At 41.9% G+C, this 144,179-nt stretch overlaps 2 long non-coding RNA genes across 3 annotated transcripts; one reads left to right on the top strand and one right to left on the bottom strand.

The window, feature by feature from the left end:
* Positions 1 to 22,714: 22,714 nt before the first annotated feature.
* On the bottom strand, positions 22,715 to 70,235 carry LOC138737610 (uncharacterized). Its single transcript, XR_011341063.1, has 3 exons — positions 70,179 to 70,235; positions 65,705 to 65,782; positions 22,715 to 23,183 (listed from the first exon to the last, which is right to left on the bottom strand). It is a non-coding gene; the product is annotated as an uncharacterized lncRNA (long non-coding RNA).
* Positions 70,236 to 70,321: 86 nt separating this feature from the next.
* Positions 70,322 to 107,617, top strand: LOC138737609 (uncharacterized). Of its 2 annotated transcripts, XR_011341062.1 has the most exons (3): positions 70,322 to 70,507; positions 94,652 to 94,881; positions 107,039 to 107,617. It is a non-coding gene; the product is annotated as an uncharacterized lncRNA (long non-coding RNA). The 2 variants fall into 2 exon arrangements; XR_011341061.1 differs by lacking the exon at positions 107,039 to 107,617 and having other exon boundaries at positions 94,652 to 94,966.
* Positions 107,618 to 144,179: the final 36,562 nt, after the last annotated feature.

Raw genomic sequence — 144,179 nt, 5'->3', positions numbered from 1 at the left:
CCTCACACTTGTCTGCATTAAATTCCATCTTCCATTTTTCATCCCACTTTTCCATCTGGACTCTGCCCCTCTACAAGCTTTGAAAGCCCTTGGATTGATGTCAGAAACCCTGGCAAATTTTGAAAGAGGTGTGGTGGAAATTGTGCTGACCGACTGCATCAAGGTGGCACCAATACCTCTGAATGTAAAGCCCTGCAAAAGGTAGTGGACACAGGCCAGGACATCACAGGCAAAACCCTCCCCACCATCAAGACCATCTACAGGGACTGCTGTCGTCGGAGAGCTGCAGCCATCATCAAGGATCCAGAGCACCCAGCTCACTCACTGCAACCGTCAGGAAAGATGTATAGCTGCCACAAGACTCGCACCACCCGTTTCAGGATCAGCTGCTACCCCTCAATAATAAACTCAATCAGAGTCTTATTTTAGGACTCTTACATTTGCTTTTGATTTCCCCCCTCCATGTTAGTTTGTTTACATTTCTTTATTTGTTTACACATGTACGCTATGCATAGATTTTTTTGCATTATAAATTCTGCCTTACCCGCTGGAAAAAGAATCTCAGGGTTGTATGTGAAGTTATGTATGTACTGTGACAATGAATCGGAGATCTGAATCTGAAGAAAATCCACAATACTGAAGAAATTCAGCAGGTCAAACTTTATATGATAAAGAATATAACCTATATTTTGCGCTTGAGCCTTTCATCAAAGTATGAGCAACATGCAGGCAGGTGCCTCAACAAAGTAGTGGGGGTGGGAGGGGGGGGAAGGAGGAGGAGTCGTTGCAATATCAAGTCTCCAGGGAACATGCTCAAAATTGGGCTCATCCCAATGGCCACCTTTCTGTGCCGGCTGCATCAAGGTGTGCATAAATGTTCATAAGCAACCAGTTCCACCTGTTCCTCATCCATCAGGTAGGAGAAGGACATGATGGATATTATGTGTTCTGGGCAAACTGCAAATGTCTCTTAGCAGAATGTCCCATTACCAAAACTCACCAACAAACATCATGACTTTGCTTGATGGGCCCTTCCCGACGTATCCTTCCTGCATGGTCAGAATCTCACTGCTCTCGCTATGGCTGCTGTGTGGATGTGACAATTGTCCATCTCTCAGTTGACTGTGCTTCTTTCAAGAAGATCCAGAAATGTTGCAGGTGCCTGGGTCCAAGCAACTGCGGAACTGAGAACTCTTGGGTCTCGGGCTATTTCCCAGCATTTGCACTCTGAGTCAAACACTAACAGGCTCCTGGAAGATTATCAATTTGTTGAAAGCTACACTTTAATCTCCTTGAAACCTGCAGGTCTTCCTCTGTAACACAATGTAACCGACATATCTCAGGCGGCAAATCTATGTGCTGAATGGTGAGATTTCATTCCAAAGTCCTGCCACCTCTGAAGACTGAGGGTCTTGGTTCTGCGTAATTCTCAAATGGGTGTATTGTTGAAAGAGGAAACAGGAGGGGCCTTGTGGCTTATGTTGGGTTGATGGCAGACTGAATATATTGATTTGATGACATGATGAATAAAGAATGCTATGTACTAATTGCATTGTATTTCCTGTACATATGTTTATCAAGTAAAATAAAGGTAATCAAGGAATGTCAAATACAAGGATATTCTGCCGACATCTAATCTTTACAAAATGTGTTGGCTGCTAGCATTATTTTCAGAGAATACTTTCCGCCCCCCCCCCCCACCCCCCCCACACCAAGCATTTTCAATAAAATCAGATCCATTAGCTGGATAAATGTGCCATGTGAAGCTTCAGTCATTTAGAAGCATTTGGTTCCTGTTTGTACTTTGCTTTCTTACTTGGAGCAGCAATCAAGCATAATGTATGGCTTGTACCTTAATGTCGATGCTGGTAATCCAGTGATTAATTATCTGCTGTACTGTAATGCTTAAAAAATCTAAACGCATGGTTAAATTAGTTAATCGACAAAGAAATTGCCGGCAATGTGAATACTGTTGCACTAGAACATTGCAGTCACTGCCATAATTGACAACGCAAGTGGGGCAGTGAAGTGACTGACCTCTGCTAATTTATTTTCTCTGACGTGATATTCATATTTATGAGGTCCTACTATTTGTCTGTCACCTGAGATCACCTTGCCTTATATTCACAATGATCGTTGTGAATAAAGTTAAGGCTTTGAGGTCCATCAGCTTCCACTTCCAGTTTAAGTGTACCACTCACCAAATCTGCCTCGCAATTTTAGTTTTTAATAAAAGATAATTTTGCTATTCCTACTTGTAGCTCATTTAATATTGTTCATGAGTCACGTGCATTGACATTCATTTGATTCAGAATAATTTGCTTTTGATTTATGAGCTGCTACCACCTGAAACTGACAACTTAATTCTTATTAAGAACGATATTTCACGTACGTAAATTAAACAATGTTTAGCACGTGGTATGAAAGAAAATACAACAATTAAAAATGTATTTCAAAGCAAGTGCAAAAAAAGAAGCAAGTCCTAATCTTTTCATCACAGGCAAGCAATGTTAATATTTGAGGTGTTGTGCTTGATTTTCTCGATGTACATCGGCAGAATAATAATTACACAAAATTAATTGATTCTGTAATTGAAAGATGAGCAAATAATATGAAAGTAATAATAAAACAGCTATTTGTTGTCATCCAGCTATCACTTCCAACCTTATTTCGTTCATAAATCAACCAACAAGATTAACAGCTTAAAAAAAGCTTCTTCAATAATGTTGATGCACCAAGTTGAAAATTCACTCTGTACTTTAGAAACATAGATCAGGTATTTAAATCATGCATTGAAATGATGAGGCAAATGTTTGGCATGTGTTTGTATTTGATTTTTTTGTGCATGTACCTTCTGCTAGGACATTGAAGCTGTTAAGTGTGACTGTTTTCCATGCTCGCATGCATGAGTGTAATTTCACGAGTCCTGCATGCCCTGCAAAAGAGCTGTTGCCTTTTCTGCACAAAAAAAGGGATGGCCACAAAATCCAATGACTACTGAGACCGTTATTGGCTTAGAGGAGCTTTGGCAGTTCAGGTGTGGGGAATCCCATCTCACTGATGTAGAGCTGGGCAATTTGATGGTAAGGCTGGACACTAAAGGAAGTCAGAAGAGCCAGAAATCCTCAAAGACAGAAACAAATGAATAAGAAAGCACGTAAACTAAGAGTTCAGAGGAGAAAATCATACCCTGAGAACTTGGTTCCAGTATAGCAAGAGGATTAGTGACCTTACACATCTGGTCAAGGTCAGTGAAAATGACGAAAATTCACTCTGACCAAGACCTGCTGTGTTGCTTGCACTATAATTTATATGTACTCTTATCTCACAGGTTAGACACACTTTGTGCTATTCAACCACAGTTCCATAAGAGTGGCAGAGAGGATCACTGCAGTCTCCCTCCGCCACATCGACATGACTTGAAAAAGGGGATACATCACATATATATATATATATATATATCACAAGTCCATGAAGTTCCTTTCTGTTTTGCTGGAGCCCTTGCATTTTTAAGATAGGCTCAGCTGGTTTCAGGAGACAACACTGGAAGCAATAAGAATATGAGGCCAGGGTCAGCACCAGAACGAATGTTAGAGGGGGACATTAGCAGGTTAGAACAGGGCACATTGCAATGCTCAGAATCTCACTCAGTGAGGTAGGGGCTGCTATTGGATGCTGGGACTTACCTGGCAATGGGGGAGGTGGTGTTCTACCTGGAACCTACCTGCTGATGAAAGTTAACACCATCCGCCCCTCCGACGAAGGAGACGAGGGCGCTGCTTTTATTGCGTCAAGCATCACTAGACGCTAGTGACTGGCTGGGAGCGGGTGGAGAGTCGCCAGTGTGCGTCAAGCTAGATGCTAGTGATGCAGGAGGGGGTGGGGCAGTTCTGACAGCGAGCGACGGCCGCGACTGTATGGGGAGGGCACAGCACCTCGCTTGGGGGGGGGGGCAATATCTGTGACCCTGTATGAGGATTAGGAGCAGGAGTATGTAAATAGTTTCTTATGGGTCAACTAACCAGAGCCAGTGGCCAAAGTGGGTAATAAATTTTCTCAGCTCAAGCATTGGTACTTGCTTTAGTTTGCTAATATTGAATGGTTTGCTGGTGTGTGACACGACTCAACTGGCTGATCCTTATCCTTCCTTATTGTCATGGTTCTGCCGACCACAATGGTGCCATTAGAAAATTTGCAGATATCATTTGAATTGTGCCTACCACACATTATGGCAGTTGAGTGAGTAGTGCAGTGGGTTAAGTGTCCTTGAGGTGTGCCTGAGTTGATTGTTTTTTTATTTAAATTTTAAACATACAATACAGTAACAGGCCATTTCAGCCCATGAGCGTGTGCCACCCAATTACACCCAATTAACCTACAACCCCCTGGTACTTTTCAAAAGGTGGGATGAAAGTGGAGCCCCCAGGGAAATGCCAGGCAGACAAGGGTTGAATGTACCCTTTGAACCCTGGTCCCGATCACTGCTGCTGTAACAGCATTGTGCTAGCCGCTACACTAAGCATGCAGCCCATGGTTAGTGAGGAGAAGATGTTGTAGACAATAGACAATAGACAATAGGAGCTGGAGTAGGCCCTTCAGCCTGTCGAGCCAGCACTGCCATTTTACTGATCATGGCTGATCACTACCATCAGTACCCCTTTCCAGCCTTATCCCCATAACCCTTAACTCCTTTGCCCACTAGAGTCTTATCTAACTCTCTTTTGAACATAATCAGCGAATCTGCCTCTACCATCCTCTGTGGCAGAGCATTCCACAGATTCACACTTCTCTGGGTAAAAAAATGTTTTCTCATCTCCGTCCTAAAGGGCCTACCCTGTATTCTTAAACTATGCCCTCTAGTCCTCGTCTCCCCCATCATTGGGAACAAGTAATCCGACTTCACCCTGTCTATCCCCCTGATAATTTTGTATACCTCAATCATGTCCCCCCTCATCCTTCTAAACTCCATCGGATACAAGTCCAGTTTTTCTAGCCTTTCAGCATATGTCAACCCCGCCATCCCCGGAACTAACCTTGTAAATCTGCGCTGCACACCCTCTATAGCTAGTATGTCCTTCCTCAAAATTGGAGACCAGAACTGGACGCAATACTCCAGGTGGGGTCTCACCAGGGCCCTGTACGACTGCAGAAGGGCGTCTCTGTTCCTATACTCCAATCCCCTCTTTATGAAAGCCAACATGCCATTTGCCTTCTTCACAGCTTTCTGAACCTGCATGCTAGTCTTCAGTGACCAGTGAACAAATACTCCCAGATCCATTTGCTCCTCCCCACTCCCTAGCTTGTCTCCATTTAAATAATACTCAGCTTTCCTATTATTGTTTCCGATTCCTACTGATTATGGTCTTCCAATGAGGAAGTCGCAGAACCAGTTGGGGAGGGAGGTGCAGAGGATCAGGTTCTGGAGCTTGTTGATGAGTATTGAGGGCATGATGGTGTTGAATACTGTGCTGCAGTCGATGAAGAGCAGCCTGATGTATGTTTTGCAGTTGTCCAGGTGATCCAGAGCTGAGAGGAGAGCCAATGAGATTGCATCGGTTCTGGAATGATTGTTGCAGTAGGCAAATTGCAGTGGGTATGAGCTTTACTTGGGTATGATTTAATTCTGACCATGATCAACCTCTCAAAGCATTTCATCATTAGTAGATGTAAATACTGCTGAGTGATTGTCAATGAGGCAGTTCTCTCTGCTCTTCTTGGGTGTCAGTATTTTGTCAGGAATAGGACTTGCATAGAGTTTTCTTTCCTTTTTTCTTACCTGCCAATTGCACCTTGCCCTAAGTTCACAACCTCTTGTATTCGCAATAAAGACACAGAGTGAGATGAATTCATTGGGGCTCTGGTCAAGCAGCACACAATGACTGAGTAGCATAATTTCTTGTTCACATTTATTACTTCCTGTTTTGGAGATTTTGCATTAATGACCATGATGCTCCAGTTCTATCTTTGAATGATCTAGAAGTTCCAAACCCATTTTCTAAAACTACTGGATTTGTGTGTGTGTGTGTGTGTGTGTGTGTGTGTGTGTGTGTGTGTGTGTGTGTGTGTGTGTGTGTGTGTGTGTGTGTGTGTGTGTGTGTGTGTGTGTGTGTGTGTGTGGATGGAGTGGGGGGGGGCATCTGAAAACCAAAATGAATTATTTGTTCTATTAAGCCAGTGTTCCTTTGCGAGTTTCCTTTCAGACAAAGGTATTCTTGCCAGAGGAAGCTTATCTCTGATCTGGCCTTACACCATTCATAGCTCATTTTTAGCAGTAATGCCAACTTTGAAACTTACTGGGGATGTGGTAGGGTTTGGGTTTGGAAGCACGAATGATTAAAAAAAGTCAATATGAAGATTTAAAATACAACCTTGAAGAAAAATTCTTTTTAAACACTTCAAGAATGTCACCAAAGAGGAACAAACCTGTTGCAGGATCTTCCAGTGTCCAACAGACATTTGAAGGAGATTGGGACCAGAAGTCTGCCGGCCAGGAGAAGCTGGGGCTGGTGTTTGATCCACCCCTCACAAGAGTAGCTCATGATTGGAGGTACATCTGACCCGTCTGCTGGGAGACCTAGTGCTTTTGCTAGTACAAGCAGATTCCAAACGCTGCAACAGGACATGGAGGAGGAGGAGGATGAAGTCATAACAGATTCACTAGATGCAGATAACAGTAGAGAGGAAGAACAATAAGCTACACAGAAGAAAATCCTACTGTTTGGTAAAGGTAAACAGCCAAAGGGTTCAGAGAGCATTAAGTGTACCCTGGAAGATGTAATGAGAGAATTGAGAGAACTGAGAATTTCAAATTAAAAAAAAGTTGAACAAATATCTTAAGGTTGTGAACAATATGCAAATTGCCATGGGTGCAAGAGTTAAGATTGTAGAAGATGGAATGGAAGATGTAAAGGAAAGAGTTGATAGAGTATGAAACAGATGCATGGCCCACTGAAAGGAACAAAATGTGGAAAAAATTGGATACACTCGACAATTTTAGTAGAAGGAATAATATCAAGATTGTTGGACTTAAAGGTCCAGAGCCTATTCATTTCTTCAAAGAATGAATACACAGAATGCTGGGAGCAGAAAAGGTTGGACAAAATATTGAAATTGAAATGACACATTGATCTCTTATACCCCAACCAGCACCAGATCACAAACCATGTTCTATATTGATTAAATGCTTAAGGTATCAAGACAGGGAAAATATGCTGCAGCGGTGGAAGGAGCAGTAGAGAGAGGAGGTCCACTGGAATATGAAGGAAGTAGAGTATGCTCTGTCTGGATATAAGTGCAACACTATTGAAGTGAAGATGAGAATTCGATCAAGTTAAAAAATTCCTCTGGCAGAAAGGCTACAAGTTTGTGCTAAGACATCCAGCAACTTTGAAAAACATTCTGCCAGGTGGTTAAGTTTATTTTAACTGTATTCTTTCTTTTCTTTTTCTACTTGGTTTGCTGGAGGATGTGCGACTCACCATGGAAGAAAAAGAATAAGCAACTTTTTGGAGAAGGCACATAGGGAGAGGGGATTGGGGAGTATAAAGAAAGTATAATGAGCTTTTGTAGAGATGAATAACACAGTCAAGTTATAAGTTTAATGTTAATGGGTTGAATGGGACGGTGAAAAGAGAGTGTTAGCACATATTTAAAAAATAGAGTTGATCTAGCATTCCTACAAGCAACTCATTAGTTGAAAGAGAGCATCAAAAACTAAAAAGTGACTGTGTTGGCCAAGTATTTTCCTCATCATTCAATTCAAAAGCAAGAGGAGTGGTGATCTTGATGTGGAAAAATCTTCCAGTTAAAATACAGGACATAGTAATAGATTCATCAAGTAGGTATATAATAGTGCACTGTCAAATGTATTCTGAATCCTGTGATCTTTATGAATCTATATGCGCCAAATGTTGATGATGAGAAATTCATCCACGAAACATTTCTTAATTTGGCAGATGCCTATGAAAATATTTTACTGGGATGAGATTTCAATTTTTGTCTCAACCCAATTCTAGATCAATCAACATGGGCAGTGATAAAGGAAAATAGCCACTCTGTGAATAATGAGAGAGCTGAACTTTGTGGATGGCTGGAGAAGGATTCATCCAAGAGGAAAAGATTAACCTTTTTATTCAAAAATACATGATTCCTATTTTAGGATAGATTTATTTTTGATATCAGCCCAATTACAGGGTAGGATTATGGATTCTAAACATAAACCAAGAATTTTATCAGATCACTCACCTCTTATATTCACTATTATGATGTCAAATAAAGAAAAATTGGTCGATAGATGGCATCTTAATTCATCACTGTTGAGACAATTAGACTTTTGTGATTTTATTAGGAGACAAATTCAGATATTTTGTGAGACGAAGTGCAATTCAAGTACTGATAAATTTATTATAAGGGATGCTCTGAAAGTATATTAAAGAGGACAAATTATAAGCCATACTTCTAAGATCAAGAAGGAATATATAAGAGAGGTGGAGCAACTGGAAAAAGAAATGCTTTATTTGGAAAGGACCTTCAAATGAGGGGTTCTGAAAAGAGGAGTAGACAGTTTATTAAAAAAAACCTTCAGTATAACACATTGCAAACATCTAGAATAGGAAAAGCAATAATAAGAACTAAACAGTATTATGAACTAGGTGAAAGAACCCATAAAGTACTTCCTTGGAAGTTGAAAGCAGAACAGGTCTTGAGAATGATCAATGTGATAAAAACAGATGTGAATATGATCAGTTACAAGCCTCAAGAAATTACTGAGGCTTCTGGGGAATTTTATTCCAAGTTATACCAATCAGAATCTCAATGAGATGTTAATAAGAAAGAAGAGTTTCTCTCACAAATTAGGCTTCCAAGGTGAGACCTTGGAATAAGTCTAATGCCTCCTTTACCCATATAGAGGTGAAGGAGGCACTTGGTTCTTTACAAATCAATAAATCTCTGGGAGAAGATGGTTTCCTCCCTGAATTTTATAAAGTATTTAAAGTTTTGCTGATTCCTCTTTTTATGGTGGTGTTAGATCAGGCATCGGAAACCATACCCTCCCAGAATCATTCTCAATGGTAATAATTACATTAATACCAAAAAAGATAGAGATCCATTAAAACCGTCATCTTATAGACCTATTTCACCTCTATATTCAATTATAATTTAATTGCCAAAGCCTTGGCAAATATATTAGCAAATTGTTTTGCCAAAATTAATTAATATGGACCAAACAGGATTTTTGAAAAAGAGGCAATCTGCTGATAATGTAAATAGATTGTTTTATATAATTACTCTGGCAAAAAAAAAAGAGAGGGGTGATCTCTCTGAGTGTAGTGGTGACCTTGGGTGCAGAAAAAGTGTTTGATAGACTGAAGTGCGACTTACTATTTAAAGTACTGGGAAGATTTGGATTAGGGCAAATTTTAATAAATTGGATTAAGGCGCTGTACAATGATCCTAAACCCAAAGTAGTGACAAATGAACAAGTCTCTGCACCATTCCAGTTGACAAGATCTAGTAGACAAGGATGTCTGCTATCTCCGGCTCTTTTCGGTCTAGCTTTTCAACTGCTTGCAGAAGGATTTTGATGAGATCCAAACATTAAGGGATTCAACATCAACCAGGAGGAATATGAGATAAATTTATTTGCTGACGATGTATTGATATATTTGACAGAGCCAGTAATTTTGTTACAGAGACTGTACACAAAACTGGAAGACTATGGGAAAGTATTGGGTTACAAAATAAGATTAGAGCAAAATTATGCCACTTACAGAAGGGGATTATACTCAGTGCCAAAGAGACACCCAATTTAAGTGGTCGTTAAATGGGATAAAATATTTAGGAATACATACAGATAACAATTTAAACCAATTTATATATATTCAATTACTCAACTTGACTTAAAAGGTTGAAGAAGACTTGAGAGGTGGATAGCTTTACCAATAACATTAGTTGGAAAAGTTAGATATGCCAAAAAGAATATATTTCCAAGAGTTCAGTACTTAGTTTAAACATTTCTGATTTAATTAATAGGTTTTTTTTCAGGAGTTTAATAAATATTTCAGAAAAATCCTCTAGAAGGGTAAGAGGTCTAGAGTCTCCATAGAAAAATTAACATGATTTGGGAGGTTTACAGCTCCCAAATTTTAAGAATTATTACTGAGCGGCCCAGTTGAAATTTCTTAATTTTTTTGAGGAAGGAGACAAACCTGTATGGTTGAAAATAGATCTAGAAAAAGTAGGAGAGAGAATAGCAGAAAATGTTATATATAAAAAAGAAGCAAAATTAACATCAGGTAAGAAAGAAACCACCTTGTTAAAACATATAATTAATATTTTGTATAAAATAAATTATGAGATTGGAACAAAAGGTGGGGGGGAAGGTCTATCTCCTAAAGTACCTTTGGTTCAAAACAGGCTTATCCATTATACAATGGGTAATAACATTTTAGAGACTTTGTCTCGTTAAGTGATCAGATATATTGACGATTGCCATGAGCAGAGGTAACTTCTGCCATTTGAACAATTAAAAAATAGATATGGAATCCTTAACAACATAATCTTCTGCTGCTTTCAATCAAGAGCATACCTAAGGGAAAAATTGGGGCCAATAATATTTTTATCAAAGTGTAATGATGTGAAGACTCTGATTTGAAATGGAAACACAAAGAATTTCACTTCGGCAATGCATTTCTTTCTTCAAACGGAAGCCCCTAAAGAGGGAGTTCATATGTCTAGACAGAGATGGGAATCAGACTTAAATGTAAGTATTGATGAGCAAAACTGGTCTGATTTATGCAAGGACAAAATTTCAAATACAATAAATGTAAGGTATAGATCAGTACAATATAATTTTTTGCATCTATTCTATCTCCCGCCACAGAAATTAAATGTTAAAGTCAGATTTATCAGATAAATGTGTTAGATGTGGCGAGGAGATAAGGAACTTTCTAACACTTGAGTTGGTCATGTTCCAAAGTGAGACCTTTTTGGATGGATTAGGACATTTTTTTAGAACAGATTATTGGGATTCCATTTCCACAAAACCCAGAATTGTCTTTACTGGGAAAAATAATTGGGATAAGACGAAAATGGAAATGATCTAAATATCAAGTTGAATTTGTTAAAATTGCATTGACAGTGGCCAGAAAGTGATTTGCAGTTACTTGGAAGTCTGACTCTCATCTAGGTATAGCAAACTGGAATACAGGAATGCAAAGCTGTGTTCCCCTTGAGAAAATTACTTACAACCTAAGAAATAACTATGACATATTTCTGCAAATATGGAGACCTTATTTACAGATCTCAGGTGTAAATCTTTAGTTGAGTTTCTTTCAGTCTTCGAGTCCATGTTAATCTTCTCCAAAGAAGAAGACAAGTTAAATAATTAATTAAAATCTGTGGAGTGAATGGCGTTTTCCAGCAACCTTTCTTATTTTTCCACTCTTTCTTTCTTTCCTCTTTTTTTCCCCTCTTCTCACACACTTCTTTGGGGTCTTTTGGGTGAGTGGGGGGTTGGACGATTTGGGTCGCAACCATCATGCAGCATAAATTTGTCTACTTATGTATTCACACTTTTTAATTTTGTATTTGACTACATATATGGTCTATACAATTTTAAATAAAATGTATTTAAAAAAATTTTGAAACTTGCTCCAATGTGGTCTTTAGTGCAGCGGAAGGCTGTCTTTGCTCGCCATTTTTCTTCTCTCTCACATCAGATCTAGCTCACAATGAAATTCTAGCAACTGCTTTGCTTCAGTGTCCATTCCCTTTAAATACAGCAGACTTTAACTACAACCATAGCTCTTGTCTTTGGGCTTACTACAGCGAATCAATAGTCGCTTACAATCATACGCATGCACCCAGCAGGAAGATTGGATGCTGTAAAAGCATGACCTATTGTTATTCTGATGTCTGCTACATGAAACCAAATACTGTATCAGAAACCAAGTACATTGTGCAGATGGAGTGAAACAAGGAAGTTTGTAGTAAATGCACAAAGGTGCTCGAGAAACTTAACAGGTTCCACAGAGTCCATAAGAAGCAAAAATGTTCCAGGCCTGAGCACTTTATCATGCAAAAAGTAGGCAGGGAGGAAGGAAGGAAGAAGGCATAGGTGCCGGAGCATAGGTCAACAGAGGCCATGGGTAGATATGGATAGAAGTGCAGAAGAGAAAAGCTGAGAATTGATTGGAGGCTTGGGGGTGGAGGGGGGGGGGGGAGGTGTAGGGTAGGAGACACCAGGATAGGAAGCAAGAGAGACAGAGGGGGAGTGACCTAATGTCTATGTCCAGATGGAATAGAGAATTTGTTACTCCAACAATTTGTGGATGGCCTCAGTGGGGCAGCCACCTGCAAAATGGAGGAACAGAACCTCATATTAGAGGTACAGCACATCATATTGAATTTCACTGATTGATTGTTTTTCACAGGCAAGCATGACCAGGCTCGCTCACTGTCTTGTGCCATGGTGGAAGGATACCGAGGAGTGATTGTCCCTGTACCACAGTGTCAGTCCTCATCCCCACATCAGGATTAGGAAAATGGAAAACCAATGGGAAGGGAATTGTGTACATAATAATTCAGCCATGAGGCTGCACATATGCCTGAGAAGAGCTATTCTCAGTATTCACAGAGACTGTGAACACATGATATCCCCAGAGGCACATACACATACGTGTGCAGTTTAAAAAAAACCATGAGTTGCATTGGTGCTTTGTAAATTGATTGTATTAATGCAATTACACCTTGAATATAATTATAGACACACTGGTTGTGTAGTGTTGCCCGTGTGCAGATCATTTCCACTGTCCGTCTATTTGGGTAATGGCAATTCACCCTTACGGAACTTCAAAATGCATAAAACATATTACACGTATTTTTATCTCAGATGTAAATATTGCAAGCTGCAACAAGTATGACTTTCATTGCATCTGTACTTTGAATTCATGATCCCATAAGCTATCCAGAAAGTCAACTCAAATATGCATACAGCAGTAAAAGTAGAAGAGCAAGAGTACTTTAAAAGTGTAGTGTGACAGGAAAAGGATCAATTTATACAGAGAATGGACAGCTTGAGAACATTAAGATGAAGTTCATTCAGGAGCCTGATGGCTATAGGGAGAGAACCTATTGGTTTATGCTGTTACTCTTTTGATTGTTCTCTCCAATGGGAAGAGGAAGAAGAGAGTGTGTCCAGGTGGGATCAATCTTCACTATGTTGGCTCTCTTTCTGAGAAAGCAGAGCATGATGTTGGAGTTGGTGGAGGGGAGGGGTCGGATTATGTGATGCTCTGTGCTGCAATCACCACCTTCTGCCCATTCTCTCAATCTTAGGTGGAGCAGCTCCCACGCCACACAATTATGTATCCAGCTAGGCCCTTTCAATGGTTCACCTGTAGAAGATGTTAATGGACTGGTCACGTTGAACTTTCTTGCACTTCTAAGGAAGTAGAGGTGTTGGTGCACCCTCTTGACTGTCACATCAACATGTCCACAGGTCAGCTGGCACCAATGGAAAAAGAAGAGGATTTAAGAGTTCTTTCCCCCCAGGTATTAATGTGGTTACTTTTTCTACACTGCGACCTGATCTGCTGCATGTTTGAAGCATTTCTCTTTCTATTCCCTTTCTGCACTTCATTTTCCTTTGTGCTCCTGCCACAGAACACAATCTGGCTCCTTGACATTTTCCCAGTTCAGTCTACTCAGATTTTGCTGCAGGCAGCTTGTGGAGGGCCATCTCTCAGGAGAGTCTGTGGGATTATTCAAGCATACTCGCAGGAGTGGCCCAGTGGCATATATCATTGCAGTGATCCTTGGAACAAGACAGAGAACTTAATAGCAGGTCTCCATGAGGTTAAAAGCATACAAATGAATCAAGACTAATTCCTTAAAGGAATTTGTTATCTGAAGCTCATGATAAAAGTCACTACCATTTCAAAATCAAAAAACAATCTTTTTCAATTGCCTCACACAATCACCTGATCCTTGAAACAGTCAGCTATTACCTAAGTCACTAATAGTTCCATTAGCAGCTGGACCAAACAGGCATTTCCCTCCCTGTCTCACACATACACGCTCGTGTTTTACAAAAATGTTGCTTAATCTTTCACATGCACTATAAATAACACACAGGGATATTTTTGTTCTTGTTTTAAATGCTGGTCCTTATGGACTTTATTATTTTAATAGTGGGTTGGTTAAGGAGTGGCAATCAATTATATTAGATAAGAATTCATGATTAAAAAAATGACCAGTTTCCCATGCAAAATGTAAAACATTTCCTAAATTAGTATCCAAAGAGTTGGTGGCCACCCTTTTGAAATTTTTTTTCTTTTCCCAAGAAACACATGCTTATCAGGCACTCATTGTGATGTTTCTTTTAATGTAATGAAGAAACTTAATTTCTTTTAAAACAACGATAGACTTAAAACCATGTGGAGGTATCCAGCTTGAATCCAACCCAAGGTGCCACATACTGGTCTTTGACTCCCTCTTGTGGACAGGAGGATCACTAGCACTCTCTCATTACATCCCCTTTCCTTGAGGTGTTTAATCTAACAACATTACATACCAATACAGTATTCATTTCAAATTACAGTTCAACACAAATATAAGCACATCAGTAGCACAAACTTTTTAAGTCTGCAATTCTTTTTCTTTTAGCGATTTAGCCTGTCAGGTTCTTTGATAGCATGTGGATCTTCTTAACTCGGGTCCCCTACTGTCGAGCACTGGTGGTGTGTCCTCTGTTGCTGTGCATCTGAATCTTCTGCATTTGTCTGTTCTTGCATTGTCTCTTGCATTTTCAGCAGGCTCTTTTGATTCTTCCTCAGTATTTGACCTTATTCTGTTATGACTGTGTAGGATCTGGATTTACTTCTGCGAGAACAGTAGCATTTTTATCCCAAGTGTTGGAATCTCTGAGTCTCACTGTGTCTTGTTGTGCTAGTGGCCCTAAGCTTCTTGCTGAATTGTCATAGTTTTCTATTTGTCTCCATTGCAGACACTTTGGTTTCCATTTAACATCTTCGACATCTCTGTTCTTGTTTGGGTCTGCAGAGTAGGACAGTGTGGTGAGTAGTCTACATCCCATCAGAAGCTCAGTGGGTGACACACCATGTCCAAATGGTGAAGCTCTGTAACTCAAAAGAGCTAGATGCAGATCTGAGCCACTGTCTAGTGCTTTCTTGAGAACTATTTAACTATGTGAACTCCTTTCTCTGCTTTACCATTTGCCTGTGGAAGCAGAGGACTTGAAGTCACATGTTGAAAACCATGCTCTTCTGCAAGTTCTGGAATTCTCCATGGCTGTAGCATGGTCCATTGTCACTGTGGACAATTTAAAAAATTCCATATCTTGCTAAGATCAATTTCATATATTTGATCACATAAGTAACAGACATGTTAGGAAGTGACACAATCTCCTGATAGTTCGATAGATAATAAATTTCCAGTTCAATTTACAGCATCAGGGACTTTATACTCTCCTTATCTCTGCTGATAACGACTGATGCACACTCAGCACACTCTTGGTGTTTTTTCCACTCATGGTACCATATGATGTTTCTTCTTTTAAAACAACTATATTTTATTACTTAAAGACTCAAGACCCGGTGGAGGCATCCATCTTGAATCCAACCCAAGGTGCCACAAACTAGTCTCCAGCTCCCTCTAGTAGTCAGGAGAATCACTAGTGCACTATCATTACACCCATGAGAAATTGTTTTCTTATCATGAGTGGAAATGACAATATTATTTAGTACTGATATCCATTGTTCAATCTCTCTCCATGTAAGATTCTAAATGTGAACTCTCTTCAATGCAATAAAAACACAGAATGCTGGAGGAACTCATCAGGTCTCGAAGCATCCATGAGAGCTAAAGATATATTACCAATGTTATGGTCTTGAGTCCTTCCCCTTTTCTGTCAGGGACTTAGCCCTGCAAGGTAATTAATATATCTTTACTTACCATGATGCTGCGAGACCTGCTGAGTTCTTCCAGCAATTTTGTGTTTGTACTACAATTGTAGTGTCTGCAGTGGAATACTGATTGGTTTCAACTTTCAAATTTGTGGAGGGATAAGCATTGATAATTGGCTGGCTTGATTTTCATTTTATCATATTTACTGGAACTAATCAAGCTCGTCCAAAGCAAAACAAACTTGAGGAAAAATACCATATTCCTTTGAGATAGCTTAATGGCATGCCAGATGGCATTAACATTCACATCTCCTTTCTCCCTCTCTTCCCTAACCCCTGTCTTCTTTCTCTCAGATCCCTCCTTCATCCCTCTCTATTCACCCAACCATCTCTCCTACCCCTGCTTGCTGCTCTGTCCTTTGGGACCATGCTTCTCCCCTCACAGCTCCCCCCCCTTATTTTTTTGGTTTGGACGCCTGCTGACATTTTCCATATCTTGATGAAGGTTTCAGCCTGAAACGTTGGTTATGTATCTTTGTCTTTGCTATATATCTTTGTTTGTTCAGCTGAGTTTCTCCAGCATTGTGTTTTTACTTCAACCATGATGTCTACAGGCATTCATGTTTTACTTCTGGCATGAACTTTGATGTTTTTATAATTTTATGTAACCCCTACTCCATCTAATTCCATCTGTTCTTTACTCTCTCTCTCTCTCTCTCTCTCTCTCTCTCTCTCTCTCTCTCCTCTTAAGCTTTCTCCATCTACCTGTTTCTTAAACTCCCCCACCCCACAGCTTCTGTCCTGTATTGTATTACATCTGGACACCTCCCCCAGCTTCTTTCCCCTGTATACATGTAATTTCACCAATTTTATCTCAGTATTGACAAAGTGTTCAGACCCAAAATATTGACTGACCATTTCTACTCATGGATGCTCTCTGACCTGCTGATTTTCTCCAGCAATTCTTTGTCTGCTCGAGACCCCAGCATCTGCAGCTTTTGTGTTTCTCTTTTATCCGGTAACATTTGTTGAGTCTGTCTGAAATTTCCATTCCTCTGGATGGAAAACTGCTTTGTAGCTGTCCACCAGCATCAAAATGGTCCAAACAAAAAAAAAGACCACTATTAAACTCTGACCCTTTGACCCTTGCCATTAATTTTCAAATCACCAGGACATTAACAACTGCACATTGAACAATATGGTATGGTGTTAGATTTCTAATATCTAAAAATAAGTTCATGGTGCTGTCTGTATCAATCAAGTTCAGGGTTTGTTTCTGTGGTGATTTTGGATACCATTTTAATTCTTACAATTTCAACTGCTAGATTTTCCATTGTTCCTTTCTGGGTGATACCTCATTTGATGCCAAGATGCCCTCTGATATCCCACTGATACTGATAAAGAACATCTGGAAATGATTGAAAATATATCATAATTAAGCCTAGTTTGGTTATCAACTTCCTCCACCCCTTCACATATATCCACACTTTCAGAGAAGGAATTGGTGACTAGCAAGGTGGATCAAGATTTGAGATGTTGCCAGTCTTTGGTTACTGGTCCATAAGCTAAGCCAAGATCCACAAACTCAACACTGACTACTGAACATTGGGACCTCTCTGGAATATACAGGTTGAACCTCTTGGTAGTATGGCAAATTGAACTTCCAATTATGGATTATTTGTGGAATGTAAATGATAGATTATGAGAAAACAAATGACATGGATTGAGGCCATCTATCTTCTTGCAGCCAAACCAGATGAAAAAGAGTTTGTCACCTTCAAGTACTCATTCTTGGCTCTTCAAATGCATTTCCAAGTATAGTAAAACCCTGGTATCCTGCACTTATGGGGATTGGCAGATGACAGATAAGTGTATTTGCCAGTTGCTTAAGATTAAGTGTTTAGGGGTGTGAGCGCTCCAATGGATGTTGAGGATGGAGCGGAGACAACGCTGGTGGAAGCGTTCTAGGAGCCGTAGGTGGTGCCAGTAGAGGACCCATGATTCGGAGCCGAACAGGAGTGAGGTACTCGAGATGGCAGAGGTCGACAGCATCGAGTCCACGCTGCTGAAGATCCAGCTGCGCTGGATGGGTCACGTCTCCAGAATGGAGGACCATCGCCTTCCCAAGATCGTATTATATGGCGAGCTCTCCACTGGCCACCGTGACAGAGGTGCACCAAAGAAAAGGTACAAGGACTGCCTAAAGAAATCTCTTGGTGCCTGCCACATTGACCACCGCCAGTGGGCTGATAACGCCTCAAACCGTGCATCTTGGCGCCTCACAGTTTGGCGGGCAGCAGCCTCCTTTGAAGAAGACCGCAGAGCCCACCTCACTGACAAAAGGCAAAGGAGGAAAAACCCAACACCCAACCCCAACCAACCAATTTTCCCTTGCAACCGCTGCAATCGTGTCTGCCTGTCCCGCATCGGACTGGTCAGCCACAAACGAGCCTGCAGCTGACGTGGACTTTTTACCCCCTCTATAAATCTTCGTCCGCGAAGCCAAGCCAAAGAAAGAAGATTAAGTGTTTTGTGATTGGCCAACTAATTGCGAGGTACACCAATTTGAAACTTCAGTATTTTTTACCTGTTTAGGCCTCCATTCAGGCCTCATGTGTGACCTAGATCTCGGCCTGCAGCTCATCAAATCTTTCTCCATTGCTACAATTTTCCCATTATTTTTCCCACCAAATAGACAAAACTTTGCCATAAATTGCTGCAGGAGGATTGGTTGATCGAAGTTAATAAAGATAAATGTGATGGGTTGCATTTTATGAAGTGTAGGACCTATACCATGAATGGTAGGGTTTGGGAAGTGCTGTAGGTCAGAGAATCAAGGAGTACAGGTAATTTTTCAACTGATCTATTTCTCTTTCTATCTGCACACAGCCATCTTGGCTAGGTCATTCCTTAAACTGTTGTTAAATGTGGATTGTAGAGAAACACGTGGCCTTCTTGCCTGTCTGGAATATTGTGCATGGCAGGTGGTCAAGTATCCTCCCTGTCTGAAACTTTTTCAAAAGTCACATTACCTGTCAATCAAGGTTGGACTCCAGCCATCCATTAGTGCTCATCTTGCTGTTGGCTTGTTTAAATTACCTAGGGTCATTATTGGCTAGGCTCCCAGATCAGAACCGTGTATAACATCTAAGCATAGCACATTCTTTCTCTTTGCCTCATGATCCAAGCTCCAGATGTCGTTCTATGCCAGGTAGCTATTGTGGAAATCAATGGAAGTGTCATGGGTAAAGTATATACTACATTTAAGCTGAGCTGTAGTAATGCAATAGATCAGTGCTTGCAGAGTGTTGCTCTTCTGTTAGAACAGGGAACTGGGAGTGTGCGCTTAAGTCCCTGTCTTGTTAGAGTGTGCTAGTAACTGTGTAGTACTTAACACTGAGCCGAATCCCAAGATACAAGTATTGAGAGTGTCTTCTGAAGTCGCTGTCTGTGAGTGTGTAGATGATAGGCGGCCACTGTATTGGAGTCTAACCTGAGTCCGATGTGAATAGTAATTAAGCATTCTCCCCTGTTTGTCTCCTTGTGTTCAATAAAGTTACTTGTGATTGCAAGGCTTGTGCACAGACTCGTCTCTCTGTGAACCCATCAAACCTGATGTTCTTCCAAACTCAATACCTATTAAAGTCAATGGTCTCCCAATTTAAGACCTTAACACTAAGACCAACCTTGCCTTTTTCTTCAATGCCAACCTTGAAACTTACTGAACATTGTTTCTAAAGGGTTCCTCCACAGACACTTCCATCACTTGTCCATGTTAATTCCCTGAGCTCAGTTCAAGCACAGCTTTCTCCAGAAGAACTCTCAACATACCACTTTAAAAAAAAACTTTTCCGAGTGTGTTTAATGAATTGCTCTCCATCTGAGCCCCTTGCATGAAGGTGATCCCAGTTAATATTTAGAGTTAAAATTCCCCATGATTAAAACCCTGTTGCTTTTACACCCTACTGTGATTTGCCTGCATACCTATTTTTCTAATTCCCAATTAGTAATGGGAGCCCTCTAGTTTAATCCTGTCAAAATGATTACCTCTTACTTTCTTCTAGTAATTCCAGGATATCCATTCTAAGTTCCACACTGTGTTATACCTGACACTTCCACAGCCCAATGTTTTAGCCTCCACCACCATCTTCGGCAAGCCATATCAGGTACCCACAACTCTCTTTGTAAAAATATTACACCCCTGATGGCTCCCCTAAACATACCTCCCTTAACTTTGTCCATATGTCCTCTGGCACTTGCTTATCCTGCCCTGGGAAACAGGTGCTGGCTGTCCACCTATCTATTCCACTATCTATCTATCAAGTCTCCTCGCAACCTTCTATGCTCCAAAGAGAAAAGTCCCAGCTCTGCTAACCTTGTCTCATAAAGACTTGTTTCCCAATCCAGGCAGCATCCTGGCAAATTTCCTCTGCACCCTCTCTAAGCTTCCACATCCTTCCTATAATGAGGTGGCCAGAATGGAATACAATACTCCAAGTGTAGTCTTAACACAGATTTATTGACCTCTCTACGTCTGAATTCAACCCCCCATTAATGAATCCCAGCATCTTATAGATCTTCTTAACTATCCTCTCAACCTGTGTGGTGACCTGTGTGTGTACTTCCCTCAAGTATGGACCTAGGTCCCTCTGTCATCCACATTCTTAAGTAATTGACCATTCTGGTTAGTCCTTCTAAAATGCATCTGATTGAAATCCATCTGCAACTTTTATGCCCATCTCTACATACTGTCCATATCATCTTGTAACCTCGACATCCCTCAGCTCCATCCAACACTCCTCCAACCTTCATGTCATCCAGAAACTTACTGACCCCTCCTTTCACCTCTTCAACCAGGCCATTTATATAAATCACAGAGCAGGGGTCACAAAACTGATCTCAGTGGCACTCCTCTAGACCTCCAGGCAGAATACTTTCCTTCCACTACTACTCTCCGCTTTCTTCCTACAAGCCACATTTTTAACCGTACAGCCAAGGTTCCACTGATCCCATGCCTCGTGACTTTCTGGATGAGTCTCTCATGGGGGACCGTGTCAAATGCCTTGCTAAACTCCATGTTTCATGAAGGGAAGATCCTGCCTGACCAACCTATTGGAATTTTTGAGGAAATCTCAAATAGGATGGACAAGGGAGGGGCTGTGGATGTTGTGTATTTGAATTTTCAAAAGGCCTTCGATAAGGTGCCGCATAAGAGGTTGCTTAATAAGTGAGAGCCCATGGAATTACAGGAAAGATATTAGATTGGGTGGAGCATTGGCTGATAGACTGAAAGGGTGGGAATAATGGGTCCTGTCCTGGTTGGTTGCAAGTTACTAGTGGTGTCCCGCGGAGGGTTGGAGTTGGGGCCGCTTCTTTTTACAATGTATATTGATTATGTATATTATGGATTAAATGGTTTTGTGGCTAAATTTTCAAAATACACCAAGATGAGTGGAGGAACAGGAAGAGTTGAAGAAACTGAAAGGTTGCAGAGACACTTGGTCAGATGTGTCTTTATTGTCACCATTGCTTTCATTATGAATATGTAATACCTTGAAATGACTCCAAACCCTTTTCCAGAATTTTGTATAAGGCCTTTTGGATTCGTCTGGAAATGCTGATGGGACTTTGATTTCATGTCTCATGTAAAAATCAGCACCGCCAACTTAAGCAGCACTTCCTCAAAACTAATGAATTGCCAATCGAAGTTTATGGGCTCTGGTTTTTAGTGAAGCAGGCACACCTGTGCCTGTCAGAAACTGCCTCTGGTCATCTCTGGTCAATGACACAAGAAACTGCAGATGCTGGAGTCTTGATCAAACAAAAGGATGCCAGAGGGACTCAGACTATCAGGTGTGGAAAGGAATGCATGGTCAACTTTTCGAGTATCAAGAAGGATCCCAACCCCAACCCCACATCCTCCCTTTTCCCTTAAACCTTACTCCCCCCTCCCCACTCACTCTTGCTCAGTCGTCTTCTCCCCATCACCTTACCTCCCTCAGCTTTTGTCCAATAATCAGATGACCTCTTGGCCTTTCCTCTGCCTTCCCCCTCCCTATTTTTTATTTGTTATCTCCCTTTTCTACTTGAGTCTCAAGAAAGGATCCTAACCCGAAATATTTACTTACTGTACCATTAACTCGCAACAGATACTCTCTGACCCGTTGAGTGCCTCCAGCACAGATGGGTGCTTTACAGATAATGTCCATGCTCTGAGCAGAGGGCTAAACCTTTCCAATCGTAACTTTTTATTGTCCATTCAATGGAGCGATGGATTTGGGTCATGCTGAAATCCTAGAAACTGTCCATTGTCCTTGAAGGAGCTGAAGTTCAGACCTAATACCTCAGAATCTAATGAAGTGGTGTCCCGTCATTAGTCCACATTGTTGAGTGTGTGATTATCAGGACTGCCTGTGACTGGTTGTTATATCTGCACACAGCACAAGCCATATTTCATTCTATACTTGAGCAAACCTTATCACCATTTTTGAATGGACAACACGGCAGATAAAATAACCAGCAGAACTGAAATACTCCATATCAGGATGAGGGAACTAACCTTATCTGAATTATCCTGACTCATGGTTCCTGTCATCTGATAAAGAAAGTGACTGTGCAAGGAGTCAAGGTTTCTTGTGTCATTCAGACTGAAGTATGAGCTAAATTAGTTGGAGACATTACAGAAAATAAGGCAATCAGAAGAGGAAATTAATGGTAGAGAAAGTGGGAACACCAGTTGTAGTAAAACAAGATGCATTTTTGTTGTATTTTATTGATGGAACATGGGTTTAAAAAGATTGTGGTGTTGCTGGAGCTGCTGTTATGGCCACACTGCCACTGGGACGGAACCAGGAGAATAGGGAGCGATGACACAGTGCTCCTCCGTGGGGTCCTACTGCCCAGTCCTGATGCTGACGGCTCCAGAGAGATTTTAAATGGCTTGTTAAAAGAGCCGATGGTCTTTTAAAAAAAAATCCTGAAACCTTGAAAGTCTGTGCCCAAGATGACAGCCTTTATTTTGTTTGAGCACCTGCCCAAGTTTTGTTCATACCTTGATGAAGAGCTCAAGCCCAAGATGTTGGTTTGCTACATCTTTGCTATATAAAGGTCACTGTTGGACCTGCTGAGCTTCTTCGGCATTTCGTCGCTTTACTTCAACCACAGTGTCCGCAGACCTGCATGTTTTATTCTCACGAGGGCTGTAGACTCTGTGGAAGCAGCAGACCAGCACAGGGGCACCAGAAACAGGGACACGACCTGGAATCAGAATTTATTGTCATGAACATGTGTCTCGAATTTCATTGCATATTGGTATTTGAGATTCAAGGAAAATCAGAAAGCTTGGACTGAACAAAATGTCTAAAAAATGTCTGGTAGAAAGATTAAATTTGGTTGTTAATTGTTTAAAAGAGGCAAAATTGTCTCGAATACAAAGATCGTTATAACTTTGAATACCTAATCTGTCCGATGTCTGGAGGTCGCTATCTGTTCCATAAATTCGCTTTTCTTTTACAAGGTTACCTTGATTTGGTGGGGGTGGGGGTGGGGGGGTGGGGGTTGTGCTTTAGAATATATTTAGTTTTCAGGTTTTTTTTTGTTTGTTTTCTTTTTTATTTCCTTTTATCAATTTTTTATTTAGATTAACTTGGCAAATATGGGTTTAACGTGGTTATCACAGATTAATTCAATAACTTGTTTCATGTGGATTAAGGAATTATTTAATGTAGTTCCATCTGTTTTTGTGTGTATTTGTATCTATATGTTTTTTTCTTAAAATTTTTGTTTGTAGGTGTATGTTAAACTGAATAAAAATATTTTAAAAAGAATAAATAAATTAGTGCAAAAAGAAAAGAAACAGTGAGGTTGTGTCCATTCAAAAATCTGATGGCACAGGGGATAAAGCTGTTTATGGACCATTGGGTGTTTGTATTCAGACTTGTTTACCTCTTTCTTGATGCTACAGGTACATAATCCTTGCTGTCTATCCCCCGCCCAACCTAGTCGTGCTGCTGTCCTCTCTCTCTCAATGGTGATGATGGCTCTTTGCCTTACAGCAGACAAAAATTAAAGTATATCATGAATAATATATTTTTAATGGATTTACAGTATTCTTTGCTTGGCTTCGCGGACGAAGATTTATGGAGGGGGTAAAAAGTCCACGTCTTACATGGCCATAAAATGAACCTTTGAAGCTTTGAAGATTTGATTTATTCAGGAATTCTATTGAATTTTATTTTTCAACAGTGTGATGAAAAAAATCTAGAGTTAACACTGAAAATCAAGGATTTTAATGTTAATTTTTGCAGTTTGTTGTTCATAATTGATGTGACACATTTTATCCATTGTTTGGGATGGGCAGAGTTGGGGGAGGAGGCGAAGATAGAATAGTTTGTTTCAGGTACATATAGTATTGAGGAAAAAAATATGGCTACCTTCCTCCTTGAGTACTGGACTGTGGCCCTATGCTGATAACTAGCTCCAGAAGAGGCAAGGCAGGTTAGATGGTGCCCATGGAGTTTGAGGGGATCTCGACTCATTGGCTCAAACAGAAGAGATAAGTAGAAGTAATTGAGAAGGAAGAGATACCATCAGAATGGGAGAATATCCATGAGCTGTAATGTAACAACCAAGTCAGAGACTGAGAATTCTGTCCATAATGTCAACTCAGAAGACTTCAGAAATGTCAATAGATTGTATACTGGAACGATGTAAATAAATCTATTAACTTAAGTAACAAAATTCTGAACATTTATTTATTTTGTTGTTGAGGACACAGCATGGCCATCAAGCCAGTGCTGCCAATTATACCCATGTGACCAATTCACCTATAAACCTCATATCACTTGGTGCATTTTCTAAGCATTGTTCTTGTTGAGGAGCCATAAATTTCACCAGAGGTTCATTTGTGAAATCTGTTGGCAAAATGAATGCTACAAAATAATAATACATAAACCCATTGTAATATCTGGGCTAAATCATCAATAGAAGGTAAAACAGACAAACCAGCATAACTTACAGTCTGCTTTTGCCTTTCCTCTATGCCAGTTAATTTTATAAGCCATGAATTTCTAATTATATTTTCTGAAAAACAAAATCTTTTGGATCATTTAGGCAGTCTATGATGTGATCAATGCTTACTGTTGGTAAATGGAAATTAAGTAGAATTTGTCATTTTCTGGAAACATTTAAGATGAAGTTCTTGAAAGATTTGGCAGTGAATACCTGGGAATTTTTAGTATGGATTGCATCATTTCTTTTATACTGTGGGAAATGTGCAAACTTATTCAAAGCAGTTTTGTAAATTTGGTCATATTGTACTGTGTTTATAACTGTCAAATAGGAAATATCTCCTTAGCTAATTAAACAACCACTTAGCTAAGACAAGGAGTGCTCTGTGGGCAACCTAATTGCAATGGGGAAATTCCAAGAAATACAAAGCAAGCCCAGAAGGAAAAAGTATTAAGTTACAGATCCAAATCTGAAAAGCATCGATAAACCCACAAGCCACCTCTGGAGCCAAAAGGCAAGTTCTCAAATCTCTGAAAGTGAAAGAAGAATGAAAAGCCAATTGTGTATTCAAAGGAACTGATGGTAAAAGAAAGATCGAGAGAAGTATTTGCATTTATATACCAGCTTCAAAATGCTTTAGTTCCAATTAATTTCCTCATGATCATCATCTCCCTCAACTGAAGAGTCTATTCTCCTGTATATTAAGCAACACTTCACAGTAGCACTGAGATTTGTAAGGGCATTACTTTTATTGGTGATGCTATCACCAGTGATCAAGCTGGCAGAAACCTGAAGAACACCATTACCAGAATGGCTGCCGCACACTGATAAGCCTGCATATCCTTGTCCTCAGTAATCTACCCATGGCATCTGCATCTGTCTGAAATGGGAACTCTAGTACTAGGCACTGCACTGTCCTTGCAGAGACATAGTTCTGTCTTCTCCCCCAGGGCCACCTCCAATATGTAAGGCGGCACCACCATTGTGCTAAGCGGGATAGGCTCAGAACAGATCCTGAAGCTCACAACTGAACATCCACAAGCAGAAATATGGATCAGCATAGATCTTTCTTTACCATTCCATCAAGGCAGGGGATCAAACTTGTTACTCGAGGAACTTGCTGGGAACAGCACCAGGAATACTGAGATGCCATCCTAGTGTATACAAGAACATAAGAAAATAGGAGCAGGGGTAAATCATCTCACGTCTGACTTGCCATTCATCATGATTGAGACTGCTTTGCTCCATGCTTCAGGCCCTCCTCCATGCCAGTTCCCCATTACCCTCAAATGCCCTGTTTTTTTCCAAAATGTATCTTTTTTCCTCGTTAAATAACCACAATCCTCCAAGGGAGACAATTCCAGATACTTACTGCTCTCTGCAGCACCTCAATGCAAAATGACGACCTCTAATCTTAAGTAAGCAATGAGAAGATGGAGGGATCAACAGGACAGGTAGCATTTGTGAAGTAAAATGTTTTTTTAAAAAAATATTCATTCGTTCAAAAACAAATAATATATGACATATACAGCAATTAAACATGAACATGAACATTTTTTAATATATTTTATATATATATATATATAATATATAATATATAATATAATATATAATATATATAATTTATATATATATATATTTTTTATATATATATATATATATATATATATATTTTAAAAAATATATATATATAAAAATAAAAGAAACCCCCCCTTCAGCCAACTCTCCTAAGGAGAGCCAAAAAAAAGAAAAAAGAAAGAATATTAAAAAATGTTAAATATATATATTAAAATCTAATCAATATAAATTGAAATGTAAATATTCCGAGTATAACAGCCACTTGTTAATAAAAAAATTATAATTATCTTGTGAAAGATACGTAATTTTTTCCATTATTAAACAATATTTCATCTCATTATGCCTTCTATTAATATCAATCATATTTGTATCTTTCCACGTACTAACAATACATTTTTTTTGCTACGGATAAAGCTAAATATACAAAAGCAAGTTGAAACTTATCTAATTCCAAGCCTTTCAGTGGTTGCAAACTACCCAATAAAAATACTGTTGGATCTAAACCTATTTTAATCTTATACAGATATTCTAAAAACGATTGAATTTTCTTCCAAACAGATTGTATATGTATACATGACCAAACAGCATGAAAAAAAGTTCCAACCGTATCACCACATCTAAAACACAAATCTGATTCATTAAAACCATAATTTTTTAGTTTTTCAAGTGTCAAATATAATTGATGTAAAAAATTGTAATTAATCATTGCATAATGTGCATTTATCAAACTAGTTACGATATCATAACAGATATCTAACCAATCATCTTCAGAAAAAATAAAACCAATATCCGCTTCCCATTTAATTTTAGATCTATCCCAATCCTTTTTATCCATACCATCCTTAATATTTGATACGTTAATAAAATATAACCCTTCTCTGGTACCTTCATAAGAAAAGTCTCAAATTTAGTCATTTTAGGTAAAATCATATCTCTACCAAACATACATTTTACCAAAGATCAAATTTGATAATAAAGAAATAAAGAATTCTTATCAATACCAAAATCTTCCCTCATCTGATTAAAAGATAAAAACTTGCCCTGTTTAAAACAATCTCCCAAATTTTTCACACCTTTAAATCTCCAATGCAATAAACTTTGATTACGTATTGAAAAAGAAATAAGTTGATTATTATACAATGGAGTCAAAGCCAATAATTTACCCCTAGAACCTATCATTTTATTTTTCTTTATCCATAACTTCATTAAATGTTTTAGTATAGGCACATTATATTGTTGTAACAAATTCATATTTCACCTAAACAAAAATTGATGTATTTCAAATTCAGAAATACTTTCCATCTCAATTTTAGACCAACTAGGAGGCCGTACAAAATCCATCAATAAGCTAATAAATTTAAGTTGGGCTGCCTCATAATAATTTTGAAAATGTGGTAAACGTAATCCCCCCAAACTCATATTTCCAAGTTAATTTATTCAAAGATACTCTCGAAAATTTACCCCTCTATAAAAACTCCCTAACCATTTAATTTATATCTCGAAAAAAAAATTTATTAAGTAAATACAGAATAGATTGGAACAAATATTGTATACGCAGAAAGATATTCATCTTAATTGTATTTATCCTTCCCATTAAATTAATAGGTAAATCTTTCCATTTGATCAAATCAGTTTTGATTTTTTTTCATTAGCGGAACATAGTTTGATTTATATAAAGATTGATAATTAACATTCAAAATTATACGCAGATATTTAATTCAGTCAATCCACTTCAAATTAATAATATTCTTATAAACTGAATCATCTCCTTCACTTACCGGTAATTTTTCACTTTTTTCTCAGTTAACTTTATAATGCAAAAATGACTGAACTGGATTTTTAAAATACACCAATACATCATCAGCAAATAAATTAATTTTATACTCCTCTTCTAAAACTTTCATACCTTGTATCTGTGTATTTTGTCTTATCAACTGTGCTAAAGGTTCAATCACTAATGCAAACAAAGCTGGTGATAAAGGACAACCTTGACGAGTTGATCAATTTAACTTAAAGGATTCCGAAATCAAACTATTCGTCAATGCTCTTCTTAGGCTTGGCTTTGCGGATGAAGATTCATGGAGGGGTATGTCCACGTCTGCTGCAGGCTCGTTGGTGACTGACAAGTCCGATGTGGGACAGGCAGGCACGGTTGCAGCGGTTGCAAGGGAAAATTGGTTGGTTGGGGTTGGGTGTTGGGTTTTTCTTCCTTTGTCTTTTGTCAGTGAGGTGGGCTCTGCAGGAGGTTGCTACCAGTTTACTATATAGAGCCCTAATCCAACCAATAAAAGAAGGACCAAACTTAAATTTCTCCAAAACTTTAAACAAAAAATTCCATTCAACTCTATCAAATGCTTTTTCTGCATCTAAAGATATCACCATCTGATGATCTAAAGAACGTCAAAATCTATTAATCAAACTAATCACGTACAAAATATTATCTGAAGCATATCCATTCTTTATAAAACCTGTTTGATCAATATGAATCAACTTTGGTAAAAATATAGCCAATCTATTCACTAATATTTTAGCTTTTATTTTATAATCTACATTTAACAGAGAAATTGGTCTATATGAAGATACTTTCAAAGGATCTCTATCTTTTTTTAGGAATTACTAATTAAAGCACTAGAACAAGACTCAAGTAATTTATAACATTCTCCAACTTGACGTAATACATCCCCAAACACTGTAGATAAATTATCATTGAAAATTTTATAAAATTCAACTGAAAATCCATCATCGCCAGGCGATTTACTGTTCGGCATTTCCAACATAGTCATTTTCATTTCCGAATCAGTAAATGGTTCTTCTAACTCCTGTATATCTCCATGCTCTAATATCGGTAAATTCAACTGTGATAAAAATAATCAATCGATCGAGTTTCCTGTTTTCCTTCAGATGTATATAACTTTTTATAAAATGAATAAAATTCATCATTAATCTCACGAGATTTATAAATAATGAGAATTCCGTTTAACAGCATTAATAGTCCTCGATATCTGTTCTTTCTTTAATTGCCACGTCAATATTCTCCTCATAGTCTTATTAATCACACATTTAAATTGATAAGATTGCAAAGTATTATATTTCAATTTCAGCCTAGATCTTTTTTCTGATCTTCTGTAGCATCTTTCTGAAATTCCTTTTCTAACTCATCTATCTGTTTCTCTAATTCAAGACTCTGATTTAATTGATTCTTTTTTTTTATTTTAGAAGTATAACTAATTATTTGTCCTCTCAAATAGGCTTTCATAGCATCCCATAATACAAACTTACTTTGAACAGAATTAGAATATTCTTTAAAAAAAATTAATTTGTTTTTAAAAAAAATCAATAAACACCATATTTTTAACATCATTGTATTAAATCTCCAATGATAAGCTATTTGAATGTTCTCAGAAGTTTCATATGTAAAATATAACAAAGAATGATCTGAAATCACCCTACTTTTATATTCCACTTGTTGTATTTTCCCTTGTAAATGTGCCGATACTAAAAAGAAGTCAATCCTTGAAAATGATTCATGTCTAGATGAATAAAAGGAAAAATCTTTCTCTTTTGGATTAAGACGTCTCCAAATATCTACTAAATTAAGATATTTCATCAATGCTTGAACCTGAATTGCCATCTTGGATTTTTTAACTTTCTTCGGAGATTTTTCTAATAAAGTTTCCAAAACACAATTAAAATCACCACCAACTAAAATATTATCATTAGCCTGACCCAAACATAAAAATGCATCCGAAATAAATACTTCATCATCTTCATTTGGGACATAAATATTAAGTAAAGTCCAAAATTCACTAAAAATCTTACAATTTAATTTAAGAATACATCCTGCCTTTTCCTCTATTGATTGTAATTCAAAAGATAATTTTTTATGTATCAAAATTGCTACACCTTTAGCTCTAGAATTAAATGAAGAAGAATATACATGCCCAACCCAGACCCTTTTTAATTTCACGCTTTCTTTCACATTCAAATGTGTTTCTTGTAAAAAGGCAATATCAATTTTCATTTTCTTAATATATGCCAAGACTCACTACGTTTAATTGTACTATTTAAACATTAAAACATTAAAAGTAGCAAATCTCAACTTTGACATATCTACTATTATTACTAAATACCAATAATATCTTTATATAAAAACTCAAATCAACGTATATAGGCCCTCCAATAAAAAAAACACAAATTCAAAACTAAAAAAAATAAAATAAATAAAAAATAATAAAGCTAAAAAAGGAAACCCCCCCCCCAAAAAAAACTACCAAAATGTAGTAATCCCCTCAACAAAAATTGGGTGTGGGTCACCCACCAGTGGCTGATGACTAGTAAAGAACTTAGTGCAGATCTTCCCCTCCCCAGACAGTCAGTAACATCAAAATATCATAATAACAAAAGAAAAAATAGAATTAAAAAATTCTTCTTTTCATCCAGAAGATTCCAATCTCGAAGATCTCATTTCAGAAGGAGGTAGACTCTTTCCATTCCCTTTTTCACATTTCTGCCATTTCTTCCGCTTCCAGAGCAACCAGATTTTTCTTTAGGAGATAATGGTGGACTACGTTTTTGTCCTCTTATATCTGGCAATGAATCAGCAAAAATCATTGCTTCACAATCAGTTTCAAAAAACCGATATTGATAGTTTCCATAAAACACCTTGAACACAGCAGGGTAACGAAAAGTAGACTTATAACCCTTACGCCACAAAACTTCTTTAACTGGATTGAATCGACGTCGACGTTGAATGACTTCTTGACTCAGATCAGGATAAAAAAAGACTCTGCTATTCTGAATCAATAATGGGGTCTGTTGTTGTCTCGCATTTTGTACTGCAAGTCGAAGTATTGCTTCTCTATCCAAATAACTCAAACATAGAATTATTACCGGTCTCGGTGGTTGACCAGCTGAGGGTGTTCTTCTTAAAGCTCTATGGGCTATTTCCAGTGCCAATACCCCAGAGAAAAATTTGTGCCCTAATATTTGCGGAATCCAGTCTTTAAAAAAATGAAGAGGATCTTGTCCTTCTATACCTTCTGGCAAACCAACAATTTCCACATTATTCCTTCTGCTTTGATTTTCCAAATAATCTATTTTTCTTTCTAGCTCCTTCTCATGTTCTCCTAATTCTATGACTGATTTTTCCACCTTCAATACTTTTTCTGTGTTAGAAGTCACTTGTTGTTTACAGTCCAAAAAAGCAGTCTGAATGTTTAAAAATTCTTCATAAGGCGCACCCACACGTGCCTTAACCATATTTATTTCTGAACTCATACCAGCATTCATTTGAACCATTTCATTCATTTGAGATGTCAACAAATCCATTCCAGGTTTTATAACAGCTTGAACAATTGCATTCAATTGCATACACTGTGATTCAGTAAAGCTCAACTCTTCTCTCTCTGACATAGTGGCAGAACAAGGTAACTGCAGCTCCTGCTGCAACTCAACAGAAGGCATTTTAAAAGTTTTACTGCGGGTCTGGACTCCCAGCGACAGCACCCCGACTTCCTCAGGGGGTCGCCGCTGGTCTCCCCCCGCATCTCGTTGTTTTTTCATCAATTCACGAAGAAAAACTATTTCCTCAGATTGAAATGCTACCTGATGCATTTCCAACAATGGAGTCGTCTTCCTGCGTGCTCCCCCCCATTGAAATCGAAAAGCTTTCCAAATCAGGGTCCACTTCTTGGGAACACGCACCTTCTTCCGGAGAACGGGTAATTCCAGCGCCATCCTTCATTTGGTGAGCAATAGGTTTTGTTTTCAGCCCTCACAGGTGATCTTTGGGGTTTGGACAATGAAGAGATTGAGCCTGGGGCTGTATCAAGTCGTCTAGGCCCCAAATCTTCAGCACTTCGAAAATGTAACTTCTTTTGAACTTGAGGTTTAGTCTTTTTTACCATTAGTGGCCATAATAATTCCTTAATACTTTAAACTAAAATTTAAAAAGTTTAAACTTGAAAACAAAGGGTTAAAAACGGATATTTAAAAGTCTGGCCAGAGAGGTCAAGATTGCATGTCTAGACTCTACGCCATCTTGCTTGTGAAGTAAAATGTATTAACATTTTCGATCAGCAGCCTATTTTGAGACTAGGTCTGAAGGATCCTGACCCAAAACATTGACTATCCATGCCCCTCAACAGATACTATCTGATCTGCTGACTCCCTCCAACTTCTCATCGCTTGCTTAAGGTTCCAGCATCTGCAGTCCTTGTGTTCCAGTAGCTCTCCTGCAAGTTAAAACATCTTGACTTCTATATTGCTTTAAAGATCTTGTGTGTTTTCCATACTTAGAAGAGTACAGATCTAACTTATTAGCCTTTTGTGGGAGGGCAAATCTTTCTTTCCATAAAGTAACCTGGTACAAATGCATACTTTTAAATTATCTTGCTTCTATGGGCTATCTACCAGGATTCAGGTAAATAGCATGTATTTTCAGTGCCCTGCAGCCCCTACCTAATGCAGGCTGTGGTTAAACTGGCTGATGTGCCTCAGTGTTCCACTGGGATACCATTGATTTAAATAGCATCCCTGCACTCACACCTCCCCTTGATCTTCTCAATCAGCCATCCTCACTGGAGGCCCCACAGTCCCTCTTAGGGCCACATCACATTTAAGTAAATGCCCTGTTTTCTTTTCACCTTGCAGAACGTAATTATTTTTAAATATATTTTTTAATGTCGTTGATAAGAAAGGAATACGGAGGAAACCAAAACTTGACTGCTTCGCAGGGAAGGTGGGCAGGGGGGGGGGGCGGGGGGGGGGGGGGGCGGGCATAAACTTTCAGCAGAGTCCTAAGGAGTCTTTAGACAAAAGAAAGTTGGGAATGGCTCCTCTAGATTGCTTTTCCTCATCTGGAACCAGTGAAGGACCAGCACACCAGTGCTAGAAACCAGGCCCAAGCTTTTGCAATTGTATTTAGCCAGAAGTGCTGGAAAGATGATCAATCTCAGGTTCCTCCCTATATCCCCACTATTGCATTGATCGGGTAAACTGTCAGAATCTGCTTCCCAGAATAAAAAAAATTCACATCTTAAAGTTTCTATATTTAAGGTGAGAGGGGGGCAGGCTGGGGGTTGGACATAGAGACATGTGGGGCATGCTTTCTTTTAGAAAAAGAGTGGTAGGGGCCCGGAACAGGCTGTCAGAAGTGGCAGATGCAATAGAAACATATGAGAGGATTCTGAATGGATACATGAAAATGCAGGAGATAGAGGGATAGATGTGTAAGCTGCAGCATTTTAGATTAATTTGAGCATCATGTTCAGCACAGACTTTTGGGCCAAAGGACCTATTCCTGTGCTGTTCTATGTTCCACATTCATAATTTCTGGGTCCAAAAACTGGCAGCAACACCAGAACCAGGAAAGGGGAGAGCAGAGGCACAGTGGTGCTATAAAGGATTGAATCGCTCTACCTAATGCTGTCAGCAGTACAGCAAGGCCAGCACCAAGGAATGAGGGGATTCTGTGGGCATTGCCCCCCAAATGAGGTATTGTGATCCCCCCCTCCACCCACAGGACTATCTCCACGTGATATAAGCAACGTGTTTGTCTGTTACGTTAGAGGGAGGGGGAAGTGTGATGGCGGTGGCGCATGGAGGAGGTTCACCATGGTAGGTAGGTAGGCACCATCACCATTCCCTCTCCCCCCCCCCTCAGTGAGTGAATTTTCAAATACAGATTGTGCACTCCCGCAGTTTCCCTATTTCCCCCCGATTAGACTTGTTTTGACACTGACCCTGCCGTATAGGCTTTAAACAGCCCATTAAAGGAGCTGATGGAGTTTGTAAGCAAGCTCTCTTCCCAAGATGGTGGCACCTGTGCTCGACAGTGGCAGCAAGGGGTTGAAGACTCCAGGGAGCAGTGGACCAGCACAGGACACCAGAAATGGGAATAACACTTCTGCCTATTGAGATGGAGAAGCAGAGGATGCTTCTACGCAGGACAGTGATCACAGCAGTGGATCAGTGATAGGCTCAGCAGCTGAGAGTCCCTCACAGGCTACGGGTGACTGGCATTCGGGGGACTTGCACAGGCTGCAGGCTGCTGGAGACTGGCTCATCGGAACCAAGTGTTGGAGCCAGGATTCAAGAGGGTGCTGAGGGCAAGAAGGGCCCCAGGCATTGATCATGTCAGTGATTTGGATCTGGAGCTTGTGTTGCTGATGGTTTAAACTGGAGTCTGTGCAGCTACAAAGGCGGCAGGAGCACTGGAGACCAATCCATGGACACTCAGTGACTCTGAAGGGGCTCTCTTTTGCTTCTCTTTCTCTCTTACTGTAAGGGATGCTGAGGGAAACAAATGATGACTCCTTCATGTAATATTACACATTCTGTGCTATTACATGACAATAAAGAATCCTGAATCTTGAAAATCTGGAACTTTTGACCCAATAGCACTGAGAGTATCTTCACCAGAAGGAATGCAGTGGTTTAAGATGATGCTTAGTACCATCTTCTGAAGAGTAACTTGTGACGCCAGCTTCCAGAAAAGAAATGAATAAATATTTTGTTTTAAAAATCATTCCACTTTTATGAATTGTACACTCATTGTAGATTACAAGATGTTTTCTAAGAATTTGACAAAGGGCAGGATTTGACTACATGAAAAAGGTGAGTAATTGGGATTAAACTTGTGAAGGTCGTCACATATGCAAGTAATCATCAATCACAATCAAAGTTAGTTTCTGGCGGGAAATGGACTTTCTTGAAAATATTATGATGTAATGCTCAAATGGACGTAGTTCCCCATTTACAATTTCAATCCTTAGAATAGCGCTATGTATTGATAGTATTAATGCAGCAAAATCAACAAGAAGTGAAACTAGAATGGTACATTATACAAAGAGCAAAACCAGACTCCAACAATCTCTATGTGCAGCTGACTCAATGCTTCCCCATTTTCTCAATCAGAATAAAGTTTATTGTCACGAACATACGTCACGATATTTGTTGTTTTGAAGCAGCAATATTGTGCAATATGGGTGCAAAATTGCTGAAAATTACAATTAGTAAATTGAAGATTAAAAAAAAATAATTAGTGCAAAAAAAGAGAAAAGTGAGGCATTGGTTCATTGCCCATTTAGAAATCTGATGGCGGAGGGAAGGAGCTGTTGTGTAACTTTGGTGAGTGACTTCAGGCTCCTGTTCCTCCTTCCTTATGGTAGCAGTGAGAAAAGGGTTTGGCCTGGGTGTTGAGGACCCTTGATGATAGAAGTTGCTTGCTTGAGATATGGCCTCTTAACCATGTACTTAATGGCTTGAAGCCTAATGCCAATGGTGTGGCGCTGGCTGAGTTTACAACCCTCTGTAACATATTACTGTCCTGTACATTGGCACCTCCATACCACACAATGATGCAACCATCAAAATGCTCTCCACAGTGCGCATCTAGAAATTTGTGGTGACATACCAAATTTTCTTAAACTCCTAATGAAATGTAGCTGCTGGCAAGCGTTCTTCATGATTTGCCTTGACACGATGGCCTCAGGATAGGTCTTCAGTGATGTTGGCGCACAGGAAGGTGAAGCTCCTAATCCTCTCCACTACTGACCACTCAATGAGTTATTGCTTTCTCCTGGTTTCCCCTTCCGGAAGTCCACAATTAGTTCTTTAGTTTGATAACATGGATGCAATGTTCTTGTTGTGACACCACTCAACTGGCTGATCTATCTCACTACTGTACGCTTCCTCATTGCCATCTCTGATTCTGCTGACATTCATGGTGTCATCTGCAAATTTGGAGAGGGGGTTTGAGTTGAGCCTAACCACACAGTCATGGGTGTAGAGAGAGCAGAGGTAAGCCCACATTCTTAAGGTGCACCCGTATTGATTGTCAGTGATGAGGAGAAGTTATTACTGATTTGTAATAACTATGGACTTTCATTGAGTAAGTCAAGGAGTCAGTAACAGAGGCCCAGATTTTGAAGCTTGCTGACCAATTCTAAGGGGATGATTGTGTTGAAAGCTGAGGTGTAATTGATGAAAAGGTGCCTGATGTAGGTGCCTGTGCAGAACAGAGGTCACAGTCATTCAAAGCACGAACTAAAGAACAAAATTTTGCATTGTTTGAACTAATTCAAGTTGCTTTAAGGACAGCACAGTTAACATAGTGAAAGCACTACACTCTTACACTGTCAGCAACCTGGGTTCGAAACTGGCACTGTCTGTAAGGAGCTCGTACATTCTCCCTGTGACTGTGGGTTCCGTTGCAGTGTTCTAATTCCCTCCTATCTTCCAAAAACGTTTGCAGTATTGTAGGCTAATTGATGTATTTTGGATGCCATGGAAGGGCCTGCTACCATGCTGCATCTCCAAACTATTAAAAATAAATAGGTTATTACTGAGAGAGAAAAAAATCCCTCCAAATGAACATGGTGCTTTTTGCAGGAGACTCCAGATTCAGATTAATGGAAGCCCAGTATTCCTCTCATTTGATGCAATATCATGTAGATCTCTCCCTGGAAATCAAAGCGCAAAGTACATCACTTACAACTTTGCAGGAAATGAATCTATCCCTGGTTTATGACTACATAATTCAGTTCTGTCAGTTTGATTAAAGGAACTCAGTGAGCTTGAACACATGGTCTCGATTAATACTCATGTGATGAGGCAATTAATTTGTGAGTGACCAGATAAAACAATCTCACGTACCCAGATCAGGTGTGCGGAGGAAATAAAACAAAATCTTGGTGGTCCACACAGGGAGTATATAACCCCAATAACATTGACTTTCTTTCCTCCAATTGTAAAGTTTCAACTACCAACTACTCAGTGTGCAACAGATCTCATTTGAAGGTGGAAATAAGAAATTCCCATGTGTGAACAAAAAGTTAATCCCGATGATCAGTCCAAATAAATCTCTCAGGAAGTTTCAACTTCATAAATATTCAGAAGTTCTATGGGGCAATGCATCACATTTTACAAAGACTACACAGAGACAAATTGCATTGAACACAATGCATTTTCATTCTTACTTTCATTAAAGGGCTTGCAATACAGTAATGAATGTGTGTTGAACTCTTGCCCCAACGATTAGTTTGCATTGAATGTGTCTAAGAACTATTTTCTACACCACATTGCCTTAAACTTTGCACTTGTTTTTCTTTTATTTATTGAAAGCATTACTGCAAGGCCAACAGATATTTTTTTTTATTGTAGTGACCTTTTTTTTCCATCTTTGAAACTAATGTGCCTGGAAATTCATTTCCAATCAGTGCACTAAACATGCCACATTGTGGTCATTTAAATGGAATGTGTTTCAGGTACAAGGCACTGGCACAGCTCTAGAGCATGAATAGTCCCCATCAATGAGAAATGAATTTCAAAGGAATTCAAAAGAAATGAACAATGTTGGTTTATAGCTTAAAATATTTGAAAAAAAGGTGATTGATGATTGAAGAGCTCTTCACTCAAAATATGGGAAGTCCATGCTCCTCCAAAGATGGTGAAATTTCTGCTATCTGTACATTATTATCTCCATATCACTTCCCTTTGCTTGCCTCATAGTTTTATTTATTTGTCTTTCAAAAGTTTGCACTGATAAGTGTTGTTGTGACCAGAATCCAGATCTCTTCTGGACATAATTTATACTATTTCTCTTCCCTATCGAAGAGATCTATGTGAGACACTGCCTCAAGGAAGCAGTCCACATCATAAAGCACAACCTCTTCTCAATGCTACCTGCAGGTAGAAGGTACAGATGCTTGAAGACCAGCATCTCCAGGCTCAAGAATAGTTTCTTTCCAAATGCTATCAGCCTCTTGAATTGCCCTTGTGGCATGAATCATAGACTACTATGACACCACAAAAGGTCTGACTGCACTATTATAAAGGCTTTTTTTTGCAGTGTGAATATTTATTATGTACTTTTTGGGTTTGGTGTCTCTTTAATTCGATTACATGTACAGTTGCAGTTTTTTTTAAAACAAAGTACCTACTCAGCTGTAACAAGTAAGAATTTTGGTGTGTTTGTAGTTTATGCAATGTCGATGAAAATAAACTCATTATAATCCCTTGATCAATCCTGCCTTTCTGGTGTGTATTGTTGTGAGTTTATTTTTGCTGGGATTGAGGACTAATGGAGTCATGAGTCACATTCATCAGGAAATGTGCATCTCTAAGGTGCCAAACATCAATGTAATAAATGGGGGTCTTCATGATTTTCTGGCACCTTGGAATCTCCTTAGAAACTGTACACTCTCTTTTATGTGGGGAAAGATGAGATCTTCATCTTGCAAAGTATTTCTCCATTGATAAACTCTCTAGGTGGTTGTCTAGACAACTGAAAGGTCAAACGAAGACCCAATGGACAACTGAAGGTTAGATGTGCCAATTCAAGTATATCTACTGCTCTGTTCTCTTGAAAATTTTAAATGAACTTTTACTGAGGTACCATAATGTGGTTAATCATTTGAGTTTTAAGCTATAGCCTGGAAGGAACAAGGCAAAATGAGTCGGGTGATCAATAGATCAAGATCTGATTTTAATTTTTGGTTGTAAGTCTTCTGAGATTGCTGTGGGTGATGAACTGGTTGAGCTTTTTACAGATCTGCTTCACAGGGCCCTTTGAAGGCCATTTCATTTCTTTAATACTATGCATAGGTCATGCACACCAAAATTAAGTAGGCTTGAAAGCAAATCAGTAGAAAGTTGCAGGCTTTAGATGTTTACACTGCATTCATGCATTAATGTGTGCTGGTTAGACTTGACATCAAGAAGAGTTTGGAAAATATGTGAAAATGGTGTGACTGGCAACACTTCAAACCATGTGCTTGCTTAACACAAATATTAGCTCTATTCGCGAGTTTTAGTCCCTTCATTTTGATGGCCGTCTCATGCTGCTGGTAACTGTTCAACTCAAATGATGGGTCTGGCTTCTTTGTGCATGCTGGCCTTTGTTGTCATCACATGCTGTGCAGGAGTCATGATCAATGTTCAGATGCTGTCTTGTGTTGTAATTAATTGCCCCTTTGGGGTGACAAGGCCCAATTATCAAACAGGCTAGCATGGAATTAGCCTTCCTAGTGATTCAACTCTTAACAGATTTGATCAAACAGAAACCATTAATGAACTGACAGGCAGACACAGCTGATTGTCCTTCTGCAGACAAAGATGCTGCAGTCCCCATTAACATTATTTATTCCATATCCTAGATTATTTTGATGAACATTGCATGGTGATTTTTTTTATTTGCAGTGGAACAAAAGTTTCAATTTGATCAAAATGGATATTCTCATACACATGCATGGCTATGTTTATTTTTATAAAGATGATCAGTTATTATTCTCTTCTGACCACAAGCTTTAGTTCTATTAGAAGGCAGGTGACCATTCCAAAGGAGGACATGGTCATAGATTACCACATATAGACAGTGCGTTTGCATTTGTTGTTTTTGCAATACTGTTTAAATTAAAGGCAGGCAAGCAGCCAGCATGTTAAAGCATGCCCTGGTGGGGAAGTTAAAAACATCAGTCTGACCAACAAACATACTGGAGTTGTGTATAGTAGAAAAATGCAAGTGGGCAAAAAGAAGTGAAATTCATTTCAACACTCACCAAAGCAAAGCGGATTTTACAGCTTCCATTGACATTGCTGATGTTTTTTAAATAAATGGAAGCATTTAACCATCTTCAAAAAAATACTTGAGAATCTTTCAAGGCACAATTGCAGAATGAAAGTCTACTTGAGATCAGGTACAACTATTTCAATTCCACTCCCCATTCCCATCCTGACATGTCGATCCATAGCCTCATGCACTGTCAAACTGAGGCCACCCACAAATTGGAGGAACAACACCTAATATTCAGTCTGGGAATTTTTCAACTAGATGGCATTAACATCGACTTTCAGTTTCTGTTAGGTCCCTCCCCTGTCCCTTTTTCTTCTTGTATCTCTTTTTTTTTGGATAGAATTTGCGTGACTTTACTGGTCTGAAGAATGTCTGATGTTGCACCATTGGTTGTTCACACATGAACGACCAAAACTCGAAATCTCCATTTCCTTATACGAGTTATAAGGAATACCGGAAGTGCAGTCATTAAAGAGGCGGGACTTGCAACATGCATCATCGATATGTTCTAGTCATTAGCCCATTATTCACAGAGTGCCTACATTTACTTTAGACTGCAGGTGTTCCAGGAAATTTACTAGGGGTCTGCGAGATAAAATATTAGAATAGAAATTGCATCCTCATTCCCATTCTGACCTTTTGACACGGGATGTGTCCCGGGAAAATGATAGTAATTTCCTTTTTACACAGGATGCGTTCCAGGAAAATGGAGCCCAGCGGCTGTGTAAAAATCATACCTATCTCATTTCTGCCAGCTCCCTACCTCATTCCCTCTCAATTCAGAAAGTCAGTTCCCCCCCATCACTTCTTAGCTTTTTTCCCCTCTTCTACCCTCTTACCCAAGATCTCTTTACTGTTGACTTGTCCCTTCTTCCCTCTTCTTATTTAGACACCTGTGTACTCTTTGCTCGTACCTCAACAGGGGCTCAGGCCCAAAATGTTGGTTATATCCCTTTGCTTAGAAAGATGGTGCAGAACGTGCTGAATTTCTCCAACACCTTCTGTATTGCACTAAATTCACAGCGTCTGCAGACTTCCTTTTTTTAACTCCTGAAAAACACCTGTTTCTTCTTGTTAACCAGATCCTCAACATCCTTTAAGATACAAAGTACCCCATGCCTGTTAAATTTGCCTTCATTACTGACAGGGACATTCAAACTCTGTACTCTCAAAATTTCATGATTGAACACCTCCCACTTACCAAGTAAACCTTTGGCAGAAAACAACCTGTCCCAATCCATATTTACCAGATTGTTCCCCATTCCTTCAAAATTGGCCTTTCTCCAATTTAGAATCATAACCCTAGGACCAGATCTATCCTCACCCACAATTATCTTGAAAACTAATGGGATTAAGATCACTGGACCTAAAGTGTTCTTTAAGCATGGTTTTATCAACTGTCCAGTTTTGTTCCCTGATGGGAGATTCATTATTGGACACTCTGGTTTGGATATCTATATATTGATTTGGGGAACTTTCTTGAACACATTTTGCAAACTCTAACCCATCACCTCTTTTACAGTATGGGAATCCCAGTAAAATAGGTGAAAAATTAAAATAATTGATTATAACAACTTTGTTTCCCCGTAGCTGTCTGCTATCTCTATGCAAATTTCTATCTCCAATTCCCGCTGACTATTGTGTGGTGCATAATTGTTATATGTGGATTGTGGAGTAACGCTGGCCTCCATGCCTGTCTGGAATGTATGGATTGCAGGTGGTCACATGTCCTCCCTGTCTGAAACTTATTCTGAAGTCACATTATCTGTCAATCAAAGTTGGACTCCGGCCACTTATTAGTGCACACCTTATCGTTGGCTCATTTCAATGACCTATGGTCATTATTAGCTAGGCACCCAGATCAGAACTGTATATAACATTAACAAACAGCACAACCTTTTTCTCTGCCTCATGGTCCAAGGCCCAGACATCACTCCATGCCAGGTCACTACTGTGGACATTGCTGAAAGCGTCACAGGTAAGGTGTGCACTACACTTAAGTTGAGCCATAGTTCAGTGCTTGCAGAGAGCTGACCTCCATTGGTACAGGGAACCAAGAGTGTGCGTTTAAGTCCTTGAAAGACAGTGTTACTTAACACTGAGCCGCACCCGAGGTACAAGGATTGGTCTGTGAGTCCCTCTCTGCGAGTGTGTACATATGCAGAAGCATGTAGAAGAGAGGCGGCCACTGGTTTTGGAGTCCAAATTGGGTCCAATGTGAATATCTGTAGATGTTTAGTAATAGAGTAATTGTTTTGTCAGGCGTTCTCCCGTTTCTCTCCTGTGTGTTCAGTAAAATTACCTGTGTCTAGACTCATCTCACTCTGTGAACCTACCAAACCTGATACTCTTCCAGAACAGAACAATAAACAATCTCATTAATATGATCAACATATTCCCATTCTGCATTTCCACCCACAAGGCCTCAGTAGACATGACCTCTTGTCCATCCTGTCTTAGTACTGCCATGACAATTTCCGTAACTAGTAATGTCATCTCCCTCCCCACCCCTTTCCTTCCTCCTCTCCACCCACCTTCTCTCCCTGCTCTCCCCATTTCCTCTTTTCTCTCTTCCCCTACCTTTCCTCCCTCTTTCCTTCCCACCCCTTCCTCCCTCCTATCCCCACCTTATCTCCCTCCTCTCTCCCCTACCTTTCTCCCTCCTCTCTCTCCACCCCTCCTCCCTCCCCATTCCTTCCTCCCTCCTCTGTCCCCTTCCTCCTATCTCTCATCCCCCTGCCATCCTCCCCAGCCCTCATCCCTCCACCTCCTCATCTCATCCCTTCTCGCTCCCCCTCTACCCCTCAGCCCTCCTCCCTCAGTAGCCCTTCTTGGGCCTCTCCCCTCCTCCCACCCCTCAGCCCTCAACCCTCTTGGCCCTGCTCATCCTTTATTCTCCCCCATCAGCACCCCTCCACACCCAGCCCCCTTGCTCCTTCCTCCATCCCCCCTCATCCCCCCCACTGCATCCCTCTCCTCTGGCCTTCATCCCTCTCCCCTTCCCCTTTGTCCTTCTCCCTCTCCTTTTCATCCTTCTCTCCCTCCCCTTTGTCCTTCTTCCCCACTGCCTTCATCCATCTCCCCTCCCCCTTCATCCCTCGCCCCCTCAACCCTCTCCCCCTCCCCTTCCTCCCTAACCCCTCCTTGTCCATCTCGACCACCCCCTTTGCCCCTTTCCCCAACTCGTCCCTCTCCACCACCCCTTTCATGAACTTATCTTGCAGGACTTCAACACCCTTCCTTCCCACATCATTGATTTCTATGTGGACCACGACATCTGGCCGCTCACCCTCCTTCTTGAGGAATCCATGGACTCAATCCAAGACGCAACAGATCCTGGCACCTGAGAGGCAACATATAATCCAGGAGTCTTGTTCTCATCCACAGAAACTCTTACCTGTCTCCCAAATTATTGAATCCCTTTCACTGTTCATTACTTCTTCTCCTCCTCCTCGAAGCCAGAAACCTGACCACCATGGCTTGTTCCTGGTAGGTCAACCATCCCCCTCATCATTATCCAGAACGGCATACACATTGATGGAACAGCTGCAGGGGAACCCTTCATTGACTGCCTATTCTCTTTCCCTCTCCTGATTATTGCCCACCCACCTTCCTCCTGCCTCCTAGGTGTAACTCCCACCCTCTAACTTCTGTCCATCACCTCTTCAGTCGCCTAAGTGATCTGGAGTTCACAAACAAAATCTGTAAAGAGCTGCAGCTGAAAACAGGTCTCACAGATGAAATCATCAGGGACACTGGTGGTTTCCCTGATTCTCCACATTCTGCAAAAGGAGAATAATCTTACCCTGGCCTCACATTCCCACTATTCTCTCTCTCTGTGTGAAATAAGGAAACTGTCTTACCTGACCTCATCCACCCTCACCTGTGCCTTCTTGCAGAATCCCTGTAGGGATACTGACACTGCCAAACCTGTGCCACTTCCTCTGGAGCCAAAACCCTCTACAACTGGCTGGTGTAGTGGTTAGCGCAATGCCTTTACAGCACCAACAATCGGGACCGGGGATCGAATTCTGCACTGCCTGTAAGGAGTTGTACGTTCTCCCCGTGTCCTTCCAATGTTCGAAATGTACTGAGGGGGTGTCGGTTAATTGGGTGTAAATTGGGTGGCACAGACTCGTGTGCTGAAATGGCCTGTTACCGTGCTGTATGTCTAAATTTAAAATAAAACACGCTTATGCTAGCTGACCACACCATGGCAGCTCCAGATGAGCTCCACTTCCTTTTATTGGCTACAGTTAATTGACATATGGGGAACACATGATGAAGATCTGACAGAGCCACTGTACCAGTAGTAATGCAGACCTGCAGGGAGGGGAGTCCTGTGGGATTCAGCCGCCCAGTTGTCTGCTGTCGGCTCTAATAGGGCTTTGAATGGCCCATTGAGAGAGTCAACAGTGGTTTTAGTTGAAATCTTGTGACTGCGGTCTGCGCCCAAGATGGCGGTTCCTATTAATCTGCAGCAGCCACAAGGGGCTCTAGACTCCGGGGAAGCAGAGGACTGGAGCAGGGCACCAGAGGATGGGAAGATCATGCATTGTCTGAGAGGAAAAAGCAGAGGAGACAACCCGCGAGGACAGTGACCACAGCAGCGAACCAGTGAGAGGGCCCTGCGGCTGAGGGACCAGTGCATACGGCAGGCTGCTGGCCACTCAAGGTGAGGAACCCATGGAAGCTGCGGTCTGCTGGAGACTGTTGTCGGGAGACTCGCGCCGGGCTGCGAACTGCTGGAGACTGGCTCGAACTGGCTGGAGGGATACCAGGTATCGGAACGGGGATGCAAGAGGGTGCCGAGGGCGCTGAAGGGTTCTTGACCATGTCGGAGGTTTGGATCTGGAGCTCAGGTTGCCAATTGTGTGGCTGCTGGGGCTGTAGAAGCACTGGAGGTGAATCTATGGACACTTGGTGACTCTCTTTGCTTCTCTCTCTCTGACTGACTGTAAGTCTGACTCTAAGAACTATAAGAGGTGCTTAGGCAATTCCTGCTGCTGGCGAATCTGCCTGCCTTGCAGCAGGCAAAAAGAAATTTTATGTAATGCGACACTGTTTTCTTACTATGACAATAAATTGAATCTTGAATCACAAGATTGATTGGAACATTGGTTCACAAACTGCCATGGCGCCAAAGATAAATCCAAACAATGTGTTAAATCCGTGTTACACTCCATCCCATCTATTTTCCAAGAGTGTTAACATTTTCTTTGTGCCAGATAAAGCTATGTTCTTTCGGTGTTTATGCAATGGTACCTTTAGTTGCCAGCACAAAATTTTGAACAGATTAGCCTTTATTTGTCCTGATCTCACCACAGTTATACAGATTATAATGAATGACAATTTGCTGCTGAGGGATCCTGCTGAACTCTAAAGCCATCTGTTAAAAATGACCTTTCTCCTTTAGCTGTAGGTTGGATTGAAACGGCATTGGCTTTTTGTCTTTCCTCTTGATCATTTTGAGTCAGACTTCCACAGTGACAGGCAGAAATATGGTAGACATCATGAAGCTCACAATTCTGTCATCCAGTTTTGCATAACTTGTCATAAGTCTGCTTCTCAACAGTATAAAATTTATCATTCGGAATTGTCTCACTTATTCAGATTGACATATTTACATAATTTCCCCCAGAAATATGGTATAAATATGGTAACTTGTCTGAAGATCCAATATTCCCACAATGAATTTTGAAGAGTCATTGATCGGCCAAAAAAAGTATGTGGAAAACACTCTCTCATTTATCTATAATGCAGCAAAATGTTCACATAGTATCACTGTAATAAAAATGAGGCAAGGTGACCCTCCAAGCAAGCAACAGGCTTGAAGGAAAAAAAGTATTTTAAAAAATATTTTATTTAAAGTTTTCCATCCATGTAATTATATATTGTACAGAGTCAAGACTTAATTAAGCTTAAAATTACAATGATTACATGGTATTAACTCCCCCCCCCCCTTACCCACCATCCTCTGACAGCATTGTCTGTTAAATTCTTCCCATGAAAAATAGAATTGAAATTATTGCTTGATATAAATTCATTTCAAAATCAGTGAATGTCAAAGGTTTCTGAAGGTGTTCCCCCGCCCCCCCCTTCTTTGGTTTGCTCTTTGCTTTGTTATTGATGTACAGCTGACTAGCCAATAGGTATTTAAGTCATTGCAAAGATAAAGTACTGAAGATGTTAAAAGTCTGAAATAAAACAGAGAATATCTGAATTTATCAGCAGGGCAAGATGTAAACATGAAGAGGGAAACAGTGTTAATGTTTCTAGTTGATTCACCCTCATCAGATCTTGCAATTGAGTTTTGTCACTGACTTCTGTTTGGGTATGTAAGGGCAGTCTGAGTGAACTTTCTCTCTTAACACAGTGGGAATACTGAGATTGATTCTGACCGGTTTCAAGGACTTCATCCCAAAAGCAAGCTGATTGGTAGATTAATTGTCCACTCTCAATTATGGATGATTGGAGAATCTCTGTGGGATTGAAGGGCATGTGAGAGAGAATCACTTAGAGGGAAATAGGTGGGGAATAGGATTGATGAAATTGGTTTGGGAGACTTGATGCCTGAATGACTTCTTTCTATTACAGTAATATCCCTGTTGGCCAGTATTCAAGCAACCGGCAAAAAAAATAGTGGTAAATAAATAGGTAAAAAATACGAGTTTATAATTGCACCCCACTCCCCTCCAGCAGAGAGTTTGTCAATCCATGCAACACGCAATCTCAAGCAAACAGAAATTCACTTATCCTGCATCTACCAATCCCCATAGGTGCCAGATAACACAGGTTTTACTGTACATAATATCTCAAAGGCTACCTTTTTGCATTGCGAAGTCCTACGCCTGCATGTCAGTGTGAAGCAGCTAACTCCCTCTACTGTCTGTGTGGAGTTTGCATGTCCTCCTTGTCACCACTTGGATTTTTCCCAGATGCCCTAGTTTCCTCCCACATCCCCGAGATTTTCAGGTTGGCAGGTTAACTTGTCTCTGTTAATAGACCTAGTGTACAGAAGAATCTTGTGGGTTGGAGTGGGGGGTGAGGATTTTAATAGAATGTGTGGAGAAAAGGGTTCAGCAAAAATTACTTAGGGAATGGGATTGCTTTGTAAACTGTCACAGATTTGATATGACATTTTTGTTGCAGAAAAATATGAAAACATATGGAAAAAATTCTAGATTTGAAATAATCTGAGAATGTTTCAGCAGGCCCCTGAAGATGGAAGTCAAGATGAGGATATACACAGTTAAAATAGTTTGCTGACAGTCTAGGTCAGGGGTCCCCAAACATTTTAGACCATTGACCCCCTTCATGCAATACTTGATCCAACATCGAACCCCAGGCATGGAATCCCACAGCTGGACTGGGGAGGGGGGGGGGCAAGGGGGGGAGGATGCAAAAGGGGTGACAGTGTTGGTCAAGGGAGGGAGAGAGGGGGCTACTACCAAAGGTACAAAGAACACATCCATCTTTCTTCTACTCTCAGTCTGTCCTCTTGTTTGCTCTTGGCTTATTCAAAGTCAAATACAACATGGTGGCTATCAAGGCCCGCTCTTGCGAGAAGTTGGCCGCACTGCCAACCACGTTATTTTCTGTTGATTCGCCCTTGTTTTCCAATGCAGAAGTTCAATCGACCTCCTACCCCCCACCATTATCAACCCCCTTTTTTACCCCCTGGCATTTATTGACCCCTTGGATAGTCCCATCAGCCCCCCCAGGGGTCGATATGGACAACTTTGTAGATCCCTGGTCGAGGCTCACAAAACATGATAAATTAATCAGAAATATACATTGTTGGTTAAAAAAAAGATTTAAAAAGAACTTGAACAGAATTGGGCAATGTCCATTTTTTTGTGCATTTTTAATTCCTTTGTAATTTCAAGGAAGAGCAAATGAATAAACTTATCAACGTGAAAGCAGAGAAAGGTTGTTTTTTTTTAATCTGAAGTAAGTTTGTGACATGTCACAATGTTACTAAGTTCTAATTGGACACCGGGGATGCTTCTGTCCTACACTTATGGTAACATTTTGATTCATGGATCTGTTTTGCTTTGCCCCCATTATGTTACAATCAGTCAGTGCTGAACAAATTTTGCTTTTCCACATAATTGTGAGTGTTCTATTGCACATATATTCCCATGCTGTATGCCAAAGGGAAATAAGCCCTAGAGCCTTGAATTGAGTGAACCTTGAGACCTGTCTGAAAACTCAAGGGAATGTAGTAAATGAAATGCCCATCAGTTTGTCTCTGTTGAGCCTCCCTGTAATTGACAGCTCAGTGCTTCATTATAAACAGATCACCCACCAACCAGCGACATCGGTCTGAGAGCAGGTGCCATGTCTGTGAAGTGGAGTATACGAGGAGATCAAGACCCTGGAGATGAACATGAATATAACTGAAAGAAAATCAGGTGACTTACAGAAAACTGAAGATCTGTTAATAGCTCAGCCACCAAATTGCACTAGTTGGTTTGTGACTAGAGAGATTCAGTAATTTCTCCTCTGTACTGAATGAAATGAAATCAGCTGCAGTAACATAGGGCAAATTACACACAGCAAAAGTAAATGAAAATTGGCACAAGGCTCTCTGCAAAGTTTATGTGTATTTGAATGCAGTGAAAAAAGGCTTGATTGTTCATCTGAATAAGGCAATGAGTAGTTTAGCCACACCATCCAGGAAAGTAAATGAAAACCATGCATATACTGAAAGACTGGATTACTGGATGATGGGATGGGAAGAAGTGAAATGAGCACGTTGCCTGTCATCATCTACTTTCTGAACTGCGGCCCTCCCTCCCTCTGCTCCTGGAAAAGCAAGAACAGAGATCTCCCATGCCAAAAGCATTTTCATTCAACAGATCATCCTTCACAATTTCCATCAGCTCCAACAAGATTCTACTACCCAATATATATTCCCTTCCCTCCCTTACAGTGTTTTTAAGGCATCACTCTCTACATGGTTCTCTGGTCTGCTCAACTATCCCCACCAGCACTTCTGTTCTTATGACAATTTTCACAGAATTGCCCATTCAGTATTCACAATGTGGTCTCCTTTAATTTAGAGAAAACAAACACAGATTGAGGGATCAGTTTGCAGAGCGCCTGTGTTCAGTCAGACCCTGAGGTTCTGGTTACCTACGATTTAATTCACTGTGTGGGCACAAAATTATTTTCTAGATGGGGAAAAAAATCCATCTAATTTTTTGTTAGCAATTCCACTTGGGCAAGCTTCTGCAAGATGGACTTCTATCAATGTCTTTAGAAGGTGAAAGGAGAAACGAGGAATCAGAAAATCAAGTGAACTGCACTTAGGTAATGCAATTTGCTATTTATTTTTTTTAAATTCAGAGATACAGACCCTTCTGGCCAATGAGCTTGTGACACCCAAACACCCCCATGTGACCCATCAACCTACGAACCCTGTACATCTTTAGAACATGGGAGGAAACAGGAGCACCTGGAAGGAACCTGCGCTGTTATGAGGAGAACATACACATTCCTTATAGACAACGGCGGATTCAAACATGGGTTGTTGGCGCTGTACGTTAATAAAGTACGTTTCTCAACATTGTCTTTATTTTTGTCATGTTTCATCCAAGACAACAGTGATTATATTTCATTAGTAGTTAACTGTTATAGAGCACTTTGGGGACATGCTGCAGTTATAAAATCTGCTGAATAAACTTGAAGGCTTATAAATTGATTTACTGCATTTTAATGTTCCAAATGCAATTTCCAAAAGGCTTGTAAACAGGACAATTATGAGGTTCCCAGAAAACCAGTATCAGACTTCCCTGTGAAATACCATGGTGTCAGTTTCATTGTGGTGCTTCTTTGGTGATTTTGTTGTTCTTACTCTTTAACCCTGTAGTGGTCTCATTGACCACCCCTCCCCCCCCCACCCCACACACACTTTTAAGCCATGTACCACAGTGTGTGAGCATTCTTGTGGTTCATAGGGAGTGTAGTTGCTTTAAAATACCATGATGGGAGGAGTAACTAGCCAACTGTGAGCTGTACCAAATCTCACAGGAGCGAGATTAATCTTGAGGTACAAAACCGAGAGCGACTATCATTTTAGTCTCCATAACTAAAGCAATTAGGCACATGGTAAGGCTCTACTGGAAATCTCAGGAAGTCACAGAACTCAGTGAGGCCAACCAGCTTGAATGTTTTTGCTCTAAATAGCTTGGTTTCAGGGAAATTATGATTTCCATAATCTGGTTGTCAACAATTGTCATTTTTCAGGTCAATGAAGATTAATTCAGGCATTATTCTATTGGATTGTCAGAGTTGGGAGGAAAATGTGCTAGGGCAAACAAAACTCCAGCCGAAAAGTCAGGGGGTTAAATTTCCTGAAGGGTGTTTGGACACATAGATGGGTTAAGCCAGTTTTGAACTGCATGGCATCATTTTCCTCTGCAATCGCGTGAGGGGATTTCTAAACTGAAATCTTGCTTTCCATTATTGCTTATATCATAATTTTATTGGAAGCAAGTTGAGCAAAACTAGCCATTTCTTTCTTTTTAAAATATATTTAATGAGTTTAATCAAAAAAAACATACCAACATATTAATCCAATGGGATGAAATATATGGAAAAATAGATAATTTGTTGTTTTTAACAATACCTTAAGTATACATGTGTTTACGCTTCTTAAACAAATCCATTTTCAAAAGAGAAAAAAAAACAGAGAAGAAAACCCTATTAATCAAACCGCTCCCTCTAAACAAGATTAACTTGCATATCTAATATACATCGGAAATGAAAGATGGCGTGGGGAAACCAAACAACACAACTCAGGAACATCTAGATACCCTGATTCTTTAACTCATGGTAATACACCATGAACGGGGCACACGTCTTATAAAAAAATTCACCTTTGCATCTTTGACATTATATCTGATTTTTTTTCTAAATTTAGGAAGGCCATTACCCTCCTGTAACCATTGAATATAAGTAGTTGGAGGGCTGTCTTTCCATTTCATCAGATTTGCCCATCGAGCTATCAATGAGGTAAACGCTAAAATTCGCTTCCGATGGTCAAAAATATTTCCTCTTCCTGAGAAAATCCAAATCGAGGAATTAAGGGGTGCGGTTCTAATTTGACGTTAAAAAATGATTGATAAAGTTTGAAAATAATTTTCACAAAAGTTTCTAAACTAGGGCAAGACCAGTATCAATGAAGTCTCAAAAATTTTACATGGATCAACATCAGAATAAAAGCAAGATAACTTTTGAAATATGTGCTCTACATCCCATTTTGAATTGCAACAAACAATGTTGCTCACAAAATGAGGATTCATTAATCAAATTCAGGACAATATCTCAGTCCTCATCTGAAAGTGACAAATCCAAGTCATGGTCCCAGTCACTCTTAATCTTAACTAGGGAAACTGTTCTCAAATCCATCAAATGTCTATAAATAATTGATATTGAGAAAATTGAAAGTCAAAAAGTGAATCAAGAATGTTTGTTTCAGAAATCTGTGGAAAATCAGAAAGCTTGGACTGATAGATATCTTAAAAAAAAAGACTATTGGGTAATTAAAAATTTGCCGTCAATTGTTCAAAAGAAGCTAAATTATCTTGGATAAAAAGATCTCTAAAATTATTAATCCCCAGTCTATACCACTCTCTGAAACCTCCATCTGACAAAGAAGGTTAAAAAAAAATGATTAGTTATAATAGGATTGCCAAGACAAAAACGATTGATTCCAAAAAAAATTTAAACTAGGCCCATATTTGCAATATCACTGCTCTCCATGCAGCTCTGGATCACCTTGAAAATAGCAATTCATACAAACAGCTGCTCTTCAATGACTACAGCTCAGCCTTTAACACAATTATTCCCTCAGTGATGGTCAAGAAGCTACAAACTCTAGGCCTCTGTACCCCTCTCAGCAACTGGATCCTTGACTTTCTCATCAGAAGACCACAGTCAGTACAAATTGGAAACAACGTCTCCTCCTAACCGATTATCAACATAAGCATACCCCAAGGAGGAGTGCTTGGCCCACTGCTCTACATGTTACACACGCATGACTCTGTGGCCAGGCACAATTCCAATGCCATCTACAAGTTTGCCGATGATACCACAGTTGTTGGCAGAATCATAAACAGCAACGAGGAAGCGTACGGGAGGCAGATAGATGAGCTCATTGAATAGTGTAAGGATAACAACGTTGCGCTCAATGTCAGCAAAACCAAGGAGGAAGTCAGGGGATCACGACCCAGTCCTCAACAAGCACTCAGTAGGAAAGAGGGTCAAAAAATTTGAATACCTAGATGTCAATGAGGATCTGTCCTGGAGCCTCCACATTGATTCAATCACAAAGCCAGCAGCTACACTTTGTGAGGTTTCTGGGGAAATTCGCTATGTCACCGAACACTCTCAAAAACTTCTGCAGGTTTCTATATGGAGAGCATTCTGGCTGGTTGCATCACTGCCTGGTATGGAGGCGCCAACTCTCAGGACAAGAATAAACTCCAGAGGGTTGTTAACTCAGCCTGCGACATCACAGGCCTCGGACTTCACTCCATTGAGGACATCTACGTGAGATGGTAGCTTAAAAAAGCAGTGTCTATCCTCAATGACCCCCCCCACCACCACCCAGACCACGCCCTATTCACTCTGCTATCATCGAGAAGAAGGACAAGAGCTTAAAGATGAGCACTCAACTGTACAAGGACAGCTTCTCCCCCGCTGCCATCAGATTCCCAAATAATCAATGAACCAAAGACACTGCCTTACTTTGCATGGACTATATTTTTAATATATTTATTGTTGTAAGATGATTATAATATGAATGTTTGCTCTATGATATGGTGCTACAAGACACTGAATTTCATGACTTGTTCATGACAACAAATCCTGATTCTGATTATTGGCATTTTCCATCTATAAAAAAGCTGATCCTGACCCATTCCAATCAGTTCTTCTTTTCAATTATGGGTACAAAAGCTTTTGCTTTGACCTATATTTAAGAATGTGATTCATGAACTGCTGAAGCACTTGTTTAAATCAATGTTCTGATTGTGGAGTGAAATATTGCATTATTTAAGTCATAATTTTATGACCCCCTTCGAAGTATTGGATCTTTATAACCTCAACAAAAGCTATTTTCAAGTTATATCAGTTAAATGTCTGTAAATTCCTGGTATGGCAAAAACATAGGCCTGGCAATCTTCAGACGCTTGGATCATTGAATATATTAAAATGTTGATAACCTAACCATATAAAAGATAAAACTGTCAACAGTAGTGAAAAGCGATGGATGAAGTACATGTTTATTCGTGGTACACATTATGATCACTGTGGAGCTTTCTGATCAGTGTTTATTGTACAGAGCACCATATGGTAAAATATATCATTTGTAGAATATACTAAATGCAGTTTGAACAAAATAAATGATCGATTTAAAATGGGAAAAATGGTGACATTTCTAAATCAAACTGCATTTGCAGTCCAGATTGGAGCAACTTTAATAATAAATCACAAATTTCGTGATACCTGGATGTCAAAAGGGATAGCCTAAAACCTCTGTGCCCTTTGCTTGAAGATATCAATTTCAAATGGGTTATTGACCTTCATCTGGGAAAATATTAATGCAAACATTTTTATTCCTTTGTTGTTGATGTTGCACAATAGCTTCTCCCCTGTATGGCATGTGAGTTCTATTTATGTGTGGATGGCAGTGGATGGAAATGGTTGTGCATATGAATGCAACTTCATGTACACGGGTGTCCGTATACATAGGTGTGTTTTTAATATTGCTTGTATTTGGGTGCATTTATGTGCATGCAAACTTGTTAAATGGAGAATAATCGATGTCTCTGCTTAACACTGTCTGACGAGCATCCAAATATTATAGAGAAACACAAAATCTGCAGATATTGGAATTTTGAGCAAACACTGAGAAGCTAGAGGAACTCAGTAGGCTAGCCTTTTATTTCAGAAGCCTGCCTGCTTTTTACTCATACCTTGAAGAAGGTCTCAGGCATGAACTGTCTGTTATGTATCTTTACCTCCTGTGAATGCTGTGAGACCTGCTGAGTTCCTCTAGCATTTCTGTGTTTTTATTACAATCACAGCATGTTTCACAGCAGCCATGGGTAGAAATGATCAGTCAACGTTTTGATTCAGGACTATTTGGAAACGCTGACTGATCATTTCTAGCCCTGGATGGTGCTTAACCTGCTGAGTTCATCCAGCTTTTCATTATTTAATATTGAACACTAGACTGAGAACTTCAATAGATAGAAATGTCAAAGAAAGAGAAGATGAAGTGACGCAGCAGGACTGGCAGCATCTACGGAGAGTAATGGCTAGTCTGCTCTTCAGTTTGGGATCTTATATCAATGTCGCTTTTGATGAAGTGTCCAGATCTGAAACGTTAACTGACTATTTCCAACTCTGGATGCTGCCTGACCCACTGAGACCCTCTCTTTGCTCACTCAAGATTCCAGCACTTGTAGTTCCTGAGTTTCTCAAATACAAATGTCAGTAGCACACGCGCCGACGCCACTCCCTGACCCAGTGGTGCGCCACCCAGAAGCACAAGTCGTTAACTTGCAGGCTTCTCCTCAGGAGTGAAGGGGAACCTGCGCCATTTTGAGTCGGATGAGTTGGGCAGCGATTTGGCCCATCTAACCGTGCGGTGGCTCGGCCCACTACACCTGGATATTTTTCCATGCAATTATGCTCCTTATATTTAAAACTCTATGGTAATCTTTGACCCCTTAAGCATGCTGAAGTTCCACATACTGACCACTGTTGTTTATATATCTCTGTTTAGTAACACCCTTTTTAAGTAGTTTAGATCCACCACAGAAAATGCTGGAAATATTCAGGAAGCTTCAGAATCAGAATTCATGTGTCAGACTCTTTGAATGAACCATCTTTTTTTCTCTAGTAGCACTTCTTCTCTCTTCAGAGCTGCTGCCTGATCCCTTCATTTTCTGCTTTCACTTCAGTTTTCCAGCATCTGCTTTCTTTCACTTCGCTTCACCGCAAATTCTTCCAACACAGGGGCATGCACACATGATTTGCACTTTAATGAAGTGATGGTCTTCTCTCCTGCTGATGGCTACTATCCTTACCTAATTTCAGATTCATGCTTTGAACCAAAAACTTTGGGGAGTGCAAAGTATACTTCAGGACGTGATGGGTAGTAGTACCCTTGGCTTTAGTTCCAGGAGACCGGTTACATCAAAAATCAAGGATCAGATGGATGAAAGGAAAAGAATCGGTTCCACCTCCATTTTAATTGACTGGAAAAAATTGGACAACATTCTTTCAAGCTGGAGATTCTGACTCACTGACTATTATGCTACTCACTGCACACTGAAGTCTCCCCCAATAAATACAAAACACTGTGCTGTACAGTGGTGCCAGAGTGCAAGACATGTCTGTCAGTCAGCCAGCATTTTATTGTCATTTTTAAAACCAAAAAACAGCCATATAAATGAAATTGCTTTTCTCCAAGACAAGGCGTTACTTAATAACATAATGCTATCCATAAGACCAAGCATAGAAGTGGGCAGAATGGCACCAAAGCAAGGGGCCGCTGCGAGCAACTGCTGCACAGCCATCTCAAAGCATGGCCTCCATCACATCCCAGCCTCCCAGTTACAATTTTATCCCTAACAAATGAAGAACATAACATTACATTTAACTTTAAAAGAAACTACTCATCAGAATATTACAAAAATAACATTGAACAGAACATGTTTATAGACCGAGACCAGTCAATGGGCTCAGTAAGACAGGACACCAATGTCCAGATCAGCATAAAATGACTCCTGGATCAGAAGTTGCTGTTCCCCCGTGTCCAGAGGCTGCTGCACCCTTTCGCCGGTCTGCCATCTGAGGCTTCCGACCACGACCGACCTGCAGATGGTAGTGAAAGTCCTCCAGCCTACTTTTTCAGGGAAATTCCCCTCAGTCTACAGTTCCTCAGAACCTTGGCCCCCAGAACCGGCCGCCACTGAATCTTGCACTCCTGGTCGACACACCCGCCGTGAGTGCCCAAGCCAGGATGTGACCCTCGGACCACCTCCTCGACTCATCGCCGTTCTTTCAGCCCGACATGGCGTCACTGCCAGAGATGCAGAGGCCCTCACTGTCTCACCCCACCTTGAGACTGCCGGCCGCTACCCTGCTAAATCCGACTTTGAGGCACTGCTGACTCGAGCCTTCACCACAGACTCCACTCACTACACCAACTTCCCTGACACGGAGTCTTCATCCGTGATCACCAGTCTGCAACAACCTCTCCGCTGCCAGCCATTTGAGTCGGACCTCAGTGACTTCTCAAGAGGTCTGCTTCCTTTGTGCTGTCTTCTGCATTGCCTTTCCAAATCCCCATGTTTCCAGAGACCGTTCCCAATCCATTCCAGTCTTACTTCACAGCACATACATAGGTAAGTGTAACACCCATGTCTGGAGAGGCCGCTAAAAGCTGCAGCCGCGCTGCCATCTTCCTTTAATCCTAATCCCCAAATGCAATCCCCAAAAAACACTTGTCTATTCCAGTGATTCAGTCTGTCATTAAATGCCATATGCCTTTATTTGGAGATGAAAACACCCTATGATGCAGGTCAATATTTTTCCTTCAAGGAGCAATTCTAATAATAACTTTGCTGACCATTCATCTCATTACCATACATTGCATATTTTTATATTTAAAAAAATTTATGCAAGCATATAATTTGCAGTGTGTGTAAAGTAGTTTCACATGTTTTTAAGATATGGTAGCGATTAGTGAGACATGGTTGCAGGAGGGTTGTGCCTGGCAGTTAATATTCTGGTATTTCGCTGCTTTAAGTATGATAGAAATGGAGGGGTAAGAGGGGGTGGCGTAGCATTGCTTGTCAGGGAAAATATTACAGCGGTGCTGATGCGAGATAGATTGGCGGGCTCGTCAAGGGAGGTGGTATGGGTGGAATTAAAAAATGGAAAAGAAGTTACAATTATAGGGGTGTATTATAGACCACCTAGTGGGAGTGAGAAACAGAGGAGTAAATGTGTAAGGAAATAGCAGAGATTTGTAATAAACACAGGGTTGTGCTAGTGGGGGATTTTAATTTTCCTAATATAGATTGGGAAACACATTCTGTGAAGGGGATGGATGAATTAGAATTTGTAAAATGTGTGCAAGATAGTTTTTTGCAGAAATATGTTGAGGTACCCACTAGAGAAGGGGCAGTGTTGGATCTACTGTTGGGGAATGAGATAGGGCAGGTGACGGAGGTAGGTGTTGGGGAGCACTTTGAATCCAGTGATCATGGTACCATTAGTTTCAATATAATTATGGAAAGGGATAGGTCTGGTCCAAAGATTTTGAGTGGGGGAAAGCCAGATTTGAAGAGATGAGAAGGGATTTGCAGGGAGTGGTTTAGGATTATTTGTTTTATGGGAAGGAGGTAGAGGAGAATTGGAGGTCATTTAAAGGTGAGATTTTGAGGGTGAAGAATCTTTATGTTCCTGTTAGAATAAAAGGCAGAGCCAAAAGTTCAAGAGAGCCATGGTTTTCAAGGGAGATTAGAAATTTGGTTCGAATTAAATACAAGAAACAAGGTGTAAATGAGATGCTTGGAGAATACATGGATTGTAAAAAGAAGCTTAAGAAAGAAATTAGGAAGGTGAAAAGAAGGTACGAGGTGGCTACAGCGAACAGCGTTTTTACAAATATGCATATAGTAAAAAGAGAGTGAAGGATAAAATTGATCTCTTAGAGAATCAGAGCAGACAACTGTGTGCGGAACCGAATGAGATGGGGGAGATATTGAATGAGTTCTTCTCTTCGGTATTCACAAGGGAAAAGGATATAGAATTGTATAGGATAAGAGAAGCAAAAGGGGTAATTATGGAAAATGTAGGGATTAGGAAAGAGGGAGTGTTGGAACTTTTGAGGCATATAAAGGTGAATAAATCTCCGGATCCCAACGGGATTTTCCCCAGGATCTTGAGAGAAGTCAGGGAGGAAATAGCAGAGGCTCTGACAGTGATTTTTCACAATTCACTAGAGGGGGGCATGGTGCCACGGGATTGGTGTTTCACAAATAAGGTTCCTCTGTTTAAAAAGGGCTCCAGGTGTAGGCCTAGCAATTATAGGCCTGTAAGTTTGACTTCGGTGGTCGAAAAACTAATTGAAAGTATTCTTAGCAATAATATATATAAGTATCCAGAGAGGCAGGGACTGATCAGGGACACCCAACATGGGTTTGTGAGGGGAAGCTCATGTTTGACAAATCTTGTTGAATTTTTTGAGGTGGTGACTAGGAAGGTTGATGAGGGTAGAACAGTAGATGTAGTCTATATGGATTTCAGTAAGGCCTTTGATAATGTTCCACATGGAAGGTTGGTAAGGAAGGTTCAGGATCTAGGTATTAATGTTGAGATAATTAAATGGGTTCAACAGTGGCTAGAAGGTAGATGCCAGAGAGTCGTGATGGATAGCTGTCTGTCAGGATGGAGACTGGTCGCAAGCAGTGTGCCTCAGTGATCAATGTTGGGTCCCTTATTAATGAATTAGATAATGGAGTGGTAAAGTGGGTTAGTAAATATATGGATGATACAATAATAGGGGGAGTTGTGGATAGTGAGGATGGTTTTTGGGGACTGTAGAAGGATTTGGACTGCTTAGAAGAGTGGGATGAAAGATGGCAGATGGTGTTTAATACCGATATGTGTGAATGGCTTCATTTTGGGAAGAATAATCAAAACAAGATGTATGCAGTGAAGGGGAGGGCATTGAGGAATGCAGAGGAACAGAGGGATCTTAGAATAATGGTTCATCCTTCTTTGAAAGTGGAATCTCATGTGGATAGAGGGTGAAGAAGGCTTTTGGTATGCTGCCCTTTATAAATCATAGCATAGAATATAGGAGCTGGGAGATGATGTTGAGACTATTCAATACATTGGTGAGGCCAAATTTGGAATACTGTATGCAGTTCTGGTCTCCAAAGTATAGGAATTATATCAATAAGACAGGGAGGGTGCAGAGAAGATTGACTAAAATGTTGCCTGGATTGCAGAATCTAGAATATGGAGAAAGATTGAGTCGACTGGGTCTTTATTCATTGGAGCATAGAAGATTGAGGGGGGATTTGATAGAGGTATATAAAATTATGGGGGAATAGATAGAGTAGATGTGAATAAGCTCTTCCCCTTGAGGGTAGGTTGAGATTGAAATGAGAGGTCATGAGTTAAGGATTAGGGGACAAAAGTTTAGAAGTAACATGAGAGGGAACTTCTTCACTCAGAGTGGTGACTGAGTGGAATGACGTTCCACAAGAGGTGGTTGAAGCAAGGTCAATTTTGTCATTTAAGGAAAAGTTGGATAGGTGCATGGATGTGAGAGGATTGGAGGGTTATGGGCAGAGTGCAGGTAAATGGGACTAGAGGAGATCACTTAAATCAGTATGGATTAGAGTGGATGAGATAGCCTGTTTCCATACTGTAATTGTTTTATGGTGATATGATAAGGCATTGCATTATTCCAATCTTTTTCATGAGAGAACCTTTTTACTGAAGTGGCTCCAGATCTGGAGCAAAAGCAGATGATAAAACTCTCTTGCCCTGATTCCAAATGGATAAATTATTCACATACAGTGCTCTCCGTAAAGTTTGGAATAAATCACTTTCTTTCCTTTATTTGTCCCTGTGTTCCACAATTTTAAGCTTGTAATGAAATAATTCACATGTGATTAAAGTGCATATTTCAGGTTTTATTCAAGGTTATTTGCATATATTTTGGTTTGACCATATTGAAATTTCTGCACGTTTTATACATCGTTCCCTCATTTTAGGACACGATCATTTCAATTTATTTATTTACAGTTTAATTTAGGCATTACAGCATGGTAACATTCCCTTTTGGCCCATGAGCTCGTGCTGCCCGATTATACACAATTGACCTATAATCACAGTACATTTTTTAACAGTGGGAGGAAACCAGAGCCCCCGAGGTAAACACATGCAGAAACAAGGAGAATGTAATAACTCTACAGACTGTGAGGAAATGGACCCCGGGACCCAATAGCTGGCACTATTACAGCAATGCACTAACCGCTATGCTAACCGTGCTGCCCATATTTGGGATATAGCAATGGTGTGTACTGTATATTAAAGTAGTCATGTTTAGTACTTTGTTGTGTTTCCCTTGCATGGAATGACTGCTTGAAGTCTGAGATTCATGGACATCACTAGGTACTGAATAATTTCTTTACCAGGCCTCCTGCTTGTTTAGAGATTTTGTTCTCTTAGGTTTTCCATTCAGCATATGGAAGGTTTGCCCAATTGGATTTAGATCATTTAGCCATTCAAACATATTCCAGTTTTTAGTTTTGAACAGCTCCTTCATTGCTTCAGCAGTATGTTTGGGATCATTGTCTTGCTGTAGGATGAAGGGCCGTCCAATGAGTTTGGAGGCATTTGCTCATACTTGAGCAGATAAGATTTTACTTATGCACCTCACAATTAATTTTACTACTACCATCAGCAGTTACATCATCAATGAAGATACCAGTACCTGTGGCATCCATACACGCCCAAGCCACAACACACCTACTATCATGTTTCACAGATGAGGAGGTATGCTTTTGGTCCTGGGCAGTTCCTTTATGCCTCCATACTTGGCACTTGTCATCACTCTAATACAGGTTAATATTGGTCTCATCTGTCCACTTGACCTATTTCCAGGATTCTTCAGTTTTTTTTTATATGCAGTATTTCTTGGCAAACTGTAACTGGCCATCCTGTTTCTGTGGCTAACGAGTGGTTTATATCTGGCAGTGGAGCCTCTATATTTCTGTTCATGAAGTCTTCTGTGGACAGTCATCATTAACACATCCACAATGCCTCCTAAGCAGTGTTATTAATCTGTTGAACAGGTGCTTAGGGATTTTATTCATACTGATGAGAATTCTTCGGTCATCAGCAATGGAGAGGTCTTCCTTGGCCTACCAAGTCCCTTTGCGATTACTGAGCTCACCAGTACACTCTTTCTTCTTAATGATGTTCCTTTCTTTCTTTTTCAACTTTTTTATTAATCATATTATAGGTAACTAATACATAAGGAGAATAGGAGTACAACATCAGAGGGGAAAAAATATCACTATAAGGCATCTTTTGATATAATATATTGCATTATACCACAATTAACAAATATGTTCTCATCTCCTCAAACTGAAATCTTTAAAAAAAATGTTTATTTTAATTATATAAAACACCTAAGGTTTGGATGTTGTCTCATAATGTTTTATTCTTGTTGTTCAACCACATAATGGCTTCTTTGACTTTCACTGGTACAACTCTGGTCCTCATGTTGAGAAATGGCAACTGCGGACTCTAAAGGTGATCAAAAACTTGGAAGCAAGGCTTGCTTATACCAGTACCAATGAAGCAATGCAACATACCTGAGTACTCAGAAACACCTGTGAAGCCAAATGTCCTAAACATTATAGTGCCCTGAAATGGGGGAGCTATGTATAAAAAATGCTGTAATTTCTACATGGTCAAATCAAAATGTATATAAATAATCTTTTATAAAATTTGGAATGTGCACTTTAATCACAAGTGAATTTAAAGCAGTGGAGCACAGGGGCAAATAGAGGGGAAAAAAAGTGTCTTTGTCCCAGACATTATGAAGGGTACTGTAGATGTGGATTGTTCTGAATGAGCTTGGCAGTTTTGGTGCCAAATGCACCCTAAGAGACTTCAGTTTATGCAAATATTTATGTATGTATTTATTTATTTGTTTGCATTTATTGTCTTTTTAATTCAGTTAAGTACCTTAATACAGGTAAATGGTTGTTTTTTTTAACAAAATACCTGTTCAGCTTCAGCAAGTAAGAGTTTTGATGCATACTGTATTCATATTGTGCAATGTAACAATAAATATAATTATCATTGAAATAAAGCCATGGTAGAAGTCTCTTTCTAGCTGGCATGCTATTGGGACAGGAGCTAGGTCCTCATTTTATTTTAGAATTTATATAAATAACTTGGATGAAGTCATGAAAGCAAATAGTTGCTAAATTTATTGATGACACCATGATAGGTTGGAAAAAAAATAGCAAAGAGGACAGGAGATTTCACAGGGATACTTTTAGGACAAGTAAATGGGCAAAGATCAGACAAATAATATCATGTGAGAAAATGTAAAATTGTCCATTTTGGCAGGAAAATGAAATATAAACGTATTATTTCAATGGTGAAGATTGCTTAATTCTGAGTCAGATGTAATTGGGTTTCTTCTTTGGCTTGGCTTCGTGGACGAAGATTTATGGAGGGGTAAATGTCCACGTCAGCTGCAGGCTCGTTTGTGGCTGACAAGTCCGATGCGGGACAGGCAGACGTGGTTGCAGCGGTTGCAGGGGAAAATTTGTTGGTTGGGGTTGGGTGTTGGGTTTTTCCTCCTTTGTCTTTTGACAGTGAGGTGGGCTCTGCGGTCTTCTTCAAAGGAGGTTGCTGCCCGCCGAACTGTGAGGCCCCAAAATGCAAGGTTGGAGGCGATATCAGCCCACTGGCGGTGGTCAATGTGGCAGGCACCAAGAGATTTCTTTAGGCAGTCCTTGTACCTCTTCTTTGGTGCACCTCTGACTCGATGGCCAGTGGAGAGCTCGCCATATAACACGATCTTGGGAAGGCGATGGTCCTCCATTCTAGAGACGTGACCTACCCAGCGCAGTTGGATCTTTAACAGCGTGGATTCGATGCTGTCGGCCTCTGCCATCTCGAGTACTTCACATTGGAGCATAATGTGTAAAAGACAAATATACAGGTACAGCATCAATTTTGAGGGGTATTGAATGGAAGAGTCATTATACCTAACAAATCAAATCACAGCACTCATCCTCCTATTTAAGGGTGAAAAGGTTAGACAGTCTAGACTTGTGTTACTAGCGTTTAGAAGAGTAAACGTGAACTTGATTTAAATATAAGGTCTTGTGAATCCTGGAGATGGAGAGAAATTTTCCTCTTGTGAAATAATTTGGAACTAGGGAATCATTATTTCAAAGATCCAGGATGCCATTTACCATTTAAAGTAAAAAGGAGACAATTCTTTCTTTCAGAAGATCACGAGTGTTTGAATTCACAAAAGACTTTGATAATTTTAAGATGGAGGTAGATAGACAAGTAAGAAGGTGAGAAGTTTTGATGGGCAATCCAGAATCACAATCAGATCACCTAAGGTCTTATTGAACAGTAGAACAGGATTTGGTCCAGAAATAGAGATGAAGATACATAGAATGCCACATAATATTATTTGTACAGCAAATGGTTTACCACAAATAGTAAATAGTAGCTAAAACAGGGACAATCACATAGTTCATGGAAAAACAGAGAAAATCCCATCTTTTAGGGAAAAATGGATGTCATACTAAAGTTAAAAAAAACATTTAAAAGGGCCCTGTGATTGACACTGTGCATACTGACCATCAAGTACTCATTTGTACTAAGTTTGTGAACCAGTTGAAAATACAGCACTGGCAATGACAGGAGAGGAGTAGAGTTAATTCTGGGGTTACTTGTGCAAAGACCTTGCACAAATGCAATTTTGAAAATTTTATGCTGCAAACTTCTGTATCCTATTATTCTATGAGCTACCAAGTGCTTGGTATTATCTGTGTCAATATTATATTGCTACATGTGTAGATTTGCCTTTGTTATTATACACCAACGTGGAGCTATTGGTTAATTATACTTGACATTGCAAAGGGTTTAGAACAATAAAGAACTGTTCTGAACATTCAGTCAGGAGATGGACCAGTAGAAAAAAAATGTCATGGGGTCGAATGGCCTCCCTCCCATTCCCAATTTTCAAAGAAAGAATAGAGAAAACAACTGTGAGAACATGAGGCCAAGTTACCAGGAAGCTGTGACCACTGTGTGTGCATCAGGGGAGCAGACTTATGATATTAAAGTTCAGCTAAAGCGACACATGGGATAACTGTCGGTATCCTGTGGCCCAAAGGAGGATCTGGTTTTTTTAAATCCCCTTCCTTAAATAAAATCCATCAACATAACACAATCTTACAAATGTCTTCAATCGAACACCAAGCCAGCAGAATCTTAAACTATTTAATGATGCACCAGTTATCCATATATTCAACAACTGGACTGAATTACCCTCTATCCATTCCCCTCCACAGCATATATATATATATATATATATATATTTATCTCAAAAATATGTGTATTTTAATCATTGGGATTTTATTACCTGTAATCTGGATGATGGCTCAACATTCATACTCCTATCTCTATCGAATTCAACAGGACAATTCTCAGGTTACTTTGAGGGGCACCCATTCAGGCCATGAAACCAGTCCCTATTGACTTAGGTCACTACGTTGCCTGGTTACCAGCACAAGATTGAGAATGAAAAGCCACCTTGCCAGTCCTTTCCCAAGAAATCAATATGACAGGTTTGATAGTGGTGACACGAGAGAACCAGAAAAAGCACAAAATTACTATCGAAGCTATTTTGTGAAAGTCTCAGGAAAAGATTAGCTTTAGCCATATAATTCAGGCCCTGTCATGTTTCACTTCCCTTCCCTGCCTTCCTTTTCTTCTCGTTTACTTCACTGATTTTCGAGGTACTGCAAACAGCCGCCGAACAACTTGGCAGTGCATTTTCTGCAATGTAATATCCCCTTGATGGGACAATAGGAAAATAGGAGAATTTTTTTGTTCCCTTTCTTTTGCACCAAATCGAAAATTACAGGCTGGCTTTAAGGGAATAGAAGCCCTTGATATTCATGACCTCTGCTGACACCCCTTTCGTCACTTGTCAGCTCTTAAAAGGGGTATTTAATTGTGAATCTTTGGTGGTGACAAGGTAAGTGTCTGGTATTCTTGCACAGCCTTTCACTGGAGTCTTCTGCAGCCTGCCAAGAGCCAGTTAACTCTTCCATCCCCCTTGCAGTGAGATGCAATATTTCACAGTCCTTTAAGACAACATTAAAAACTGAATGTGGCATTCATTGACTAATTTCTTGGTGGCATGGAATTTGCACATCGAACCAATAAGAATTCATGGATGACATGGAAAAGTATAGTGTAGAAGATATAATAATTGAAACATTCAGAAATGGCAGAAGGCCAGCCAGCCCCCATTTCCACATTCAATTAGGTGATACTTGATCAAGACATCAACTCAATTATTCTTGTCCTTGCCTTCTATCTCTTGATACCCTTACCTAAAACAGCTCTAACGATCTTCATCCTGAAAGCTCCAATTATCCCAGAGTCTGCCGATTTTTGTGGTGGAGTATCACAGATTTCTACAATGGAGTCTCATTTGTTTCAAGTACTTTTTGTGAAGATCTTATATGGCATTTTAGCAGTGTTTTTTTTTTACCCATTGAATAGCTGAAGATAAAGTTGTTCTATTATAACAATTATAATGGATTTATCCCACATATTAAGCAATGTCCATATGCACCAAAATTCTTAATTGCTGCAACTGAACAGATACTTTGAAAAGATAATTGTTTAATAATTATCAATAATATACATAAATGAATTAAAAAAGAGACAATAAATACAAAAGATAGATAATAAATATTCACAGTAATCTTAGTGAAAAGAAGTGACTTACTGTAAGGCAGATGGTCCTTTGGTGCTGCTGGTCCAGTCCATGATCAGTGTAACAAGGGAAGGTTCAGGAGTCTGATAGCTGTTGGAAAGAAAGTTCTTTTTTTTCCTACTTTATTGAAAATGTTTTAGACCATACGTGTAGTCAAGTACAAAATTTAAAAAAATACAAAAACGTAAGTAGACAAATTTATACTGTATAACCCAAACCCTCCATCGGCCCACCCACCTAAAAGACCCTGAATAAATTTTGCAAGAAGAGAAAAAGAAAGATAGAGTGGAAAATAAGAAAGGTTGCTGGAAAGTGCCCTATCACTCCATGGATTTCAATTTATTATTTAACTAGTCTTCTTCTTTGTAGAAAGTTAACGTGGACTCGAGGACTGGAAAAAACTTAACTCAAGATAGGGTCTCCATATTTGTAGAAATGTGTCATACTTATTTCTTAGGTTGTAAGTAATTTTCTCGAGGGGAATAACAGCTATGCATTCCTGCATTCCAGCATGCCACACCAAGAAACTGCAATACACTTTCTGGCCACTGTCAATGCAATTTTAACAAATTCAACTTGATATTTAGATCATTTCCATTTTGGTCATAACACCATTATATTTCCCAATAAAGACAATTCTGGGTGTTATGGAAATGGAATTCCAATAATCTGTTCTAAAAAATGTCCTAATCCACCCAAAGAGGTCTCACTTTGGAACATGACCAACTCAAGAGTTAGAAAGTTCCTTATCTCTTCACCACATCTAAAATGTTTATCTGATAAATCTGACTTTAACTTATTTAATTTCTGTGGCGGGAGATAGAATTGATGCTAAAAAATTGTATTGTACTAATCTATACCTTACATTTATTGTATTTGAAATTTTGTCCTTGCATAAATCAGACCAGTTTTGCTCATCAATACTTACATTTAAGTCTGATTCCCATCTCTGTATAGATATATGAACCCCCTCTTTAGGGGCTCCTGTTTAAAGTAAAAAATACATTGCTGAAGAGAATTTCTTTGTGTTTCCATTTCAAATCAGAGTCTTCACAACATTACACTTTGATAAAAACAATGGCCCCAATTTTTCCCTTAGATATGCTCTTGATTGAAAGTAGCAGAGATGATCTTGTTAAGGATTCCATATCTATTTTTAAATTGTTCAACTGGCATAAGTTGCCCCTGCTCATAGCAATTCTCAATATATCTGATCCTTTTACGAGACCAAGTCTGGAAAATTTTATTACCCATTGTATAATAGATAAGTCTGTTTTGAATCAAAGATGTTTTAGGAGATAGACCCTTTTTGTTTCAATCTCAATTTATTTTATACCAAATATTAATTATATGTTTTAACAAGGGGACTTCCTTCTTACCAGATATTCATTTTGCTTCTTATTCATATATAACATTTTCTGCTATTCTCTGTCCTATTTTCAACCATGCAGTTTGTCACCTTCCTCAAAAAAGGAAGTAAGAAATCTCATCTGGGCCACTCGGTAATGATTTTTAAAAGATGAGAGCAGTAGACCTCCCAAATCATATTTCCATTTAATTTTTCTATGGAGACTCTGGACATCTTACCCGTGTAAAAGAAACTTCTTGAAACTAGAGATGCTGGCCTTCAGGCTTCTGTACTTCCTGTCCAAAGTTCGCAGTATAACAAGGTTGTGACCAAGCATTCTTTATGATGATGCCTGCTTTCTTGAGGCATCACCTCACATAAATATTTTCACTCATGGAGGTCAGAGTCTGTGATGGACCTATGTTTGCAACCTTCTGCATTCCGGCATATTCGGATTCCTAGACTAGGCAGTGATGCAGCCAGTGAGTATATTTTCTACAGTGAATGTGTTAAAGTTTGATGGAGTAGTTGACGAACTGAATGAGATTGCCATACAGTGCCTTCCGTAATGTTTGGGACAATAACACTTTTGTCCTTTATTTGCCCTTGTACTCCACAGTTTTAAATTTGTAATCACATGATTCACATATGATCACAGTGTACATTTCACATTTTATTAAAGCATATTTGTGTACATATTAGTTTAATCATGTAGAAATTACAGCACTTTTTATACATAGTTCCCTCATTTCATGGCACCATTATATTTGGGACATAGCAATGGTATGTGTATTAAAGTAGTCATGTTTAGTATTTTGTTGCATATCCTTTGAAGTCTGTGATTCATAGATATCACCAGGTGATGCTCTGCCAGTCCTTTACTGCAGTCATCTTCAACTTCTCATATTTCAGGGGGGCTTTCCTCCTAAATGTAATCTTCAGCATATGGAAGGTATACTCAACTGGATTTAGAAGAGGGAGTGACATAGCCATTCCAGAATTTTACAGATTTTTGCTTTGAAAAACCCCTTTGTTGCTTCAGCAGTATGTTCAGGATCATTGTCTTGCTGAAGGATGAAAGGCCATCCAATGAGTTTGGAGGCATTTGCTCAAACCTGAACAGGTAAAAATGTTTCTACGCATCTCAGAATTAATTTTGCTACTGCCGCCAGCAGTTACATCATCAATGAAGATAAGAACACCTGTGGCAGCCATACATCCCCAGGCCATAACACCCCTACCACCATGTTTCACAGATGAGGTGGTATGTTTTGCATCTTGGGCAGTTCCTTTACGCCTCCACGCTTGGCACTTGTCATCACTCTGATGCAGGTTAATGTTGATCTCGTCTGTCCACCAGTCCCTTTTCCAGGATTCTGCAGGCTCTTTTAAATAATTCTTGGCAAACTGTAATCTGGCCATTCTATTTCTGTGCCTAACTGGTGGTTTGCACCTGGTAGTTAGATTGTTCCTGTTCATGAAGTCTTCCGCAGACAGTAGTAATTGACCCCGCCTTCTGAAGAGTGTTTCTGATCTGTTGGACAGGTGTTTGGAATTTTTTCTTTATTATGATGAGAATTCTTCTGCCATCAGCAGTAGAGGTCTTCCTTGGCCTACTAGTCACTTTGTAAGTGCTGAGCTCACCAATACACTCTTTCTTCTTAATAATGTTCAAAACAGTTGATTTTGGTCATCCTAAGGTTTGGATGATGTCTCTAACACTTTAATTCTTGTTTTTCAGCTTCTGAAAGGCTTCTTTGACTTTCATTGGCCCACGTCTTCATGTTGAAAAATGGCAACTACAGACTCCAAAGGTAATCAAAAGCTTAGAAGCAAGCTTAGCTCTCTTATACCTGCACCAATGAAGCAAATAAACATATCTGAATAACCACAAACACGTGTGAAGCCAAATGAAAAAAAAACCATTATGTTACTCATAATGCGGGAATTTTGTACAAAAAGTGGTGTAATTTCTAGATGGTCAAACCAAAATGTACGCAAATAACCTTTAATAAAACCTGGAATATGAACATTTCATTGTTGCAGGGGAAGATGTCGCTAGATGATTGGTGGGGGGGGGGTGGGGAGGAAGTGTTTAATTGAGTGAGTAATCCCTGCTGAAAGGCAAGAATGAGGGGAGAAGGGGTGGTGGAGAGAAGATGGGACTGGTAATGGGATCTCTGGGGCAGAGCAGAAGTGGTGAAGAGTAGAAATTTGAATGCAGAGTCAAAGGGGAATTTCTGGGGACATTTATCCCTGTTTTGTCTGGACAGAGAGAAGCTGAGAGCAGATGATGGGAATTGAAGAAAATGCATGTGAGGGCTCCACCAGCTGAGAATTGGTGGTGGAGGTCAAACAGAAAGAGGTGGAAATACTCAGCAAATTTAGCGGCCTCTGTGGACAGAAAAACAGAATTAGCATTTCAGGTCATGGGGACTGGAACAGCGAGATTACGTGTGCTTTAAGTGGGAGACAGGAGAAGCGAACAAAGAACATGCCCAGCATTGCTCAGAGAGTACCTTGGTGAGACCCTCCCAAGTAGCCCTCACATTTTGTCATTGCTCGCTTCTTCCTGCATAAAGAACTTTCTAGAGAGGTTATGTTGTCAGGCCTTGTCTTGTACACCTACAATAGATGCAAGGACCTCACAAGATGACCCCGTGCATTCAAATTAATTTGTCATGCAAAATTGCAGCCAAAATGGGGACATGGGAGTCATACCTGGTTTGTAATTTATACCTACCTAGAAACTCCTGTGAAGTACTCACTATTCAGGAAAATTATCCAAGTTTTCATCCCTCAAATAAGATAAATCAATTTATATTATCTCCTGATTATGACATTGCTGGGTGCTGTTTTTTCAACACCATTGCACGAATGCAACCTAGAACTCCTGAAGTTTCAAAATTTACTAAATAGAATAAGTCTTTCCTATTTTAAACTCTATCTAATGAAGTAAAATGTAAACACAAAGATCCCTGTTAAACATTTTCCTGGAGTCCGTAAACCTCTCATTTTGTTGACAATGCCAATGTCCTCCTTCAGCCTGAGCTATTAATTGCCATGCACAACAGCAACACTAAAATGCCGTCTTTGTAAAGTGGATATAGTTTGTGAAAGCTAAACCATTTTATTTACCATGAGAGGCCAAAGGTCATTGTGAAGAGAAACTGTCTTCTCTGCATACAAGTGGCTGACAGAAAGATGCTGAAGGTCACAAAGGGTCACAAAGAAGCCATTGTGAGGCTGTACTGTGCTGTTCAGATGATTTGGCCAATTACAGCCACACATTTGTGGTAAATAAGTTTTTAAAAGTTGCAGCAATAAATCAAGAAGTCAGACTTGATGGGGAATTCTTTTAAAGAGAAAAAAAGAAATAGTTGTACGATGAATAATGTTCCATCTGAAATATTATGAGAAGAAGCTGTCACACCACAACATACACAAATAAGGACCTGTGTTTTCACGTGAGCTGAGTTCCTTCCTGATTGCTGTCATTATTCTGCGCCAAACTGATTAATGCCTCCATTGAAGACACTTTGACAAGGAGAATGCAAGGAATGAATTCTTTACTTGTAAACGAATCGGGGATGTCTCACTCCCAGTGTTATCTTCTGTTCTGCAGGGATGAATCCCAGTATTTTTGAGTGAGAACAGTGTGTCCCTTCTTCCACTGTTGGGAGAGGTGAAAAAAGGCATGTGATAGTGACAGTGAGCTGTTCATAAACATTCAAAACTGTTCTCTGTTCAATCACCTGGCATTGGTGTTTTATGCCACTTAGGTCATAAGTCAAGGTGAAGGTTTTTGTTCCTTTGTGAGTATAAAGCTGAATAATCCATGAGAGTAATAAATTTTGCAAAGAAGATTATGACTTTCTATAAAGTGTGAAAATATAGCACCAGCATTTTTGCCTAATTTGTTTTGCGCACGTGTGCTGTAAATTTCTGAACAAAACCCCAATTTCCATTGCTGCTACAGAATCTGTTGGTTCCTGTACCCTGGTAGGATCTTTCACCCTTAATTTCCTGAGAAGGCCAGCCCGTTGCTGTTAGATTAGATTCCCATGATTTTGCAGCTAAATGAACAGTTGCTCCATGGAAAAATGGATTGATAAACATGTAGAGCTCGTCAAAAGAATCAAAGACTTGTTGATCCAAACCAAGGCTTTTATTAGCAAAAGACAGGAGCTCTTCACAGGTGGCCGACCAGTCCGGAATGATCCGACCTGCCTAGGGACACAACCCTTTAAGGCCCAGACAATAGGCGTGGCTTAGCTCTCAGCCAATCGCTGTAAGCACAGTCTAGATACAGTAACTATATACACTATGTACATTGGTGATAGATCTGTACTATCACAAAACAGTTAGAGGAAGGCTTTGAATAGCTCAGTCTGATAAACACATATTATGTACCGTTGTGGATTTGAAGGTCTCAGGCTTGTTCTCGTCATTGGCAGCGTTAGGTTTGTCCTTGAGATTTGCCACCAACCTGATGTTGCAACACGGAGCATCAAAGAGAAATTATTGCTTAGTGATGCTAAAGAATGGATTATAAAGATGTGGCAGTGGAGACCTAATTAAACCATTGGTAGTTGACTGTCCATTGAACTTGAAGCTTTCATTTGGGAGGTCAATGGCCACAGTTTGGAGAAATCGTGGGGAGGGGTGGGTACGTAAGTAGAAAGGTGATTGTTGGTGATGGCCTGGGGTGTCCAGGGGATGGAGATGGTGGCAGTGATGGCTGTAAAAAGAAGAGGGAATGGAGGGAGCCATAGGGAGCAGAAGGCAGGTGCTAGGTTTAGATGAGATTGTGGATCAACAGTACATGGGAGGGGAGAATTAGGCCAATGGTGCATTGGTGAGAACTGAGATTTTAGGACCTCTGTATTGAGGGGAGAGGGCTGAGAATCAGTACACCAGCCACAGTTAGACCAGGGACTGCAAAACACTGGAAATAGGGATTGGGCTGAGTTTGGAGTGCTGAATATCTCCAGAGGAAGCAGTAAAGAGAGTTTATTGTCAAACATATAAGTGCAAAGTATAGATGCACCAAAATTCTCACTTGCTGCAACCAACAGGTATGTAAAATGATAGTCTAACCACAATAGTATACATGATATGCTTAGTCAGAAAAAGAGACAATAAATATAGAAAGATAGAAAGATAAACATTCCCAGTTACTGAAAAAAAATGTTTCAGTAACACAAATAGATCTTTTGGTGGTCTCTGAGTAGTTTATGATTACAATAATAAGGGGAGGTTCAAGAACCTATTAGCTATTGGATTAAAAAAACCTAAAGGGTGGTGGACTTCAGGACTCTGCCCCTTCTACCTGAAGAGGGCAGTGAGAAGAGGTTGTGTCCAGGGCGATGGGGAACATTTATGATGTTGGCTGCCTTTTTCAGGCAGTATCTTCCAACAATGGGAGGGTGGTGCCCGTGAAGTGGGGTCAGGCGAGATTTGTGAGGAAGTTCTTTGTTTATCTGACTTTTGTCAAGTTTGTTAATGATACAACAGTAGTTGGCCTCATCCGCAACAATGATGAGTCATCTTACAGAGATGAGGTTGAGAGGTTCATAAAATAGTGTAACATGGACAAGACAAAGGATTGTGTAGTTTAGAAGGATGAAGGCTGACCACTCTCCAATAAACATCAATGGTGTGCATATATTGGATGACCTGCCCAGGACCCACAAGACCTGCTCATTTTTCAGGAAGATATAGAAGCACCTATATTTCTTCAGGAGGTTGAGGAGGGCAAGGCTACTGGCCCCAATTTTGACAACATTTTAGAGGAACACAAATGCTAGTTCCCTGTCTGGCTGCATCATTGTGGTATGGTAGCTAAAAATAAAGAGGATCATCAAAGCGGCTAAGAAAATCACTGGGGTCTCCCTTTCCTCTATTGATTACATTCACTGGGAGCATTGCTTAAACAGGATTGAAAGAATTATTGAGGCCCATTTCCATCAAGAAGGAAGTGCACAAGCACCAAAAGCAGGCTGGGAAATAGCTTCTTCCCACAGACTAAGTGGGGATTGACCCTAACCAAGTAAACAATCCCAAACTATATATCGGTATTTGTATTTCATTCATTTTAAGATATCTTTATGTATATACTGAATGTGATTATAATGTCTTGTTTATTGTGTGTGCACCATGGTCTAGATCTAGAGAAACGCTGTTTTGTCTAGATGTATATGTGTCTCCGCTCCATCCTCAACATCCATTGGAGCGCTCACACCCCTAACGTCGAGGTACTCGAGATGGCAGAGGTCGACAGCATCGAGTCCACGCTGCTGAAGATCCAGCTGCGCTGGATGGGTCACGTCTCCAGAATGGAGGACCATCGCCTTCCCAAGATCGTATTATATGGCGAGCTCTCCACTGGCCACCGTGACAGAGGTGCACCAAAGAAAAGGTACAAGGACTGCCTAAAGAAATCTCTTGGTGCCTGCCACATTGACCACCGCCAGTGGGCTGATAACGCCTCAAACCGTGCATCTTGGCGCCTCACAGTTTGGCGGGCAGCAGCCTCCTTTGAAGAAGACCGCAGAGCCCACCTCACTGACAAAAGGCAAAGGAGGAAAAACCCAACACCCAACCCCAACCAACCAATTTTCCCTTGCAACCGCTGCAATCGTGTCTGCCTGTCCCGCATCGGACTGGTCAGCCACAAACGAGCCTGCAGCTGACGTGGACTTTTTACCCCCTCCATAAATCTTCGTCTGCGAAGCCAAGCCAAAGATATGTGGAGTCAGATGATAACAAATTTGAAGTGGAACTATTGGTGCGCTGGTCAGACCATGTTGCCCAGGAAGAGCCCAACAATGGGTCTCCAGGGAACGCAGAGTCCACAATGTCTTGCAATAATCCAAAAAGGAAAGTTGCATTACAAGTTGCACTTCGAGGAATAAATAAGTTTTCAACCACCTATGAAGCCATAATTATTTTTTTGGAAACGATATTTCTTTTGCAATAATATTTCAAAATATAACAGTTTAAAAAAAAAGTAGAACTAGGAGAAATAGTCTTAAGATTTGGTGCCATATATGCAGGATGGAGATGTGGAGGAATTGCATTTCCCAGAAGTAGTGAATCTTTGCATTTCTCTGGTCCAGGAGGCAATAGAGACTGCCTTATGAAATATGCTTAAGACAGAGTTACATAGATTTTCCTTATGAAATATGCTTAAGACAGAGTTACATAGATTTTCCTTATGAAATATGCTTAAGACAGAGTTACATAGGATTCCCTTATTAAATATGGATAAGACAGTTACATAGGTTTACCTTATGAAATATGCTTAAGACTGAGTTACATAGGATTCCCTTATTAAATATGGTTAAGACAGTTACATAGGTTTGCCTTTTGAAATATGCTTAAGACAGAGTTACATAGGATTCCCTTATTAAATATGGTTAAGACAGTTTCATAGGTTTGCCTTATGAAATATGTTTAAGACAGAGTTACATAGGTTTGCCTTATTAAAATTGGTTAAGACAGAGTTACATAGGATTCCCGTATGAAATATGGTAAAGACAGAGTTACATAAGTTTTTGTATAGTAGATGAATTAAAAGACAAAGGTGAAATTGGAGGTAAATGGAGGTGAGTCCATGACTGGATCAGTTAATGTCAGAGAGGGTTTGATGAGCCAGATGAGTCTATTCTTGCTGCTAGCTCTTGTGTTGGTTGTTGATAAAAAAAATTGTTGTTTGGTGTGGGTCCTGTAAATAATTCTTTAGTGTGCTTGCTTACTCTCTAATGCGAAAACAGCCAGAATAATAACATTACAGTCATTGGGTGTAAGAGATCCCAAATTAACAGGTGCCTTACAGTAACTGGTGCAGGAAAAGTGAAAAAAAAGTCCCACCAGAGAATTTCCTAAATTGTGGTAGGATTCTTTATCTTGGTTGCTTTGATTCACTGGATTAATTACTTGGGTAAAGCAGAGGTTTTGGACTTGGGTGAGGGGCCGTACACAGCCTTTAGAGCCTTGTAGAAACCCCTGAAGTCGCCAATGTCCGCGCTGAGCTGTGTTCGTTTGGCGAGGCTAGTCCACCACTCATTTTGGATCTCCCGGAGTTTGCGCTGAAGATGGCTGCATGCGCGACGGAAGGCTTGTTTTTTCTCTGGACAGGACGGCTTTGTAAGGTGAGCCTGGTGGGCAGCTCGCTTCTTTGCCAGCAGCTCCTGGATTTCCTGGCTGTTTTCGTCAAACCAGTCCTTGTTTTTCCTGGAGGAGAAGCCCAGTACCTCTTCAGTGGATTGCAGTATGGTAGTCTTCAACTGATCCCAGAGGGTTTCAGGGGACGGGTCCGTGAGGCGGGTTGCAACGTCGAGCTTTGCTTTGAGGTTTGCCTGGAAGTTTCCTCTCGCTTCGTCTGACTGCAGTTTTCCAACATTGAACCTCTTTCTGGGGGCTTTATGTTCCTGGGCTTTGGCTTGAAGTGAAGGTTGAGCTTGCAGCGAACCAGCCGGTGGTCAGTGTGGCATTCCGCGCTAGGCATGACCCTGGTGTGGAGCACATCTTGTTTGTCACTTTCTCGCACCAGGATGTAGTCCAGGAGGTGCCAGTGTTTGGATCGGGGATGCATCCAGGTGGTCTTAAGGCTGTCCCTCTGCTGAAAAAGGGTGTTTGTAATGACAAGCCGCTGTTCTGCGCAGAGCTCCAACAGGAGGCGCCCATTGTCGTTGCACTTGCCGACGCCATGCTTGCCCAGGATTCCTGGCCAGGTTTCTGAGTCTTTGCCGACACGAGCGTTGAAGTCGCCCAGGATGACAACCTTGTCGGCTGTAGGGGTACGTTGGATGAGGTTGCGCAGGTCGGTGTAGAACTTGTTCTTTTCTGCTGGTTCCGCCTGGAGGGTTGGAGCATAGACACTGATGAGGGTGATGTGACGCTTGTTTTGAAGTGGGAGTCGCATGGACATGATTCGGTCCGAGAGGCCTGTCGGAAGGTTTTCGAGTTTGGAGGCAATGAAGCTCTTGACCATGAAGCCTACACCAGATAGGCGTCGTTCATCCGAAGGCTTGCCAGACCAGTAGAGTGTGTAGCCCGCGCCGCGTTCTTGGAGGCTGCCTACATCTGCCAGGCGGACTTCACTGAGAGCGGCTATGTCGATGTCAAGTCTGAGGAGTTCATGTGCAATGAGGGCAGACTGACGTTCAGGTCGGTGGCTGTCAGCCTTGTCTAGCATGGTTCTGATGTTCCAGCATGCTAGCTTGAGTTTGTGAGCATCTTTTGAGGGGGAGGACGTGGAGGGGGAGGACGTGGACCTGTCCTCGGGCCTGCGCAAAGGAGCTTTTAGGTGGAGTGCAGTGTGCGCAGTACTGGCCCCACCCTTTACACCCATGGTTCGTGTGCCATGGCCAAGCAAGCTGGGACGTGGCAGCGAGGTCCTTGGGTCGTAGGTTTTATATCGGAGTGGCCCTCACCCCAAGTCCAAAGCCTGCTGCGCAGCTCAGACGGCAAAGTCCTCCTCAGCGACAAGATCTCCATCCTCAACCGATGGTCAGAACACTTCCAATCTCTTTTCAGTACCAACCGCTCAGTCCAAGATTCCGCCCTGCTCCAGCTCCCTCAACAGCCCCTAAGGCTAGAGCTGGATGAGGTTCCCACCCTGGATGAGACATATAAGGCAATCGAACAACTGAAAAGTGGCAAAGCAGCAGGTATGGATGGAATCCCCGCAGAAGTCTGGAAGGCTGGCGGCAAAACTCTGCATGCCAAACTGCATGAGTTTTTCAAGCTTTGTTGGGACCAAGGTAAACTGCCTCAGGATCTTCGTGATGCCACCATCATCACCCTGTACAAAAACAAAGGCGAGAAATCAGACTGCTCAAACTACAGGGGAATCACGTTGCTCTCCATTGCAGGCAAAATCTTCGCTAGGATTCTACTAAATAGAATAATACCTAGTGTCGCCGAGAATATTCTCCCAGAATCACAGTGCGGCTTTCGCGCAAACAGAGGAACCACTGACATGGTTTTTGCCCTCAGACAGCTCCAAGAAAAGTGCAGAGAACAAAACAAAGGACTCTACATCACCTTTGTTGACCTCACCAAAGCCTTCGACACCGTGAGCAGGAAAGGGCTTTGGCAAATACTAGAGCGCATCGGATGTCCCCCAAAGTTCCTCAACATGATTATCCAACTGCACGAAAACCAACAAGGTCGGGTCAGATACAGCAATGAGCTCTCTGAACCCTTCTCCATTAACAATGGCGTGAAGCAAGGCTGTGTTCTCGCACCAACCCTCTTTTCAATCTTCTTCAGCATGATGCTGAACCAAGCCATGAAAGACCCCAACAATGAAGACGCTGTTTACATCCGGTACCGCACGGATGGCAGTCTCTTCAATCTGAGGCGCCTGCAAGCTCACACCAAGACACAAGAGAAACTTGTCCGTGAACTACTCTTTGCAGATGATGCCGCTTTAGTTGCCCATTCAGAGCCAGCTCTTCAGCGCTTGACGTCCTGCTTTGCGGAAACTGCCAAAATGTTTGGCCTGGAAGTCAGCCTGAAGAAAACTGAGGTCCTCCATCAGCCAGCTCCCCACCATGACTACCAGCCCACCCACATCTCCATCGGGCACACAAAACTCAAAACGGTCAACCAGTTTACCTATCTCGGCTGCACCATTTCATCAGATGCAAGGATCGACAATGAGATAGACAACAGACTCGCCAAGGCAAATAGCGCCTTTGGAAGACTACACAAAAGAGTCTGGAAAAACAACCAACTGAAAAACCTCACAAAGATAAGCGTATACAGAGCCGTTGTCATACCCACACTCCTGTTCGGCTCCGAATCATGGGTCCTCTACCGGCACCACCTACGGCTCCTAGAACGCTTCCACCAGCGTTGTCTCCGCTCCATCCTCAACATCCATTGGAGCGCTCACACCCCTAACGTCGAGGTACTCGAGATGGCAGAGGTCGACAGCATCGAGTCCACGCTGCTGAAGATCCAGCTGCGCTGGATGGGTCACGTCTCCAGAATGGAGGACCATCGCCTTCCCAAGATCGTATTATATGGCGAGCTCTCCACTGGCCACCGTGACAGAGGTGCACCAAAGAAAAGGTACAAGGACTGCCTAAAGAAATCTCTTGGTGCCTGCCACATTGACCACCGCCAGTGGGCTGATAACGCCTCAAACCGTGCATCTTGGCGCCTCACAGTTTGGCGGGCAGCAGCCTCCTTTGAAGAAGACCGCAGAGCCCACCTCACTGACAAAAGGCAAAGGAGGAAAAACCCAACACCCAACCCCAACCAACCAATTTTCCCTTGCAACCGCTGCAATCGTGTCTGCCTGTCCCGCATCGGACTGGTCAGCCACAAACGAGCCTGCAGCTGACGTGGACTTTTTACCCCCTCCATAAATCTTCGTCCGCGAAGCCAAGCCAAAGAAAAGCAGAGGTAAAGATGGAGCTGTGGAGGTGTGGGGATGAAATGGGGGAGGGTTTCCACATGAAGAGATATAAAGCAGGGCTGAATCCTTTCAAGTTAAACTCGTTGGAAATTAGAAGAATGAGAAGGATTTCATAGAGGACAAGACAGGTCACGTGCAGGAGGAATGTTCCCAATGTTGAGAAAAAGGGGTGTCAGTCTTAAGAAAAGGGATGTTAAATCAAGTCAAGTTTATTGTCATCTGATTGTACAAGTATAACTCAATGCAACAGTGTTCTCCGGACTTCAGTACAAAACATGCAGACACGCAACCAGACATTGCACACGTACAGACAAACAACATGTATGCAGGACAAATATTTCATCTACACAACAAAGAAATAAATAGATAACTATTGCTTTGTACATAAGAGAGTCTCGGATGGTTAGTGTGAGCAGTTCCTTTAGTCGTTCAGCATTCTCATTGCCCGTGGGAAGAAGCTGTTCCTCGGCCCCGTGGTGCTGGCCCTGATCCTCCTGGAACTCCTCCTCATCAGGAGCAACTGAAAGATGCCGTGTGGAAGATGGAAGGGGACCTCAATGATTTTGGACACCCTCTTCAGACAATGATCCCGGTAGATCACGTCGAAGTGGGGGGTGGTTTAGGGTGACTCCAGTGATCCTCTCTGCCACTCTTTCTGTAGATTGACCTCCAATCCAATTCTCTGCAGCCCTGAAATTTTTGCATACTGTTTTAAATGGAGTAATACCTCCATTAAAGGAACATTTTGTAAATGCTTGAAGCATCCACCTTCATTACATACATATTTACAATCAGTCTTATGAATCTAACCCAGCATTTTTCTATCAATAAAAAAATTCCAAGATATTTAACAATGCAAATCCCCTCTTAAGATGACCCAACAATGTTCAAACTGTTATCTTAATCCTTCATTCTGAACAGAATCCAGATCTCAATATCGGAAGTAAAAGGACTATATTTAAGTCTGCTGGGCATTATGCATGATCATTTTTGCAGCTTAGCTCTATTGGTCTTGTTGCAAGTCAATGCCACTTCAATTAAAAACAGCAATTTATTTGCTAAAATTGCAAAATAGTTCATGCACGTTAGGTTAAAGCATTTAGGCTAGCAAGCAAGGTTATAATTTGTAAAATTGTTTGGATACAACAGAAGAAAGTAGTAAAGTAGTTCTCTAAGTAATTATCTTCATGAATTAATCATGAGGTTTACTAAGCAGCACATCTACTTGAGTCTTTTCCCATTTGGACTTCATGGTTGGTAATTAAATTAATACATGCCCATCTGTTGCTGATGCAGCAACTTCACCTCTATGTTGTCAGCAATATGTTTGTTTCCATGTTATGTGTAAGATGGGCAATGAAAGAGGGCAATACTTCAGTTTTGCTGAATGTTAAACTTTTATCCAAGGTATATTTTCACACAGGTTGCTGAGGTAGGCAAAGTTTGATTCCGTTCCTTTTGATTCACAGTAATTGGAGGAAATAAATGTATTCTCTCAGTTGCTACTTCTCCCTCCATAATGCCCCTATGATGACAGGCCAACTGGACTGACAACAATATCTCAGGGGTGGTCAAGCTCGACGGATCTGAGGACAATGCAGTCTAATACGTTTTGCAAACAGAACCATATGGCTAATTAGCTGGTTAATACTAAGCTAAAAAAGAATAATTAGCACCAACATTGGGTATGTGATCTCAGTGCTCACTTTAGCATAGCATACACATGTACTTTGACCATTTAAACAGGAGAGGAAGAACAATATCGATAAGCTTTTTTTTAGTTCTGTGTGTCTTAATTCTTTGGTTGATGTTTATCAGTTCATTGCTTAAATTGGGTGTAACAGGAGTAAAACATGAGACTGAAGTACTATGGAAACATTTGGTGAAAGGAACTGTCATCAAGGTGACACAACAGAGTGCTGGAGGAGCTCAAGCACACCTTGTCATCAAGGTGAGTTTGACCAGCCAAAGCTATTATCTTGCTCTAAGCCAATAGAAGGAAACAAAGGTAACCAGTATTATGCAGTACTGGTGATGCAGAACATGGCAAATAACAGGAAGCATTGACTATATAGTGATAGGTAAATATTGGTGAGCTTGGTGTCTCTACCTCCTGATGCGGTAGGTTTGGTGTTTCTGATTGGAAATCTCAACATTCTCAGCAACTGAACTGAGCAAGATAATGCACTGTTTGCAATTTCTGTTCAATTAATATACTATTGCACTTTACAAAATACTTTGTGTCTGGTAAAACTCATACTAAAATTTCATGCTGGTGGCAAAATTTAAACTGACATGATGTTGAATCAACACATAAATTACTTTACTTATTTATGGACTTTTTTATTTTCAGTACATTCAATTTTTTTTACTAAACGCGGAGTTTGTGGTTAAAACTCTGTGTTGCCATAGCCACGCCTGTTGTCAGGGATTTTTATTGGGTAACATTATTTTAGGAGGACATTAAGGAAACACAGTTTGTATACAGAAACACTGAAAAAACTTCTGACTGCAGTCTTCCTGCCAGTCCTGAAATCTGGGCTGAAAGCTGTAGTGTCAGCATTTGAAAGAGGGTGAATTTTTAAACAATGAAACATAAACAGAAGTTATATAATGAACAAGTCTGCTCTCTTAACGCTGTGTAAACAGCTCTGACTGACAGACAGATGGCCTTGCCTAAAACAGTTTTGGCTTGTTTTATCTTTTGTTTTCCCTCCAGGACTACTGACTAAAGAGAGGTTTGCAGAAACTGCAATAATTAAATGATCATTAATGCTGTGAAGACTACAGGCAGAGCTGAGAGCATCTCTTCAAATTATATCATATGTTATATTGATCATTTATTTTTCAGATAAAGTGTGTTTAACTATATAAAACTGCATAAAGTATGATTTCAGTGCCAAGCACATATTCTTGTAGTTTAGAGCATAGTTAGCTACAAATTGGCATTTTAAAAACAATTCCATTGACAAAGTCAATGCAATTATTTTTGGTGGCATTTGGTTTCTTCGCCATGAAGCTGTCTGGCATCTTATCGATGGGATTGCATCAAAAGAATAACTTTTCAAATATTCCACTTATTTTCCTGGAAGATCATCAGTGATGCAAGTGCAAAATAAGGAAAATTATATATTCACAGAGGTGGCAGGGTAGGGAAAGTTAAATTAGATTGCTTCGGCCTTTTCCAGATGCTTGGCAGGCATATAAGCCCTGTAAATGGGTTTTGAGATGTAGCGAGCACTTCTGCCAGAAAGCCGAGATGAGGTTACCTAGATGAACGGTTTGCCATGGTGTTTAGAAGTGCCTCTGGCAGCATCAGGAGTATCTGACTCGTGCCACAAAGCATTGGTCAGGTCATCATTAGGTCATTTTTCAACTTCCACTTCAACAAAACCCTACATGAGCTTTGTGCAGCTGAACATGACTTTAAATAATAAATGTCTAACCTTCTTCACTTAAAGGCATCATGAAGGCCTTCAGCCTTAGCAGCCAGTTAACTCCTACTACCAAATGTGCACATTTTAAGAGCTTTCCTACACATGGCCCCTTTGAGATCTCTACTGGGGAGATGACATATTTCCTTATTGTCACACACAATATTGTAAAGGTAAAGGTTCCACGTAATACTACATTTAGAATGTAACATACATGAAATTCTTTAACTTTGTCTACTATTAAGGAAGATAGAAAATTGGCACTTCATCCAATGTCCCTCACAGAAATGAGGTCCCAGCAAGGGAGGAACTCATGACCCCTGGTTTACAAGACCAGTGCTCTAACCACTGAGCAATCAGTGGAAGAAGTGCTTCTACATAGAGGCCTGACAAGCTTTGAAACTTGGATGGGGAGGTGTGTAATGGTTGAAAAGTGATCATAGATATAAGCTACCAGAAGAGGGAGGAGTGAAAAAATTGGGTTTTCAGCAGGAAGTCTGATCTGCTGAGAGTTTTTAAAGGATGCACTGAGAGGGAGGGAAATAAAAGGACATAAAGGGGTGACAACACTTAATGTGTCAGACAACATTTGCAAAAAGAATAACAAAATAAATGCAATATAAAAAAAAGTGCTGGATGGAGAATGCTTTAGTACAATAACTGACTGATCGCTGAAATTTAAAAAAAAACAATCTCAAATTTAGACAGTGCTGTTTGGGTGACTGTGGCTGTTTCCAGGGTGTTGTTGGTGACATAAATAATATCTCACAGATTGTGGGGCACTCTTGTATGCTGAGAATACCTTTACTGTGGGATACTCTTGCTCTTATGTAGTTGTAGCCACCGGTAATGGAAGGTTTCACACTCATTGCAGCCTTTTGTTATCATTATCCAACTTTGCTAATGGGCAGATGAGGTGCAACTCTAGGCAGAGCACCATGCTGGTCAATGCAGTGCTCAAAAGTGCTGGAGAAACTCGACAGGCCACGCACCATCCATAGGAAATAAAAGACAGGTGGATGCCTGTTCTCACAGCACTAATCATAATCTTGTAGTGGCTACTACGGTAGAGCTACTGAGAAAAAAGCAATCACACACTAGGTTAGTCAACCAAAGACTTGTTTATTGAAGCTTTACAAGTGGCTTTTATTCCCTGCCTGTCCAGGGCCCCACGGGACAAGGTGGGACTTTGTTAAGGGACAGTTGCAAGTCCACGGGACCAGCAGTTTTAAATTGAGACTTGTTAATGTCCCGTGCCTTTCAGCAGGGGACCCAGATGATTAATGTGCCATCCCTCAGCACTCAGTACCGCTAGCATGCCAGCCCTTAGGTAAGTCCGTGCACTGCACTGACGGTGGTGGTTTGCATTACCATGTTGAGTGCCCACTCGGCACGCTACACAACCGCTACATCACCCCCCCCACCCCGATCATCACCATAAATTAAAATGCCAGACATGCACGTTTTAGGCGGATGTCCACGTCGTCTGGGCTCAGGGCACTGAATGGGCATAGTAGGCTTAAATCTGTCTATGTTGAATAGTTGTGAATGTCCCCCAATGTACAAGGTGTACATAACTCCATCTCTCTTAATGATGCGGAATGGTCCTTCATATGGTTTTTGTAACGGTGCCCCTGGGACCTGTCTACGAACGACTACGAAGTCAGCGTTCAGGAGTGATGGGGGTACTTGTTGTTTTGGGTTGCCGTGCCAGCTGGTGGAAGTTGGCTTGCTGTTAGCAATAGCACTGCGGAGTTGTTGAAGGACATCCAGGTCAGAGATGGCTGTGAAATGAACATCTCCCGGAACTGTAAGAGCCGCACCATACACCAACTCTGCAGATGATGCAGACAAGTCTTCTTTTGGAGCTGTGCGTTCCCCCAGCAGAACCTATGGTAGCTCATCGACCCAGTTGGGGCCAGTTAGTCGACCTTTAAGTGCAGATTTAAGCTGTTGGTGGAAATGCTCCACCAGGACAATGGACTGCAGATGGTATGCCATGGTGTGCTGTAGCTCTGTACCACAAAAACGTGCAAAGATAGACCATAATGCTGAAGTGAACTGTGGCCCACGGTACGAAGTTATGTGCGTAGGCACACCAAATCTAGTGATCCAATTCAGGATGAACACTCTAGCACATGTTTCAGTATCACTGGCTGGTAATGGGATGGCCTCTGGTCTACCACTGTTAGAGTATACTTCATGCCCTGTGACACTGGTAATGGTCTGACCAGGTTCACATGTATGTGCTCAAACCTCCTGCATACTATCGGGAAAGGCTGAAGGAGTGCCTTGCTGTGGCACTGAATCTTTGTAAATTGGCAGGAGATGCACGTTTGTGCCCAGTGAGTGACGTCTTTCTTCAGTCCATGCCATATGTACTTATTTGACATGATCTTGACTGATGTCCTGATGGATGGATATGACAAATTGTGAATGTCGTAAAAAGACGTCACCTCCATGACAATGGGACCAATGGTCTTGGATAGCCTAACGATACGTCACAAAGGAGTTCTCGTCCACTGTGCTGCGGTGCCACCTGCTGAATGTCCAGTCCAGTAATGGCTGTACTGTATGCCTGTATAATCAGGATCCGTGGCCTGTGCCGCAGCCAGTTCAGCAAAGTTGATTCCACCTTGAATATAGTACACACTTGGTCTAGACAGCATATCCGTGACTAGATTGTCTTTTCTTGAAATGTGGCGTATATCCGTAGTGAATTCTGAAATGTAGGACAAATGGCATTGCTGTCTTTCCGACCATGGATCTGTCATTTTGCTAAAGACAAAATGAGTGGTTTATGGTCTGTAAATGCAGTGAAATGTTGACCTTTGAAGATATAACGGAAGTGCCGTGTGGCTAGATATAATGCCTACAGTTCCCAACCAAAGTTGCTCTATTTTACTTCTGCTGGTCTTTAATGGTGACTGAAAAAGGCAAGGGGTTGATAATGGCCATTGATGCACTGTTCAAGAACTACACCCACAGCTGTATCTGAGATATCACGGTTGGGATGTTCAAGCATTGCTGCTTTGGCCAATACTTCTTTGGCGGACATAAACACGACCTCTGCCTCTGAGGTCCAGATAATGTTCTTGTGTTTGGTGGAGACGATGTTAAACAGTGGTCACAGGATGTCAGCAGCTCCGGGAATAAACCTGTGATAAAAATTTATCATTCCCAAATCTTCTGTAGACCTTTGACGGTGGTAGGTTTGGAAAAGGTACGGGCCTTGTTTGATAATAGGAATATGCCATCTGCTTTTGTGCCCTAAGAACTCCACGGTTGATCTGCCAAATTGACATTTGTCGGGGTTGATTGTTAGACCAAAGTCTTGGAGCCGTTGGAAAAGGCAGTGCAATTGCAGGTGGTGATCTTGCTCATTTCGACTTGCTACAAGGATGTCGTCCAGGTAAATCTATGCACAGTCCAAATCCCTGCCTAGAGTGCCCATAAGCCGCTGGAAGTTTGCACAGCGTTCTTTAATCTAAATGGCATTCTAAGAAAATCAAAAAGTCTGAACGGAGTAATAATTGCTGTTTTGGGAATGTTGTCCTCATGAATCGGTATCTGATGATATCCCTTTACCAGATCAACCTTGGAGAATATGCGGAAATGATGTAGATGGGCGGAGAAATCTTGTATATGAGGAACTGGGTACCTGTCGGGTGTAATTACATCATTAAGCCTTCGGTAATCACCACAGGTCTCCATCCACCTCTTTTCTTGGGCATCATGTGTAATGGCGATGCCCAAGAACTGTTGGAGCATCGAATGATACTCAACTCCTCCATTGCCATAAATTCTGCTTTTGCCTGTATCAGTTTATTGGGGGGGAAGACGATGAGCCTTGGTATGAATAGGTAGTCCTAAAGTGTCTATGTAATGAGACACACCATGGGCTGTTTTGGAGGAATTGAAATTGGGAGTGAGAATATGAGGAAACTCATTGAGCAGGGCAGTATAGGTATTCTTGTCCAGCGTATGCACTCCAAGCTGGGAAACTCTCCCTTTGCTGCATGCCAACAGGTATGTTTGAACCAATTTCCTCTGTTTCACATCTACTAGCAAGTTATGGGACCGGAGAAAATCGGCACCCAGTATAGGCTGAGCAACAGAAGCCAAGACACAATTCCAATGGAACGTGGTTCCTCCTACACCAATGGTGATTCGTTGGGTTCCAAAGCTGGGAAAGATAGTTCCATTTGCCACTCGAAGGGCCAGGTGTTGCTGCTTATGTGTCTTTTCAAAATAGGTTAGTGGGTAAACTGACCTCAGCACCAATATCCATAAGAAACTTGCGTTTACCTTTGTCATCTTGAAGAAATAAAAGCCTTATGTTTGCACCAAATGCCGAGGCCACTAATGGCAGTTGGCTCTTTGCCTTTTTCTTGTGATACGCGCATGGTTGGACACATTTACGGGTATTTTTTTCCCAAACGGCGATGATAAAAACACTATTCTGGACGTACCTCAACAAGTTCCTCCTTTTTTGACTGCAGCGCGGAGACAGGAGGCTCGTAGTGTGTGGGAGGTGTACCTGCTGCCAAAACAGGCTGAATTTGAGCAGATTCCTGGGTCAGAGTACGATCGAACCGGTCAGCCTCTCGCGCTATTTTATGAGGATGGCTGAAATCCTTGTGAGCAATGGGTGGGGCAACACAGGCTGGCAGTTTCAATAGGAATATGATTTCAAAAAACAGGCAATGAGAATGACCATCTGCCAATGCCAGCATTTCATTCATTAGATCCGATGGATTCCTATCACCCAGACCTTCCATATTCAAAAGTCTCATGCCACGTTCATGTCTCGTCAACTCCAGTGTATCCAGGAGAAACTGGCAGAACCTGGTGTACTGGTTCTCTGCTGGGGGATTGGCAATGAATTCGCTTACCCGAGCTGCAGTGGCGGCATCTAAGGCGCCCATGACATGCCAGAGTTTTGTGTCCTCCTCTGTTACACCCCATAGCCAAAACTGGGTTTCAGCCTGAAGAAGCCAAACTCGAGGTTGTTGGGTCCAGAAAGGAGGCAAGTGAAGTCCCATTGCGTTAACTGCTGCCGTGGCTGTAGCTGCGTCCAATATGATTGGAGACTCAAGTTTCAGTTGAATTTTGTAGTCGGGCGTCATCAATTGTAATGGCTACTATGGTAGAGTTACTGAGTAAAAAGCAATCACACACTAGACTAGTCAACCAAAAACTAGTTTATTGAAGCTGTGGCTTTTATTCCCTGCCACCTGGAGTGCAGGCCTCAGAGGGGTGCTATTGAAAAGAGCAAATTGTGCCCCACAGTTCAGGTAGGCCAAGTGGAGGGTTTGGAGTCAGCATCAGGAGCTGGTGTGGGGAGTCTTATGTAAGCCTAAATGTGTATTTGGCCGTTTGAATAAGTGAGATATTTGCATTTATTGTTCCAATAATTCTAACATTGGCTTGAGCAATTTACTAATACTGAATCAGTCCATTTTGGTCTCAAGCATTTTGTAGACCAAGGGTAGTCTTCTCCTGTGGTGGGGGGGTGGGGGGGGGTGGAGAGGTGGTAGGGAGAGCTCAAAAGATAAATTAATCAGGGGCATCCTCCACACCAGAGGGGAGGCTGGACCAGGTCGGAGGGGGCAGCGCATGGGATACTCCACCCCCTTGGGGCATCCCCCCACAATGCTCACTCCAGAGAAAACACACGTCTCTGTGAGACACCGGCAGCATGACGTCACCAAACTTTCCCTTAGCCTTGAAAACTCAAGCAGGAGCTCTCCACTCGATGTATTCTGATCCCTCCAGGAGGATAATAGCTTGCTGGACCACCATCATGGTTGCCAGTCCCATGAGGGGCAAGACCACCTTTCTAAGGCCAGAGCATGCGGTGGTGATTAAATAGCTCACCAAGACACTAGTCACATTTGTACTCTCTGGGATGTGATGCTCATAGGCACCCCCATAGATATCCACAATCAGTACCCACTCCCTGCCAACCCATGTCCCCACACCAATGGAGGACAGGGAACCTGGTCCAGACTGGAGTCGCCACCAGTTCCCACATGATGGTGCAGTCATCTGTTGGTCAAACAGATTGCCCAGGGTGCTAACTTCCTGATGAATGAGAAGGGAATTGGGGCCCTCTTGTCTCCCAACTGAAGCAGTGGCATGACTAGGTATTCTCCTGGCCACTGGTGGTATCGATCCACTTACCTGGTTAGCTCCTTAGCATGCTCACTGTGATCACATATGTGCAAACCTGAGACCCCCCCCCCCATTTTCAGCTACCTTCCCCTTTTGGAGGGTAGACTCATGGTAGACCTGGGACCTCATGGTCACTGGAAAGGCTTGTGAAGGCTCTGGCACACACAGAGGAGGAAATGTGTCGAGCGACTCAGGTTCCTCATGGTTATCACGATCTATCCACACATACCCATTCCCTAATCACGTCGATCCCCAATCACGTTGATCCCCTTCCCCCACTAGTCAATGGCTTGGACTTTTCCTGAGTTAAGCTGTGAGTCAGACCAGCAAGCTGCATGTAGCTGCTGTATTTCAATCAGCTTGGAAACTGCCTCTAAGTTGATTATTTCCCCTTGGTCAATCTATACTGCCTCTTGCAGTTCGCAACTGTCATGTTGCAGGGATTCTATCTTCCCATCTTTCTGTGTGTCCTGATTACTTAACTCAGATGTGATACCCCAGTGGCACCTAAGCAGGGATATCAGTAACCATACGGTTCCCCCACAACTCCCTCCACCCTCGGGAAACACCAGTAACTCCAGGGGGGAGACCTATCTTCTCTCTCTGTGGGGGTCCAACCTGTCTACAAATTGGCTGAACTGACAGTCATCGGTTCACCCACCAATTTTATAATCTGACCCTGGTGTCCATTCCCGATTTGTGGATCTCCTCCTGCTGCCCCCATTAGTGAGCAGGTACGCAATCACACATGCACCCAACAGGATGCCCTCACACATACTTATCAATACAATCTCCCATTTTGTTAGTCCGACCTTCCACTCCCACATGGTCAAGAGTCCACGTGTGTTCAACCAAAACTCTTTGAACCCTGCTTCCAGTGCTGATTGTCATGTTGAGAAGAATATCAGGTTTGGTGGGTTCACAGAGAATCAAGCCTGGACACAAGTATTACAATAATACACAACTTTAATTAACACAAGGGAGACAAACAGGGGAGAATGTTAAATGGTACTCGATCACTCGATAGGTGAAAGGGTTGGAGATAAAATAAGCCACAGTGGGCTCCACTGATGGTAAACCTACACACGACATGCTCACACACACTGCAAACATGGACTCTTACACACACCTGTTCCCTCTACCAGTCGGCTTGTGGCTCTCTGCGAGTAGCAGCATGTCACACTACTAACAGTTCAGTTTCTGTGTAGTACACGCCTTACCTGAAACACTTCTAGTGATGTCCACAGTGGCGACCTGGCATGGAGCGATTTCCAGGGCTTAGACCATGAAGCAGAGAGAAAGAATATACTATGCATTGGTGTTATATACTGTGCTAATCTGAGCTTCTGGTCAATAATGACTCTAGGTGATTTAAATTCACCAATGGCAAGGTGTGCACTAAAGGGTTGACAGAGTCCAACCTTGATTGACAGGTGATGTGACTTCCGAATAAGTTTCAGACGGGAACCAACTGTGATACACATATTCCAAACAGGCAGGGAGGCCACGCTTCCTCCACACATAACAGCCAGTCTCGAGCAGCTCACAACCTGCATGGGTCCTTCAACCATAAGTTGTCAATATGCTTCAGTCTGTGTGAATCTCTCGACTGTAAGTTGCTGACAGCTTGCAGCCTGTGTGGTTCCTTCAGCTGCTGACATCCTTACTGATCCATTGCCTTGGTCACTGTCCAATTTGGTCCTTCAGCCATTGAGCCTCTTGCTGGTCCACTGCCCTGGTCAGCATCTTGTAGAGTCATCTCATCATCTTCTCCTTCTTGAAGGGGGGTGTTTTCCCAGTTCTGTGGCCCTGCACCAGTTGACTACTACCCCGGAGTCAGCAATCCCTCATTGTTGCTGCTGAGCATAGACGCCGCCATCATGGGTGTAGACCTAGCAATTGTAGGATTTTAATTAAAAACCATTGGTTCCTTTAACAGGCCATTTAAAGCCTGTATGGAGCCACTAGCATTAGAGAGGGGCAGCTCAGTCACCCACTCGAACTCTCATGGTTGTGTTTCAAAACATTACCTGCTCAAGGATAGAAAAAGGGGCTCCACCCTTTGCACCAATTTGCTCCACCCTCTGCATAAAGTGCCCAGCTGGAAGTGGGCTCATCCACATTCCTTGGGTTTGAACTAAGGCTTTCCTTACACATTCAAACATATGAGTGCTTGCATCGATCAGTCATGGGATTTCTACTGAAGAGATTATGGTAGAGATCTTTCCTCGTCCACCACAGGCACCGGTCTCACGGCACTGCATCAAGAAGGCAGCCAATATCATACAAGAACCACAACATCCTGGCCATGCTCACTTCTCACTGCCTCCCTCAAGCAGAAGGTTGAGAGATGTGATGCCTGGCATAGCTGGATTTAAGAACAGATTTTTTTTCAACAGCAATACACACAGAATATTTCATTCTATGTACACTGATAAAATTTTGACTCAATAGGCGAAATGGTTGGATATGAAATAAGCCACAGATGACAAGGTCACATAATTATTCGTGACTCAACACCATTTGGTTTACACACCAGCTGACATTAAGAGTGAAACACAAAAGTCTGCAGACACAGTGGTTGTAGAAAAACACCAAAGTGCTGGAGGGTCTCAGCAGGTCACGCGGTGTCTATAGGAGGTGAAGCTATAACCTTCGTTGAGCCCTTCTTGAAGGTATGAGCAAAAAGCAGACAGGCATCTGAATAAAAAGGCGAGGGGAGGAGAGAAGAAAGGGCAGGGGAAGGAGCTCAGGCCAACAGGCAAAAGGCCATAGCCTCTGATGGATGCTGTGTGACTTGCTGAGTTCCTCCAGGAATTTTGTGTTTTTGCTGATATAAAGAGTTTTGCCAAGACCAGCACCTCAAATTCGATCAGGAGGTTTTCCCTCTCCCTGAAAATTAATAAAACCCCAGACTTGTGCAATTGCAAAGAGGTGCAAGACTAATTTCCTTTCTGCAATTCTGTAATGTTATATTTACAGGTGGCTTGAAGCGAAACCACAAACTATCACTCCTCAAGACATTTGCAATCACACGCAGGACTGAGTTGTCCAACTCATTCAGTTCATCATTATAGATACACATTGAAAATATAACAAGGTGCTATTCAAAAATCTTTTAATCTAGCAATTACTACCAGAAGCAGAACATATTGAAGAAGGATTATAAATAAAACAACGGCAATAAATATCAAGACAAGCTCAGTTCATATCTATAGAGTAGAGTTTCAACATTACTTTGCTCAAGCCTGCTTTTATGATGTTTAAAATGCAAAGCTTCCTAGGGGGCATGTTGCTGGGAAGCTTTTGGAAATTATACTGCTCCTTTTGTAGATTTTACCTCATGTATTGTGATTCACAAATGTCACAATTCAAATTTTCATTGCAAACATAAATATAAGATATAGTAATAAATAATTTTTTTTAAAAATTGCAATCTTAGAATGGAGGTATTGATCCTTTCTAGAGATAACATTTGAAAAGTTCTATTTGGCGTGTGGGTACCTGCTGAGAACTCACCTGAAGTTTTGTTCACATTTCTGCTGTTCGTTAAATGAAAAGGACACAGATCTATGGAAGAAGATGAGTAAAAGATTTGCAAGGATAATATCAGAGTTTAAAAAGTAAAAAGCATTACCAGTGGATATGAGTATGACAAATTCTAAAACCGTGAAGCAGTCTGAGAAATAGGCATGGAAAAAAATGATTTTAATTTTTGGGCAAGATTAAAATGAGTCTCCATAGTGATGTGGTCATTCACTAACAAATCCAAGAGGGAATTCAGAAGAAACAACTTTTCCTAAATCACGGGAAGAACATTTCATTTGTTACCTTAAAGAGAATTTAAAGGCGAATGAAATGATGCAGTGAATCTGAAAAGTGTTATATTATTTATCTGAAGCTGCTGAATATTGTGTGAACATCACATCTGTGGTTATTATTCCCACACTGAAGTCAATGAAACTGAATTTTGGAAGTGAAATAAAACATCCAGCTGTGACTATGACCAGGGAAGAATTTCTATTGAAATATTCCTTATATCAATAAATATGTTTAGGACAAGGTTGGATAGATTTTTACATATTAGGTGAATTGAAGGATATGGGGAAAAAGCAGGTTGGTGGAGATGAGCCAATCAGATCAGCCATGATCTCATTGAATGGCAGAGCAGCCACGATGGGCCGGATGGCCTCCTCCTGCTCCGGTTTCTTATGTTCTTATATTTACAGGCTCTGTTCTTTCACTTTTAAGAGATTGCTCACAGTAAGGTACATATTAAAATTGGTGTTTTGTTTAAATCCAAGTGCTGGGCATCATCAGCCATTTCAAGACATATTTAATATGTGGAAGCCAGCATTCATTGCAGTTAAACACCAATGGCCCTTCACACATGCAGTGAAGGCTAATTATTATTTTGCAGTTATCTTTAGTTTCTTAGTCCAATAAATTTTTAAGCAAGAAAAAAATTATCATCTTTAATTTCACAACATTATCAGGTCAAATGGGAAAAAAAAAATTCAGTTATATTAGAATAACATAGGAGCATTTAAAGGTAAGCAAGGTATGCACCTGAAGGAAAGAATATGAAGGCTGAATAGAATCTGAAAGCAAGCAAAGATTAATTGGGTTCCTTCTGTGCTGTAAATTCAACATAAGGTATAGATTTATGACTGCAGCACATAATCCAGAGAAGTAAAATTAATTGCAAAGAAATTTGATGTTTAACATCATTTGATTTTAATTTGATCAAATCCAGTAGAGTTTAGTTAATCAATGTCTTATTTCATTGAAGTTAAATAAAACTCAAAATATAATGGTTAAATCTTTTTGGCGGCCAGAAAACCTAATCATAGCTTCTGATGAGGTGAAATGGGCCACTTTAATTTTGTGCATATTGAATCCCAGAATCTGCAGATTTCCTTCAGTTACTTCATTGGTGTAACCCAGTCAATGTCTGGGGAAGATTTTAAAATCTGTGTTGTCAGCATCTGTACAGCAAAGTTAAGGAAATTAATTGATATAGATGGACTCTCTTTATTTTAGATTACTTCAGATCTCTACGATACTGCAGAGAAATGAAACCTCAATCTAGCTTGAAGCTTGTTATAATCCATCATGACTTTTGTAGTAATCTTTTTAAAGTTAATTCTGGAGGTTTGCTTGAAACAAATTGTTTCTTTGTTTTAGGTTGGTAAGTCCCAAAATGTTGTCAATGTTTTACTTTGATTGGTATCAGCTGGTTGCCCTGCTATAGACTGGTTCCCATTGGAAGGTAGACTGCGTTTGGGTTGCCCATGAGGTCATTTAAGTTACACTCTGCCCCTTAATCACATGCAGAATCTAATCTTTAAGAGTTTGATGATGTCTATGTCCCACGTTAAACGGACAGAATGATCTCATTCAGGGCATAAATGGATAATGTGGCTCGCAACCATATTAGCTTTTTGCACAGATTATTGACCAATTGACCATATCTGCAGGTTTAGGTTTCTGCAAACAGTTTTATGGTCTGTTTCCATGGTTATGAGAGGCCTAGCACTGAAAGAAGCTGTAACTTGATTACCATGTAATTCATGGTGCTCTGTGGAGCCCATGACCTGTCTGTGGCTCTTGTTCTGTAAACAAGAATAAGGGCAATACTCTCCTCATTACTGTTTCTTGCACTTCCTGCTTCCTTGGCAACTACTTAAATTTAATCCATTGATGAATATTTTGCCATTCGGCTAAAATGTTTTCATGTCATTTTGAAGAGGTTGACTGCAATGTTAATGTTTCCCGATGGTTTAGGGGATGAACTCATTGTATGATGTGGCACTGTTCTAGTTACAGAAACTGAGACTTTTCCCTAGAGTCTACCGCATTAGCTGAACTCAGACACATTTCTGCAATAAGGGCGTGGTACCCCTTTGGGAAATGCAAAGGGCAAATAATTGGACGCCGTGTTCCTGGTGACCCGTGATGGATAGTGTGCTTGGGTGCATGTTTAATGAGAGCAGGATCTTACTTTTTACACTGGAAGAATGGCAGAGGATCAGAAGGGGCAGCATGTATCCTGAGAGATTGGAGGGGCTTAGGGATTGAAAGGGCAGCGAAGAGAACTAGAATGGAATGAAAAGGTGTGTTAAATGAAAGAAATAATGCAAAGAATATCTACAAGCTGCCAAAGGATGAGTTTCTAAATAAAGGAGCAGATGATTACATTAGTTCATCCTCTCTTGCTCCCAAAGGCTGCTCGTGGATTTGCCTGTTGCATTCCTAAGGGGTCGAAATGATCTCGGATGATTTTGCCAGGTAAACCCAAGATTAATTGGAACAATAAAATGAACAATAACATCTGTTGTACAGCAAACATTCCCTGCGGGACAAGTTGAAAGAAAGAATGAATCACCCTTCACAATCTCAGATCACGTCAAAAGGTTTTTACTGTATGTTCAGGACTCTTTGGATGAGAGTCATAAATAGACCCTTTAGCTCATTGAGTTCATGGGGACCACCAACCACCCATTTCCACTCATTCTACATTAACTCAATTTTTATTTTATTCTCCCCACATTCCCATTAAGGCCCCCCCTTCCCCCAGCTCCTATTCTATCCCTCTTCTACATTCAAGGTACATTTGCAGAAGCTAACCATTCAGGTATGGGATGAAACCGGAGCATCTCAAGGAAACCCATGGCATCAAAGAGAGAACATGAAAATGCCGCGCAGACAGCACCTGAGGTCGGGATTAAACCTGGGTCCCTCGAGGACTGAAGACAGCTACACTGTCACACTTACAGTGTGGATGTGTACGGTAATATTCATGCATAGTCATAATATCTGCTTTGTTTTTGAAGTGGATAATAAATATTGGATGGAATAAAGGAAAAGAAAACTCACTAATAGTGCCAGAGCTTTCAAAATACCTCATTTAAATATTACATTTGATTTTTTTTAATCCTTCTAAAATACTTCACATGTCTCAAAGCACCAACCTGTCTAGATGTAACCAACAATTGGTGTAAAAAAAAACTTTGATCCAATGTTCAGGTGGATATTTTTTGTGAGTGAGTTTTGACAATGATAGCCATCAGACTTTGGGGGCATCGCAGGTGAACCTGCTGTTTAACTGATGTGCAATTAATTCCATGGCACTTGCACCAAGTTCTATCATTCTACAAAAGATGTAGGAGCATTCAAGCAGGGCTTTATGGTTCAAAGTTTAGATTTATTGTCAGAGTACAAACATGACATCACATAGAACCAGGAGCCCTCAATAAAAGTTAATGGGATCCAGCCATCCTAGAACATTGCCAACAAGTCCAGGACATTCACTGTATTCCAGATAGGAACCTCATTGAACTTTCCATAGTTACTGTTTCATCTTTTTCCCATCATCTTCCCAGTCGCTGCTATTCCAGTTATTCAGTCTTTCCCATTCCCCATATTCGCTTGTCCAGAATCTCTCTCTGAGCTCTTCACCTCGCTCTCCTCCAACCACTTCCTTCCCAATTACTTGACGCTGTTCTCAACACCTCCAGGATCTTCTCTTTCAGCAATGGCAGAAAACTATGAAGAGAGACTCCGTTCAATTGCTCACAATGCCTTGGGGTTTGAGTATGGAATGGCATTGTCATAGGTTAGGGAATTAAACTAGTGGGGAGTGGTCATCAAATACTTCCTGGGGTGTAGGATTAGCAAGAGGATTGCATCAAACATGAATAAACCACAAAGCAAAAGTTCCTCAGGGGTCAAATCCTCTAAAATCTGTCATGTACGATAAAAGCACAAGTTATTTATTAATGCACTGAACTAAGAGAGTAATGTCTCCAAAGATCTGGGTAATGTGTGAAAGACCTACCATGGCTTCTTAGTTTTTTTTTATAGCATCTTTCTCCCCACACGCTGGGTATTTTTTGAACCTTGCAAGTGTACATTGCACATGTGCAGTGCAATACCATATTTCCTTGAAACATCCTTGATATTGAATTGCCTCAACACGATTCACTAACCTTTTCTTCTAAAGGAGCATCTGCCGAGTCCGTGGTCCCTTGTGTAATGCTTGTGTTGTGCATGACATTAATCATGAGTAATGTATCTGGATAAGGCTGATAATGAATGATGTAATTGTCAGAGGAGTTCAATTATCAGCATATTACTTGTGGGATTACTGCAAGAACAGACTGTAATTTACTCATGGCTAATTTATAATCAACATGAGTAAAATCACAACAGACGAGCAAACATCCATATCTGTTCACAAATTATTGCTTATTTTCGTTCTGTCTTCTGAGCACTATGGCATTCAGTTTTAGCAGTCACTCCTTATACTAATCACTAGTTCGAAATGATTGATCTATCCCTGCTAAAATCATGACCTTATTGGCTGTTTTCACTTATAATGATCAAAACAGTCCAAATGTATTGATCAAATTAGCTGTAATGCAGTTGCAATCAAAGTTTACTTATAATCAGTGAACCGGTGCGGACTCGAAAGGCCAACATGGCCTGTTTCCGCTTCGTAAATGGTTATATGGTTATACATCTGTGGATGTAAACTTCACATTTCATGGCGTGTATTAAGTGTGAAATTATTTCATGTGGTGAAACGATTATCTTTAACCATTAACCAGTCTTTAGAAAACACTGAAAAACATCTCCTGGCTACAGCCTGGGTCTGGACATTTTGTTCTTCCCTTCTAAACCATTGAGATGAAAGAGTTTTCATGGAAAGCACCTTACAAGACCTCAAGATATCCCAAAATTCCATGTAATTTAAAATCAGTGAAGGTTGCAGAGTAGAAGTGGAGAGTGATATCAATCCATTATTTCCTTGATTATGGCTCATGACCTGAAATGTTAACTGACAATTTCTATCTGTGGATGCTTCCTAACCTGCTGAGTTCCTCCAGCAATTATTTATCTGGTCAAGATTCCAGCATCTGCAGCTTTTTCACTTCGCTCTTTTCTTTGTCTATCCTGTCTAATTTTGACCATTAATTATATATTTTTTTAATCTGAAGGTGAATTCCATTGTATAAGAAAAGTTGATGAAGCCATAAGTGGATAAATCCCAAGGATGCAATGATTAATAAATCAGGTTTTAAAGGGGTATCTATTAATATAATAAGTAATATGTGTAAGATGGGGGAACTTTCCAGTGAAATTGCTGAATTGTTTAGTATTGACATGTGGAGCAATATACATTGATAAACTTTATGTGTCAGGCAGGCCATCCATAAATACGAGGTTGTGCAAAAATAAAAGAGCAGAAGAGTGTGTTGCAGATAAAGTACAGGTGAAAAATGTTCAGGAGCCACAATTATCTTTGACCTCAGTAGATAGAATGAAAGTAAGCAATTGTTTGCAAGGTAAGAGATTATTCTTAACTTATGTGAGCTCTGTTCAAGAGTCTGATAACAGCAGGAAGAAGCTGCCCTTGAATCTTGTGTGATTAAATGTGATTGGAAAGCAGACGTGATTTCACTTTTTAGGAAAGGAAGGAGAGAAAAATGTGGAGTGCCTCACTATTTGGGAGTTGGACCCTTGCTTTTATGTAATAGGCAATTAATTTGGTCAAGGATGTTTGTGGCAGGTGAGAAAGTTTGCTGATGCCACAAAAATAGGTGCTATGGAGGACAGTGAAGATTACCTGGTTTTCAGTGTGATCTAGATCAGATGATCAGTAGGAGAACTGGACTGAAAGAATAGCAGAACAGTTCACTTCAGAAAAGTTCAAGGTGCTGCATTTGGGTAAATTGAAGTAGGGCAGGACCACAGCAGTGCTCTAGAAAGTGCTATGGATGCAGGGTACAGGTGATTTACTTTTTAAAGATGATAGAATAGTGAAGAGGGTGTTTGGAATGCTTGCCTTCATTGGTTGGGAAATTTAATACAAGTGTTGGGATGTCATGTTGAAATCATAGAAGATGTTGGTGAGGTCACGCTGGAAATATTGTGTGCAGTTTTGGTTGCCTCGTAATAAGAAGAATATTATAAAGTTGGAAAGGGTACAGAAGAGATTTACAATGATGTTGTCAGAATTAGGAAGGTTGAGTTATTGCGAGAGACTGGAAAAATTAGGCCTGTTTTCTTTGGTGTGAAGGAGATTGAGACAGAATCCCAGTGAGCTCTATAAAATCACAAGGGGCATGGATAAGATGATGGTCTATTTCCTTGAGTTGATGAATCTAAGATGAGAGGGCATGACTACAAGATGAAGGTGTGGATTTTGAAGGGATGTGAGGGGACAGTTCTTCACAGAGGGAACTGGATGTATGGAATGAGCTGTCAGATAGAGTAGTGGAGGCAGGCATGTTAGCTTCCTTTCAGAAACACTTGGATAGCTACATGGATGGGAGAAGGACTAGAGTGGTATGGGCCTAATACAGGTAAATATGTTGAAAGCAGGAAGACACACCATTGTTTGGCATGGACAAGTTGGGGCTGTGGATCTGTTTCTATGTTGTAGGATCTTGTGACTCTAAAACAAGGATCTGCAATCCTGACACAAGTAGCAGAGAAATTGCTCCAATTTATAACATAATTAAGGGTGTAATAACAGAAACACCTTAGAAAGAATGTTAAAAAAAGGAAATGCTGGAAACAGTCAGCAGGTCAGGCATATAGAAGAGAGGTTAACATTTCGAGTTGTAGCCGCTGTAGTGCGTTGAATGACTCAAAGACTTGTAGATTCACACCAAGGCTTGTATTACCAAAAGACTGGAGTGTATGTAGTACATCAAGATCGACTAGTCCAGACTGACAAGGGTCTGGTTAGGTGCAGCACTTTACGACCTGGCCAATAGGTGGGGCTATGGTGCTCAGCCAATCATTAGCACTATATACAAATATATACAGAGGTGATAGGATCCCATATTATCACATTCACCCCTTCTTTAAGAACTCACCCTGGGTTGGCTAAAAAAAAAAGGGGGGAAGGGTTCGTTACAGAGTGGTGGTTTTTCTGAGTTATTAATAGTCCGTAGTCTGTGTGGAGGGGAACAGCAATGGTACTCCCTTTCTTTGGACTCCAAAGTATGGGGAGGATAGCATGCAGGGGTTATGGGCTGTAATGGTCAGTGGTCTGATCGCCCAACATGATCGCCATGGCGCCGGAATCGGAGTAGCTGGTAGGGGCGGGGCATGATCGTCGTTGGAATCTCTGAGGATTGGTGCGGGTACCCCTAGTCCGCAGTCATCGTTATTTGTGTGCTACTGCTGGTCCCCTCTACTGCTGTTGTCATCCACGTACTGCTGCTGGTCCCGCTGTCCCGGCATGTTACCTGGGGGAGAGCTGGAGGAAGGTTTGGGAACGAACATTACAATGTTAAATCTGGCTTGGGCCAGGTCCCTTACTGAGACCGTGCCCTTCCGTCGCTCCGGGTACTCAATATAAGCATAGTGCGGGTTCACATGTAGCAGCGTTACCCCGTCCACTAGAGGGCCATTTTTTGAGTACTGGACATGGCATCTCAGCAGAACAGTCCGGGAACCGTCAGCCAAGCCGGTGTGGTCATCCCTGATTCCGACTTCCTTGGGAACGAGAACATGCGTTCATGCTGGGTAGCGGTGGTGGCAGTACATAACAGAGACCTGATGGAGGGTAAGGCATTTGGGCGTACGTCCCGCCAGCAAGTGGTGGGGTGGCCTTCAGACCAGAGGGAAAGGGTGATCGCTTTCCAGATGGTGGCATTCTCCCTTTTGACCTGCCCGTTACCACGTGGGTTGTAGCTAGTGGTCCTGCTCGAACCAATATCGCACTCCGGAAGGTACTGCCTTAGCTCTGTATTCATAAGTGAAGACCCCCGGTCACTGTGGATATAACTGGAGTCCCCGAAAATGGTGAAGATGGTGTGGAGTGTGTTTATGACTGTGGAGGCAGTCATGTCCAGGCAGGGAATAGCAAACAGGAAGCGTTGGTACTCATCGAACACGTGAGAATATAGGTGGTAGGATTTGTCGAAGATAGGGGCCCCTTGAAGTCCACACTGAGACGTTCAAAGGGCTGGGTGGCTTTTATGACGTGGGTCTTCTCAGGCCGGAAGAAATTGGGCTTGCACTCAGCGCAGAAGAGGCAAGCTTGGGTCATGGAGCGGATCTCCTTGACTGTATAGGGCAGGTTGCGGGCCTTTACGAAATGTGCGAACCTGGTGACCCCCTGGTGACAGAGCTCCTCATGGAGTCTCTGCAACCTGTCCAGTTGTATGTTGGCACATGTCCCATGGGAAAGGGCATTGGGCAGGTCATTGAGTTTGCCAGGCTGGTACAGGATGTCATAGTTAAAGGTGAAGAGCTTGATTCTCCACCTTGCAATTTTGTCCTTTTTGATCTCACCCCTCTGGTTGTTGCTAAACATGAATGAGACTGCATGTTGGTTGGTCAGCAAGGTAGTGTCTCCAATGATGTACGGCTTCCACAATGGCCTGGGCCTCCTTCTTGACAGAGCAGTGTTGGCTTTCTGGGCCCTGGAGGGTCCTGGAAAAGAAGATGATAGGCCTGCTGGCCTGGTTTAAAGTGGTTGCCAGTGCAAAGTCAGAAGCATCGCTCTCTACTTGGAAGGGTATCAATTCGTCTATGGCACGCAGGGTGGCCATGGCGATGTCTGACTTGATGAGGTCTAAGGCCACTCTGGCTTCCGCTGACAGGGGGAAGGAGGTGTACTTAATGAGTGGCTGTGCCTTGTCAGCATACTGGGGGACCCATTGGGTATAATAAGAAAAAAACCCCAGGCAGTGTTTGAGTGCCTTCTGGATTTGGGGTGGTACAAGGTCCATGAAAGGGCGTATGTGGTCGGGATCTGGCCTTACCACCCAGTTTTCCATCACACAACCTAGAATTGCATGGCGAGTGGACCGGAACACATACTTCTCCAAATTATAGGTTAGGTTCAGCCATTTTGTGGTTTGAAAGAACCTCTCAAGGTTGGCATCATGGTCTTGATGGTGGTATTATCCAGATACAGGAATGTAGTTGTTAGCCCATTCTGGTCCATCATCTTGTCCATTTCCTGCTGGAAGACCGCAACTCCATTAGTGACACCAAAGGGAACACTGAGGAATTGGTACAAGTGCCCGTCCACTTCGAAGGCCACGAAGTGGCGGTCCTCCAGATAGATCGGAAGCTGGTGGTAGGCTGATCGAAGGTCGATGGTGGAAAACAAACGGTATTGGGCGATCTGATTCACCACATCTGTGATTCGCGGGAGTGGGTAAGTGTCTAAGAGTGTGAAGCAGTTGACTATTTGGCTGTAGTCAACCACCATCCTCAGCTTTTCCCCATTCTTCATGACTACTACCTGTGTCCTTCAGGGACTTGCACTGGGCTTAATGATGCCCTCATCCAGCAGTCTGCGCAACTCACTTTTAATGAATTTCCTGTCCCTGAAGCTGTACTGTCGGCTTTTGGTGGCAATCGGTTTCCACCCAGGACTGAGGTTGGTGAAGAGTGCTGGAGGATCGACTCAGAGAGTGGAGAGACTACAAGTGGAGCACCTGGTTCGGGGTGCGGGGACTGGTGTGGGCTGTCACTGGCAGGAAATATCTGGAGTGGAGTTGTGGTGGCAGACAGAGAGCGGGGTGTGGGGACTCCTGTAATGCAGTGACACCAATGAAAATCCAACCCTGACAATACAGGAGCATACAGTTGAGAACAGTTTGGACAGAACTAGTAACTTAAAATCCATAAATCTGATGCCCTGAACTTTCAAAGTCACCACACAATACCCCTTGATGCCCGTTGAGTGGGCTCTTGTGGCCAGCAACATTTTCTGGTCAGTCGGGTAGACTGCAAGTGCACATCGTTGGACCAGGTCTGGGTGAAAGAAGCTCTCTGTCGAACCTGAATCAAAAAGACAGTTAGCATATTGATTGTTCATCTTGATGGTTTCCATGGCCCTAGCTAAGGAATGTGGTTGTCTTTAATTCAGTGTCACAGATGCAGCGAACAATGCAGGGAGCAAAGCTGCCTGTGTTGGTGTCTTCAGCAGAGCTGCCTGTGTTGGTGTCTCCGGAGGCTGGTGTGATGATGTCATGCTTCACTTGGAGGGCTGTCTGTTGGAACCTCATGCCAGTGGAGTAGGACGGAGCGTTGTGGTGCCTTGGCCTGTTGCGCGCTACACTTGCGCGATGATGTCATCGGAGTGGGTGGTCCATCGGGTTCTGCCGACGCAGAGACCCGGTTGGAGGGGGCCAACGTAGAGAGCCATGGTGATGGTAAGTCAGCGACGAGCAGCGGTGGCTGCAGCACGCGTGGTGCAGGTGGTCTGTGGGGGTGCAGCATCACGGCGGCAAGGATGGAGTGCTGCGAGACATCAAGCGTTGCCGTGTGATCGATTCCTTGCTCTCATTGGATGAGGGTTCCAAGGCCGAGCAGTTTGAATCTGGGAAAGGTGGTTGGGCTTCACATGAGGCACTGTGCTTGGCGGTAACCATCTTGGAGTGGCAGACTTTTACACAATGGCCTTTCTTTTTGCACTTCTGACACTGGGCCTTCCTTGCAGGGCACAGGATCGACTGTGTTTCTTCATCCTGCAGAAGCAACACTTTGGGGCCGCATCGGGTAGTGTGGCGGTGGTGAGGCCATTGATGGAGTGTGGGAAAGCCGAATTAAAAGCAGGCATTCTACTCATATTGTAATGTTGGGCCTATGACCAGCCAGGGCCCTGTGTGTAGGCATCCATGCTTAGGGCTGCAGCCTCCATCGTTTCTGTAGTCTGTACAGTCTCCATGAGGCTGTCTCCCCCATGCTCCAATAGTCATTGCCTCACTTCATTAGACTGAATCCCAGCCACGTAAGCATCCCGTATGAGGTCATCAATGATCCCGGCTGCAATTTTATCGGTTCATGTATATGCTCTGCCCAGTAACCTTAGTGCCTGTAGGTAGGCTCTGTAGTACTCACTCGGTTGCTGTCTCCTGGTCGCCAGCATGTTCACAGGCCCTTATTCACAGGTCATTCATAGAGTCCTTTTAGCACATTCATGGCTGCTATATAGGAGGATGTGTCCTGGATGTTTTCATAGACCCTCGATGACACTATGGACATTAGAACAAACAGTTTATCAGCATCTTCATTAAAAAAGAGCAAGGACATAATTTTTATCAATGAAAGGCTCATTCAAGAGTCTAAAAACAGCAGGAGAAAAACTGTTCTTCAATCCCCATTCATATGCAGCGGAAAACCATTGTAATTCTCTGCCATATTCCCATGCTGTCATGCTTTTTTCATGGTTTCATGCACTACCATAAATGGAAAGAAAAACACCTCGTATTTGTCTGACCATTAACATTGATTTCTCTGGTTGCTGTTAGCCCATAGACCACCCCACCCCCCCCCCCCCCCATCTCAATTACAGCCTCTTGGCTGTTGGGCTGCACTCCTGCCTCTGCTCCACCCTTCTTTTTATTCAGGCACCTGCCTGGTTTTTGCTCATACTTGACAAAGGACTCAGGCTCGAACATTGGTTATATATCTTTGTCTCCCATAGATGCTACAGGACCTGCTGAGTTTCACCAGCACTTTTGTGTATTTACTATAATCACAACATCTGTAGACATGCTTGTTTCACTTCAATCTGGAGATAAAGCTGATGTATCTTCTGCCCAATGAAAGGGGAGAAGAGTATGACTAGGATGGGATAGGTCCTTTAAAGCACTGGCATCGTTCCCAAGGCAGTGGGAAATATAGACAGGGTTAGTAGAATGCTGTTGGTTTGCATAATGTTTCTTGCGGTCTTGGGCAGAGCAGCGACATGGATCCTTTCCAATTTGCCTACCACAGCAACAGGTCTGTGGCGGATGCCATCTCACTGGCTCTACACAAAGCCCTGGAACACCTGGACAGCAGAACCACATAGATCAGGATGATCTTCATCAACTACAATTTGGCATTCAATACCATAATCTGATCAGCAAAATAAAGTGAGTTAAACATTCATTAATATTAATTTTTACTTTTACAATTCTTTAAATATTTTTCTTATTTTAATTATCAGTTGAGTATCTGATAATTATTCATTTCAACCAATTGTTTAGATATTTATTATATTTTGACTTACAGAGCATAAACAAATCTTTAATCAAAACTAAAATAACGTTAGGCTAGTGTGGAGCAGGCAGTTGGGGTTTCATTCCCCTTCTGAAGAAATAATTTTGTTCAGGCCTTCAGTATCATCTGTATATTTGAAACATATTTATATCTGAGTGTTGGAATTACATCAAATTTGCTCAAATTTACAGTATTAAAACAGATTGTTGGGCCAAATGGCCTATTTGAGAAAGCAGACAGCTCATCATGGTGTACATCTGGACATTCCTTAAATAAAAAACTTTTTTATCTGTTTTACTTCATGTCAAAGTTGGTTGTACATTATAATTACACTCTGGATAAAAATGTTTCTCCTGATTTCAGTTGATTCGTACCAATGTGATACTGATGATTTTTATTAGTTTTGAACTTCCCAAAAGTGTAAATTTTAGTTTGGATTTACATGCTTTATTCACATAGTTTTTATGAAGAAATACCTGAATCTATTGACCGATTCTATATCCGGACCAGTGAAGCCCCATCACAGTGCAGCCTCAGAGAAAGGCGTCACAATCAAAATCCTTAGACACATAATTTTCACAAGCTTGTTGGATTTGTGTGATCAGGCAATTGCCCTACTTATTTGAATTAAAGAACAAGCCAGATTCCAAAAATTGAAAATAATAAACAAGGTAGATTTCTGGAGCCTGAAATAAATCTAAATGAACTTTCATTTGTAATGTGCATGCACTATGGGTTCTTTCCAAGATATCAAATTTATGTTGCTATTGATACAATCACTGGCATTTGAAATGCTTTGCAATGTAATTAACTTAACAAGAATGTGGAATAAAGTCACACAGAGAAGAAGAATATTCCCTGAATGACACTTTGGGCTGATATCAATAAAGAATTAAATAAGTCCCAATTCTTCCCTGGAGCTTACCATTAGAACATAATAATGAACTCTATTATTTAAATTCACATCATAGCACAACATTCTTTCATTAGACCTCTGTTATTTCCCATAAATGGCAGGGCTGAATAGACTATTTCACCTCCGATGTCTTATGGTCTATATTAAGAGATACAACTATGGTCATGTTTGATAGGCCCTCTTGATGATCAACACCATTTTGAAACTAGCTTTCCCCCAGTTTAGGACTTCATGTTGTGTGCTATTTTTTATGTTCTTTTCAAGATCTACCTTAAAACTACAGAATTATGGTCCCAAAGTGCTCTCCACATCAAACACTTGCCAAGTCTCATTACAAAGACTTACAAGGTTGGTCAGTTAATCGCTGGCAATTAGGTGGGATTGGCTTCAACCGTGTTATTAAATATACATGTAAATAAATTTCTGAAGAGGTGATTGCATTGCCCCTTCTCTCATAGATATATCTATATATTGCTTCAGAAAATTTGCCACGGCTCACTTTAATTCTGTTCCATCTAATCCCTTGGTAATCCCAGTCATTACTGGCTAATTTAAGAAGTATCTACTATTGCAACTCTATTCCTAAGGTTATCTGTGATATCCCTACATATATGTTCAACAATGAAGCCTCATGCAATTGCCATGCCAAGACTATGGAGGAACAGCACCTCATATTCTGTCTTGGCACACTCCAACCAGATCGCCTCAACATTTACTTCTCCAATTTCTCAGTTTTCCCATTCACTCTCCCTCTCTCTCCTTTCCTCCAGCCCCCCACCCCCTTCCCTTCCCTCTCCATTCAGAGAGCTACCCCCTCTCCCCTTATCACTTCACTGAGGTATTTTTTCTCTTCTCCCCATCCACCTGTATCCACCCATGTCCTCTTATCTGTCAGCCTGTGTCCCCTCCTCCTGCCCCTTTCCCCTCCTCTTCCCTTCTCACCCCCATCCTCCCACCTTCTTATTCAGTTGCTTGCCTGTTCTTTGCTCGCACCTTGTTGAATGGCTCAGGCTCAAAACATTACTTCTGTGTAATTACTTGCTGTGTGCCTTGTTGGGTTTCTTCAGCACTGGACCACAGTGTCTCCAGATGTTCTTGTTTAAACCAGTCATTTGCATATATTCTGTCCCATCCCTTTCTTCAACTCTAAGATCAATTCCGTTCCTCCACTCATTTGCTTGTAACTAACACTTAGTTGCATATCTTCTCCACCCACTTTCTTTCACCATTCACCTACACTAAGGATAATTTACAGAAACACCTCATCTACCAGTATTTGGGAGGAAACCAGCTCTCCCTGGAAAAATACACCCATCCACAGGGTGAACATGTGAAATCCACACACTCAGCACCAAAAGTCAGGATTGAATGTGGGTGGCTGGAAGCTGTGAGGCAGCAACACTACCTGCTGCCACACTGAGCCACACCAATGGTGAGGATTATTGGTTATGATAAAGTTAGATGTTTAACGTTTTGAAAGATTATTGACAGCTGTATATAATTATGATATTATGGGTCTAATGGTATAGAATATTAATCTGTTGTGCAAAATGTGGTTATGGTAATACTAGAAGCTCAATCTAAATGAGATAAACTAGTTCAGCCAATTGATATACCATTGAGCTTTGGAATGTGACAACGCCAATATATTGGATTTTATAAAGAATGTTCTGTAATAGAATAAAATCTTGACATTGTAAGATAGTGGAAAATAGATGTTGGCACATTGGACATCTATTTTATTTCTGCTTATTTTTCTTCCCATTTAAATAAATGTAATGATAATAAAAATAACCAATTTTAATTTTGTCAACAAAGATATTCAAAGATTTCACCATATTTCATGATCCAAGATGGTAACACTCCTATCAGTTAGATATCTGACCATTAAATACCTTCTTGTATTTTATTTTTTCCATCTGTTGTTAAGAAAGATCTACATCTGCTTATTTGTTTACTGTTTACTGTTTCAAGAGGTCGATGGTGTTATTGGTTCACTTTCTTTCAGTTTCCTAGATCTATGAACATATTTCCAAAGTCACCGCAAGAGAAGTTTTCGGCTCTAGAGATGAAAAGGGGCTGTGATGGCAAAGGAATCCGCAGTTGATCACATCAAACATGAGATGAACCATAAATCCATGTTCAATTTATGTGCAGCTTGTTTAATCCTACAGCTTTTGCGGCTGATAACATTTTGGATACTTGTATTGTAAAAGTGAGTGAGTATCTTTTCAGTAGAAGCATCTTCCATTATATCCAGGATTGGCTGTCTCATTCAAAGAATATAAAGCTGAAAGTTTGCAGGCAGTCCAGATCGCCTTTCCGATAATAATGTACATTTCCACCAGCCTATTACTGTTCCAGCATCATATTTAATATTCTCTTATCACTTAACAGGTGGAGGAAATACCACTGAAGCTGTTACAATTATTTTTGGACGACTGCCAAAGATAATTTAAATTTTCAGAGTGAAGTCGGTTCTACATTTACTAATGTACAATTTTTTTATGCTACATTAATATTTCAGAAAAGATGTTCAGCATCTGGCAGGCAGCCTTAGGGCAGTGAATGCCCATGCTTTGTAAAACCAGCCTGATTTTCATCCCATTAAATCACCAAAAAAAAAGTGCTTCGTTTTTGTCAAAGTCAACAGTCAGTTTTTTGAAGATTAACGAGATTTAGCTTTTACTGGAAATGAACCATTAATTCTGCAAAAAAGGCAGGTTGTAGCATGATTCGTGAGATTTGCAAAGCTTTTATGAATGACATTCATATTAAGTAATTTTCTGTTTCAGGTCTGAACTGTTTTTAATGCTTTTATCTGTTACCCCACCACCACCAGACTCCTCAACAACAAAATCAATCAGAGACTCATTGAAAGAGTCTTACTTTTGCACTTCATTGAGATTTTTTTCTCTCTATGTGCACAGTTAGTTTATCTTTTTTTAATTTGTGTACGTATCTTCTTGAGACCGTTTTTTGGCAATACCAATACATTGCTAATTCTGCCTCACCAACAAGAAAACTAATCTCAGGGTTGTATGTGATGCCATGTATGAACTCTGACAATAAATCTGAAATTTGAAGCTTTGCTCTCTACCATGAGCAGTCCATCCTCTCCTGCTCTTCTTTCTGAGGTGCTCCCAATAAGGTCAGGGTTGATTGGCTTGCACTCCACTTCTGCTCATTCCTTGGAGTCCACTTTACGAGTGACCTATTGAGGATTACAGCACCAGTGGTGAAGATGGTGAAAGTATGGAGGAGTGGTTGCAGGATTGCTTTGAATCGGTGGATTGGACCATATTTAAGGACTCACCCATAGACCTGAAAGAATATGCAACATTTGTCACCAACTTCATCAAGACCAGCGTCAGTGAGTGTGCGCCCGTGACTACATATCAGGAGTTCCCCAACCAGAAGCCTTGGATTAATCAGAAGATTTGCAACCTACTGAGGGTGATATCAAGGAAATTTAAGGTCAGTAATCCAGATCTCTACAAGAAAACTAGGTACAACCAGTGGAAGGTTATCTCAGCAACAAAGGAGCAAGTCCGGGGGAAGCAAGAGACAGATACATGCCAGCTATGTCAGGGATTGCAGGCCATTACATCCAACAAAGTGAGGTCAAACACCATAAATGGCTGTAATGCTTCACTGCCTGATGAGCTAATCACCTTCTCTACTCGCTTTGAGAAGGAGAACTCAACAGTGGGTACAAGAATCCCTACAAAGGCTGATGACCCTGTGATATCTGTCTCTGAGGGCAATTTCAGAACACGATGTACCCCAGGATGGCGAGGCAAGTGGTGCTGAACACACACTTCTCCTTGTTGTAAGTGAGGTTCAGCTCCGTGGCCATCTGAAGGAATTTTCCCAGGTTAGCATCGTGGTCCTGCTGGTCACGGCCGCAGATAGTGACGTTATCCAGATATGGGAACGTCGCCTTCAGCTTGTGCCAGTCTACCATGCGATCCATCTCCCACTGGAAGACGGAGACCACATTCGTGAACCCAAAAGGACCTCAGCAGAACTGGTACAGGCGTTTCTCCGCCTCAAAGGCAGTGCAGGACTTGTTCTTTGGGTGGATAGGGATTTGGTGATCTGACAACTTCATTTCAATCGTAGAGAAAACCCGGTAGCGGGCAATCTCATTGACCATGTCGGCGATCCTTGGCAGGGGGTAGGCATCCAGCTGGGTGTACCGATTAATGGCCTGGCTGTAATCCACGACCATCCCTTTGACCACCAGGACTTGGGCTCTCCAAGGGCTGTTACTGGGCTCTGAGTCGCCGCACTTCCACCTTGATGAAGTCCCTGTCTGGAGTGCAATACCACCTATCAGCCTAGCGCAAGATGTGGAAAGAGCATCGGTGGAGTGATGCGCAGTGTGGAGAGGCCGCAGGTTGGCTGGGCTTGGTAGGTTGGCGTGCTGTGCAATGTGAGTGGAGGTTAGGACTTCCCGAAGGTAAGGGTGACACTCTGCAGGTGGCACTGGAAATCCAGGTCCAAGAGGAGTGGTGCGCAGAGTTTGGGCATGACCAGAAGCCTGAATCCTGTGTAAGTCTCCCCTCCCACCATTATATTGACCAAGCAGCGCCGAGGGTACCAACAATACCTTGGTGGTGAGGGCAATCGAGCAGGTGGTGGGGTGGACCTTTAACCTTAGGGAGTGGGCCATGCTCGGGTGAATGAAGGTCTCGGTGCTGCCACTATCCAACAGGCATTTTGTTACCTGCCCGTTGACTCGCACGTCCATCATCGAGCGACTGAGGTCGTGGGGAATGTCCCTGGTCAGTGTGGTGGCGGCCAGGACAATCTCGGAGTCGGAGTCGTTGCCATCTGGAGGGATGGGGAGCATCGAAAGGGCAGCCTGGTCATTGCCCGTGTTGACCACATCGACATTGGTCGTGAGGTGCAGCATTCAGTAGCCAATGGCCTCAGGAGGCGTGGGGAGCATCAGTAGGGCGGCCTGGTCATCCCCTGTGTTGACTATGTTGTTGTCGGTCACTGGGTGTGGCGTGCGTCAGCTGATGGCACCTGGAGGCGTGGGGAGCATCGGTAGGGCGACCTGGTCATCGCCTGTGTTGTCCACATCATTCTCAACGTCGTCAGGGCCCCTCCGTGTTGGGCGCTGCCTGCCCCAAGATGGTGGCGGCACGTGGGGAGCTGCTGGGTGGGTGGCCTCCTTCCCCAGCCATGTCCACTGTGCCAGAGGAAGTGACGCCATCATGGCCAGCGGCAATGATGTTGTTATGTCAGCTGGAAGTGATGTCACGCCTTGAGCCAGAAGTGACATTGCTGTAGTTCTCAGCGAGCGGTGAGGGCGAGGGCTGGTGCAGATGCTCGGGACACATGCTGCGACGGTTGCTGGCGGGGCCGGAAGTTGGTCTCTAGTGGACCAAATTGAAGACAGGGAAGGCAGAAGTCGTCGTGGGGACAATGGTGCCGCCCGGCATGCACATGTGGGAGTTCATAGAGGGCTACTGAGCTGCTGGCAGGTTTATAGAGGCACACATTTGCAAAGTGGCATTTCTTGCCTCATTGGGAACAATACTGGTTCCTAGCTGGGCAGTTTTGGCGTGATCGTTGATCTGACCCACACCAGGACCCACAGGGGTGCCGGGTGCCTACCGCAGTGACGTTCTCCTCCCCAGCTCGGCCTGGGGCTTCAGCTGCAGTGTGAGGGGGCCATGAGAGAACCTGGGGGAACCTGGAATCGAAGGCTTCGACGTGCAGGGCTGCTGCTTCCAGGGTTTGGACCACTTCCACAGTCCTGGTTAGGGCATAGATGTTGTCTTCCCGCAGCTTCTGCTGGGTGACCCTCGAGCGTAGCCCTTGGACGAAGGCATTCCAGATCAGCCTCTCGACCTTCTCTACACCTACCCCGGGTTCAGCCAGACACAGTCGGGCCAACTCTCGCAAGTGTTCCAGGTAAGACTCAGCCTTCTCCTCGGGTTGCTGGGCTCAGGTGTTGAGGAGGTACCTTGCATCGACTACATTCATGGGGGGCTTGTACAAGTTCTCGAGAGTTTCCATTGCACTCTTTTATGTGGAGCAGCCTTTGGTTGCCTGGAAGGCGTGGGGACCCAGCTTTGACTGGAGTAGGTCCAACCTTTTCCAATTGGAGTCCAGGATGTTGCCCTCGTGTGCCTTGATGATTGCCTCGACCGCGTGCTGCCAGATCTCGAAGTGTGTCTGGGCTTCCAGGTGGCGTGGATCGACCTCGAGGCTCCCTGCGCTCAGGAATTTTTCCATGGCAGCCATGGGAAAATTTTGTGGATTAAATTGTGGTGTGCTGTTAGCTAAAATCAGACACACACAAGGTAAAGAGTGAACAACAGGCTTTAATCCACAAAGACTTCCATAGAGCCAGGCTGGCTGTGGCTGCATCAACTCAGTGTGAGGCCTCGGGAGGCTGGCGCAGGCTTATATCCTGGAACGTGATTGATAACCGACTGGGTGGGGCTTGATCCATTCAGGCCGACTGATTGGCAGCCAGCCAGGTGTTGTCCCGTCCCCTTACACTCCTGCAGGTACAGAGATTGCCCCCTGCAGTAGGCCGGAGGTGTACCACCACAAAGAGATGGTTGGATGAGTGCATGGATGTGAAGGGATTGGAAGGTTATGGGCAGGGAACAGGTAGGTGGGACTAGTGGAGTTCATTTAAATCGGTGCAGACTGGAGGGACCAATATGGCCTGTTTCCGTACTGTCATTGTTATTAAGGTGAAGTTTCACAAGGTGTCAGGCCCTGTTGCCATTCCTGGCAGGGTACAGAAAATCTGTGCCAACCAACCAGCCAGAGTTCATGGATAATTTCAACTTCTCATTGCTGCAGTCAAAGGCTACCACCTGCTTCAAATGGACATCAGTCATCCCGGTGCCCAAGAAGAGCGGAGGGAGCTGCCTCAACAACTATCGCCCAGTGGCACTCATATCTACTGTGATGAAATACTTTGAGAGATTGATCATGGGCAGAATTAACATGTATCTGAGTAAAGGACTGGACCCACTGCAATTCACTTGCCATCACAATCACTCCACATCAGATGCAATATCATTTGTATCCACTCAGCTCAATCACCCAGACAACTTATACATACTGCTATGCTTCATTGATTACAGCTCAGTTTTCAGCACCATTATTCCCTCAGTACTGGTCAACCATCTCCAAACCCTGGACATTTGCACCCCTTTCTGCAACTGGATCCTTGACCACTCCATTGGAAGACCACAGCCAATATGAATTGGAAACAACATCTCCTACTCACTGATGATCGACACAAGCACACTTCAAGGATGAGTGCAAGCTCACTTCTCTACCCATTAGAGTGTGGACACAATTGAAATGCTATCTACAAATTTGCCAATGACACTATGGTTGTTGGCAGAATCAAACATGGTAATGAAGAGGCGTGCTGGAGGTAGATAGATCAGCTAATTGAGTGTTGTCACAAAAACAATCTTCCACTCAACATTAGCAAAACAAAGGAGATGATTGTGGACTTCAGGAGAAAATAAGGAGAACATGAACCATTCCTCATTGAGCAGTGGGGAGGGTCAAGAACTTCAAATTCCTGGGTGTCAACCTCTGCGATGATCTGCCCTGGAGCATCCATGTCAATTCAATCATGAAGAAGGGTCGCCAACAGCTATTCTTTGTGAAGAGTTTGAGGAGATTTGGTATATCACTGAAGACTCTCAAAAATTTCTTCGTATACTGTGGAGAGAATTCTGTTCGGTTGTCTCACTGCCTGGTATGGATGTACCAATGCTCAGGTCAGGAAAAAAAACTCCATAGGGTTGTAAGTAGTCCTGCAACATAGTCTTCACTTCATTGAGGTGGAGTCTTAAGAAAGCAGCCTCTATCCTCAAGGACCCCCACCCTCCAGGCCATGCTCTCTTCACTCTGCTACCATTGGGGAGAAGGTACCTGAAGACGAGGACTCAATGGCACAAGGTGCTCCGATAGCTCAATGGTTAGAGCACTGATCTTGTAAACCAGGGGTTGTGAGTCTGTCCCTCTTTGGGCCTTATTTCTGTGATGGGCGCTGATCAAAAGTGGTGACCCCCTGTCTTCCATACGGTAGACAAAAGTTAAAGAATTTCATGTATGTTACACTCTAAAATGTAGTATTACGTGACAATATTGGAACATTTATTTTTTCTTCTCCTCTGCCATCAGATTTCTCTATGAACAATGGACCACAGATACCACCTCACTTTTTTGTTTTCTTTTTCTTGCTCTTTTTATTTATTTTGGAATGTGGTTTATAGAAATGTGTGCTCTGTGAATGAATTTTGTGACATGTTCATGACAATAAATTCTGAATCATACATACATGTCCTCACTCATCAGGACAGCACAAAAAACCAAGGCTGTGCAGAATATAATTTGAAAATAATCAGTGTTGTTGTCTTTAATTATGTAAAGTTCACTTTAATCAGCTATTTCCTGTAACTTAAAAGATTTAAATTCGAACCAGGGTTGCTGGCAATGTAACAGCATGGCGTTAACCTCCTCGCTAACCATAGCACCATCACAATGAACATGCATTCCCTCACACTGACAGCCCCGACTCACCTCAAAGCCATTGCCCCACTCAGGCTCTCAGGTAACTCAACTCACCTCCAAGCAAGTGTCCCAGTTAGGCTCTTGGTGCACATTCCTTGCTCTGACAGCCCAACTCCCCTCCATACCAGTGTCCCAGTCAGGTCCTCAGTGCAACTCAACTCCCCTCCACGCCAGTGTCTCAGTCAGGCTCTCAGTACAACCCATTCCTCTCCACGTCAGTTTCCTGGTCAGGCTCTCAGTAAAATCCACTCTCCTCCACACCAGTGTCCCGGTCAGGCCCTCAATACAACCCAACTAACCTCCATGCCAGTGTCCCGGTCAGGCCCTTAGTGTAACCCAACTCCCCTCCACGCCAGTGTCCCGGTCAGGCTCTCAGTACAACCCACACCCCTCCACGTCAGTTTCCCGGTCAGGCTCTCAGTACAACCCACTCCCCTCCACGTCAGTTTCCTGGTCATGCTCTCAGTAAAACCCACTCCCTTCCACGTCAGTTTGCTGGTCAGGCTCTCAGTAAAACCCACTCCCCTCCACACCAGTGGCTCGGTCAGGCCCTCAATACAACCCAACTAACCTCCACACCAGTCAGGCCCTTGGCAAACTTTCCTTTAAATTGGAATCCTGGTCACTGGCTCTGTTACAGCCTTGCTCTCACCACCATGTTAACCATATCACCATCATAATTAAACCCATTCTCCCAAATTTACAAATAAAGCTTTACTAATTTACTAAATAATATACTAATAAAGATGAAAACACTTACCAGGCAAGGATAGAAGACATTTTGGGACAGCCACCCCAGCTGACACTTCATCCTGGGTGCCACCATTTTATTCAAACACAACTTTATTGAAACTTTATTCAAACAGCTGAAGTGGGTGGGCCATGACCTGGGGTGGATTAACCACCACTTGAGCCCCAAGGCTGAGCTTTAGTAAGGCCCCCCCTGACCTTGATTTCCCTTGTGATGCCCTTCCCTCACATATTCTAAATTTATCCGCCAGGTATGTACTCAGGGTGTGCGTGTGTACACTGTGCTCAGTGATGGCAGGATAGAATTGGTGGGGTGGGTGGCAATAGCCCAGTGGAGAGGGGTGCATGAGGAGGGGAGGGGATAGGCCTGTAGTGGAGTGCATTGGTGCTGGCTGCTGGTGGGGACCTCATCGCAGGTCTCTGACACAGGGCTGCATTTGGGGCAATTGATCCAGACCCTGTCCAGCTCTCTGCTGCACAACACCCCACTCTGGCTTGTGCCAGTCACAGCCAGGCCAACCGCCCAAGAAATTCAGCTCTCATTTCACACCATGTAAATTGCCTAACGGTCGCTGACTCCCCAGTGTCTACATCACGGTGGTTTAACATTGATTAGAAACTGAGGTGTCTTGGTCTTCTGCACAAGAATGAGAAGCTACAAATCATGCAGTGTGTTAACTCATCACGTAACCTGCTGCCACTCATGAAAATCGACAACATACGTGACACATCAGCCTGGTTGGTTGGCATTCAATCCACAACCTTTCACTGACTCCACCACTGATGCACGGCGATAGTAGTTTGTAAATTTGTATCATCTGCAGGCTGCAGTCACCACTCAGGAATACTCCTTGGGCAGGATCTCTTAACCCACAATGAAGATGGAAGGACAAGGGCAGCAAAAACATAGGGACACCAGCAATAGACGTTACACAAACTACACACAATTTACCTCGAAATACCCATTCAGCGACCATTGCAATTTGCAAACTTTGGGTACAATACTAACTTCCAGAAATGGTTCTGTTGTTCATAATTTAAACAGCATGAATAAAATAATTAAAGTTATCACTTACTCAGCTCCCGTGGCAGAGAGTCCAATTGAATCAGTTGTCCCCAACATTACCGTGAGTGACGCTGGCACAGTGTGAGTTGACCTCTGCTGCGGAAGGCAGACCTCAGGCTCAGACTCGCGCGAGCTTTTTACAAACATGCCAGAATTGATTGACAGGTAGCATTGGAAACGGAAGAGCCCGAGACCCCATTGCTGATTAGATGAACGCAGTTTCCATGACTGTGAGGCACGAGCTTTGATTGAGTGATTAGAGAAGAAGTACGACTACCCTACCCTACTATGTATCTCTAGCTTGGCTTCGCGGATGAAGATTTATGGAGGGGTATGTCCAAACTACCATTTCCCCAATAGGTAGTTAATTGCCTGCTGCCAGCTGGTATCGTGCTCATCAGGACTCTTGAGTATGGGAGTGGGGTGGGAGTGGGGGTGGGGGGCTCCTAAACTCTTCTTTGTTATCCAGCATGTATTCTGGAGATTGCAGGCAGGATTCAATCTGTACCCTACAATCTGCAACCTTCCCACCAAACAATTAGATTTTCACCATCTCTCCGAACGAATTAGATGTTAAAAATCTAATCATTTGGTGGGAAGGTGGAGGATCGCAATTGTGACATTGCAAATAATCATGCCACTGGTCTGCCGCCAGCAGCTCCCACAAACTGCAGTGCGCGTCACCCCAGCAACGGCACAACGCCGACTCTGGCCCACAGTAACCGCCAGCTTCACCTGTGCAGGTGCCCTAGTCTTTACTGAGTAGGGTGAAGCATAGGGGCTTGGGCCCCTTACCGATAGGTTTCAGCCAACTCACCCTAATGGTTAATCTACTACTGGGCATGACCATGGGGTTCTGCTGGCTGAATGTTTTCATCCAAGGGGTTGGAAAAACTTTACTTTTACAATTTTAAACTTTTATTTAAACTTTCATTTGAAACTTCATTTTCTTTCTTTAAAAAAAAATGATTTATTTATTTCCTCAATTGTTTTGCTGTGTTTTTGAATTTCCAGTTGATTGAGTACTGGATAATGTTTTTTTTTTACTGTATTTCAGTATATCTTGTACATTGGTACAAATGCAACATTTAAAATATATTTTAATAGATACATGTATAGGGAAGATTTAGAGGGATATGGGCCAAATGCAGGAAAATGGCACTAGCTCAAATGGGCAATTTGGCAGGTATGGATGAGTTAGGCCCAAGGGCCTGTTTCCATACCACTTTGCACTTTTACTCCATACTCATTCCTTTGGCCTCTGCAATTCTGGTGACCTCAGGTCAATTATAGCATTTAATGCTTCATGTTGATAGATATCTTTTTTTAATCCAAAGTATTTGTAATTATCTAGCTCGTTGTGAATGTGTGAATAACATCTGCAGATTTTATTTTCTGGGCATGTTTTCCTGTTCATCTGTTTTTTTTTCCCCTCTGCTTGGTCAAATTACGTGGAGTTCATTCATGGAGTCAAATTCCATAGAGTCGTAGAACAAATTGAGCATGGGCCAAGTTGGTATTTGGACCTTATCCTACTAAGCCATTTATATTCATATATATGTCCAAATGTCTTCTAAATGTCACAATTGCACCTGCTTCTTTTGACTCTTCTGGCAGCTTGTTCCAATTATGGACTATACTCTGAGTGAAAAGGTTGCACCTCAAGTCCCTCTTAAGTCTCTACCCTCTCATCTCAAACCTAATCCTTTTAATTCTGGAATTGTCTAATCTCAGAAAAATATGTGAGCATTCACTTTATTCATATCCCTCAAGCTTTTATACTGTACATCTCTGAAGGCAATCTTGTTAAGTATTCACCATCCTTTCTATCTGAGTTGCCAATTTCAGTGAACTATGACACAGAAGAGGTCTCTCTCTTCTACTACACTCTACTGGGCCTTGCCATTCACTCAGTAAATCCTATCCTGGCTTGACATACCAAAGTGCAGCACCTCACACTTGCTAAATTCCATTTGTCACTCCTCAAGCCATCTTCCCAGCTGACCTAGTTCTTACTGTAAATTTAGACTTCCTTCCCCACTGTCTGCTGTACCACCAATTCTGGCATCTGCAAATCTACTAATCAAGTCATTTGTCATCAAAATGTTAGCATAGATAACAAAAAACAGTGGACCCAGCAACAACCCTTGTGGCACATGACTGTTCACATGTCTCAAATCGGAAAAAATACCTCCACTCTACAACTTCTTCCTCTAAAATCACAAAAAAAAATGCCAGCTCGCCTTGAATTGCCATGCAATCTAAGCTTCCAAACTAACATTGTCAATGCAATGTTATTTCAATCTGGTCATATGCAAGGTAGTTATTTTATTTTAAATGTGAACTGAATTCATACTTTGAAACAGAATTCTGCATCAACTTGGTAAAAATGAACATTAGAATAGGTCTGTCATTTTCTTATTTGGATAAACTCAGCATAAGAACACTTAGAAAATAAATCCCTATGATATTAACTCAGGAATACATTTAAGTATATGACTGGACATTTCTCCACATATATTTTATGAAACTGCTTGTAGGAGAAGTTAATCTTTGGTGACACTATCATAAATGCATTGAGTAACCTTTTAATCCTCCAAACTCGAGTGAGAATGATGCTATCTCACTCAATATCTTCTCAACCCCGAAAATGATCAAGTGCAAAAAGAATTGACTCTCACAGTCTGAAATGAAAATTGAAATACTCAATAGATCAGGCAGCAGCTGTGCACAAAGGAACAAAGTTAACATTTCAAGTCAATGAACGATTGCCAGAATTGATGTAAGCTCCGATGAAAAGTCATTAAGCTGCAATGTAAGCTCCTTTATTTCTCTGCTTGGTGCCTTCTGAAGGTATCATTACTAAGGGATGTAACATCTTTAGGGCACAGTAATCGAACATGGAATCATGGAAATCTACAGCATGGAAACAGGCCATTCAGCCCAACTTGTCCATACCAACTAAGCAAGTCTCATTTACCTGGATTCATCCCATGTTGCTCTAACCTTTCATATCCAAATACCTCTCTGAATGCACTGTTTTAATTGTACCCACCCTTATGACTTCCTTTAGCTGCTTGTTCCAAATACCTACCACACATTGGGTGAAGAAGGTGCCACTCAGGACCCTTTTGAACACCTCACTTTAAATCCATGCCTTCTAGTTTTAGGTTATGTTACATTGACCAAAAGGCTTTGACTATTTCCTATATTTATGTCCCTCATGATTTTGTAAACCTCCTGTGCAAGGGTCCATCCATCACTGTGTGCAACACCCACACAAGCTCAAGGACTGATTCCAAATATCAATGCATTGAAAGTGCATTATCTGATTCCTACTCAAATATATGGTAACTTCTAACCCCATCCATGTATTTTCTGACAAAGGCAAAGCTCACCAAAAGCATGTCATTACTAGAGATGATCACCGGGAATATTGTCAGAACTTAAATGGAGCCGCAGAGCAGCTGCACAGAAAGCTACCATGGATGAGAGAAAATAAAGAGGAGAAGGTGGCAAGCTGTGTCTGTGGACACAGCAGCTCATTTGTTCGATGGGAACCTAATGCTGTCAATGCCATGAGACCAATGTGAGGGGTAGGATTAACAAGAGGAAGAGATCCAGGACATTGCACTAAAATGCATAAAATAAAGTAGCTGCAAACATTGATAGATCAAGACTACTAATATTTTGACTCTTGCAAAATATGGCTATCAAATGGTGCATTCAAAACACCAGAATCAGGATGAAGACTCCAATTTGGTCTCACTGAGGGCTCAGCAGGTTGTGTTCCTTGTTTATTTTGCAGGGGTTAAACAACAGTCAGTCCTCCTGTGTGGGACATCTTATTTCAACCAGTAGGAGGTCAAGGTGCAATGTAGTAGTATACGATACCTAACAGAGGTCAGGTGTGCTGATGTGGATTCTGACAGCATATTTCCAAATGCTGTGTGTGGAGGAAATGTGGCCTCCCTGCCTGTCAGGAATGTGGTCATGTCTCCTCATTGTCTGAAATTTATTCGGAAGTCATATCAGCTGTCAATCAAGGTTGAACTCTGCCCACCCATTAGTGCACACCTTGCCACTGGCTAATTTAAATCACCTGAGGTTATTATTGGCTATAAGCACAGATTGGCACTGTCTATAACACCAAGGCACAGCACATTCTTTCTCTCTGCCTCACGATCCAAGCCCCAGACACTGCTCCACACCAGGTTGCTACTGAGGACATTGCTGGAGGTGTCACGGATAAGGTGTGTACTACACTGAAGCTGAATCATTGTATTGCGATAGATCAATACTTGCAGAGAGCCACACTCCCCATTGGTACAGTGAACCGGGTGTGTGTAAAAGTCCCTGTTTGTAGTGTGTCTACTCAAGTGTGCAAGCATGTCAAGTATAGTTTCATTATTGTCGGAGTCCAACCTAGGCCCGAGGTGAATTTCTATATAATTGCTGAAGTGAAATAGTAATTGAGTACTGTTTAACATTCTCCCTTGTTTGTCTTCTGTATGTAGTTACATGTGATTGGAACAGTGGTGTCCAGACTCATCCCTCTGTGAACCTACCAAACCTGATGATGATCCCAACACGACACGAATCTAATCTAGTAAAGGTTGTAATTTTATCAGGATGCTGTCATTGATGTTGTTCACTGTTTTTGGATTGCACCAAATGCTGCAGAATTGCAGCAAGACATCCATTCTTTTGCAAGGCACCACTGCCTGTCTGGTTGCAGGACCTTCATGTTGACCTCTTGTGTTTCTTTGATGTTACCCAGATCCCATTAAACACCAACAGTCTTCTTAGTCTATGTTTAAAAATTATACAAAGGAGTTTAAAAAAATCAAATTATGAACATTTTTATGGAAATAAATAGGGAGAAATTGTATTGTCTATTTTAACCAGGTGACATATTTTGAAAAAAAAAATCATAATGGATGCAAGCACATTTTTTTGCAGCTATTTGTTGTGAGTCAGAGGGAATGAAAATTAAGGGAGAAAAATCAATGAAAAATGACAAGATATTATACCTTGCTAATTCTGGTGGCTTTGTTTTTGAATGCTAAGAGATTCATAGATTTGTAGTTATATAGCATGGAACCCAATAACAGTCCTGTTGTTTTCCAGACTAATACAGAATCTTTTATCCAAAACTCTTGGGACAAGACACTTTTTGGAATTCAGAATTTTTCATATAATAGAATAATAGTAATGGTGGTGCCTTAAGAAATTGCGCTGATTTCAAATTCATGCAAAACAAAGACACACTCCAACTAGAGGGTCTCTGGACAGTGGAGGGGGGGGCGGTGGTGGAGGTTGTGGCAGCGGTGGCGCTAGATGGGTGGGGATTGCAGTGGTGCTGGCCGGGGGGGGGGGGGGGGGGTGGTTTGCGGCAGTGCTGGACAGGGGGTGACGGCGGGTCTGGATTTGGCAGGCACTAAACACCTGAAAATATACTGTAGATGCTGTAAAAGCATGTTACCATCATTGTTATGGTGACCATCTTCTTCAGGTTGGAGTCTTTTTAAAGACTTCTTCCAATGTCATCTGTCCAGGCAATTGATGAATTTGCCGTTTGTATTCAGCAAATCAAAGGCACAAGAGTCTGTTTTTTTTCTGCTGACACCTGTAAAGTAAAGATTCCCTAGGGTTCCATTAATTATTGACACAGACCGACATGGGATATTGAAATGTGAGCTGAGCATGGGTCGCTTTGGGTCATGTTTGGAACCAAACATGAGGTTTGGGGTGCAGATGACATCCATTGAAAAAATGTTCAGTTTTTGGAGGTTTTTGCTTTTCAAAATTTCCGATAAAAGAATATCTTACCTGTAGCCTATGCATTTATTCTTCCAGCATCAAGGTATGGGCTTGGTAAATGGAATGGAGATGAGTGGAGATGGACACTCCTTCGGTTTGGTCTGAACATCCAGCAGTATCAGTGTATTGAGTTTTCACTTCATCTATGACTACTTGGGCTTCCCCCAGAATTGTGATTTCCACCCACATCCGATAATGCATCTTGCAGTAAGATACCAGACACAATCTTATTGAATAGCAAAGCAGGCACATGGGGCCAAATGGCTGACGTCTGCTTCTATTTCATATGATGATTTTCTCACCTTCATCCACCAGATTACTTTTGCCATGGATGCTTGCTCCAGGAGAATGCCAATGGTTTCTGTAAGTCCAGGGGATTAATGCAGCCTTCATCCCATCATTACTGGACTTGCATCTTAAAGCCAGGCCACCTGAATCCAGAACAACTGATTACCATTCTTCAGGGACAGCCGCATCCTCCAAAGGGGCCAATAGGTAGTCGTCAACAGCCCTGAAGAACATTATTCAGGACATCACAGAGGCCAAAGGCACATGGACAACAACCACTGGAGGAATCCACAAGAGCATTTATTCAATATTTGCATGATGTTGTGTTTTGTTAGATACTTAAATGTGATTTGGATTGATGAGCTGGTTTTGTATTTATTCTTCAACAATGATTGAAAAGAACTGAGATTTTTTTTAAAAAAGAAGATACTGGCAATGGAGTATTTTGGATATCTAATTTCTTTATTTTTGTTGAATCAAGGGATATTGCTGATAATGACAGGCCATCATTAAAAATATTTTTTTTTAAATCTGCCTTCAGAGGGTGAAGAGGTACTGCAGTTCTCAGGTTGAAAGTACTTCTGCAACAATAATGGAGAAACATAGATTTATTTCAAAGTAATGCACGCCTTGGAGGAGAAGCGATGTTTCTAGGTAATGTCTGGGCAGAGAGTCATATAGTCTTACAACATGGAAACAGGCCCACAGACTAAGCTTGTGCATGGTGAACCACGTACCCTCCTGTTTTAGATCCACTTGCCTGCATTAGGCCCATACTCCTCCAATCCCCTTCCATCCATGTAGTTTTCCAAAGTTTCTTAATGGAAGCTAACACACCTGGCTCAACCATTTTGTTGGGCAGCTGATTCCATGTTCCCAACACCCTCTAAGTTTAAAAAAGAACTGTCCCATCAAAAAAGGTAGAAAACAGAGGGCAAATGATAAAAGATCAATTTCCTCACTGGAGGTCAATTATCAGTGGTGTATTGGAGGAATTGGTGCTGGTTCCTTTGTTCTTTGTCATATTTATAAATGACTTGGATGAGAATCCCTGTGTTCTCATAAGTACTTTTGTTAATGACACAAAGTTTGGTGGTGTTGCAAAATGCAACGATGGTCGCCTCAGGATATGGCTGTTTGGAAAGTTGGAAAGTTGGAATTTAGTTGAGACAAATGTGAGGTAATGCATTTTGGGTTGTATAATACTGGCCATATATATGCAGTAAGCAGCAGGGATCTTAAAAGTGTTGCTGTAAGTAGGACCCAAGAATGCAAGTTTACAGCTCTCCTAAGTATTTTGGCGTGGTACAGGAATTGTTCTGCACAAGATAGGAAGACAATCCAATGGGAAGTGAGAACTACCCAATGGATTGTTGGAATGTAATTGCCTAGCATAGAATCTATCCATGGGGACAATATTTGGACAGGGCGAAGAACATCATTAAAGATGCAACTCTACCTAACCATGAACTATTTGCTCTCCTATCATTGGGCAGACATTATAAGGGCCTTTGCTCGAGAACTACCAGTCTTAAAAATAGCTTTTTTCATGAAGCTGTGATAATTTAAATATCAATTCAAGGCATTTCTTATTGTATGTGTTTATTGTATTGATTTCTATTCTATATTCTATATTCCTGTCAATGTTGGTATACCAGCATAGCTCGCTTTTGCCCGGACCAGGGCTGCCGCTCCTTCTTTCTGACCGGTCCGGGGCCTCTGCCTGCTTCACTCTACCGAGGCCGGGGCCGCTGCGCCTTCCCTGTGCCCGGACCGGGACCACCGCCTCCTTTCTACCCGGACCGGGGCCTCCGCCTGCCTCACTCTGCTGAGGCCGGGGCCACCGCCTCCCCCTCGCTTTTTACATTTTACACCCCAGTTACACAGCAGTAAGAAAGGGTGTGACTCGGTCAATCCCGTCAGAATCCAACCGGGTCCCTGACTACCTCAGAGAACCCAATTAAACTTACCTAGGCCATGTCCACAGGTGATTTGTGACCAGGTATGGTCCGACCTAGGAGGGGTGGCAGGCCCCTCCAGCCCGGATAAGAAACCTGTATAGGAGAAGGCCACTCCAATATAAAACCTACGACCCAAGGACCTCGCTGCCATGTCCCAGCTTGCTTGGCCACGGCACACAAACCATGGGTGTAAAGGGTGGGGCCAGTACTGCACACACTGCACTCCACCTAAAAGCTCCTTTGCGCAGGCCCGAGGACAGGTCCACGTCCTCCCCCTCCACGTCCTCCCCCTCAAAAGATGCTCACAAACTCGAGCTAGCATGCTGGAACATCAGAACATCAGGTCAAGGCTGACAGCCACTGACCTAAACGTCGGTCTGCCCTCATCGCACATGAACTCCTCAGACTTGACATCGACATAGCCGCTCTCAGTGAAGTCCGCCTTGCAGATGTAGGCAGCCTCCAAGAATGCGGCGCGGCTACACACTTTACTGGTCTGTCAAGCCTATGGATGAACGACGCCTATCTGGTGTAGGCTTCATGGTCAAGAACTCCATTGCCTCCAAACTCAAAAACCTCCCAACAGGCCACTCGTTCTGGATCAGGTCCATGCGACTCCCCCTTCAAAACAAGCATCGCATCACCCTCATCAGTGTCTATGTTCCAACCCTCCTGGCGGAACCAGCAGAAAAGGACAAGTTCTACACTGATCTGCGCGACCTCATTCAATGCACCCCTACAGCCGACAAGGTTGTCATCCTTGGCGACTTCAACGCTCGCGTCGGCAAAGACTCAGAAACCTGGCCAGGAATCCTGGGCAAGCATAGTGTCGGCAAGTGCAACGACAACGGGCTCCTCCTGTTGGAGCTCTGTGCAGAACAGCGGCTTGTCATTACAAACACCCTTTTTCAGCAGAGGGACAGCCTGAAGACTACCTGGATGCATCCCCAGTCCAAACACTGGCACCTCCTGGACTACGTCCTGGTGCGAGAAAGAGACAAACGAAATGTGCACCACACCAGGGTCATGCCCAGCGCGGAATGCCGAACTGACCACTGGCTAGTTCGCTGCAAGCTCAACCTTCACTTCAAGCCAAAGTCCAGGAACAGTAAAGCCCCCAGAAAGAGGTTCAATGTTGGAAACTTGCAGTCAGACGAAGTGAGAGGAATCTTCCAGGCAAACCTCAAAGCAAAGCTCAAGGATGCAATCCGCCTCACGGACTCGTCCCCTGAAACCCTCTGGGATCAGCTGAAGACTGCCATACTGCAATCCACTGAAGAGGTACTGGGCTTCTCCTCCAGGAAAAACAAGGACTGGTTCGATGAAAACAGCCAGGAAATCCAGGAGCTGCTGGCAAAGAAGCAAGCTGCCCACCAGGCTCACCTTGCAAAGCCGTCCTGGCCAGAGAAGAAATGAGCTTTCCGTCACGCATGCAGCCATCTTCAGCGCAAACTCTGGGAGAGCCAAAATGAGTGGTGGACTAGCCTCGCCAAACGAACCCAGCTCAGCGCGGACATTGGCGACTTCAGGGGTTTTTATGAGGCTCTAAAGGCTGTGTACGGCCCCTCACCCAAGTCCAAAGCCTGCTGCGCAGCTCAGATGGTAAAGTCCTCCTCAGCGACAAGATCTCCATCCTCAACCGATGGTCAGAACACTTCCAATCTCTTTTCAGTGCCAACCACTCAGTCCAAGAATCCGCCCTGCTCCAGTTCCCTCAACAGCCCTTAAGGCTAGAGCTGGATGAGGTCCTCACCTGGGAAGAGACATGTAAGGCAATTGAACAACTGAAAAGTGGCAAAGCAGCAGGTATGGATGGAATCCCCCCAGAGGTCTGGAAGGCTGGCGGCAAAACTCTGCATGCCAAACTGCATGAGTTTTTCAAGCTCTGCTGGGACCAAGGAAAGCTGCCTCAGGACCTTTGTGATGCCATCATCATCACCCTGTACAAAAACAAAGGCGAGAAATCAAACTGCTCAAACTACAGGGGAATCACGCTGCTCTCCATTGCAAACAAAATCTTCGCTAGGATTCTCCTAAATAGAATAATACCTAGTGTCACCGAAAATGTTCTCCCAGAACCACAGTGCAGCTTTCGCGCAAACAGAGGAACTACTGACATGGTCTTGCACTCAGACAACTCCAAGAAAAGTGCAGAGAACAAAACAAAGGACTCTACATCACCTTTGTTGACCTCACCAAAGCCTTCGACACCGTGAGTAGGAAAGGGCTTTGGCAAATTCTAGAGTGCCTTGGATGCCCCCCAAAGTTTCTCAACATGGTTATCCAACTGCACGAAAACCAACAAGGTCAGGAGAGATACAGCAATGAGCTCTCTGAACCCTTCTCCATTAACAATGGAGTGAAGCAAGGCTGCGTTCTCGCACCAACCCTCTTTTCAATCTTCTTCAGCATGATGCTGAAACAAGCCATGAAAGACCTCAACAATGAAGACGCTGTTTACATCCGGTACTGCACGGATGGCAGTCTCTTCAATCTGAGGCGCCTGCAAGTTCACACCAAGACACAAGAGCAACTTGTCCGTGAACTACTCTTTGCAGATGATGCCGCTTTAGTTGCCCATTCAGAGCCAGCTCTTCAGCGCTTGACGTCCTGCTTTGCGGAAACTGCCAAAATGTTTGGCCTGGAAGTCAGCCTGCAGAAAACTGAGGTCCTCCATCAGCCAGCTCCCCACCATGACTACCAGCCCCCCCATATCTTCATCGGGCACACAAAACTCAAATCGGTCAACCAGTTTACCTATCTCGGCTGCACCATTTCATCGGATGCAAGGATCGACAATGAGATAGACAACAGACTCGTCAAGGCAAATAGTGCCTTTGGAAGACTACACAAAAGAGTCTGGAAAAATAACCAACTGAAAAACCTCACAAAGATTAGCGTATACAGAGCCGTTGTCATACCCACACTCTTGTTCGGCTCCGAATCATGGGTCCTTTACCGGCATCAATTACGGCTCCTAGAACGCTTCCACCAGCGTTGTCTCCACTTCATCCTCAACATTCATTGGAGCGACTTCATCTCCAACATCGAAGTTATTGAGATGGCAGAGGCCGCCAGCATCGAATCCACGCTGCTGAAGATCCAACTGCGCTGGGTAGGTCACGTCTCCAGAATGGAGGACCATCGCCTTCCCAAGATTGTGTTATATAGCGAGCTCTCCACTGGCCACCAAGACAGAGGTGCACCAAAGAAGAGGTACAAGGACTGCCTAAAGAAAGCTCTTGGTGCCTGCCACATTGACCATCGCCAGTGGGCTGATATCGCCTCAAACCATGCATCTTGGCGCCTCACAGTTCGGCGGGCAGCAACCTCCTTTGAAGACCGCAGAGCCCACCTCACTGTCAAAAGACAAAGGAGGAAAAACCCAACACCCAACCCCAACCAACCAATTTTTCCTTGCAACCGCTGCAACCGTGTCTGCCTGTCCCGCATCGGACTTGTCAGCCACAAACGAGCCTGCAGCTGACGTGGACATTACCCCTCCATAAATCTTCGTCCCCGAAGCCAAGCCAAAGAATACCAGCATAATAACAATAATGAGTTATTCACCAATGGTATTGGCTGTTGATAAGAATATGAGGAGAATAAAATAGGATGGGTGTTTAATTAGTGTCACTGAGTGTTTGGTGGTTGGGTGCTGATTCAGTGGGCTGAAGGTTTTGTTTCTGGGTTTTGTCTCTTTGACCTTGCACATTTCTAACCTTCACTGAGTACAAGCCTAAAATGCACAGACCCTTATAAATTAAGCATGATATTAAGATGCTAGACTTGTTATTAAATGTACGCCTTTTGAGAACCATATATTTTACTACGGAACTTTAATTTTTTTATTGCTTCTCAGAGCACAAACTGTGTGTCTCTGTCTCTATTCTGCGTCAGAAGTCCCATTTCATTTTAGCTGCCTGAAATTTAATGATCCTCAGCTATACAGCTCCAGACAGCTACTCACCTGAAAATAGTGAAAGATAACGGCAGGAGAAGCCCAGGGGATGGGAACTGAATGCCTAGACCTATCCCCACTGCTCAGCTATGCAGCTGGGAAGAGTGTGCAACGTTGGGGGGGGGGGGCGTATGCTGTGGAATAGTGGCAGGATTAGCGCAATGCATCGCATTTGCCTTCTTCACCACTGTCTCAACATGCACATTTGCCTTCAGGCTATCATGCACTAGGACTCCCAAATCAATTTGCATCTGGGTATTTTCAATTTTCTCCTAATATGAAAAATAGTCCGCCTGTTTGCTTTTTTCTACCAAAGTGCATGACTACTTTTTCCAGCATTGTATGTTATTAGTTATTAGTAGTGTAGCAATTAGGACAACATATCGGTAAATTCTTCTGAAAGAATGGAAGAAAAAGAAAGGGGAAAGACAAAGATTTTGTTTGATGGTTGGTGCTGACACAATGCTTCCATCCTCTAGAGCAGGGGTGTCAAACTCAAATTCACGGAGGGCCAAAATTAAAAACTTGGACTAAGTCGAGGGCCGAACTAAATATTTATTGAAAATTTTCAACAACATCTGCATGTTTTCTCTTCTTTCAACATATGTAATGTTAAACTTTTTCTTATTAAAATAAATGTTTAATAATAGTTTTAGATAAACTCTTTCCAGAAGCATTAACAAATGAGAAATAAAATATTCAATAAATAATATTTCTCTATAGAGGATTTGTCAAATGTTGCTAGTGTGCTGTCGAATAGTAAAATCTGAGGGCTATTGAGAATGTGGGAGAATAACATGATTCCTGAAACAATCAAATGGGTGACTGATTGTTGGCATGAACTCTAACAGGGTTATTTGCCATGCCCTTTTTCCATTGGTACAGATATCCTTTGATTTACACACTTTTCAAGTTTTATGCCTAATGAACTTGTATCCAGGTGCAGGACCATTTATAACCAGGAATATATTTATCACTGTGACATGAAACTATTGGAAGATCATTTTATCCTGAGATTAAAGTTCATAATACTTACTCAGACCTGTGTGCGGGAGGGCGGGGTTTGCGGGCGATCGGGTTGGACAACGACAGTGCGGGGGCATCGGCTCTCGCTGCAGGGCGGCATCTCGGCGGATCAGTGGCCCTGTCACCGTGAGTCGCGGATCGGCCTGCGGCAGGGAGGGGGAGTGGGCAACGGTCCTGGCGAGGTCAGGCCCGAGGCCTCCGGTTCCGGGCGCTGGGAAGCGGCCTTGGCTTCCCCTGACACCGGCCAGGCCCCAAAACCAGAGTCCACGGTGAGATCCTGCAACGTAAACAGAGGAGGTGGGGGCGATTAGCGGGCTGACGCCAATGCATTCTGGGATTTGTTGTATTACTGTGCATGCGCTATACTGGCGCGGCGGCCAGCGGGCCACCTCTAATACAGTTTTGAAATGATCTTGCGGGCCAAATATAATTATATCGCGGGCCAAATTTGTCCCGCGGGCCAGAGTTTGACATGCGTGCTCTAGAGGATTAAGCCCCATCAACCTACCAGATTGACTGGAAAGCTATCCCTTCGTTTTGGGGCTGATTGACACAACATACTTTTACTGCCAGTGTAATCGAAAAATAGATTCCACTAAAACATAGTGAAGTTGAAGCTTGAATGAACCTTATTGTCTCATATCCAGTGTGTAACACAAAATAAACATTCTGATGTCTGGGAAATACAAAAGCTACAGAATCTTGAGATGTCTGGCTTCTTTGATGTCTGTGCCAATGAATCATATGAATTAACTATCTGAAAGCATTGTTAGCCTTTGGTAGTTAACCCTCATTGAGATGAATGTGACCTTTATAGAAGTTATAACATGAATAAAAACAAATGTGCATCCAAGATATCTTGGTATCCCCCATCAACTTTTAAGGAGGCCCTAGAGTGGTCAAATCCCATTCAGCAGCATAGCCCAGTGGCCTGGTTGCAATGCTATTGAGCTCCCGTACCGAGCAGGCACAGTTCCACTTTCATTGTATTTGTGAATGGGCTTGCCAGTGGTAAGCAAACTTATAAATCAACCCATGTCATTATTGTACCTTGTTCAAAAAAAGGGTTAAAATGCATGTCATCAAAATTCAACAGGGATTCCTCTGGTCTCTTGAAAAAACCTTAGTCCCCATTCAACAGTCCTGAGGAAGTACAGGAAATCCTTACCCATGACTGGTAATTCCAGAGCCAGTTTTCCAATTCTGTCTTACCTGGATCCCCACTTGACCAGCTCTTTGAGATCATCCAAACCTTCAACCCATCTCACACCAGCTCTCTAGATCTTGCTCACATATCATTCCAGCAATCACTGACCTAGAATGAGTGCAGGTCTGGCAATACCTCGGTTTAAAATTCCTCTATCTATTTTTCTTTTTCAATTTTTTTTAGTCTTCAATAGTGATTAACAAGTAAAAGCCATTAAACAGAGTAAACATGTAAAAAGGAATATACAGGGGTAATAATTATATGTAGAAAAAATTATATATAAACAAAATGCTTTTCCTGGCAGACTAAAACATAATGGTTCTCAATCTCTTCTTTCCACTCACATATCACTTTAAGTAATCCCTATGCCATAGGTGCTCTGTCATTTTTAAAGAATTGCTTAATGTGGTATTTGGGTGGAAAGAAAAAGTTTGAAAAACACTGTTTTGATCGTACCTAATTGACTTATCATGTGCTTGGTTTCATAACTCCAAAGGAAATGGTCCAATGACAATTTTTCTCAAGCAAAATATTTCAGTAACTATTGGGTCTTGAGCAGTGATTCTCCATCTTCCCTTCCCACTCACATACTATTTTAAGCAATCCCTTACTAATCACAGTGTACTTATGGCATAGGGTATATGATATGTAGTATGTGCATGGAAAGAAAAAGGTTGAGAACCACTGGACTAAAAGAAATACTAGACACTTAAACAAATATAAAATGGCAATTGAAAATAACAAAAAAAAGATATTACTATTCTACAAAATCTACCCCCTATCCTTTCAAAGATGCTGGCAGCTGCATATAATTTACTACCATATAGAGAGGACTAAAATCACAAAACAATGTCTGAATAATCTTATAAATTATAAAAGTAGTTGATAAAATGATCCCATAAATTTAAAAAAATCAAACCCAATACATTGGTAGAGCATCTGATTTTTTTTTTTCTAAACATGCCTTCATATTGGATAGCCATTGAGCATGAGTAGGAAGGAAAGCATCTTTCCATCTCAGCATTATTAAACATTTAGCAATAAAGAGATTATGTGGGATTGAGAGACTGTTAAATTCAAGTCAATTATTTTAGTTAATACAAATTGGGCAATTATGGGATTTGGTCTCAAATTAACATTAAGGACTAAACAAAAAGGATGAAAAATATCTTTGCAAAAAAAGGAAAGAGAAGTACAAGACCAGAACATGTGCATTCTTCAGTCCTGTACCTGTCACTTTGCAAAGAACCACTGGAGTTAAATTTAGCCATTTGAACTTTAAGAAAAGTAGGCTCGATGTACTACCTTAAATGGTAGAAGTGAGTGACAGGCACAAAATGAAGAAGAATTTACTAATTTTACAATAAAATCCCATGTAGTATCCAAAAATTAAAATGGAAGATCTTGCTCGCATAACTTTTTAATCTTGACTTGAGAATTTCCTTGGATTTTAATAATAAATCATATATAGCTGATATATTTTTTTAATTCAGTTTACATTTATAAATCATCCCAATAGTATTAATATAAATGTCTTGAGGAAATCTCAACAATAAAGAATAAAAAAAAATCCTAATTTGTAGCTATCTAAAGAAGTGATTGGTTGGGTGGTTTGAATTTTGAAGATAGTTGTTCAAATGAAGCTAAATTATCATCAATAAATAAACTTTGAAAGGACTGGGTACCCAAATCAAACCATTCACTAAAACTAAAAGCCAAGTCTTCCACAGAAGGTGAGAAAAAGGAATTAAATAATAGAGGACTAGCTAGTAAAAATCTATGACAACCAAAGGATTTTCTAAATTGAAACTAGATTCTCAAAAAACAAAAAGATTTTCTAAATTGAAACTAGATTCTCAATGTATGTTTAACAAAATTAGCAGTTATCTTAGAAGATGAAAAAGGTAATGGTTGCTCCAAGTATTGAAATAAGAGAGTATTTTTAGTAGAATTAATTTCAAAATGAATTCAATTTAAAGCGTCCATTCTGTCCTTATAATTAATCCAAAAAATGATAAATCTAATATTAAAATATGAAATTTGGTAGTGCCACACTACCTTTCTTTTTTAAGATTTTGTAGAAAATCTTTACTAAGATGAGGACGGTTATTTTTCCAAATATATGAAGAAATAATTGAGTCAAATGAATCAAAACCTCTATCTTATTTTTAAATCCCTCTATAGCCTTACCCTTCCAATCTCTGTAATATCCAGACACTCAATAACTCTGTCTGCTTTTTCTGTTGTGATTTATTGCAAATTCCTGATGTTAATTGTTTAATCACTGGTAGCTATAAATGGTTTCTATCTCAGGCCAGAATGTGCCAGTGTTTTTCTAGCATTCCTGCAGAGAACTACCAGTTTAGCAGCAGTCCATGGATCACTTGTTACAAGCCTGTGCAGTCCAAAGATGAAGTAGTCATAAGACAGAGATCAGATGTTGGAATATCTAGCCTCTCGCTGGGGTCAGCACTGAGTATAAATGTCCAGAGCTGACATAATAAAATTACTCGATAACCAGTCTTAACTTTATGACAAGAATAGTTTACAAATGTTGTATCGTTTTCATTTAATGAGGTTGTCAAGTTTTTGAAAAGTTAACTACAGTTGGAAAGGTAAGTCATGGTAAGTACAGATAGAGAGATAAGTCATGGCAAGTTCAGGTGGAGAGGTAAGTCATAGAATGTACAGGTGGAGAGGTAGGTCATGGAAAGTACAGGTGGAGAGGTAGGTCATGGAAAGTACAGGTGGAGAGGTAGGTCATGGAAAGTACAGGTGGAGAGGTAGGTCATGGAAAGTACAGGTGGAGAGGTAGGTCATGGAAAGTACAGGTGGAGAGGTAGGTCATGGAAAGTACAGGTGGAGAGGTAGGTCATGGAAAGTACAGGTGGAGAGGTAGGTCATGGAAAGTACAGGTGGAGAGGTAGGTCATGGAAAGTACAGGTGGAGAGGTAGGTCATGGAAAGTACAGGTGGAGAGGTAGGTCATGGAAAGTACAGGTGGAGAGGTAGGTCATGGAAAGTACAGGTGGAGAGGTAGGTCATGGAAAGTACAGGTGGAGAGGTAGGTCATGGAAAGTACAGGTGGAGAGGTAGGTCATGGAAAGTACAGGTGGAGAGGTAGGTCATGGAAAGTACAGGTGGAGAGGTAGGTCATGGAAAGTACAGGTGGAGAGGTAGGTCATGGAAAGTACAGGTGGAGAGGTAGGTCATGGAAAGTACAGGTGGAGAGGTAGGTCATGGAAAGTACAGGTGGAGAGGTAGGTCATGGAAAGTACAGGTGGAGAGGTAGGTCATGGAAAGTACAGGTGGAGAGGTAGGTCATGGAAAGTACAGGTGGAGAGGTAGGTCAAGGAAAGTACAGGTGGAGAGGTAGGTCATGGAAAGTACAGGTGGAGAGGTAGGTCATGGAAAGTACAGGTGGAGAGGTAGGTCATGGAAAGTACAGGTGGAGAGGTAGGTCATGGAAAGTACAGGTGGAGAGGTAGGTCATGGAAAGTACAGGTGGGAGAGGTAGGTCATGGAAAGTACAGGTGGGAGAGGTAGGTCATGGAAAGTACAGGTGGGAGAGGTAGGTCATGGAAAGTACAGGTGGAGAGGTAGGTCATGGAAAGTACAGGTGGAGAGGTAGGTCATGGAAAGTACAGGTGGAGAGGTAGGTCATGGAAAGTACAGGTGGAGAGGTAGGTCATGGAAAGTACAGGTGGAGAGGTAGGTCATGGAAAGTACAGGTGGAGAGGTAGGTCATGGAAAGTACAGGTGGAGAGGTAGGTCATGGAAAGTACAGGTGGAGAGGTAGGTCATGGAAAGTACAGGTGGAGAGGTAGGTCATGGAAAGTACAGGTGGGAGAGGTAGGTCATGGAAAGTACAGGTGGGAGAGGTAGGTCATGGAAAGTACAGGTGGGAGAGGTAGGTCATGGAAAGTACAGGTGGAAAGGTAGGTCATGGAAAGTACAGGTGGAGAGGTAGGTCATGGAAAGTACAGGTGGAGAGGTAGGTCATGGAAAGTACAGGTGGAGAGGTAGGTCATGGAAAGTACAGGTGGAGAGGTAGGTCATGGAAAGTACAGGTGGAGAGGTAGGTCATGGAAAGTACAGGTGGAGAGGTAGGTCATGGAAAGTACAGGTGGAGAGGTAGGTCATGGAAAGTACAGGTGGGAGAGGTAGGTCATGGAAAGTACAGGTGGAGAGGTAGGTCATGGAAAGTACAGGTGGGAGAGGTAGGTCATGGAAAGTACAGGTGGAGAGGTAGGTCATGGAAAGTACAGGTGGAGAGGTAGGTCATGGAAAGTACAGGTGGAGAGGTAGGTCATGGTAAGTACAGGTGGAGAGGTAGGTCATGGTAAGCATGGGTAGAAGACTAAGTCAAGGTAAGTACAGGTGGAGAGGTAGGTCATGGAAAGTACAGGTGGAGAGGTAGGTCATGGAAAGTACAGGTGGAGAGGTAGGTCATGGAAAGTACAGGTGGAGAGGTAGGTCATGGAAAGTACAGGTGGAGAGGTAGTTCATGGAAAGTACAGGTGGAGAGGTTGGTCATGGTAAGCATGGGTAGAAAACTAAGTCAAGGTAAGTACAGGTGGAGAGGTAAGTCAAAGTACAGGTTTCTCATCACTGAACTTCCATCAGTAGAGTTTACCAGCTCTTAAATTCAATATCTTTCCATGAAAGGGTTTGTTAACACAACTCTTCACAGAATCTTTTGGGTAAATATCCCAATATTTCCGAATTGGGCTCAATGTCAAATAATTTTGATATTGAACACCATGATTTTTTTTATATATATAATGAAGATGCTAAATAACCATCATTGTACTTATTACTTCTCTTGCCCAGAGCTCGACTGTTTCCTCTCATTTGATCACTGAGATGCTGGGAGACAGTCTGTATTTACAGAAATCTTTTGCGTGGTGACTCTTTGAGAATGGAAGACTGGAAAATAGAGTCCCAAAAGCTTATGAGCAACATTATTGTATTATTCCCTATGTTGTTCACCCAATATTAGCTGAACTGTGTACACCCTAAGCTCTTGGCGACAGGAGAATCCAACAAGTGAAGATTCCTCAGCGAGCAGTCAATCTTGAAGAGATACAAAGAAATACTAGACCATAAAAATAAGCCATTCAGTCTATCAGGTCTGCTCCACCATTCAAATTATGATTGATGTATTTTATCTCTCAACCCCATTCTTCTGCCTTTTCCCTGTAACCTTTAATCTCTTACTAATCAAGAACTAGTAACCTTTAATCTCTTACTAATCAAGAACTAGCAACCTCTGCTTTAAGTATTCACAATGATGGCCTCTATAGCTGTCTGTGGCAACGAGGTCCACAGATTCATCATCCTCTGGGTGAAGAACACATGCCTCAACTCTGCTTTAGAGGGACATCCTGTAATTCTGAGGCTATGCACTCTAGTCCTAGACTGTCCCACTGCTGGAAATATCTTCTCCATGCCCTCTTTATCCAAACCTTTTAATAGTCAACAGGGGCATGGCCAGGCTTTAACACTGGGGGAGTGAGCACATAAAAAAGGCACCTCAAAACTGTTTCCTCAAAGCTGTGCTGGCATACGCACACACACACCTTTTGCTACCAGTGCGCAAAGGGAAATTAATGGGTGCACATCCATAATGCAGACCAAATAATTTTAAATTCATTAAACATTTTTATTTTGTATTTAACATTAACAAGGAACTTTAGGAAGATACAGTTTTAAAGGCAGTACATAATTGTTATTTGTATTTAAAATCAAAATTAAAATCAGCCTACCGCAAAGCAGAGCTTCCAATGCACGACTCCCAACCCTCCCCTCAGCCTACCGCACAACAGAGCTTCTGAGGCCCTGACTCTGAACCCTTCCCTTGGCCTACCTCACACCGGAGCTCCTGATGCCCGACTCTAGAACCCTCCCTTGGCCTGCCTCACACCGGAACTCCTGATACCCGACTCTGAACCCTACCTTGGCCTACCTCACACTGGAACTCCTGATGCCCGACCCTGAACCCTCCCTTAGCCATTCTGTGGAGGGAGAGACCTATTGCTGATTTCAGGCTCAATCCCTTCCCATACCCTGATCGCCCTCCTCTCTCCCTCTTCCAGAACCAGAATGGATGCATAAATCACAAGCATTATATGTAAACCCCCTAACCCCTGTGTTCGACTAAGTTTCCCTCTCACATCCGAGTTATCCCTCCCCCGACATCCCCCCCCCCCCTCACAGCCAACACACTCACACACCTCACGGGGTTTTTTAGTCAGTGGATGTCGGGTTGATCATGCAGAGAGCCACCCTGCCATTGTCATTGAGCTCGGGCAATGGATGTGGGCAGGCAGCGCTCATTTAAGGACTGAGGGCTACTTTATTGCCACTGTGGCTCTGCTCTCCAGCACTGGAGGGTGGCACTTTGGCATCACCCATGCCCCAACCTGCCCGGTGCTGAGCTGCCTACACAGGCCGGTTACCGCGCTGCGTCCACTCGACTCCACCGAGTCCAACTGCAGATACCTGCAGAGAAGCACCAACCCCAAACAAAGGTCTGGGAGATCACAACTTCTACAACAATGCCAACGGGTAGCTGAAGCCCTGATGCTTTGTCAGGAATTGCCGAGGAAGTATCGACTGGGGTTATTGCAGCCAGTGGCGCAGCTAGTGGGAGTACATTTTTCAGCAGTGTTGGAGAGGACCAGGAGGGAGGGGTTTGCAGCAGCGTCAGAGCAGGGGAGGGGAAAGGCACCACTTTTGAAAAATGTGCTCACTCCCCCTGTACCCTTTAGCTACGCCACTGGATTTCAGTGAGATTCACCCTGAATCCTAAACTCCAATGAGTACAGGCCAAGAACTATCAAATATTCCTCATACATTGAGTCTCTCATCCCTGGGATCAGCCTCTTGACCCTCTCCAACACCAACAAATCTTTTCTTAGATATGGAGCCCCAAATTGCTCACGATGATTGATTAGTGATAGACAACATGGCATTATGCGTGGACAACTGTTTCCCACCAACTTGATTGAGTTTATTGAAGAGGTGATCAAGGAGATGGAGAAGGGTAGGACAGTGGATGACACAGACTTTAGCAAGGTGGGCTGGTCTGATCACATGGGATCCATAATGAGCTGGATGGTTGACTATAGAATTAGCTTGATGGTGAGAGTCAGAAGATGATAGTGGAGTGTTGCTATTTAGATCAGATGGCTGTGACCAGTGGTGTGCTACAGGGATTGGTGCTCTGCCCACTGTTGTTTGTTGTCCATTTTAACAGTTGCATGAGTACGGTTAGTAAGTTTATGGATGGCACCAAAATTGGTGATTTAGTGGATAGTGAAGAAGGCTATTTGAGTAAACAATAAGGCCAGGATGAATCAGCCAGCTCCCCACCATGACTACCAGCCCCCCCCATATCTCCATCGGGCACACAAAACTCAAAACGGTCAACCAGTTTACCTATCTCGGCTGCACCATTTCATCAGATGCAAGGATCGACAATGAGATAGACAACAGACTCGACAAGGCAAATAGCGCCTTTGGAAGACTACACAAAAGAGTCTGGAAAAACAACCAACTGAAAAACCTCACAAAGATAAGCGTATACAGAGCCGTTGTCATACCCACACTCCTGTTCGGCTCCGAATCATGGGTCCTCTACCGGCATCACCTACGGCTCCTAGAACGCTTCCACCAGCGTTGTCTCCGCTCCATCCTCAACATTCATTGGAGCGCTTTCATCCCTAACGTCGAAGTACTCGAGATGGCAGAGGTCGACAGCATCGAGTCCACGCTGCTGAAGATCCAGCTGCACTGGGCGGGTCACATCTCCAGAATGGAGGACCATCGCCTTCCCAAGATCGTGTTATATGGCGAGCTCTCCACTGGCCACCGTGACAGAGGTGCACCAAAGAAAAGGTACAAGGACTGCCTAAAGAAATCTCTTAGTGCCTGCCACATTGACCACAGCCAGTGGGCTGATATCGCCTCAAACCGTGCATCTTGGCGCCTCACAGTTTGGCGGGCAGCAACCTCCTTTGAAGAAGACCGCAGAGCCCACCTCACCGACAAAAGGCAAAGGAGGAAAAACCCAACACCCAACCCCAACCAACCAATTTTCCCCTGCAACCGCTGCAACCGTGTCTGCCTGTCCTGCATCGGACTTGTCAGCCACAAACGAGCCTGCAGCTGATGTGGACATTTACCCCCTCCATAAATCTTCGTCCGCGAAGCCAAGCCAAAGAAGGCCAGGATGAATGTTAGAGAACAGAATGACTTAGGGGTACCGGTGCATTGTTGCATGAAGATGGTGATACAGATAAACAGGGTGGTGAAGAAGTTGATTGGCATACTTGCCTTCATCAGTCAGGGCATTAAATACAGGAACAGGGGTGTCATGTTACAACTGTACAAGACAGTAGCAAGACACACTTGGAGTATTGTGGTAACCAAACTACAGGAAAGATGTCATTCCCCTGAAAAGGGTGCAGAAGATATTGAAGAGATTGTTACTAGGACTAGGGGGCGGGGGGGGGCTTGAGTAATAACGAGAGGCTAGTAAGTATAGGAGGTTCATGGAGGGGGGGAATCTTCAATGGTTTATAAAATCTTCAATGGTTTATAAAGTAGTCACTTTACCTGTGCGAGTCTAAAACTAGAGGATCTAGTTTTAAAATGGGAGGTCAAAGATTTAATGGGGCTCTGAGGGACATCTCATTAACACAGATGGTGATGAGTATATGGAAATGGTAGAGTGTAAAATTGTAACTTTGATATTACATTTAGGCGAGTTAGGGAATATAAAGAGGGATATGGGCCAAACGGAGGCAAATGGCACTAGCTAAGATTGACAACTTGGTCTGCAGGAATAAGTTGAACCGAAACGCCTGTTTCTATGCTTTAAAACTCTAAGACTGAGAGATCTTTCATGACCATCTGAAAGGATATTTAAGGCCTTGGTTTAGGATTTCATCCAAAACTTCTGTTACAATGCTTTAGGCATGATGCAGCAATTTTTGAGGAATGCACACAATGGCTGAATATGCACTGGATAGGCCTTGTAATGTATTAAGTTTGCAAGAACTGCTCTATGGCTCCCTGATCTGAGTGTGCTTCGGGCTTTGTGAATTACAGCACAGCAGATGGAGGAGAAAATAAAAACGGCTAGCCCCTCTGTATACTGTTATTTTAATGTGTCTTTCTAAATGAAGAAGCATTTTTAGATCAGCACCTCTAATACTGCTCTGCTCCCCTGGCAGTTGATCCATTGCATTCCAACTTACAATCAAGGCCACTATCCACTGAGCCATGACTGACCCAGTTAATTGGCAAAGAAAATGAATCCATCGAGTTCAGTCTTGAGGCCCCGGCTTCTGTGATGCTTCTGTCAGGTTGCAGATCAAAGAACAGGAAAAGATTTCATTTATTTTTATGGACCTAATGAATAAGGTACACCAGTAAACAGATGTGTGCTACATCAAACAGGAGATGGATTAAGGAAAATACCAAAAATAAAATTGTAAATACATGGATTTGTGCTTGGAATCGATTACACACATATTTCCAGTCGTATTTGCCTGTATGGATTTCAAAAGGACCATTTTGAGGAATTACGTTAATATAAACAGTTATAACTGATGAGCAATCCAAGCAATGAAAAGGCGATGTTTCATATAAAAGTTTGTGTATGCAGACAGATGTAAGTGCTTACATAAGAATTTGTTTGTTTTAATTTATTCACTTACAGAATATGGATACCCCAGACTAAGCCAGGTTTCATTTGTCCAGCTCAACGGCTGGGCAAGTAGGGTGGAGTCACCATGTTGGTAGGTCTGCACTCACAGCCCCAGGCTGTTTAAGGACAAGACACATTCTCTCCTCAATGAGCCAAACCAGTTTCTACAACAAATCAATTGTTTTATGATCATATTACTGACAGCAGCTCTTTAGTTCTAGATTTACTTTATGAACTGAAATTTCCCACTGCTACAATAGCATTTAAAGCCCAGTAAGAGATACTATTATGCTACTGTGCCACTGTGGGATTGAGCTTTTCACATTCTTATACAAATAGTCAGGAAACAATAATAGGATATAATTCAATTTTAGGTGCTAGGATTCTTGAGCTCCTCATGAGCATGAAATGCACATGCTGGTCTAATCAGCTTCAAGGCCAGTCTATCACAACTTTCAGGTGGCAGAGAGGGCTACGAATGATTAATCCTCAGAAAGCCCAGATAATCTTTTGACTGCTTGCTGGTAACAAAGGCCTTTGAGCAAAATTTAATCATCTCTGATAAGAGACATCAAATAAAATCTTCAAATGGATTTAAATCATTAAGATAATTTTTTAAAAATTTGGCTTATAACAACTTTAATTCTCAGAAATAATTCAGAGCATGAAGATGAACTGAAAAGGAAACAAATCTATACTGACAATTTAATACAAAAGATTTAACAGCTGAAATGGATTTGTGCCCGCAATTGCTGGCATAAAGCTAAAGCTGGATGCCAAGTTTATTTGACCCATCCATATAAATAAACTAAACCATCAGCCAAGGTCTTTGGTTCTCATTTTCTGGTCTCAGTGCTGAGACCTGTGAGAGGCCAGACATTCCAGCATCTGATCTCCAGCACATTCCTCTCCACAGTGCCATAGTTTGGAACAAGTAGACCATGCACTTGCTGGCAATTCTCTGCAGAAGTATTGGGAAACCATCAGCACAATCTGGCCTGAGATATTTACAATCATCCCCTCATGTCTTATGTTAATTGTTACTGGGTGTCAGTTGTAAAACTCTGTTTAAATGCAATGCATCCCTGCTCAAGGCAATTTTGTTTCAATAATATGCAGAAAAAAAGAGTTCTATTTCAATTAGGGAAACACTAGTGATGTAAAATGCTTTTAGAAGAGAGTTGGATTGGAACTTGAGGGTAACGTTTCGGCAATAGGACCAAAAAGATTGCTCTAAAGGGTGCTGGAGTCCTGAGCTATAACAGTCGTATGCTTCTGAGTGAAATTATTAAAATGCCTGAATAACTGATCTATTAGTGTGATTATTCCATGGAGCCACAGAACTTCCACCTGCTGTGCTGATTTTGCACTAAACTTCATTCAAAACTTGGGCCAAATTTACATAAATGAGGCTGTTAATGACCAAACAGACTACTGATTCAAACTGAGAGTGTAATCTTAGTCAACTGGTCCTGCGGAAGCTCAGCCAGAGGGAGCCAGGGTTTTGACTTGCACGTCCTGATGTTTGTTGAGGTGTCTGCTTGAGCTGTGGAACTGTAATTAGCATTAGTTAATTAGTGTTCGTTTCCTCATGGGAGGAGGGAGGATAGAATCATCAATGTTTCCACTCTCGTTTGTTACTGAATGATTTGCTGAAAAGTTCAATGTGTGTGAACCTTGGGTGAGGTGAAACCAGCCTCAACTGCAAACTCCTACAGCAAGGAAGGAAAGAAATATTTCAATGTAGACAGAGTATTTTATGGTCTTAGGATACCTCAGGCAAAGGAGGAAAAACCCAACACCCAACCCCAACCAACCAATTTTCCCTTGCAACCGCTGCAATCGTGTCTGCCTGTCCCGCATCGGACTTGTCAGCCACAAACGAGCCTGCAGCTGACGTGGACTTTTACCCCCTCCATAAATCTTCGTCCGCGAAGCCAAGCCAAAGAAAAAAAAGATGGAGTGTGAGACTGGAATATCTAATGAATACTTTGTATTGATTTTAATCAAGGAAGGTGCTATCAAAATCATAAGTGAAAGGAAAGGAGCATGAAAATCATGAAACCAGGTGCTATAAACTTGAAATTTTAAAAAACTGCATACAATTTTCCCATACAAAACAGGTAATGAATGGCCTTCTGACAGATTTTGTTTTTGTTTTCACAGACACTAACTGACCTACTGAGTGTTTTCTGCTTTTATCTAATGGAGAAAATGGATGAGGTGCCAGAAGGCTTGGCTCTGGTTGAAGTAGCTAGGTTAATTTGGTCACCAAATTCACATGGATGCATCCCATATGAATATGCTGAAGCTTGCCTGAGTCTTCCAAATTCTCCGCAGGATCACACACCAAAGGGAAGGATGTCAAAAAATTACTTCCCTTCTTGGATAGGGGTAGGGGAATACATGAGTCAGCTTAGTCTCAATGGTAAGAAAGCTTTTGAAGGTCATTGGAATGGTTTGAGTTAATATAGGAGAGCCAGCAAGTATTTGCCAAAAACAAGTCATAATTAACTAATGGCATAGTTAGCGTAGCGGTTAGCGCAGTGTTATTACAACTCAGGCAACCTGCCTTCGAATCCGGTGCCCTCTAAAGGAGTTTGTACGCTCTCCCCATGTCTGCATGGGTTACCTTTGGGTGCTCTGTTATCCTCCAAAATGTATGGGTGTTGTAGGTTAATTGGGTGTAATTGGGTGACTCAGGCTTGTGGGCCAGAAAGACCTAATATCATGCTTGATGTTTTCAACAAACTTGACTGTATTTTTGAAGAGATTGCAAAGAGAAGATGATGAAGGGAATATAGTAGATGCCATTTTTGCCTATTTTCAAAAGCATTTGATAACATCCCCTATAAGTAATTAGCAAAACTAATGCATTGAACTTGAAGAGTTAATACCATAATAAATAGGTAATTGGGTGCAGTGACCAGTGATAAATGGTTAATTTTCAGACTGAAAACTGGAGGGCAGTGGTGCTCTCCAGAGTTCCATGCTGGAACCACTCCATTTTTGATTATATATTATGGTTTAGGAATGAAAGTGTGAGGCAAAATCTCAATATTTGTACATAGGACAGAATTTGTAATGTGTATAAAGCAGAATCAGAATTCAGAACCAGAATTCATTGTAATGAACACATCACACAATTAGTTGCTTTGTAGCAGTACAAATGTTGCTATAAAAACTACATTTAAAAATAAATAAATTTGTGTACAAATAAGAGGTGAGGTAGTGTCTATAGTTCATTGTCCGTTCAGAAATCTGATGGCAGAGCAGAAGAAGCTGTCCTTGTGCCACTGGATGTTTCTAGACCTCTTTCCCAATGGTAGCAGTGAGAATAGGTCATAGCCTGGGTTGTGAGAGTACTTGAGGATTGTGATAGTACAGATCTATCACCAATGTACACAGTGTATATAGTTACTGTATCTAGACTGTGCTTACAGTGATTGGCTGAGAGCTAAGCCACGCCTACTGTCTGGGCCTTAAAGGGTTGTGTCCCTAGCCAGGTCGGATCATTCCGGACTGGTCGGCCACCTGTGAAGAGCTCCTGTCTTTTGCTAATAAAAGCCTTGGCTTGGATCAACAAGTCTTTGGTTCTTTCGACGAGCTCTACAAGGATAGAGACTGATTTCTTTCTAAACCACCTCTTGCAGATGTCCTCAATGGATTGGACAATGATGACATACAAAATCTCCTCAAATTCCTCACGAAGTATAGCCACTAGCGAGCTTGCTTCATGATTGAATCAACATGAAGGCCCAGGACAGAGAGATGTTGACACCCAGGAACATAAAGTTCTTAACCCTTCCACAGCTGATTGCTCAATGAAGATTGGTTTGTGTTCTCTTGATTTCTCCTTCCTGAAGTCCACAATCAGCTCCTTGCTCTTACTAACATTGAGTGCAAGATTGTTGTTGTGGCATCTCTTAATTGACTGATCTATCTCCCTCCTATATGCTTCCTCATTGCAGTCAGTGATTCTGTCAATGACCATAGGGTCATCAGCAATGATCATGTCCAAGAAGACACAGATACGTTGGCTGAATTTGGATAGAAGAGAAAAGTGAATTGATGCAGAAAAATACAATGTTCCCCATTTTAGCAGAATGAATAAAGAAAAAAAACAATAAAGATCAAAGTTTTAAAGTCTATCCAGGAAACAAGGGCTAAAGGTGATTTGTGTATAAACATTTGAAGATGTCAGTGTATGTGAGAGAACAATTAGTTTTGTTTACAGGTTCTTAATCTTCATAGATAGAGATTGGAGCACAAACAGGGAATGGCTATGTTCATTTTGACTTAATTATTGTTTTCAATCATGTTCACCAGACTTTAAGGAGAATGTGAAGATTCTAGAAAGTGTACAGAAAAATATTGGTGGAACATTTCCAGGGATGAGGAATTTCATTAACAGAGATAGTCCAGAAAGTTAGTTTGGATATGTAGATAAAATGGATTAGAGGAGAATTGGTATAAAAATAAGCGCTTGTTCATTAATTGGTGCAGTCTCAATTGGTCTAAGATCTCTAGTCAGAGTTGATCTCCTTGGGACAAGAAAAATAGCAAAGAAATTTAATGACAGCAGTCAGGATCTGGACTGATTTATTTAGGGGAATTATCTACTCAGATTTAGGGATAATTCAAAAGAAATAGGAGCACAAATTTCAAATAGAAAGCAGAATATGCATGAGAAACCTCTCTTATGATGAGAGTTTCTGACTTGGAACTCACTTCCTAGAGTTGTGGAAGGAATGTCAATTGCAGGATTTGATAAGC

This window comes from Narcine bancroftii, chromosome 6, assembly GCF_036971445.1.
Source record: "Narcine bancroftii isolate sNarBan1 chromosome 6, sNarBan1.hap1, whole genome shotgun sequence".
Classification (NCBI taxonomy): Eukaryota; Metazoa; Chordata; class Chondrichthyes; order Torpediniformes; family Narcinidae; genus Narcine; species Narcine bancroftii.
Note: the sequence above shows the minus strand (reverse complement) of the source record. Positions and strands in the feature narration are given on the sequence as shown.